Source organism: Pangasianodon hypophthalmus, chromosome 5 (genome assembly GCF_027358585.1).
Source record: "Pangasianodon hypophthalmus isolate fPanHyp1 chromosome 5, fPanHyp1.pri, whole genome shotgun sequence".
NCBI classification, from domain to species: Eukaryota; Metazoa; Chordata; class Actinopteri; order Siluriformes; family Pangasiidae; genus Pangasianodon; species Pangasianodon hypophthalmus.
The window spans coordinates 30,041,485-30,185,663 of record NC_069714.1 but is presented as its reverse complement, the minus strand read 5'-3'; the positions used below and the strand labels follow the sequence as shown (position 1 = coordinate 30,185,663).

General features: G+C 39.2%; 4 protein-coding genes across 5 annotated transcripts in view; all 4 read left to right on the top strand.

Moving 5' to 3' along the window:
• The window catches only part of LOC113525973 (sacsin-like), a 24,469-nt gene extending 7,564 nt beyond the window's left edge, over positions 1-16,905 (top strand). The window contains exons 5-8 of the mRNA XM_026912683.3: positions 3,135-3,281; positions 3,646-5,086; positions 5,165-5,253; positions 5,686-16,905. Coding sequence (XP_026768484.3) covers positions 3,135-3,281; positions 3,646-5,086; positions 5,165-5,253; positions 5,686-16,616 — 12,608 coding nt within the window. The 3' untranslated portion in view covers positions 16,617-16,905. The remainder of the gene's footprint in view (positions 1-3,134; positions 3,282-3,645; positions 5,087-5,164; positions 5,254-5,685) is intronic.
• Positions 16,906-59,775: 42,870 nt separating this feature from the next.
• LOC128318315 (uncharacterized) lies at positions 59,776-65,488 on the top strand. The gene is made up of 5 exons (XM_053233975.1): positions 59,776-59,985; positions 60,712-61,029; positions 61,737-61,784; positions 64,955-65,086; positions 65,195-65,488. Exons 1-5 carry the CDS (start codon positions 59,901-59,903, stop codon positions 65,221-65,223), a joined length of 612 nt encoding a protein of 203 aa, XP_053089950.1. The 5' UTR covers positions 59,776-59,900; the 3' UTR covers positions 65,224-65,488.
• Positions 65,489-74,820: 9,332 nt separating this feature from the next.
• zgc:113337 (uncharacterized protein LOC503741 homolog) lies at positions 74,821-97,758 on the top strand. 2 transcript variants are annotated; one of them, XM_026913189.3, is made up of 8 exons: positions 74,823-75,074; positions 75,827-75,898; positions 76,659-76,734; positions 76,834-77,154; positions 80,885-81,214; positions 83,695-83,979; positions 86,415-86,516; positions 94,632-97,758. In XM_026913189.3, exons 3-8 carry the CDS (start codon positions 76,665-76,667, stop codon positions 94,634-94,636), a joined length of 1,113 nt encoding a protein of 370 aa, XP_026768990.2. In that variant the 5' UTR covers positions 74,823-75,074; positions 75,827-75,898; positions 76,659-76,664; the 3' UTR covers positions 94,637-97,758. The 2 variants fall into 2 exon arrangements, with proteins under 2 accessions (XP_053089949.1, XP_026768990.2); XM_053233974.1 differs by lacking the exon at positions 75,827-75,898 and having other exon boundaries at positions 74,821-75,074.
• Positions 97,759-106,956: 9,198 nt separating this feature from the next.
• Positions 106,957-131,480, top strand: LOC113546747 (cystathionine beta-synthase-like protein). The gene is made up of 15 exons (XM_053233972.1): positions 106,957-107,100; positions 111,296-111,520; positions 117,998-118,104; positions 120,164-120,298; positions 121,392-121,471; positions 121,814-122,018; positions 122,107-122,198; positions 122,535-122,660; positions 122,785-122,869; positions 124,312-124,417; positions 125,109-125,186; positions 126,202-126,336; positions 127,815-127,923; positions 129,054-129,138; positions 130,214-131,480. Exons 2-15 carry the CDS (start codon positions 111,303-111,305, stop codon positions 130,348-130,350), a joined length of 1,698 nt encoding a protein of 565 aa, XP_053089947.1. The 5' UTR covers positions 106,957-107,100; positions 111,296-111,302; the 3' UTR covers positions 130,351-131,480.
• Positions 131,481-144,179: the final 12,699 nt, after the last annotated feature.

The window sequence follows — 144,179 nt, the reverse complement described above, 5'->3', positions numbered from 1 at the left end:
TTTTTGTAAATACAATTGTTTTCCCCCAAACTGCAATAATGTGTCTGTACGTGTTTTTATGATTAATCTGGAATTGTTACCATATTACATGGAGTGCCTGCCGTAGATATCTCTGTGAATGAGGGGTTACTATAGAAACTCTGAACCCTTAAGCCGCAGTTATAGAAAAGCATCTGCCTCTTTTGACCAGACTTCAACATCACTGTGGTTTAAATGTAAATAACAGTTTTCTATTGTGTGGTTGTAGCTGGGAGTGCATTTCCATGTTGGAGAGAGGCCAGGCAAATCAGTCTAGGCCACACAGGCAAATCAGTTCTAAAGCACATCCCATACATTACAAGTCAAAACAACGTAGGAGATCTTAGCTCTGGTTAGCAGGATGTCATGTGCTTTTCAAATTCCAACCAAACAGATTCAAAGTTCTCATATTTCTCCTTCAATGTTAAAACTCTCAGGAAGTTTAAAAATGCAGCCCGTTTTTTTTTTTTTTTTTAAACCTTTCGCCAAATCCATGAGATCTGATTAGTGCTGTGAGACTGCTAGTCTTCAAGAATGTTCCTGTATATACATAAACGTAAACAACACACAGTATATCATGAGTTAATTTTAAATGCTGATGTGAACATTGTGAGCTAGTTTATCTTTATCCAATAACTTATTTAGTAATTTTGAAGCCCACGTTTATAAATTCAATATAACTGTGCAAGGTGGTAATCATTCATTGTAAATAGTTTTATAATCTCTAATAATGCCTCAAAAAACTCTAATATGTGCTATAAGTAATTCCTTTTTAAATTATATTTGTGTTGCACGACCCCTTATAACTAATAATGATATTAATTATAAAGCAACTGGAATATTTTAAAAACATTATAAATATCATTATAAATATATTTGTCATCATTGCATAATGATTCCTATATATAGTATGTATATAGTATGTTTTATTAGTATGTTTTTTATTTTTATTAGTATGTATTATTATATATGTTAGAGCATATTATACTATGTTTTATTAGTGTTACTGAATAATTTATTGAAAAAAGATAAACTAACTTACAAAGTTTACATCAGGATTCAGATGTCTTCATTTGGTTAAAGGTTTACAAAAAGGCTGATAACACTGAATTATAGTTGGGGTTGGCATTGTAGTTGTGAACATCTTGAGAGTTTTAACATTGAAAAGAAATATGAGAACTGTGACTCAGGGTGTGTGGGATTTGAAAAATCTCACAGGTCTTTAATATTGTTTTGACTTCAGATTGGATAACTAAAGATGTTTTCGATGTGCTTTGGAACTGATTTGCCTGGCCTTGCTCCAACATGAAAATGCACTTCCCAATGCAAACACTGGCAATCATCTGTTATTTACATTTATTCCACAGTGCTGTTGAATTCTGGATTGTGATTGGTCAAAAGGTGTTGATTAATTCTCTATAATAGCAGCTCTTACAATAGCACAGCTGCAAATCACAGGTTTATATTAATGCACTTGTTCTAATATGTTATCGTTTCTATTGTAACAGCTCATTCACAGAGACTTGTACAGCAGACACTCCATGTGTAATGGAAACACTTATTTCCAGATTAATTATGAAATCTTGCACAAACACATTATTAAAAGAGGCACAGGTTAAGAAAAAAAACCCTAAAACACCTACAAATGACAAGGAAAAACAGAGTTGCATTTAACTTTCTGTTTCCCAAAAGGTTTCGTAGGTGCTATATACACCTTATATGTGTTTGTGTCCTTGTTATTTTTGTATCTGGAATTAATTGTTTCTATATTATATTAAAAATAACTTATATATATAACTTATATATATATATATATATATATATATATATATATATATATATATATACTAAAATATATTAGAATATTAGCATTAGAATGGCTGTGTACATAAACACATGAATTATTGTGATACAATTATAAATCATCATAAAATAATAATTTAGTATCATGATATAATTAAGTACTATAAAAAGGAGTATGAAAGATTGGGTACAAATTATAAAGTGTTATAAGGGGTTATAAAGGAATAGAAAAGAAATATAAAGGAATTCCAAATATATTACAAAAATACTTATAATTTCATGAATAAAGTGTCTTATAACCTATCTACTGTATAATGAGGACTAAGCTAACATGTAATGTTTTATAGTCTGAAATCACAGTAACAGCATTTAGTCTCACGGTGCTAATCAGATATGTTGTGTTCTGTGAAAGGTTGACAAGAAGACTTAGTACATTGCATTCCATTTAGTGGCATTTTTGTTTGTGAACTTCCCAAGAGTTTCTGAAAGATTTTGTTTAAACTTATTAACAGTGAAAAAAAAATCGGGGTATGCGGAATTCAGAGAAGCACAGGACTACCTGCTAAACGGGTCTTCAATGCTGAGTTCACCTGAGATAGGAAACTAATGGTGTTTTTGATGTGCTTTGGAACTGATTTGCCTGACTGTCCTGAAATGATTTGCTTGGCCTCGCTTCACCTTGGAACTGCAGTCACAGGATAGTGAACTGTTATTTACATATACCCCTTCTTTGCCTTGTGCTAAGCACTCCCACTCACACTGTTTCATATTCCAGTGTCTCGGTCTTCAGGCAGCAATTATGCTAAATGTCTGAGTGTGTAAGCTAATGCCTGGGCCACAGCCACATTAAAGGATAATGGGGCAGATTCTGAGGGAAATTTGCCCATCTCAGTCATTGCAAAAGACTGTAGCTTAGTGGTTATTTGAGTTACTGTAACATTCCTGTCATCTCAAACCAATCTGTCCTCTCTCACCAACAAGGCTCTGGTTTTAATTGCTGGATTCCCCTTAATAAAAATCACATTGACTTTACAGACTTGGTCCTGTCTCTCACCACATGTTACAATGGCTCATTTTGTATAGACACTGACGTGAAACTAATTGTTACTGTTTGACAGAACAGAAATATTGATGACTGAATTTTGAACATCTAGTTACAAGACCATCATTTTAATAGGCACAATTTGACTTAATTTCAAATGAATAAATGTTACTAAGCGCTAATAGCACGTTGCATTTAGTCAGTGAGTGCATCTCAGTTGATCATTGTGACCAGTTCTGATTGATTTTAATACCACTTTACTGTTTTGTAGGACCCGCTCTCTACGCATTCAATGATGCAGACTTCACTGAGGAAGACTGGGAAGGGATTCAGCGAGCAGGGCGGAGCATCAAGCATGACGATCCAACTAAAGTGGGGAGGTTTGGGATCGGCTTCAATTCCATTTACCATGTTACAGGTGAAGAATTTGCTTTTTGTTTTTAAAGTTTTTTGTGTTTTTAAAATGTTCTGTGAGTGCAGACCAAGACCTCAACTAAAAAGTGATTTGTGGATCTGGAAAAAGTTAAGATCTCTAAGAACTTGGGCTGGAATTCTGTTTTTAGATAGCCACTCCATCCAGACTCTTGAGGAAGAATTGTTGAATAGTAAATAGGAAACGGGGTGGTGGTGGCTGCAGAAACTTTGACATGAGAGAGATGGAAATTGATAGGAAGTTAACTAGGGAGATTCAGGTGTGATGATTCTCCCAACAGTTAAAATGGTAAAACTTGTTATGGTCAATAAACCAGCAAATGCTCACTGGTTCCTTTTTTCATTTACAGATTTGCCATGTGTATTCAGCTCCAAACACCTTGCAGTTTTTGACCCTCAAAAGCTGATGTTTGATGATGAACGTGAGGGCTACCGCTGGTCCCTTGATGATGAAGAAGACAGAAAGCACCTTTTGGAATTCACAGATCAATTCAAACCTTTCCAGGATATTGTTAATCTAGTCTGTGATAGTGCTTGTGCTTGGGAGAAGATCATTAAGGAGTGCTATTTTAAAGGAACACTCTTTCGGTTTCCTCTGCGTGATGAATCTTCAGAGATTTCTGACAATTTATACGACTCTAAGAAGGCTACCCAACTTTTTGACAGCTTCATTCCAGATGCAGACATTAGTGTTCTGTTTCTAAGATCAGTCTCGTCCATTTCTTTGTTGCATATTGATTCAAGTGGCAGTGTCACCAGTAGGATGAATGTTTCTGCATCATCTCCATCAAGCAGTCTACAGAAAAGTGAGGATTTTAAAAGAAACTGTGTGCAAGGCGAGACTAGCTTTAAAACGGTGTCCTGCAGTTCACCATGTCAGGAAAACACAACCACCAAGTGGCTCGTGACAGCATGTCGCTTAGTGGAAGGACGTGTACCTGAGATTGACACACTTGCTGGCAAACTGAGTTTTTACCCTCAGGTTGACGTAGCATTTCAGTGCGATGAAGACAGAGCAAGTGGCAGTGGAAGACTGAGCTGCTTTCTTCCCCTTCCAAACAATGAAACAAACAGGACAGGACTCCCCGTTCATATTAATGCATGCTTTGGCCTTACAGACAACCGAAGGTACATCAAGTGGCAGGAAGAGGATCAGAAGAATGACGAATCGGCAGAGTGGAATGAGCTGCTAATGAAGGAGGTTCTTCCTCATGTATATCTCAAGATAATCCAAGATGGTATCCAACTATCAAGAAAGTCAATACTGCCTGTAAGTGCTGTGTACAATCTTTGGCCTAATCTGAGAGAGACGGAACACAGGCCACGATGGCATGAAGTTGCAGTAGACCTTTTCCAACGATTATTCCAAAATCAAGAAATCTTTTCTCTAGCTAAAAACGAGAAAAAATGGGTGGCTGCTTCAGATGCTGTTTTCCCAAGTGATGACACTGACACTGATATGATGTCTGCAGCTTTCCGTTTATTGATTGAGAAAGGAGAAAACCTTGTTTTTGCTCCTGAACATGTTCTGCTCAGTATAAAGAAAACCTTCCCGAACCCTGACACTCTGCAATGGGTGACGCCAGGTTTTGTTAGATCCGTGCTCCACAGAAGTGAGATCGAATCAATTGGTAAGAACGAGAAACTGTCCATCTTGGAGTATGTGCTCAGTGATGGAAGGTATGAAGAACTAAATGGTCTACAGCTCCTGCCACTTAGTGATGGAAGTTTCAGGTCCTTTACAAACAAGGAGGAGGACACTGCTTTGATTGACAATGAGAAGTTTTCACGGTAGGCCCCGTTACATGACTCTTGTATTTTCATGTGTTGTGTATTGTCAGTGTAACATGTATATTCTTCTTTCTCCAGGGTGCTGCTGCCTTTTTGCAAAGACAGATTTTTATTTGATGATCTGAACAGCAACACAGTCCATCATCTGAGATGCATGGCTATCAAAAGTATGGAAATTATTGTGTTTTGTGTATTATTGCACAAAATGGTTTATGGGGATGCTGGCCATTTCACAAAATCTCATTTTAATTGGCTATAATGTAAATTCAGTATCCCCTACGAACAAAATACTGTTTCCTTGCTGATGCTTTTGCTACAGTCTTAATTTCATAGAACAGTTATGAAATTTTTATTGATAATTTAACATCATTCTAATAGTAGTGTTCATTTAACGCGATAACTGCTGGAGTAGCATACTTACCACTAACAAATGGGCATATCATAACTAGACTAATGCAGAAATGATCAAATGCTTATAGCTTTTTTGTAGCTTGTATTGTACAAGACATATTTTGCTTAAAATTAAGTGACAACCTTAAGCTGCAAAAATGCAAATACAATTATAGTGACAATTATATATCTGCTCTGCTTAATTCTAGATTCAAATCTGTATCAACTGATTAATTTGGATGCAAACAATGTTGCTACATTTGCCAAGAAACACTTACCCAGAGACTGGAAAGAGGAAAAAGGTCATGTGAAGTGGAATTCAGTTAAAGATGATCATCCACCAAAGACATGGCTGAAAGAATTCTGGAAGTTTCTGAACACTCACTGGACAGAGCTAAGGGATTTTATTGGCATGCCTTTAATACCTTTGGAACCACTTCAACAAGCAGGCAGTACTATAATGTTAGCAAGATTGGAGGAGAAATCCACTTTGATTTTCCAGAGCAGCAGAGACTCCACCTTGTCAGATCAAATTCAAAAAGTGGTTAAGGCAATCGGAGGTACTGTCATTAAGAAAGATGAGTGTCTGAAGCATCATGACATTGAAAGTTATGTCCTAACACCATCCCCAAGGAACATCCTGCACATCTTTTTAAATGTGGACATAGACAAGGTCATCAGTGGCATTGCCTTTGCTTCAATTCATGAAAAAGAAGAGTTTAAAACCTATATCTCTTCTTTGGATTGTCTCTCTGATGTAGAGCAAGATTTGCTGTCAGCGCTTCCCATTTTCAGATTGATGTCTGAAAAGTATGTTGGCATTGCGTCAAAAAAAGCAGTTATTTTAAAGTCCAACCCAGCCATTCCAAAGGATTTACCCGTCCCTGACACCATAGTCCAGTGTGCAAATGAAGCTGACCGCAGACTTTTGAGTCTCCTACACGTTGAGCTTCTGGATGCTGCCCAGTTAGCCATTTACTTGGTAGACTGTATTGATGACATGCAATTCACCAAAGAGGATGAACAAAAAATAATGACTTGGATACTGAATCATGGACATCTCCTATTCTCCCAAAGTGAAGAATTGCTCAGGAAAAGCAAGAATCTCAGTTTCATTATGACAGAGCAGGGTGAACGCAAAAGGCCATCAAGTGTTTTTGATCCCACAAAGAAAACCTTCCTTGATCTTTTTGAGGAAGACTTCTTCCCACCGCAAGTTTACAGGTCACCAGAGATGCTACAAAGCTTGAAACAACTTGGTCTACAGACAAAAGAAGAAGAATTATCCCCAGCAAATATTCTTCATGTTGCCTCACAAATTCAAAAGCTCCACATCCACTCACGAAACAGGGCTTTTAAAAAGGCTGATGTTCTTGTAAGTGTATTGAATGGAAATGACCTGCTCTCAAAATTCTCTGAGGAGGAGAGACAAGAGCTTCTTCAGTTTCAGTGGGTTCCTTGTGAAAATCCAAATTCAATTAAAAGTAAAAACAGCCAGAAGAGGTGTCTCTACAAACCAACTGAAATAAGGGCATCAAAGTATTCTGCAATTGTGGGACATGTTATGCCACTTGCTTCCGACCTTAATGAGAGTATCTGTCAAAAACTTGACCTTTATAGTTCTCCTCCAGCTGAAAAAGTCTGGGAGAATTTGTGTGTACTGGTATCATTAGCTCCAACAATGGTCAGCCCAGATTCAGATTATGAGTTCAAAAACAAGTTGCACAGCACATACAAATTCATGCAAGAAAACAGTGAACATTTCAGAAAGGAGATGAACAATAAATGCATTCCTTGGCTCTGGAGCCAGACTGAGTTTGTGTCACCTCGGGAAGTAGTGCTCAACTATCCAGCTGGACTGGATCTTAGCCTTTACATCAAGAAAGTGCCAGATGAATTTTTACAATATGATGACCTGTTAAGAGAGTGTGGTGTAAAGGAAACACTTGATGATGAAGAAATAGAAGCCATACTCAGTGACATTAAAGAAATCATTGATGACAGGACACCACCATATGGAGAGTCATCTGAACTTAAAGTGTCTACAGACATCCTTGACTGGATGCGGAAAAATGAAAAGTCTTTAAAGGACAGTACACCTGTACCAGTCATGGCGCAAAATCAAAACTTCACCTTGCAGCCTTTGAAAAATACTGTTTTTTGTGATATCAGTGATGATGGGTTAGAAGACTTAAAACAAGATAAGGAGGAGTTCTATGTCATCCATGAGGAGGTGCTACCTGTCACTGCAAGATGGCTGAAAATTCCCTTTCTAAGTACTCGTATATTGAAACCACAGTTTATAGGAGACGAGGAAGTGTATGAGGGAATTGAACAGTGTGGTCAAACAGAGCCAATCACTCAGAGAATCAAAAATATACTCAAAGACTATGATGACGAAAGTGACATTTTTAAAGAACTCATACAAAATGCTGAAGATGCGGGTGCGAGTACCTGTGGATTTATGCTGGACTTCAGAACACACCCTTCTGAAGGGCTTATCGATGATGGTATGGCTGTATGCAATGGTCCTTGTCTTTGGGCTTTCAACAATGAGCTGTTCTCAGAGGAAGATTGGAAAAACATTGTTAGAGTTGGCTCTGCATCGAAAGAAAACAAATTTGAGAAAATTGGAAAGTTTGGACTAGGTTTCAATGCTGTTTATCACTTGACAGATATTCCGTCTATTTTGAGTGGAAAAAGTCTTCTAATCCTTGATCCAAATGTAACACACTTGGAAAAGCACATACGTAGCAAATCAAATCCTGGAATTAAACTTGACTTGTTCCAAGAGAGACTGTTTAGGAGGTTTCCTGGACAGTTCAAATCTTATCAGGGGATTTTTGACTGTGATCTGTCGAACAGCAACGAAAAATATTACAATGGTACTCTGATTAAATTACCATTTCGCACAGCAGAGGAGGCCCATACGTCAGAAATTAGCTCTAAGGTGTATGACAAAGAGCGCATAAATGCCTTTCAGCAGCGCTTTGCAGATGATTCTCTAACTCCTTTGTTATTTCTTAAGAACATAAAGTCATTGTCTCTTCAAATCTTTAAACAGGAACCAATAGAGACAGCCCTGAAAATCTCCAAAGAGGTAATATGTTCAATTAAAATTTCAAATGAAAGGCATTTACAGGACATCAGAGAAGCTCTGAAAAACCTTGACACAAACTACAATGAGATCGTTGATTGTTTTGCTGCAAACATTGTGGAAGTAGTTTGTGAGAATGCTGAGAGAACTAGCACCCAATACCGGCTGATTTATTCATGTATTGGGACAAAGGATTCACTGAGAATGTTTCAGAGAGAACTGCATCAGTGCAAATTTTCCTTGCCAATTGGAGGAGTTGCTGTGCCTCTACAAAGAGAATCAGACAATATGTGGTCCCCAGATGAAAGATGTGCAGATGGCCAGGCTTTTTGTTTTCTTCCTCTTCCAATTGATACAGGCCTCCCAGTTCATATCAATGGATCTTTTGCAGTCACATCAAACAGGAAGGCTCTGTGGGGAATTGGTACAAAACTGGAGTGGAACAAAGCATTACTCCAAGATGCGGTTGCTACAGCCTACATCACCACACTGCTTGAGTTGAAGAACATATCCCAAAATGGGAATCTTCAAAACTATGACTACTACACATTCTGGCCTGATACTGAAAAAGTAAACAAAGAATTTCAACCTTTGGTGAGTGCTTTTTACTCAGCCATTGTACAGAGCTCCAATGTCAGATCCCTGGAGCTCTTGAGTAATGGAAAATCCTGGTGCTCCTTTGAAAATGCAAGATTTCTTGATCCAAGTATTCAAGAAAATGAGGCAGTGGGGAAACTTGCCATGGAGGTGTTCCTGAAATTTACAGAACCAAACTACTGTGCTGTCCCTTTGCCGGCCTGGGCAAGAAATAATTTAATTCGATGTGGCTTCAGTGAGATGGTAAAGGAGAGAACTTTTAGCTGGTTTGACTTTTATCAAGTAGTTTTCAAGAACTTGAACAAAATGGATGCATACTGCAGGAATGCTCTTATATTGAATGCCATAGACTTGAATGATCATGCAATTGACACATTGCTGAAAAGTCATGCATGCATTCCAACACAGAAAGTAGGAACACTTCAGTTCACCAACAAACTGGTGAACCCTCATGGGAAAGTAGCATGCTTGTACGAGCCAGAGGAGGGCCGCTTTCTTGATGGTACCAAAAATGACTACTTCACTCAAAAAAGGATTCAACGACTATCAGGCTTGGGAATGTTGACTGATGTACTCACTTTAGAGGAAGTTATAGAGAGAGCAAAGAAAATCTCCAGAGTTTGGGCTAAAGACAAAAATAAAGCATACAAACATCTTCAGTGTCTCTTTGACTCAATGAAAAAGTCCTCACATGTTGATTCTTTGCACTGGGAAACCCTTAAACATACATCATTTCTTCCTGCTCTGGGTATCAATCAGCACAATGAAATAGTGACCATACTTAAAAAGCCATTTGAAATCTATGATTACGAGTGCTACCATGTAGTAAACACGATAGAATTCACTGTTGATCGTTTAAAGCTAGAGTTAATGCCAGATGACCCAGTTCTCACAAAATTGGGGGTGAAGAAGAACCCACCAGTTGAAACAGTACTCAGACAGCTCAAAGAAGTACACCATCGTGTCAAGTCATTTGAAAATTCTGTACTCTTTAACATTGCCAGAAGCTGTTATGACTATCTCAACAAATATTTGTTGAATGATGGCGATCCCACTGTTATTATTAAACATGCGCAATCAATCCCATTTGTTCTGATTGAAGATCGCTTTGTAAATGTGCGATCAGTGGCCATGGGTGGTGAATTTGAGGAAAGGCCGTACCTCTATGTTCTTCCCACCATCCTGTCCAAATTTGAGAAGCTCTGGAACTGTGTTGGTATTAAAAGACAGTTTACAGCAGAGCAATTTGTTGCTGTCCTTGAAGAAATTAGTACTTTTTCAAGACCACTCTCAAAAAGAGATCTTCATGTCTGTCTTGACATACTTATAAAAGGGCTGTATGGGGCTGTAGATGGAACTGTTGAAAACTGTCTAATGCCTGATGAAAGAGGTGTGTTGACAAATTCAAGCAAGCTGAAATTTAATGACACTCCTTGGATGCCTGTGCAAGCTGGGGTAACTCTCTGCCATGAACTAATACCGCGAGAAGTTGCATGCTGTTTTGGTGTAGTAACAACAAGACACCATACACTAAAGAGTCATCTAGTTAGTGAGTTTTCACCCTTTGCTAAGGAGTTCGGACAACATGAGAAACTAACCGTTCGGATAAAAAACATAATTGAAGCCTATCCAGCCAAGAAAGATATCCTGAAAGAACTCATTCAGAATGCTGATGATGCAGAGGCAACAGAAATCCATTTTGTATGGGACAAACGAAAGCATGGAATTACGAAAACATTTGGGGAAAAATGGGAGTTGCTTCAAGGGCCAGCTCTTTGTGTGTACAACAACAAGAAATTTTCAGATGAAGACCTGATAGGTATTCAGCAACTAGGAGAAGGAGGAAAACGTGGCACTTTGGGTAGAACTGGGAAATATGGTCTTGGTTTTAATTCTGTTTACCATCTGACTGATTGCCCATCTATATTAACTGGTGACAAAAATCTTTGCATATTTGATCCAAACCTGAAATATGTGGAAGCGGGAACAAAGGAGTCTCCAGGCTGCATGTATTTATTGGATGAAAATTTCAAAAAGTCTTTCCAGGATGTTTACCATACCTTTCTTCCTGAAAAATTTCCTCTTAATTCTGGAACCATGTTCAGACTTCCACTGAGGACAGAAGAAATGGCAGCCAAATCAGAAATATCTATACATGCAGTTAGAGATTATGAAATGATGGAACTTTTCCAGGCTCTAAAAGCAGATTCGGAGGAACTGATTCTCTTTTTGAAGTACATCACAAAAATACACTTCCATGAAGTCAACAAGGATGGAAGTGATGTCAGTCATTTCCTAATTGAGAAAAAAGTCACTGATAGTACAGTGGAGCAAAGGGAAGGTTTTCATAAACATGTTCGCAATTCCCTCAAATCTGGGATGGTAATTCCATGCCAAGCTATCTATAAAGTTCAGATCACATCAGGAAAAAAACAAAGCCTTTGGATTATTGCAGAGCAATATGGATCCTTTTTGAAAAACCAAGAAGAAGGTAAATCCCATGACAAAGTACCTCAAGCAGGCCTGGCAGCTTGTTTAGGCACAAAACCTAAAGAAAATGAATTTCATGGAAGGGCTTTTTGTTCTCTGCCATTGCCAGGAGAAACTGGTCTTCCTGTCCATGTGAATGGAAACTTTGAAGTGGATCATTCTAGAAGAGATCTGTGGAAAGAAGATGGTGAGAGTTTAAAGACCAAATGGAATCAGTCACTGCAACTGAAGACCATTGCACCACTGTATGCTGACCTCCTAACACATATCTGTGCAAGCCTTAAAAAGGGTGAACCCAAAATATTAGTTCATCTCAAATCACATCTGAGCTTTTGCTTGAGGTTCTTTCCTTTTGCGTCAAAAAATGTTGCCCAAGTCTGGCATGATATGATCAGTGAAGTCTATAGGTCAATCAATCAACGAAACCTTCCTGTGGTACCAACTCTTAGAATTGTTACTGATAACTCTTCGCAACTCATTGACCCAAAGTACACATTTGACTGGTCAAGTGTTTCAAAGCCAGATTCAACAGATTCACCTCATTTCACAAGAGACAGCCCCGATAACATCCTCCAAATTTTAGAGCGCACTGGAATGAACTTGGTACCATCTTCAGTGGAAATTGAAAAAGTCAGGGAGAGTTTTAAGAGAGCAGGTGTGGAAGTGGCTGAAGTCAGTCCTTTATCAGTAATCAGTTATTTGAAGAAGAAAAGAATGAATGATCTCTCACAAACTACTGATGATTTACCATTACCCATCAACCAGACTTTGATCAAAGATTCAAAAAGTTGTTCAAAACTCCTGAATTTCTGCCTGAGTAATTGGTCTAGCTCTGTGGCCCCAAATGTTCATAAAAAGTCTAGCTCAATTGACCTTAATGGGCTACCTCTCCTCCTCACCCAAGATCAGATGTTGAGGAAGTTCAGCTCTGATTCTCCAAAACTAATCTCAAGATTTGCTGACATTTTTCAGGAACACAAGTCAGAATTTGCAGATTATCAGGTTAATTCTAAGCATGAATCAATTCTGCATGAGGGAAAATACACTGAGAAATTAACCATCCCAGTGGCAGCGAAGTTCATAAAGCCAGTTCTTCAACAACAGCTTCAACACTCACTGCTTAATGAAACAAATGGGCTTTATATAGCAGGAAAAGAAACAAAAGAATGGCTGAAGGAACTGTGGAATTTTTTTGATGATGAAGTGAAGGTTTTCCAAGGGGAAGAGGAAAATCAAGTCTTTAGTGAAATAAAGAAACACTTCTCTGGCAGTCCCATCTTGCCTGTCAATTATCCTGGTCAAGAAGAAACAATTTTCCTACAGAAAATTAGCAAACTACATAGTATTGTTCATGATCCCAACGAGGCCATTTCTGCTATTCTCATTAAACTTGGATCCGTGATGTTACACCGTAGGTTTTTCCTAGGGCTTGGTCAATTTTTGTACAGATATTTACAACCAGAACTGTTAAATATCAAGGACAGCAGTGCCGTTCTGAAGCAGTTGGACACAATTCCGCATTCACAGTATGACATGCTTTCTGGTGATGAAAGTGATGAACTTCAACACTTCCTCCAATCTGGCATCAGCTACTCTAAAAACACAGTTGAGTATCAGAGAATGTTTAAGTCTTTACCTTTGTTCCAGACAATATGTGGAAAGCGGCAAAGGATTGATTTTTACAGGAATATATTCATTCTGAATTCTGCATTTCAGGAAAGATTTCCAGGCTTGTACATGTTTGATGACAGCAACTGCATTTTTCTCAAATACAACCATTTAAATGAAAGACTATCAAGATGTCTGGACATTAAGATTTTGGGGGATTTGGAGTACTGTTTAATATTTATGATTCCTTCTGTACACAAGCTTAAACAGACCCAGCTTCTTGATTTATTAAGGCTACTAGTGGAACTTAGCCAATTTTTTGACTATGGAAAGTATAAAGACAGCATTGCCTCAGCCTTGAGAGATGTCAGATTTATTAAGGACATCAATGGCTGTCTTCAGGTGACCTCATACTTCTTTGATGACACTGTACAGCTGTACAAAGTTATGCTTCCAAAGGAGAGGTTCGTTCCAAAGACTTTTTTGGAACAATTTCAAAACACTAAACAAGCAAAAGCTCTTCTACATGACCTAGGACTAAAACATAAAGTATCTGAAGAAGAGGTAATGAAATTTGCTCATCAGATCGAATCAGATGCTAGAGGTAACATTGAACTGCAGGTTCTTAAGCATAGATCTGCAACATTGCTTAAGACAGCGCTTCATTTTGGTGTCGAGAACAATTCTAAATTAATGCAAAGAATTACAACCATAAAATTTATATTGGCTGTGCAGATTGAGCCAAAACTTTGTAATTATCACAAAGCATTTGCCCAAGAAAGGGATGTGGTTGCCATCAGTGGATCACTGCTTGAAAGGGACCCTGATCATCAATATCTCATATGGACTGCCATGCCAATACTGCCCTCAAGGGACTTCACTCCAAAACAGTTAAATACCCTAAGGAAGGCTGGAGCCTTGGATGAACCACCCTCAGAGCAGGTCATGCAGAACCTAAAAAATATCTGTAGATCTCAGTGCAGAACAGAACAATTGGTAGAGACAAGAGCTACAGTGTTCAAGAACTCATATGCCTACCTACAATCTATGCATTTTAATGAGGCTTTGTTGGCTGACCTCCCTCTTGTTCTTGTTGAAAATGACACAAATCTTGTGAAAGCAAGTCAAGCAGTCCTGACACTACCTAATGCTAACGAGTTTAGGCCATACCTCTACCCCATACAACCAAAACATGCAAGGTTTGCAGAATTCTTCAAGAAGATTGGTGTTGAAGAAAAACCTACTGTCACACAATTCTCTACTGTGCTTGAGGAAATCTATACAGAGTGTTGTGACAAGACAACACTTCAACCAAACCAGCTGATAACTGTTCAACGTGTTGTGCAGCAGCTTTTCTGTCTGATAAAAGAGGAGGGAAAAGAAACTCACTTTCAGAAGAAAACCCTATACCTCCCATCAACAGATGGAAAACTCTATGAGTCCAGCATATTGTTTTTCAATGACACCTTCTTTCAGGCCAACAGACTGGAAGATTCACTGAAAAATAAACTGAAGCTACTTGTGAAACTAAACCAGTGTCACCTTAAAGAAGATCCCTACGAACATCAAAAGCTGTTGCAATTGCTTCCTAAAGAAATTCGTCCCAGACTGCTCTCTCAAGTCATTTCTGTGAACCTGGTTGGTGCAGATGTGGAACACTGTGATTACGGAAAATCATGTGAATTCAGTGGCTGGTTTCAAAAACGTCTGTCCTCTCATGAGTTCCATCACGGTCTTATTTGTCTGATCAGAGAACAAAGCAAGGGCACCATTTCACAGACTAAAGCTGCACACATGTGCGAAAGCACATTTGGTAAAATTCAAATTGTCTGTTGCAAGGCTTTACACACTGAGCTTTTGTTAAATCACCAGCCACTAGAAGGTACTGAGACTGAAACTCAGGTTTATGTGAAAAAGAAGCAAGATGAATGTGTCTTCTATTTGAAGCACAATGATAACATGGCTCACAAAGTGGTGAATGAGGTCAATATGTATCTTACCAAAGAAATCAATGCTCTTCTGGAAAACACCTTGAATTCATTAAGCCTACCAGTACTTGGACATCTTTTATTATGTGAAAACATGGAGGATGTTGAAAGGGCCTTGGAACAACACGGTGTCCGTAACACTTTGAGTAATGAAGAGGGACTTGGATTTCGTCCAAGCCCTGGAACTCCTATACCAGAAGAATGGCATGATTCCCTTGATATGGACCCCCTCAACAGTTTTGAGAAAGGGGAGTATGTTGGTTTTAGTAAGGATGAATTGGGAAATGAATATGTTTTTGCCATTGTTGTGGAGTGTCTGGATGAGCATCCAGGACAGACCAAGCGAAATCCTTCAAGATATAGAATACAGATAGGAAATGAAAAAATCATTGAAGTTAGCTCTCTTGATCTTTATCAGTTTAAGAGAGAAAAAAGATCAGCTCCAGTTGGAAATGTTACCTGCACAGATACAGACATTTTGCATGTACTATCACAGTCTGAACCTTCACGGTCTGTACCATCACATTCTGGACCTCCACGGTCTGTACCATCCCCAAAGAGGCCCTTACCACAGACTTTGGAGGAGGTTAAAACAGAGATTGACCAGAGCTTGGAACAGATCTGGAAGATGTCAGATGAGGACAAATCAAAGGCCATTAGACGCCTGTACTTAAGGTGGCATCCAGACAAGAACCCAGACCACATAGAGCTTGCCAATGAAGCATTTAAATATTTGAAGAACAGAATTGAAGAGCTACAGCAAGGAAAGACCAAACACAACACATCAACACAACCAAACACAACACATTGGGCCAACTTCAGAGATTTCTATGATAGATGGAACTACGAGGCTGGGAATCACAAAAGGGGGCGGGAGCGATTCTATCAGAACAATTTCAGACGGCAATATAATTTTTGGTCACACTTCAAAGAAACTCCAAGACCAAACAGAGAGGAAGCTAAGCGCTGGTACAGACAAGCACAGTGTGACCTTCTTGCTGCTCAGAGCGACATTGGATACAATGCGAGCCGAGAGTGGTGTCTATTTAAGGTGCATCAGGCAGTGGAAAAAGCTCTAATAGCCACAGAGTTCAGAAGGAACGGACAGCATCCTGGGACTGCATCCACCATCATAAGCCTTGCCCAGAAGATATCACAGTATGCTACCTACCTTAATGATTTGCCCCATATTGTGAATCAGCTGAGGGCATTGGGTGTCGATGCTAAGAGAACTCAATACCCAAACTACCACCCATCTCCCCACATTCCAAACGGTCAATTCAAAGCCGAAGATGCACAAGAGGCAGTGAAAATAGCAACAAAGCTGCTAAGGAAACTGGACAATTATATTACTGAGTGATTTGCAAAAGTAAATATATGTATGTTTATGGTAACTTGAGAAATTTTGTTGTACTTTTTTCTACTTTTTTATTCAACTAATGTAGACATGTAAAAAAAAAATACAGATTAAGACTACCACTATACACAGAACTATTTACTATTTCAATAAGATTCTTTTGTACTGTATCTTTTGTTAACTTACTCTACTGTATCTTTTGTCAATTTACTTTATGTTTTTTTTTGTTACTGCTGTACTGCATACAATCATCAAAGCCATCTTTCAAGAGAATATCTTGTTTTCTGTTTGTGTGTGTGTGTGAGAGAGAGAGAGTCTGGTGTTGTGTTTAGGCTAGACTAAAAATGAATTGCTTTAGTAACTGTGAAACTACATTGCTTTCAATAATAATAATAATAATAATAATAATCACCATTAAAATAGTGGCCAATTAGCCTACACAAGATCATGAGGAGCCTGGAGCCTATCCCAGGGAACTCAGGGCACAAGCGAAACCCCAGACGGGGTGCCAACCCATCACAGGGCACAACTGCACACACACACAAACACACATACACACTCATTCACTTATTACGGACAATTTAGAGATGCCAATCAGCCTACAACATGTCTTTGATCTTGGGGAGGAAACCTCTGAAGCACAGGGAGAACATGCAAACACAGGGCTTGGGTGGGATCAAGTGATTTTTTTTTTTTAAATAAATTGTAAGGTAAATTGTATTGTAGTACAGCTATAATTTGGCTGACACAACACACTAGTCATTAGTATCCTTATTATTTATAATAAATAATGTACCCCAAGTATTTATTAAGCAAGGAATAAAACACTCTGTCATGCTGTTATAGAAATATAAATCAACAACGCCATGGTCTGCTGAGTTACTGTTACAACTGCAAAGGTGATTATTTTCAACAGCACATCCTACAGTGTTTTATTCCTTTTATACCACAGTCATTTGCCAACACTAATAATTCTTTGTTTATTTAAGTATGACATACTATAGGCCTACTTTCTTTCATTTGTAGTTACATTTACTGTTCAATTTAGTTCCTGTTCTCACTTACATTATAGCAGCTATAAACAGCTGTTCCCTCACCAGTCACTCTTTTCCTGTCTCTTGAATTTAATAAGACCAAAAATGCAGGCTGTGATATTATGAGACCACCATGAGGACTTTCTCATGGTGGAAAACATACAGATTTACCTGACTGTTACAAAGTGGTGATACTCGAGACTCCTTCCAGCAGCAGAACTGAACTAAAATTGGTGAAAGGGGCCGGAGTGACACAAAAATAGTGAACGCAAAATAATACAAAGAACAACACAATGCAACACAAATGCACAGAATGCAATCTATATTAACAGAAAGCACTAAATTAACACATTACATCAAATGGGATAATGAACATAAACAATAAAAAAAACATAAGCTGAGGGTCTTGATTATGCAAATTAGCACTTGCTGATGGAAGCATGAGAACACTACAAAATATATTGATAATAACACTACCTTACTCCTAAAGTGAGCTATGCTTAATATATTTTTAATAAACTAAGTAATTTTATTGTTTTATTTGCTATATGTCTATTTAATTAAAAATCAGAAAAAATCCAGTTCAGGAATTTTTTTTAAATATAATGTTGAACCAAGCCAACCAGCATAGTAACTGATCGGATCTTCTAATATTTGTTTCAAAGCAAAAGAATATTTAGAAATGAAAACTGGGAAGAAAATTGCACATATTAAGCACTGAAATTTATCTCAATATATAATTTTTGGTTTACATGTTTTTCCTCATAAGGTCTTTCCTAATTTTATCGTTGTTGATAGTGCAGTACTTCACCAGGACTTAAGCATATAAGCAAAGTTTTAAATAGAAGTTTATTAAAGAGAGACTGAGTTCCTCAGGAGTGCAGCAGTCTTGTAGCTCTTGGAAGGTGTATACAGTATTGCTAATAATCAAATGCATGAGTCACATTTTTACCTTCAGAACCTTGCAGAAAATATAGGGAAGTTCAAACTAGGTTGTTGTTAAACATGACTAAAAGAGGAGTTAGTCTAGTTGATATTCTAGATTCAAGAATTTATTGTCATATGTAAAGTAAAAAAGGCAGTTACACAGTACACAGAAATTCTTCTTCTATATTTTTCCGGTCACCAGCAAAAGTATGATATATATTGCAGATACAGATGTGAGGTAGATGGGCTGCAGTGCAATAAAACAGTGCTCAGTTAAAAGACATTTGCGCATTGTACTGAATAAATATAGTGCAAGTAGTTATAGATCATTGACAGCAGACATTGTGTTGCAATCTAAACAGACAGTAGTATAATAATAGAAGTAGAATATTCCCATTACCAGTATTAACAAAACAATAGTAGTACAATAGAAAAGTTGCTAGCATCACTACTTAAGAGGAAAATCACAGAGAGATGTAAAGATTTCAGGACAGAACTTGCTTTAGGTTTGGCTTTGGCTGAAATTCTGAAAAACAATGATGCAAGACATTCTCTTAACTGCGATGTCAATGTAATGGCTGTATGTATTACAGAAGTAATAAGGATTAAAGAATTTGCAATTTTTACATAGGAAAAACAGAGCATAGTGACACAAACAGTGAAATGTAACTTAATTTCTTGCCACTGTAACTTAAATTTATCTGTTTCCTCAAGATCAAAGCAAAGTGATATCAAAAAGTAGCTTTGCACGTCAGATTTCCCATTCAAATCTGTTAAATGCAAACTAACAAAGTGAGTCACTCTAGAACGATGTAACCTCAGCTTTCAAGTTGTCTTGGATTTTTCTATATTCTTTACACAGTACAACAGCTAACAAGCCTTAATAGGTTACTTTTTTATGATTCACTTGTTAAATACTACCTATTTTCTCATTATTTTCCTATAAATAACTGAAAACCAACCACCAAACATTTATTCATAAGTACACAATGTTTTAACATGAACTGATTCATGAACTATTGCTAGATTTGCAATTTTTATGTAGGAAAAACAGAGCACAGTGACACAAACAGTGAAATGTACCAGTGCTGTTTTACTAAATATCAGCACTTGGAACATCGCATGTCCAATGAAATTAGGAGTTTTATTGTAACCTTAATTGTTATTGCTATATTGTTTGATTTTCAGACACATTATATTTTCAAAACATATATCAACTGATTTTATTAAAAATGAATTACTATATTTACTTTTCTTGCCTTTTTAACTCAAAGTACAATTTAGCTGAGACAATCTACTAGTCACTGTTGCTCATAATAAATAGTGTTAAGTAAGAAAACATTATTTATAATATAATATAATAAAAAATGTTTGTTAAGTAAGGAAAAAACACTTTGGGATGTGCTTTTATAGGAAAAGAATGAACAATGCAGTGGTGTGATGGACCCCAAAGTTGATTAATTACACATTGCAGCATGTTATTTTCCTCTTATACCACAGAAATTTGCCAATTTTATTTATTAAAGAAAGACACATTATACATTTAATCCATTTATAGTCACATTTAAGGTTGTGGAACATCTTTGAAACAAGTTTGTTCCTGTTCTTCCTTACATTATAGCGGCTATATATATATATATATATATATATATAGTTCCCTCACAAGCCTCTCTCTTTTCACTCTCTTGAAGTTAATAAGACACAAAAATGCAGCTTGTCAGGTTACCAGAAAGCTAAAAAAAATTTCCATTCTGATGAATTATGCAAAAATGCTTTCGTCCGACTGCCTTACGCCACCCCCTGAAGTTACGTGACCAGCAGTTGCGGTCTGCTGACTTCACGTGCCTCAGAAGAAGCATGTGACAGCCTTTGCCCTCCTTGGCTCCTAGCTGTCTTGTGATAGTGTAGAGATGCCTGATGAGTGGGAATTGGCTATGACTAAATTAGGGAGAAAATTGGAGAAAAACAAATTACAGCTTTTCCTGACTTTACAAAGCACTGACACTGGAGACTCCTTCCAGCAGTGGAACTGAACTAAAAGGGCAAATGAAAATGTGACACTAAAAGAGTGAACACAAAATAATACAAAGATCATGCCCCAATGTGACACAGATTACAAGTTAACACAGTCTATACTAACAGAAGCACTAAATTAAGATAATACAACAGTAGTACAATAAAAAAACAAATAACAATTAAAAAAAAAAAAAAAACTATTCTTATATGGAGATATTCACCATATCAAGGCAGGCTTGAACGTTTAAATGTTTCTTAAAATTGCTGCATGGTTAGGAGTGAGAATTTTGGGTACAGGTCAGAGTTCATCTTGTCCAAGCTATTGTGCTCTTTTGCATGTGCTTTGAATTAATTTAGTCAAGCAGGAGACTGAAAGTTCTGAGCTGAACTGACGGAGAGTCACGTAAAGGTTTATAGAGCGTAGACGCATAACAGCAGAGATGAAATCTCTCTTTTTTATTTGTCTCCTGTTGGTACTTTATGGGATGGCTGTAAGTCTGATAAGAGAATACATTTATGTTTCACAGCAGATGAACTGGACTACAGCTCAGAACTATTGCAGGCAGCACTATGGGGATTTGGCTAGCATCACTATTGAAGAAGAACACCAGAAAGCTGTGAGGGTTAGAGGAGACAACAATATTCACACTTGGATTGGGCTGAAAAGAACTGAACCACATGCAAACATCTGGCAGTGGTCTGGTGGAGAAGAACCGAGTTTCATAAAGTGGAGCTCTGGCGAGCCTGATGATCGGAGTCCAGGAGAAAATTGTGCTGTCATGAATCTGTATGGCTGGTTTGATACTAGCTGTGGAAGAAATTTTTCTGTCATTTGTAATAGAAGGTTCATGTTGGTGAAGGAGAAAAAAACATGGGAGGAGGCTCTTAAGCATTGCAGGACTCACTACATTGACTTAGCCTTCGTGGATTCTGGTACACTGCTAGACCTGCTTAAAATAGAGACTAAACAAGCCCAAACAGCCAGTGTGTGGACAGGCCTGCGTTTCCTCGATGGAAAATGGCTCTGGGTGAACGGGATGCTGCTGGGGAGCCTGGTATCACTGCCTTCATGCCCAGTCCAGTCCTGTCGCTGTGGTGTGTACAACTTCAACACGTACGTCTGGGAGAACAGAGACTGCAATGAGGAGCTTAATTTCCTCTGCTATTACTGAAGGTGAGTAATAAACATCCAGAACATTAACCAGGATTGTGTAAATTTGAATATTAATGTCCTAATGGATGATAATTGCTAAAAGTTTCAGACCAGCACTAAAGACTTAACAAGTTTACATCACATTCACTTTCTCCTTCACTCACTCCTTCAACCTGAATATGTCAAAAACTGCATATTTTATCTATATTTTCTCTATGTTCTCTTTCTAAACAGATGACTTTCTACAACTAGAACAAGAAGGATTCTTCAAGAATTCATTCAAACCTGATATAATGTAGTACGTTTAATGCAGTATCATCACTTTTAAACTGTAATATAACAATAAAATAGTTTTGGCTCTTTGAAAATTAGGGCAGGTGTTGTTTTCTTATATTCTTTTTTCTTAAGTTCATGTTAAAGGATTGTGCACTTATTATTATGTTTGGTGGTTGGTTTTTAGCTATTTATAGAAAAAAATAGAAAGCTAGTGTTAAAAAATTAAATGGAAAAAAAACTATTAAAGCTTATTTAGTTGTGTAGTACAACATATAAAGAATATAGACAACTTAAAAGCTGAGTACACATTGTAGAGAACACACTGTTAGTTTGCATTTGACAGATTTGAATGGGAAATCTGATGTGGAAAGCTAATTTTTTAATATTTCTTTACTTTAATCTTGAGAGAACATACAGCCTAAACTTGTCACAGTGCTTTGTATCATTGATATTGCTGTACTACATACAATCATTAAAATATTGCTGTCAAGAGAATACCTTGCATGATTTTTTTTCCCCCCAGAAGTGGTTATAAACTTCAGAGTAGACTGAAAATGCACTTCTTTGGTCATTGTTCCTGGAGCACCCTGCTGTTAATTTTTTTTTTTTTAAAGTTACTTGAGTTTCTTTCACTTAAGTTGCTAATAATAATAATAATAATAATAATAATAATAATAATAATAAATATAGCCACAATTGGTGATCTGCAGGGTCCAAGCACTTCCCACAAATGGTGCCTCCGGCGGCCAGTTTTAGCTAAGATACATAGAACAATAAAGAGAACTTAGATGAACATACTTATCAAGTTTTCTGACGATAGTTCAATGCTGGTTGTGGGAAATATCTACTGAAAGCTGATTGGCTGCAGTTTGGTTCAAATCCATATAAACAATCATGAATTACAGCTATTTGAGTAAACCAGCTCCCCCTCCTTAGAATTGATTGATGTGTGGTTGTGGTTGTTGATAATTATTGGGTTTCACTCTCCTATGTAGTTTGTCATCAATACTGTCTGCCAAAAATCCTATGACTAGTTTGCAAAAGTAAGTTGAGCATATTATATGCATAACATATGCAAATTATCATAAATTTGTGTGAGTGTGGCTAAATGTTCCAAAAAGCAATTTTCAGCAATCCTATTTTCCAAGAGATATGCTTATTTTTGTGCGTAAAAACATTATTAACAAAAAAATTAGTTACTGATGGGTCAGTCCCTGAACCTATGATATATTGATGAACCATGATGATATTTAGTAACCCTGTGTTACGCCCCAGTCTTGGGTTGGGGCTGATAACAGAAAGGTGAAATGAGAAACGTGGGTGAAAATGAGGACAACGGCAAAAATCATCTTTTTTGCTTCAGGGCAGCCTAGGCCTAAACAACCCAAAACTAACTGCAAAAGGAAGCTATCTTGCTTATACAAAGATGATAAACAAATGACATTGCTTCCCTTTTGTCCCTGACTAACCAAAACCACAAACAAAATGCCCACACCCCCAAAAAATGGCAGCTAAAGCCTACACCCAGTGACTTGGGTAACATATACACAAATATTTACAAACACTACAATATTTACACAACAGGAAATATACTGTATACAATCTGTAATCAAAACCAAAGGGCACAGGCAAATCTCAAAATGCACAAACAAGCTTAGGGTCATATACCAGAATCAATCAATCACAAATAATGAGTAGCACAAAAACAGCAAATCAAGTAAGCATATGGTTGATGAGTCCAAACTACCCACTCCTTAAGTACCAATGGAGAGACGATGGAGAGTAATGAGCCACAGGGAAAGCTGTAAGTGGTGGTGTGGATCGAAAAAGGAATGGACTGTGCCTGGAAAACCTGAAATGGACTCAAAAGTACACACAGAGAGAACACACAAAACACAAGGAACACAGATGGGGCCATAGCACCTATCAAATGCTTGTCAAATGTCTAAGTAATTAGGACATCATCAAATGTCTCTTCTTCAGGAGGTGAAATGCTGATCAGTTGGGTTAAGGTCTGGTGATTGACTTGGCCGGTCTAATATTTAGTTTTAAAGATTCCATTTACATGAACAAACTGGTAAAAGTCTGTTAATTAAGATCTAAACCAGGCAAGGACTCATCTGTCTAAACCTGCCGTGTTTCAAACCTATTTATTAAAACGTAATGGTCAATAGCATCAAATGCTGCACTCAAGTGGTTGGTCAAGAGAACAGCATCAAAGTATAGAGCCCATTCTACTCAGAAGAACTACAATAAACTCATCAGGTCTTGGATCTTCTGTTTTTTTATAGACTGAAGACATTTGAGTTTGAGATCAAAAGAGGAATATGAGATGATAAATCAGAATTTCATTTCATGATATTTAAGTCTAGATGTGTTAAACAACTTAGAACATGGCATCTTTTGTTTGAACCCACCCATATTTCAAGTGATCAAAACAACTGGAAGATGTGACTGTTGCCCAGGTTAGCCCTATTAGATTGATTAAACAAACAATTAATATCTCTGAATGTCTACTTGTAACATTGGTCCACTGAGATGAGCATAGTGAAGAACCCAAGTGCAGCTTTTATTTAACAAAGTGAAAACCAACAATACAACATCAATACACGACCAGAGACAATGGCTACATGTGGGCTATATATACCAAACAATCAAGGACACATGACTTAACCAACCAATCAGAACAAGACACATGAAACCAAGGAACCAATCAGAACATGACACAAAGACAAGGGTAACACATGACAAGATCACAGGAGGGGCAAGGAACACATGACTAGACAGGAACCATGACTAAACTCCAAAATAAAAGACATGAGAACAATGAACAAGAAACACAACAAAACCCAAACCTCACGTTACATATCCCCCCCACTATGTGCGTCTGGAGCCGCCCTAACAAAACTCAAACCTAACAAGTCCAGGAGGGTGGTAGAGCAAAGGTGGAACAGGGGGAGGGATGGAGGGCCACGCCCATGAAGGGGAACAGGATCTGGATAATGACATGGACCGTGGAACAATGGGCAAGACCATGGGTCATGAAACAGTGGTAGACCGTGGAACAGTGGAGGGCCAGGGCCATGGAGCAGTGACAGACCGTGAAACGGTGGAGGGCTAGGGGACCACCAGGTCAGATCCAGAGGAACATGGAGCCATGGCGGAGCAGAAGGGCACCAGGGCAGAGCAGGCGGAGCTGAAGGGCACCAGGGCGGAGCAGATGGGTCCAAAGATCCCCATGGTGGAGCAGACGACCACCACAGCAGAGCCGAGGAGAGCAAAGATCCCCACGATGGAGCAGATAACCACCACAGAAGGGCAGATGTCCACCAATGTAGAGCTAACAAGGCAGGTGCCCACCAAGGCGGATCAGGCGGGAGTTCATGAACGGCCTCCTTGGCTGTGACGGGACAGGCAGAGAGTTCAGAAATGGATGTTGCCGTCTCGGGAGGTTCTGCAGCGGACGCCACCGCCTCAGGAGGTTCTGCAGCGGACGCCGCCACTTCTGGGGCAGACTCGTGGACAGGGGAGGCCTCTGGGATGCCAGCCGCTCGCACTGACATCAGAGGTGGATCCATCACACTGGCAATCAGTCTCATCAGTCCTGGCCCAAGCTCCACATCCGCAGGAGCTTGGGTACTACAACCCCTGGCAAAAATTATGGAATCACCACACTTAGAGGATGTTCACCCAGCTTTTTTACTTTATAGCAAACAAACAAATCACAGATATGACACAAAAAAGGTTTTGTTCAATAGCTTAACATTCTGGTTTGTGAAATATACATAAAAAACATTCAAGGACATTTTTTTTATTAATGGCATGTCTTTTTCCAAATCAAATAGAGGAAAAAATTATGGAATCACTCAATGTTGAGGAAAAAATTATAGAATCAATTTTTAATTTCCATTTCTAAAACAAATACTGGGACAAGTCTAAAAATGCTAATAAGTCAGCAGTTAAAAGGGAGTGCTTACACACTTTAATGGGCTGTTGGACTTGGCTAATTGAAAGGAAACATGGCTCCAGTGAGAGAGTTGTCAGTTGAAACAATGGAAAGGATTATAAAACTCCTTCAACAAGGAATTTCAACATCGAGTGTGGCCAAAGAGGTTGGTTGCTCCCAGTCAGCTGTGTCTAAAATTTGTTGCAAGTATAAACTTAATAGGAAGGTTATGAAAGGTAGATATACAGGCAGACTAAGGAAGATGTCAAAGCATCAGGATAGAAAACTCAAAGCACTATGCCTTGAAAATAGAAAATGCACAACAAAACAAATGAAAAACAAATGGGCGGAAACAAGAGTCAATGTTTGTGACAGAACTGTAAGAAACCGGCTGAATGAAATGAGATTTACATATAGAAAAGCCAAAAGAAAACCAGCACTAACACCAAAACAGAAGAAAACAAGGTTACAGTGGGCTAAGGAGAAGCAATCATGGAGTGTGGATGATTGGATGAAAGTGAAATTCAGCGATGAATCATGAATCTGCATTGGACAAGGAGATGATGCTGGAACTTTTGTCTGGTGCCGTTCTAACAAAACATATAAAGATGACTGCCTGAACCAATCAAATTTCCCAACTCTTTTATGATATTGGGTTGCATGTCAGGTAAAGGACCAGGGGAGATGGCAGTCATTACCTCAGCAGTCAATGCACAGTTGTACAGTGAAATTTTGGACATTTTCTCGTTCCATCCATAGAAAATAGGTTTGGTGATGATGAAATAATTTTTCAGGATAACAATGCATCTTGCCACAGAGCAAACAGTTTTAAAGCTTTTTTTTCAGGAAAGGCATATCAACTCAATGACATGGCCAGCAAACAGTCCGGATCTCAATCCAATCGAAAATTTATGGTGGAAAGTAAAAAAAACTGGTCCATGTTAAGGCTCCACCCTGCAAAGCTGATCTGTCAACTGCTATTCAAGAAAGTTGGAACCAGATTGATGGGGAATGTTGTTTTTCATTAGTGAAGTCTATGCCTCAAAGAATAAAAGCCAGAGGAGGAGCAACAAAGTATTAATTGTGTTTTTTTGTTGATGATTCCATAATTTTTTCCTCAACATTGAGTGATTCCATAATTTTTTCCTCTACTTGATTTGGAAAAAGACATGCCATTAATAAAAAAAATGTCCTTGAATTTTTTATGTATATTTCACAAACCAGAATGGTAAGCTATTGAACAAAACCTTTTTTGTGTCATATCTGTGATTTGTTTGTTTGCTATAAAGTAAAAAATCTGGGTGAACATCCTCTAAGTGTGGTGATTCCATAATTTTCACCAGGGGTTGTATATCGCCCCCCCAAAAAATTCTTAGGGGAAACTTGCATGGCATCCATGGCATGACGAGGTTCTGGCAAGGTGGCCATGGCATGACAAGGCTCTGGCGTGGCGGTCATCTTGGCTGGGGACTCAGGCGTGGCGGCCAAAACGGAAAATGTCTTTGAGGGCCACGTCATTAAAGTCCACTAAATGGCACAATCCACAAAAGTCCTCAACATAATCCTCTATGGCCCTGTCGGCTTGACGAAGGCAGAGGAGGCGAGAAGCTGCTGGGTTCATGGTAGTGGTCATGTATTCTGTCCATTCATTAGTCCACTGAGGCGAGCGTAGTGAAGAACCCAAGTGCAGCTTTTATTTAACAAAGTGAAAACCAACAATACAAATAAAGACTTGCCTTGACTTGAACAGACAGCAGGTTACAACATCAATACACGACCAGAGACGATGGCTACATGTGGGCTATATATACCAAACAATCAAGGACACATGACTTAACCAACCAATCAGAACAAGACACATGAAACCAAGGAACCAATCAGAACATGACACAAAGACAAGGGTAACACATGACAAGATCACAGGAGGGGCAAGGAACACATGACTAGACAGGAACCATGACTAAACTCCAAAATAAAAGACATGAGAACAATGAACAAGAAACACAAAAAACCCAAACCCCACGTTACACTACTCTTGGTTTGAGCCCTGGGTTTTGCCTGGGAAGAACGCATTTGTTGTTAAAAAGTATAAACCTACATGAAGACCAAAGTGGAAGCCATTTGTAAGCTGAGAAAAGAGGGAAATTTGATCAGCGCTAACAACCAGACATCGAACAGTCGGAAAGCCATGGACCCGGACCACGGGTTGCAATAGGAGCTTGGCCGTCTCCTTGGCTGAAGGGACTCTGGGTAAGGGAATGAATTTACAGGCCTTTGAGAACCGATCCACAATGACCAGTATAACTGCCATCCCCTGGGACAATGGCAGACCTGTAATGAAGTCCAGTGAAAGGTGGGACCATGGGCGAGAGGGTATGGGGAGGGGATGAAGCAAACCAGATGGGCAAGTATGTGGCTCCTTGTTCTGCGCACAGACCTGACAGGCAGCCACATAGGCCCGGACGTCCTTTTCCATATTGGGCCACCAGAAGCGTCGGCGCAAAAACTCCTGGGTTCTGGTGACCCCAGGGTGCCCTGCAAATGGAGATGTATGACCCCAAGACAGGGCCTGAGGCCGTATGCTCAAGGGTACATACAGTTTTCCTGGGGGACCTCCACTCGGGTCCGGCTCCTGACAGAGCGCCGTGCGGATGGATTCCTCCAGGCCCCAGCACAAGGGAGCCACTATTTGGGGAGGGGAAATTATAGGCTCATGGCTGGGTTCCCGTGAGGGTATATCCCATTGCCTAGAGAGTGCACCAGTTTAAGATTTTTGGATCCTGGCCTATAAGACAAGACAAAGTTAAAACGTGTAAAGAACAAGGACCACCTGGCTTGCCGAGGGTTCAGACGCTTGGCCCCCTGAATGTAGGCCAGATTTTTGTGGTCCGTCCAAATAAGGAACTGGTGCTTGGCACCCTCCAGCCAGTGCCTCCACTCCTGCAATGCCAGTTTTACAGCCAGGAGTTCACAGTTCCCACGTCATAATTCCTCTCTGACGGGGTTAGACGGTGGGAGAAGTATGCGCACGGATATAATTTCTGGTCTGGCCCTGAACGCTGGGAGAGAATGGCACCCACTCCTATATCTGAGGCATCGACTTCCACTATGAACTGAGCCTCAGGATCAGGCATGTGCAGCACAGGGGCTGTCGTCAATTTCCTTTTCAGGGTTTCAAAGGCTTGCTGTGCCTCTCTAGTCCACTTGAACCCAGCCTGGGTCTTCTTGGTCAGTGCGCTAAGGGGGGAAGCCAGGGAGCTAAAGTCCCGAATAAAGCGTCGAAAAAAGTTTGCGAACCCCAGGAAGCGTTGTACCAGCCGGACTGAGGTGGGTTGTGGCCACTGTGTGACTGCCTTTACCTTGTCTGGGTCCATTCTAAGTCTCCCTTGGGACACCACAAAGCCCAAGAAGGAGATAGTGGTTACATGAAACTGGGACTTCTCTAGCTTGACATATAGACGGTTCTGGAGAAGGAGCTGAAGGATCCGGCGTACATGAACCACGTGTTCCTCCAGCGAGCTACTAAAAATCAAAATGTCGTCTAGATAGACGAAGGCGTAATGGTTCAGGGCCTCCTGGAGGGCCTCATTAATGAACCACTGGAAGACCGCGGGGGCGTTCATCAGGCCAAAGGGCATTACCAAATACTGATAGTGCCCAGACGGCGTGATGAATGCGGTCTTCCACTCATCCCCTGCCCTGATGCGGATCAGATTGTAGGCGCTTCGTAGATCCAGTTTTGAGAAAATTTTCGCCTTCTGCAGGCGCTCAAATGCAGAATTCATCAAAGGCAGTGGGTACCTATCCTTCTGTGTCACGGCATTAAGGCCGCGGAAATCAATACAAGGCCGCAGATCCCCTTATTTTTCTTGACAAAAAAGAACCCCGTCCCCGCAGGGGAGGTGGATGGGCGGATAAACCCCAAGGACAGGGCTTCTTTAATATAGTCCTCCATGGCTTGGTATTCTGGGGGTGACAAGGAGAATAACCTGCCCCTAGGTGGAGCAGCTCCTGGGAGTAGGTTGATCGCACAATCAAAGGACCTATGGGGCGGCAGTGTCTGGGCCTTTTGTTTGGAGAAGACCTCCTGGAGGTCCCAATAATCTTGGGGCACGTGGGATAAATTGACTGGTTCCACAGTAGTTGAAGGTAGAGTGTGTGCTCCTTTGAGGCAGCTCTGGGAACACCTAGAGCCCCAAACAGAAATGGACCTGGTAGACCAGTCAATGCGGGGTTATGTGCTTGAAGCCAAGGGAACCCGAGCACTAGGAGCAACTCAGGTACCCGAGTCACATAGAAGGTCAGTCGTTCTGTGTGGTGGCCTAACTGTAGAGTGACCGGTGACGTTTGGGTGGTTATGGGTCCCGAGTCTAATGGCCGCCCGTCAAGTGCGAAGACGGGTATGGGATGGGGAAGTGGGTCTACTGGGAGCCCTAGTCTCTTGACTAGAGTCTCGTCCATGAAATTGCCAGCCGCCCCTGAGTCAACGAAGGCCTGCAGACTGGTTTCTTTGCCTTCTCCCCAATCAATGACGACGGGAATGAAGAGGCCAGATGGGTGAGGACCAGTGTCTGGGGCCATCACAGGTCCCTCTTCCTGGGATGGCCCTGGCCTTTTGGCATCAGGCAGGGACAACGTGAACGCCAGTGACCCATCTGCCCACAATACAAACACCTATTTTCACTTCTACGAGCCTCCCTCTCGTGAGGAGGCAAGCCAGTGGCGCCCAATTGCATAGGCTCTACCAAAGAGCCGTCAGAGTCGGGCGAGGCCTATGGAAGCCTGTCTGTACTTGTTAGCCAGCATGTTCCCTGTGGCTGAACGGCGTTCCCTGCGTCGTTCACGCAGGCGGTTATCGATTCTGATTGACAATTCATATAATGCTTCTAGATCATTAGGAGGGTCACGAGTAGCCAGTTCATCCTTTAACTCCTCAGAGAGGCCTTGCACATATACAGCTAGGAGAGTTTGGGTATTCCAACCTGAGCTCGCCACGAGAGTCCTGAACTCCACGGCATAATCAGCCACTGAGCGGCTACCTTGACGGAGCCGCAGAAGGGATGATGTCATGCCTCCCCCCGTGAGTGGATGGTCAAAGGTGCTCCTTAGTGCTGACACAAATGAATCCAGAGTGGGGTGGTCAGCTAATCTATTCTGCCACACTGCTGTGGCCCATGCTAGCGCTCTTCCAGTTAAGAGAGAAATCATAAAGGTGATCTTCGCCCTTTCAGATGGGAACTGGGAGGGCTGCATTTCGAACACCAGTGAGCACTGCATTATAAAAGAATTACATTTCCCTGCATCTCCTGCATAGGGCTGGGGAGCGGGCAACCTTGTCTCAGCAGGGGTAAAGGGAGACTGAGTCATGGGCTGGGGTTGGGCGGTCAACCCACGGGTTGATCCTTGATCTGTATCCACTGGGGAAGTGGGTTGGGGCTGCAACATGGACTGAATCTGTGCAACCCGCTCAGACACACCCCGAATTTCTGAAAACATTGCCGCCAGAGCTTGCTCATGCTTCCCCAGAACTGTGGCCTGACCGGCCACAATCTCCGCTATCCGTCCTAAATCCACTGGTTCCGGTGTTGGTGCGGACATACTGTTATGGGGCTAGGCGATAAGATGTTCAATAAATGTCTCGCAGGCCCTGCTTGCCCGAGAGGACAATATATATGGTTTGAGAGGAGCCAAGTGCGGAGACGGATCAAAAGACTCCGCCTAAAATGCAGCTGCTTAAGGCAGGATACGAACCGGAGAGGTTGTGAACCGCAAGCCGTAACATTACCCACTGAACTAATTTTATTGAATGGGATTTGTGAGTGTTGCAGTGCTTGTGAAACTGGATCGGGAAGCTCAAATCTAACGGCTGAACTCAAAGCGCCGCAGCGCGGCGGAAAAACACAACTTAAAACTGGCTCTCCTTCTGGCTGAACTTAAAGGCACCAAATGAGACAAAATCTCTAACTTAAGATGGCAGAATCTCTATCTGGGAGTGAGGACTCAGTCTGTCCTCCTCTTTAGTTTTGTGCCAGTTCCTCTTTAATCCTGAGCTCCCTTTTCTTTCTTTCCCTCAATAATTTCTCTCCCTTTCCTTTTCTTTCTAAACATAAATATTTTAATTTTATTTCTTTTCTTCACTTCCTTTTTTTACATGTCAAAATCACCAATCAGAGTAGCGTGGCGCTGCTCTGTTACCTGGCACAGATCTATGTCCGCAGGCAGAGTGAGACAATCAGAGGGCTTATATAGAGGCGCGGCCAGGTGCTGCACGTTTACGCTGATTACCTTGTTGAGATCGCCGCGCTATAAAAGCCCGTGAAGGTGGCCGCGGATCTGGCTGAGAAGGCACCTGCCGCGTTACAGAACCGCTACCAAAGTGATGGAAAGGCCAAAGCTTTGAGAAAGAAAGGATCTCATGATACAAAACATACAAGCTCATGGATCAAGCATGGCGGAGGTAGTGTCATGGCTTGGGCTTGCATGACTGCTTCTGGAACAGGCTCACTAATCTTTATTGATGATGGAACTCATGATAGTAGCAGCAGAATGAATTCAGAAGTCTACAGCAACATTCTGTCTGCCAATTTACAGAGAAATGCATCCAGTCTAATTATGAGGAACTTCATCATGCAGCAAGACAATGGCCCAAAACACACTGCCAACACAACAAAAGATTTCATCAGAGGAAAAAGTGGAAGGTTTTAGACTGGTCAAGTGCATCACCAGATCTTAACCCAGTTGAGCAATATTTCACCTACTGAAGAGGAGACTGAAGGGAGAATCCCCCCAAAACAAACAACAACTGAAAGAAGCTGTGATACAAGCCTGGAAAAGCATCACACAAGAAGAATGCAACAGTCATTAGGTCGCCGGCTTGATGCAGTTATTGCAAGCAAGGGATATTCCACCAAATATTAAGTGCTGTACAAAGTTCTCGAGGTTACACAACTACGGCAGCAAGTGATAGTATTGGACTGGGTATAACTAATTAGGTCTATGTGCACCTGACTGTTAATTTCATCTTGACCGTACTTGCTTGGTATCGTGTGGATATCACTCTTTCTGATCACTACTTTCTTGTGCAGTATTGTGTGTTGTTGACAAAGTAAGTGATTTATAATGATTAATGTTTGAATCATTATATTTCTTCTGTAATTATTCAGCACAAAGTGTATCATTTACCTTTGTATGTTCATATTGCTTGTTGTATAAATCAGCAGTTGTACTTGCTTGGTATCATGTGGATATCACTCTTTCTGATCACTACTTTCTTGTGCAGTATTGTGTGTTGTTGACAAAGTAAGTGATTTATAATGATTAATGTTTGAATCATTATATTTCTTCTGTAATTTCTGTGTATCATTTACCTTTGTATGTTCATATTGCTTGTTGTATGAATCAGCAGTTTCATATCAGTAATTATTCAGTTGTAATACCATTTGGACTTACTGGAACACTGATTGATGTCATTCTGCACTAAAACAGTTTGTATCTATACTTATTTTTGGAGGGTTAAGTATCAGTACACCAGTGTGTTATCTAATACACTAAGGATGATGGTGTTTACATAAGACATGGTTTATCAGTGCATTTGTGATTTCTAATAAGTAGTAATAGAGTCTTATATGTTTATAACTTACTGAATGTTTATACAAATAATGTGTTTTATTTGTGCCTTAAAATAGCTTAAGCATTTGTAGTATATCTTTTAATTTACCTACCTGTCATGTGTTTTACACTTATATAAGGAATGTTACCTATATTCGTGTATTTAGAATTCAGCAATTATATTTAAACATATTGTATTTTTATATTTCTTTGTAGAAAATTATAACACTCCTCAAATATTCCTGAATGATCACAAGCTTATACTTCTCGTTGGCTGGATTAAATATTTTATTGTTTGGCTATATGGGGCCTTGCAGCTCTTTTTAACTAAACAGATTGGCTAGAAGGCAGAAACCAGTTTAACACAAACATCATTCACAAATGATCCCTCCAGATCCCTCCCTTTGTCAACTGCACCATGGCAACTTCCAGAGTCTATTATGATGGTCAGCAACCACTCAGTCCGCAATCGACCCCGCACCCGGAGGACACCAGCCTATCTGGAGGACTCTGTGTACAGTTATCCACCATATCAGAACATCCTTCCTGTGTTGATGGAATCTAATCAAGCGAGACCAGAGTCTTTTCCATAACATCAGGTAATGCATACAACCTCGACCCTAGCAACAACTGCTAGCAGAGAAAATTAATCAGGATGGCAGCATTTAGAGACACAGTGGAGATTGGTTGGTCAAATGAAAGACTTGGTAGATAGAAATGGACAGTGGGAGACATATTTCATATGAAGAGGGTCCTCCTTTGCATAATGAAAGTCCTTCTCCATTACCTTTCAACCCTGATGGTCCCCTTAAAAGTGAACTTACATATTCACCAATTTCAGTTGCACACTGCCTAAATCCTGATGTGGCAACACATCATTATGAGCCATCTGAACTGATTCAGCCTGCTCAACAGTTAGCTCATCCTGTAGTGTTTTAACAAAATCCAGGGACTTCCACTGTCTTACCGTCAATACAGCCAGGGCCACAACCAGCTGTACAGCCAAGGCAAATTCCTAGGTCGCGTTCAGTGCTACAGATGCCTTCACAGTTCAGGCTTCAACCACAGTTACCTGCAAGGCTGTCCTTATACACTCCTCCAGTGCAGCAAGTACGGCACCCATTAGTGGTGCAATCCTCTCAAAATCATCTAACAACCCAAACTACATACTATTCGCCACCGCCTCAGTAATTTTTCTCACAAGTTCAACAGCCATATTCATTTTACTTCATGCCACGATATATTTCAGCCCAAGCCCAATAAAGATTCCTTTATTGAACATTGTCTTGCACAAGGAATTCTCATGAATGGCACTACTCACACCTATACTCTACCCAATTTGGCTCAATGGCTCAAGAAAAAAATCTCAAGCTATACAGATCTCTTGAAGTTTCAGAGGCAGTTCATGTAGAACCCACAAGCAGAATGTCAAGACAGCCAAAGCCTCAAAATTGCAAGACTACTACCAATCTACTTTGTTATAAACATGAGACCAAGGCTGACCCAAAACCTAGTATCACTTCTCCTTGTACTTCAATGCCAGTTACCTCCAAAAAAGAGAGCAATTTAAGCTATTCTGCCCTCCCTGTAATAATCAAGACCATTACCACAATGCTTCTGATGAATTTGCCAAACTGAGACAGTCTGAAATGACTAACTGGATAAAGGAGAAGGAAAGTTGTTGGTGGTGTCTTCTTGAGCACAAGCCTGATAAGTGCACTCTAAGGAAACCTTACTCCAGCTGTGGTGGACAATATCTCGATGTTCTACATGAGATTACAACTACTGAAACTCTCAGCGTTCTCACTCTGAGCATATCCTCCCTTATTATCTACATGGATAAACTCAGCCATTCAGGGAGGGTCATGTTAAAGGTAGTCCCTATCCAGCTTTGCAACGGGAGGATAATGCTTAATACATTTGCTGTATTGGATGATGGCTCAAAAAGGACAGTCATACTGGAAGCAGCAGTGAAGCATCTCGGCCTGAAAGGTACAGATGAAGTCTTGACACTGAGAACATTCAGACAGGATATCGTTCAGCTACAGGGGGCTGCTGTATCTTTTGAGGTGTCTGCTATCTCAAACCCAAGGGTTAAGTTCCAGATCCTACAGGTCTTTACGGCTAGTGAGTTGAATCTGGCTCATCAGTTATGCCCAGCAGACACCTTACAACAAAGATATGGGCATTGGAAAGGAATCCCATTAAAGGCTTTCAAGAAGGAGAAGCCTATGGTGCTCATCGGATCTGATCATCCACATTTGATAACCCTTATGAGTCCTGTTCGGTTGGGCCCATCAGGAACTCCTGTTGCTGCCCATACTCTGCTGGGATGGACAGTTCAAAGTTCTACAACCTTCCTACACCACCCACTAGGTGAAAGCTCCTGTTTGCACACAATGTTTCTTTCCCCTGTACAAGCCACACATCGAGAAACTCTGGCTTGACACATTGCCACTCCAGAATGCCAGGGATGTAACCCTTTCCAAGCAGGATCAAACTGCTGTGGAAATGCTTGAAAAGAAAACAGTTTGTGTCCTGGTGGATGGAGTAAGCCATTATGCTGTTCAACTGCTCATACCACTATCAGCAAGCCTATCTAAATGACAATCTGCTCCCAGGGCCTACCCTTGGTCCATCACTACTTGGTGTAATCCTACGGTTTAGAGAGCATGCTGTGGCTATCAGTGGGGATATCAAGGCCATGTTCCATCAGGTCTCCCTGAGGACCAGCTTCTGCTTCATTTCTTGCCAGGCAATATGGAGAGACAGGGTGAAGTCCAGACATTTATGAATGGCGGGTGCCATAGACAACTGTCTCCATTCGTTCCATGTCCCAAAACAGGCCAAAAAATTCATCAGTAAACACCATTTTTTTGGCTCCTGGGGGTTTAGAGATACTGCAATGGGCAAGCAACATTACAGATTTTATAACTCACCTTCCAACTGAAGCAAGATCACACTATTGAGAATTTTGGCTGATTTAAGACAAAGTTGACCCTCAAGAGTCTACTCTCGGGCTAAATTGGCTCTGCCTCTCTGACGCCATTGGTTACAAGCACTGAGCCATTTCTGAAGTGATACCCACCATGAAAAATGTGTACAGATCACTAGCGAGTCAGTAGAACCTTCTGGGGTTTATTATCCCATTTAGCACCTGGGCCTTTTTTAAGCTTTCTGGAAGAAGGAGAAAGGATGGGATAATCTTGTAGAAGACAGGCTCCTCTCTGTATGGCAAACATGGCAAGATGAACTGCCCAACCTGCAGAAAATATTTCTGCTGAAATGGTAACTTTCCCATATGTGCCATTGCCTTTCCTTCTACTACATCCTATCTCCACATATTTTGTGATGTATAGGAGAAAGCCTTCGGGTCTGTGGCCTACTTTCGAGTGGAGGATGAGCAGGGCCACATCCATATATCCTTTGTCATGGCCAGATCCTAGGTTGCACCTAAGAAGCAGCTGTCAATGCACCTAAGAAGCAGCTATCAATGCCTCGCCTAGAACTTTGTGCTGCATTGACTAGATCCCAGCTGGCTCAAGTACTACACACAGAACTACAATGTGGTCACACTCCACAACAATACTGGGCTGGATAAAATCAGAGCCCTGCCTATATAAAGTGTTCATGGGGACCCGAATCTCAGATATTCAGGATCTTTTAGGAGCTGAAAATTGGAGATAAGTTGATTCAACAGCAATCCTGCATTTTATGCAGCAATCATGATATAATAAGGGGAAGAACATTGTTAGAATTGTCTGTGCCCTGCCACTGGAGGGATGGCCCCCCTTTTCTGTTTCAACCTCCAAAGCAGTGACCTGCATGTCCCCCATAATTGAGTACCAAATCAATTATTGATAATACAATTCTTGATCCAGCAGATTATGAGTCATGGGAAGAACTAGTAGATGCTGCGTACAAGCACACTCATGAACTCGAAGCCCAGCAAATTCATAAACCAGTGCCCACCAGCAGCTGCCTGAGTCCCCTTTCTCCAGTTTATGATCAGTCCCTTATGTGGCGTAAGAGTGCAGTACAGGTTTTAACACAAGCCCAAGTTCATCTACTTATAGAAGATTTGACTATGCCACCTGGGGGATTTTCACCCAGGAAATAGAGATAAACCCTAAAGATTATTATTAGGTCACACAGGTTCGCTTCTCTTATAAAAAAAAAAAAAAGGTAGGCAGGAAACGTAGGGATCGTATAAAAATACAAAATTTATTCACAATGAATTCAACAAGATAGAAAAATTGCTTAAAATAATCACAATGATAAAGTGCCACTCCTAGCAGCTCACTCTCAAATAACAGTCCAATAAACAAAGACAGACCAACCTACAGGGCTGAGGTTACCCACAGGAGTGATCACCAGTCCTATTTATCCAAAAACACACTTCCACACACCCCACCGTGCACTCAGATCACACCCCAAACACTTCAAAAGTGTCACACGGCAAACGTTGACGCAGCCACCACCACCCGTGGAACCCCAGCTCCTGAAAGAAAACAAAATAGATAAATCTTATAACAGAAATGAAATTACAATATACCAATATTCAAAAAAAAAAAGAAAGAAAAACAAACTCAATTCAAACTACGAGGAAAACAGGACTCGTAAGGAGCGGCCGCGTAATCTGTATGCCAGCTCCAATAATCAAATAGACGATCCTCCGCCCCGAGATAAAACAAAGAAATTAAATAAACCAAAAATAAAAAAGAAGAAACCAGACAGCAGCAGCATTCCACTTTTATTAGTTGCGAGTTAACAGCGTTCTTGCAGCGTGGCAGCAAAAACGACAGCGCGAAAGGGAGAATCCTGCGGCAAATACGAATAACAAAACAGTGTTACTAATTACATGATCACCTACTAAAATACCCCACTCGTAACCACATGTAAGACACTTACCAATGAGGAGAAATGTACTTTATGTTCCGTTCACAGGCCAGGATACACAGCCTTCATATAACTCGCTGCTAAACTAAAGTACAGGGAACTGCACATTACTCAAACCGACCGCCAAACTGTCAAGCCCCAAGCGAAGCTAGATCTGTTTGCTACAAAACAGCTTTAACTCACATACTGGAAAGGAGGGCAGTCATCAAATCCAGTACTTGAAACAACCGAAGGAGACATGCACAGATGAAAAGACAAGCTAGGATGCAACAACGAATCGTTAGTGCCACACAAATAGTAATTAAAAAGATTAGCGAGCTACTACGTGCTAACAGCACGTACCTGAAGCCACCGTCAATAAACAGAAAGGGGCGGATCCGGACGTGACGCATAACAGGCTGCAACCAACCCGCTCTAAAATAGAAAGCACTCGTCACTAATTGGTGGTCACAAGTGTCAATCACCACCACTTACCTCATTCATACTGTCACACTTAGTCTGATTTGCGTTGGTGGCCGACTCTGAAAAGCTGAAGTACTAGAGGAGGATGAAATCCACCCTATAGTGCTTGAACCCAGTTACGAAGTTACTAATAAAGGACTTTGACAATCAGCTTCTCTGTACTGGCCCTGATAGGGTGTTTTCTGAAATAAGAAGGACTTATTGGGTCCTAAGGGGTAGACAGGCTGTCAAAAAACATGAATGTAATTGTGTGGTGTGTGTCAAATGTCATCACAAGCCTATTGTACCTAAAATGGCTGACCTGCCGATTACAGCACTATTACATCTGTTTAAAATCCCCTTTTGGTCTACTTGTTGACTGTTTCGGTTCATACAACATAAGAAGAAAGACAACATGAGAAATAGTGGGGTATTATCTTCAAATGCCTAACTACAAGTTGCATGCACTTGGACCTTCTCTGTAGTATGGACACAGATTCCTTTTTGCTGGTGCTCAGAAGATTTGTAGTAAGATGAGGAAAACCTTATGAACTCCTCTCTGATCGAGGCACCAAAAACTGTGGAGGAGAAAGGGAATTGCAGGAAACCTTTGCTGCCCTTAAGCCTGCTCTGCAAGACAACTAGCAAGGCAAAATATTGACTTATGTATACAACACACAACATGCTCCTTACTTCGGTGGAGCATGGGAAAGAGAAATAAAATCCATCATGGCCTTCCTCCAAGTAGTCCTGAAAGACCTGATACTTCCTGAAGAGGTAATAAAGATTTTATTAATCAAGGTTGAGGGCATTATGAACTCAAAACCATTGAGATGTGTGTCCTCGGATATCGCAGATCCTGATCCAATCATGCCTAACTTGCTGCTCATGGGGCAGTGCCTCCCTTCCACAGGTGATATATGGACCAAGTGATCTATTGGGACGTCTGCGCTAATGACAAAGCCAGGTGATAGCTGATCGCTTCTGTTTATTTGGAAATACTTAGCCAGTCTGCAGATGCATTAAAAATGGCAAAACTCTCCTCCCAACTGTAAAGGGACAAGTAGTTATGGCTGTTGATCTTCAACTACCCAGAGCCTTGTGGCTTGTAGGATGTGTTACAAGAATCATTGCCAGTGATGATGGTAACAGTGATGATCAACGTACTGAGGTGAACATCAAAGGTCATACCTGTACCCACCCTGTAGCCAAATTGGTGGTGCTACCTGAACTGATTAATGATGATAACCTTTCTTAGAAGCTTGATAGAGCCCTTTGTTTAATTACAAATATAACAAAGCACATTTGTGGGGGTGGCTGTACAAAGTTCTTGAGGTTACACAACTTTGCCATTAGGTGGCAGTATTTGCCTGGATATAACTAAGTAGGTTGTGGTATACGGGGACCTGACAGTGATCTACAAGACACAGGTTACCATTAACAGATGAATCTATATTTTAGATGCACAAACAAAATGGCGCAGCCTAACTCGCCTCACACACAATCACAATGAATGCAGGGTCTGGGAAACCCCAGACATGTGTAGTGGATAGATGTTGAGGTGCCTGTGTCTTTAAGCTACAGCAACGGTGTTGTGTCGCACCTGTATGACATCACTAGATGCGACTGATTTGTGACAATTGTTAGCCTCGGAGCTCCTTTAAAAGCACGGCGTGTGGTCTTTTTGGACCCTCCTTCCAGATCGCCTCCCTGTGGTAAGCCCCTGTCCTATTTTATGTGTGTGTTCTGTCCTGTAGGCCTACAGAATAACTGAACCCTGGTTATATTTGCAGTGTTTGCTATTCTTTTTTTATGAGTTGTAACAAAATCATTGAAAGGAATTCAATAAAGAAATTGTTTAGTGTGAATCCTGTCTCTGTTTACTTGTGTACGAACCAGTGTTCCTTATGTGGGCTTAATGTGGGTGGTTTTTTTTGTATAGTTAGTTTTCCTAAGGGGGGCATAACTCCCCTGGGTGGCGTGGTCGGTAATCTAAATTCTTATTGGTACCTTGGTCACGCTACATATTTGGCGTAGTCGGCAGGATCACATATAAGAACAGAGACGGGTATTCCACTTTGTTTTGTGTGTGTTTTTGTATTTCATTTGATTGATTCGCCTTTTTATTGCTTGTGTGTATGAATGTATGCATGTGATGTGTGAGTGAAAGTGTCTTGCAGAAACAAAACAGCAGCCCGTGTCAGGAACGGCCCACAGTGTACAGCTTTCTTCTGGAGCCTATAGTTTGCTTCTCTTTGTGAGTTCCTTAACTATTGGTTTTGGTTGTTTGATAATTGGCTAGAATGGCAGAGGAAATGCAGGAGCTTTGGGATTTGATAGCCCAGCTTAGATCGGAAAATGAACGTCTTAAAAGTGTTAGTCCGGCAGGCCCCTCTAATGAAGCTTCCTCTAGCTTTGCCACGCCAGTTGCACAAGCTACTGAGCGATTGGTATTTATTCCAAGGGAGAGGAAGTGTCCCATATTCCGAGGTAGCATCGGTATAAGTATCGAAGATTGGGTAGAGGAAGCTACAGCTTGTATGCGGGCTCGCCATTTGTGCTCCACCGATAAGGCATATTTCCTGTTTGATCACTTGGAGGGAGAAGCGAGGGAGGAGATTCGTTATCGGTTGAGGGCAGAGAGGGAGGATCCGGACAAAATTTTTAAGATATTGCAAGAGTTGTATGGTTGCCCTCAATCTTATGTAGCCCTGCAGGAGGCCTTTTTCTCACGAAAACAACAGGAGGGAGAGTCTTTGCTAGAATTTTCTATAGCGTTAATGACTCTAATGGACAAAGTGAAGGGGCGTGCACCGGAAGGCATTATTAACGCTGATGTTCTGCTTCGGGATCAGTTTGTAGAGCATGTGCGGGAGGGTGCTCTCCGTCGAGCATTAAAACAGTTGATCCGCAACAAGCCCACTGCCACTCTGATTGAAGTTCGCAAAGAGGCCATTAGATGGGAGCGGGAGGGTTCGGCTGAGCCACCACGACCCCGTAGCTTCTCCCTCCCCAGTGTGGAAAGATCATTTGGACTTGCAGGTACATCTTGTGCAGTGACTAGTAACACCTATGGCGATCAGGCGCCAAAGTCGGAGTTGGCAGAGTTAAAAGAAATGCTAAGACAACAGCAGCTTCAGATAGATCAGCTTACTCGTAGTATGGCTGCTATGCGGGATCCTCCCAGACGTAATCGTTTTCCCCGTGATGGACCCCTCATTTGTATGCGGTGCCAGCAACCGGGTCATTATGCCAGAGACTGTGAGGGTAAAAGAGTTGTGGGTTCCTCCCTGAGTGGTTCATGGAACACTGCACAGCTTCCGGACAGTAGGTCCTCACGACCCACCCAGCAGTCGGGAAACTGATACCCGCCGGGCTGAGGAGCCACAGTCCGGCTGGGGTTGTCCCAGGCTCTAGTACAACATTAGGTTCTGCTGGCAGGGTGGAGGGTTTGATGTCTAGTTGTCCGCATTTGCTTGTTCTTATGGGTGGAATTCAGGTTCCATGTCTTGTTGATACTGGGTCCATGGTGACCACTATCACCGAGAGCCTCTTTTCTAGAAACTTTGAACCATGGGGCCAAGAGCGGTTGCAGTCTTGCCAGTGGTTGCAGCTTCGTGCAGCAAATGGCTTGGAGATCCCATACTTGGGTTATTTAGAGCTTGATGTGGAGCTGTGTGGTAAGGTGATGGGTAACTGTGGTGTTCTGGTTGTTAGGGATCCTCCCGGGGATGGGCATTCCCCAGCCCCTGGTGTACTTGGCATGAATGTTATCCGTAAATGCTATCAGGAGTTGTTTGGTCAGCATGGTTGTGATTTGTTTGATCTGCCATCTGTTTCCACTGCTCCTAATCCTGTTTTTCAAGCACTTCAACATTGCCACCAGGTGGTCATTCAGTCCTCTCCTGACAGTGGTGGTACTGTGCATGTCCGTGGACGGAGACCTTGGCGGGTTCTAGGGGGCACTGTTAAGATGGTGGCGGCCACCTGTTCAGAACAATATGCTGGTCATGGTACCCTATTTGAGCCAATTGACTCGGGGCTACCAGATGGGCTGTTGGTGTCTCCAGCTCTCGTGCAGGTGGCCCAGGGCACTGTGTATATTCCGGTGGTTAACGTAGGCACCACAGATGCAGTGCTGTACCCACGTACACGATTGGGCCGAGTAAGCACTGCCTCCGTTGTTAGTCTGCCTAAAGATATTGTGGAGGTCCGTTCCATCACTGTCTCCTCTGCTGGTACACTGCCTGCAGTTGTGACTATTGAGGATCAGATACGAGGTCTTGATCTGTCCCCACTTAATGGCACAGAGCAGGAGCAGGTTCAATCACTGTTGCTCAAATACTCCTCTGTCTTTTCGGCACATGAGGGCGATTTAGGTTGCACTACTTTGATTTCCCATGACATCCCTCTTTTGGATCAAGTTCCGGTTAAGCAGCGCTATAGGCGCATTCCACCTTCTGACTATGAGGCTGTTAAGGCTCATATTAACCAGCTCCTTCAGACACAAGTCATAAGGGAGAGCAGTAGTCCATTTGCTTCACCTATTGTCCTTGTAAAGAAGAAGGACGGCAGTTTGCGAATGTGTGTTGACTATCGGCAGCTCAACGCTAAAACGCGAAAAGATGCATTTCCTTTACCGCGCATTGAAGAATCCTTGGACATGTTGTCCGGTGCCCGCTGGTTTTCCACTATGGATTTGGCCAGCGGGTACAATCAGGTGCCAGTCTCTGAGGCCGACCGGGCCAAAACGGCATTCTGTACTCCATTCGGATTATTTGAATGGAATAGAATGCCCTTTGGCCTGTGTAATGCCCCCAGTACATTTCAGAGGCTTATGCAACGCATGTTCGGGGACCAACAATGCCAATCTGTTTTGCTGTATTTGGACGATATTGTTATCTTTGCACCCACAGTAATACAGCATTTGCAAAGGCTGGAGATGGTCTTAACTCGGTTGCAGATGGAGGGCCTTAAGGCCAAATTCGAGAAATGTGCTTTCTTTAAGCCGGAGGTACGTTATTTGGGTCACATCATTTCGCAGCATGGGGTGGCGACTGATCCCAGTAAAATTGAAGCTGTGGCCAATTGGCAACGCCCTACTAATATTTTAGAGCTTCGTTCCTTCCTTGGTTTTGCTAGTTACTACCGGCGTTTTGTAGAAGGGTTTGCCAAGTTGGCATCCCCCCTGCATCGGCTGGTAGCAGAACTTGGCGGCAGCAGGTCCAGGAAGGCCTCTGGGCGGAGTCTGGCAGAGGCATGGTCTGAGGAATGTAAGATCAGTTTTGAAGGTTTGAAGAGTAAATTGGTTTCAGCACAGGTCCTTGCCTATGCTGATTTCAGACTTCCCTTTATACTTGAGGTGGATGCGAGCCACAGTGGTCTGGGGGCGGTCCTGTCCCAGGAGCAGGATGGAAAGGTGCGGCCGGTGGCATATGCAAGTAGAGCCCTTAAGCCCACTGAGAGGAACATGAGTAATTACAGCTCCATGAAGCTGGAGTTCATGGCTCTCAAGTGGGCGATAACAGAGAAGTTTAGGGAATACTTGCTAGGGACTAAATGTGTTGTGTACACAGACAACAACCCCCTTAGCCATCTCTCCACTGCTAAGTTGGGTGCGGTGGAACATCGGTGGGCCGCACAGTTAGCATCCTTTGACTTTGAGCTAAGATATCGCTCTGGAAGATCTAATCGTAATGCCGATGCTTTGTCAAGGCAGTATCAACTAGTGGAAGGGGATGTGGAAGCGTTGGCCCCAGGAACTGCTATCCCTAAACTGTTGCAGCGGATGGCCTCCCCGGGAGGGAGCATCCAGGCAACGCAGTTGGTCATCTCTGTCCTGCCTTCCCATGGGCCGTCTGATTTGACTTCATTACAGGCAGCCGATCCTACTATTCAGGGAGCTATGGTGTTTTGGAGACATCAGCGGCGTCCCACTCGAGAGGAGCGGGAAGAACTCTCCCCTCAGGTCCTAACACTCTTGCGGCAGTGGGACCGTTTAATAGAGTGTGAAGGGGTTCTTTACCGCAGGGTGTTTTATCCTAATGGGGGTGAGGAGTATAGGCAGTTGGTTTTGCCTGCTTCACTACGCTCTGAGGTTCTGACCCAGCTCCACCAACAGCATGGACACCAGGGTGTTGGTCGAACATTAGAGCTGGTGAGGCAGAGATGCTACTGGCCCGGAATGTCTGCTGAGGTGCAGAATTGGTGTGAGGAATGCCCTAGGTGTCAGGTGGCGAAGGCTTCACGCCCCCCTGCATCCTCTTTCATGGGCCATCTCTTGGCATCATGGCCCAATGAGATTATTGCAGTGGATTTTACAACGTTAGAGCCAACCACAAGGGGGCTTGAGAACATTTTGGTAATTACCGACATGTTCAGTAAATACTCTGTTGCTGTTTCGACACTTGACCAGCGAGCACCTACAGTGGCCCAGGTTTTGGTAACCGAGTGGTTTTATAGGTTTGGAATACCTAATCGCATCCATTCTGACCAAGGGCGGTGTTTTGAGGGCCTACTGATTCAGCAGCTCTGTAACATGTATGGCATTCAAAAGTCTCATACTACACCCTACCATCCTGCTGGCAATGGTCAATGTGAACGGTTTAACCGTACCTTGCACAATCTCCTATGGACATTGCCAGTATCCCGTAAAAGAGACTGGGCTGCCTGTTTACCTCAGGTGGTGTTTTGCTACAATACTACCCCCCATCAGACTACTGGGGAATCACCTCATCTGCTGATGTTTGGGCAGGATCCACAACTACCAGTGGACTTCCTTTTGGGTAGAGTCCGTGAACCCGTAGGGGGAAGAGTGTGTGACTGGATACAAGAACATCAAGCCCGGCTGCAGACGGCATTTGATGGGGCACGGGAGCGTCTGGCAGCCGCGGCAGCCTATCGTAAGGACAGGCATGATCAACGGGTTAGAGACGCACCTCTAAAGGAAGGACAGTTGGTGTACATGCGTGATTTGGGGGTACGTGGTCGCCATAAAATCCATGACCAATGGAGCCCTGTGATATACACTGTTCTACGGGCCCCAGTTAATAGAGGCCCTGTGTATACCATTGCCCCTGTGGACAATGTGGCCAAGCGGAGACATGTCCATCGTAGCATGTTGAAGGGGGTGGTGGGACCACGGAACTTAGACAATCCTTCTACCAACCCCCCTCAGGGCGAGTTGGCCTCACTGGCCCAAAAGGAGTCGTCTAGTGAGGAGGATCTCTTTTTGGGTGAGCAAGTGCCAGTATCCACCCTTAGTAGGCATACCCCTACTATATTTGAGGCACCTGCGGTAGAAAATCCACCCGTTGCAGGGGGGCTGCAGGTGGCTACCATTCATCCAACAGAGGGACTGGACCCAGTAGCCAATAGTTCTTCCTCTAAATCACTAGGGGCCTGGCACACATTGCCCTCACATAGCTCTAGTGATCATGCACAGCGTCGTACGACGCGAGCTAAGGCGGGCCAACACTCCAATCCCCACCGATTACCGCGAAGTGTAAGTGACCAGTAATAGGGGATGCAACTGGTTTACAAACACACTCAGGGTATCCCAGTGTTTGTCTTGTTGTTTTGTTTTTTTTCGTCGGGTCGACGATAAAAGAAGCGGGGGGCAGATTGTAGTGGATAGATGTTGAGGTGCCTGTGTCTTTAAGCTACAGCAACGGTGTTGTGTCGCACCTGTATGACATCACTAGATGCGACTGATTTGTGACAATTGTTAGCCTCGGAGCTCCTTTAAAAGCACGGCGTTGGCGATGCTAAGGTAAGTGGCAGTTTTTGTTGGTTTGCTCGTCTACCCTGGGTTTTCTCCTGTTAGTCGGAGCCCGTAGAGGTCTGTGCCTTGATTGTAAAGGGTGCAGTTGTTGGAGTCCTGCTCCAGGAGTTTGTTGCTGCTTGTTTGCGCTTATAGTGCGTATATCTCATCTGTGAGTGTTGTAAGCCTGAGGTTGTGTTGCATCGGTTCCTGCTTTCCGGCTGTGTGGTCGGTTGACTGGGAGGTTTCCCCTTTTTTTTAAAGGAGCTCCTCTGCATCGCTGCTTGTGCAGGTGACTTCTGCTGCTGATTTGCTGCTGTGACTTCAAACCATTGGGGGCGTCTGCTGACGGCGAGCTGCTGTTTTGTTTCTAGCGAATTTCTTTATTGTTTTGTTTGTGATACTGTGTATTCAGTTTTTTTGTAATTGTTGCACAGTGTGTATAATTAGATCATCAGCGCGCTAAAATCGTTAGAGTGGTGATGTTTGTACGAGTGTGTGTTTTTCTGTTTTTTTGCGGGTAGTTGGTAGTGTGTTTGTGTGTGCGTGTTTGTGTGTGGTGCTAGCGTGTGTGCATGTGAGCATGTTGGTGTAATTTTGTTGGTATATGTTTTTTTTTCTTTCTTTCTTTTTTTTTTTTTTTTTTTTTTCTTTGTTCCTGTATTTTTGTTCATTTCTTTTTGTGTGTTCTGTTTCAGGAGTTGGGGGACGCCGGCAGGGAGGCTTGGCACCGGGTGGCTGGGTACCTGTGTTTGTGTGTGTTTCACCTTTCTGGCAGTGTAGTGTCACCTGGGTGTGCTGTGCAGTGTATGTGTGCGCTTCACGTGTGGTCTTTTTGGACCCTCCTTCCAGATCGCCTCCCTGTGGTAAGCCCCTGTCCTATTTTATGTGTGTGTTCTGTCCTGTAGGCCTACAGAATAACTGAACCCTGGTTATATTTGCAGTGTTTGCTATTCTTTTTTTATGAGTTGTAACAAAATCATTGAAAGGAATTCAATAAAGAAATTGTTTAGTGTGAATCCTGTCTCTGTTTACTTGTGTACGAACCAGTGTTCCTTATGTGGGCTTAATGTGGGTGGTTTTTTTTGTATAGTTAGTTTTCCTAAGGGGGGCATAACTCCCCTGGGTGGCGTGGTCGGTAATCTAAATTCTTATTGGTACCTTGGTCTCGCTACACATGGGTCTTAAAGCAACATACACCCAAACCATTACAGTACTTGCTTGGTATCATGTGGATATCACTCTTTGTGATCAGTACTTTCTTGTACAGTGTTGTGTGTTGTTGACAAAGTAAGTGTTTATAATGATTAATGTTTGAATCATTATATTTCATCTATAATTATTCAGCACAAAGTCTATCAGTTACCTTTGTATGTTCATATTGCTTGATGTATGGCTCAGCAGTTTTATATCAATAATTATTCAGTTGTAATACCATTTGAACTTATTGGAACACTGATTGATGTCATTCTGCACTAAAATGGTTTGTATGTATACTTATTTTTGGATAGTTAAGTATCGGTATAGCGGTGTGTTATCTAATACGCTAAGGATGATGATGTATACATAAGATCTGCTTAATGAGCACCATTTTTTGATTTCTAATCAGTAGTAATTGAGTAATAGAGAGTAAGGAAAATGACCTATATTTGCAGACATGTGAGTTCAGCAAAGTTATATTCAAACATGTTGTATTTTTATATTTTGTAGAAATCCATAACACTTCTCAAGTATTCTTGAATGAATACAAGCTTGTACCTCTCATCAACTAGGTTAAATAGTCTGTTCTGAAGTGATTGGCCAGAAGGCGGAAACCAGTTTAACACACGCAACATCGATCACAAGTGTTATTTACTTTAATTTATTTTAAGACTATCTGTTCCTTTTTCGCTTACTTACAAATTGGGTAGTCTGCCACCAATGGTGCCATGTTCTAAGTTGTTTAACACATCTAGATGTAAATATCTGTAAATGAAAGCTGAAATTGTGATCTATTATCTCATATTTATCTTTTGATGTCAAACCCAATTGTCTTCAGTGCACAGCAAAAACAAAAGAATTGTTCTTGCTATTCTAGTACTTTTGAAGGAGATTGTATTTTGTTAATAACACTAACTAACTCAGAAATAAGCTTTGCTTAATACAATTTTTAAAAAATATAATAATTTTATTTGTTACAGGTCTATCTAATAGAATTAGACCTGAAAAGCCACCACCCGCTGTTTCAGCTACCATGGCTCTGGACATATCTCTTCCATTTGTTTTTCTGTGTAATTAAAAAAAAATTGAATGAAGAGTTTTAAATCCAACTAGTACTGTGATGGATTGTGGAATTTCAGGCAATTATTTTCCAAGTTTGCCCACTCTTTGGGTTTTGGTAAACTGACAATGAAGCTATTATGCTATTTTGCATGTGCTTTAAATGTTCTCTCAGTTGAGCTGGAGACTGAAAGTTGTGTGCTGAGCTGGCAGAGTCGTTAGTATAGCTTTACAGAGCTTAGACACATCACAGCAGAGATGAAATCTCTCTTTTTTATTTGTCTAATTTATTTGTTGGTACTTTATGGGATGGCTGTAAGTCTGATAAGAGAATACATTTATGTTTCTCAGTTGATGTACTGGCCAGATGCTCAGAACTATTGCAGGCAGCACTATAAGGACTTGGCTAGCATCACTACTGAAAAGGAAAACCAGAGAGCTATGAATGTTTCAGGACAAAACCTTTCTTTTGCTTGGATTGGGCTGAACAGAACTGAACCACATGTAAACATCTGGCAGTGGTCTGATGGAGAACAGCCTAATTTCACTAAGTGGAAAGCCGGCGAGCCCAATGATTGGCAAAACCGAGAGTGCTGTACTTCAATAACTCCAAATGGCTGGTATGATAGTGACTGTCAGACAAATTTTTCTTTCATTTGTAATAGGAGGTTCATGTTGGTGAAGGAGAAAAAACCATGGGAGGAGGCTCTTAAGCATTGCAGGACTCACTACACTGACTTGGCCTTTGTGGATTCTGAAACACTGCTAGACCTGCTTAAAATAGAGACTAAACAAGCCCAAACAGCCAGTGTGTGGACAGGCCTGCGTTTCCTCGATGGAAAATGGTTCTGGGTGAACGGGATGCTGCTGGGGAGCCTGGTATCACTGCCTTCATGCCCAGTCCAGCCCTATCGCTGTGGTGCGTACAACTTCAACACGTACGTCTGGGAGAACAGAGACTGCATTGAGGAGCTTAATTTCCTCTGCTATTACTGAAGGTGAGTAATAAACATCCAGAACTTTAACCAGGATTGTTTAAGCTTGAATATTAATGTCATAATGCCATGATAATTGCTAGAACTTTAAGACCTGCACTAAAAACTTAACAAAAAAAAGTATACATCACATTCATGTTCTCCTTCAACCTGAATATGTCAAAAACTGGACATATTTTCTTTCCCTAAACAGATGACATTCTACAAGTGGAATAAGAAGAATATCTCTATCAAGAAGCATTCTTCAAGCATTCACTCAGATCTAGATATTATGTAGTATGTTTGACTCTTATATAACAATGAAACTCTAATATAACAATGAAATAGACATTTTGGCTCATTGAAAATTGATGTGGGTGTTGTTTAATTCCAGTTTTTTCTTGATTATGTTTATGTTAAACCATTTCATCCTTATGAGTTAATGTTTGGTGGTTGGTTTCACTCACTCATTTATGAAAAAAAAGAAGTCAGAATTAAAAAACAAAATAAAAAAAAATATTTTAAGATCTCTATACAAAAATTAGAGTTATCCATGATTTTTCTTGAATATGTTTATCTTAAACCATTTCATACTTATCAGTAAATATTTGGTGGTTGGTTTTCACTTATTTATGGAAAAAAATAGAAAGCCAGAATAAAAGAAAAAAGGAAATTATTTTAAGATCTCTACATAAAAAACTGAGTTATCCATGACGCATTAAAAGCCGAGATTACATCATTCTAGAGTGACTCACACTTTGGTAGTTTGCAGCTGATATTTGAATGGAAAATCACATGTACAAAGGTACTTTTTTAATTTGATGTGGTACTTGAATGACTTTGTGTGCCTTGTGTCACTTGTAGCCTGGCAAATAAAAGAGCTGTTAATGAACTGTAAATGTATTGAACATTATTTATCAAAGATCAACTGAGCACCAACTGAAATAAGTGCTACCCTAAGGTGTTGGAAAGAAGAAATCCTGAAAAAGGACTCAAAAAGGAATCCAACATCCTGTGGTCAACACGGAATATCAAAATTTTTCACTGAAGGACATTGAGTTGTAGACACTGTAGAGCTTTTAGCCTTGAAAATAAAGGCAATAGGACTAATCTGAAAGTTATAAACCAGTGTTTATCCAAGGTCACTAAGAAGAAGAGCTAAGTGCTAGACTAAGCAAATCAATAGCAAGATAGGGGCAGAGAAAGGACTAGAACACAAAAAAAAGCACATGATGCTGGTCACCATTGGGACCGTGACATGAAGTAGGAATCTATGACCTTTTCAGCAATTGTAGATCTGGATGCATGTCTTGCAATATTTTTTTTCTGTATATCTCTGAAAATTCTTAAATTTCAGAGGTTGAACCAAACAAACAGCAACGTAAGAGATCGTGACTGTCTTTTTTTTTTTTTTAAACAACAAAATATTTGGTGAGAATAAAAACTACTGTGTTCCTAATGTTTTTGACAAGGGGAGGAACGAGTAATTCTATAAAGCATAGATCTTCAACCTTGGGGTTGCAGGAGATTTTTATCCAGATTACCATTATTTATAATATGGTTTTAAGTATATGAGCTTGATTTATACAAAAGTTTATAATAATTAACTATCAGGTTGTTATTATTAAATTTTTATTAGCCTTCATGCAATTTGGAGCTCCTCTTAAGCCCGGTTTACACCAGACCACAGATGCTGCAGCGTCACATCCAACATGTCCTGTGGCCTTTACACCAGACACTGGCAGTTTGCAGAACGCCTATTTAAAATAAAAATAAGCATATTTCTGTGTTGCATGTTCATAGTTTTTAGCTACACTACAAAAAAAATCCATATTCATGCTATATTGTGCAGTGTATGCCCATAAAGTAGGTTTTGGTGGATTGATAATGATGCTGTGCTAATTCTGATTTACACATACTTTAAAATTATTCTCAGTGTTATGATATGGATTGTATTCCTGGCTATTCTGTGTGCTATTTGTGTGTCTTTTGTCTGCTCATCTTTCAGGCCCAGCTGACTGCAACGTGTGAAGCTCCTTCATCTGGTTTGACATTGGAAGACTGCGACTCTCACACTCCTTGCTCCTGACTCCTGCTTTAGGATTGGTTGGATTAAAACTTGTCGGTTTACATACCTGCACAGCTCATTACCTTTGCTTTGTTCAGTATGAATTTCGCTGTGTCCTGATTTCTTCTGACCCTCTGCCTGTTGTTGAACTCGATTGTGCTTTGCTCCTTTGCATTCATTTGTTTCGTTTGTATATATCTTGTAAATAACACACACCAATGTCTAGTCTGTAAACAGGACATTGTAAATATTGGTTAGTAGGAAGTAGGCATCATTTATGTTTAATCTGTTTTCTTTTGGTATTTGTTTAACTAGGGAGTGATAGAAGAAATTGTGTGGGTTTTTTTTGTTTGTTTCTTTTTTTTTTGGTTAGGTTAGTTCACTTTGTGTATTGTTAGAGGTAATTTTGCTTATTATTTTGGCCTCGTCGGCTACTGAAGCTTATATTTTCAGCTTATTGAAAATATTCCCTTTTGTATAAATATTCGCTTTTGAGGCGAGTAAAGGTTTATAGAAGAATTATTACTAATGAATTACCATGTGTAATACTGTTCCACATCTTCATTACCTACTGAAGAACAACACAGTAACACTTCAGTTACATTAGTAAGGAGTTTCACTTTATTATTTAAATCCATATAGTACAAATACATGCAAACAACATTCTTAAGTGATTCATACACATGGTAATTCATTAGAAATTATTATTATTTAAAAGATTATTAGATTATAAGAAGGTTATATAAGAAGTTAATAGTGAATTCCTACTAACATACTTACTGAGTAATTAACCATTAGTTCTTAGTAGATAATAGGAATAAGTTTTCATGAAGAAATACTCATTTGTTTATGCTTAGTTCCTGCATAGTTACCTATGAATTGTTGAACTGTATTGCAAACTGTTACTATGAATTATAATACTATTAAACATTATTTATCAAAACTCAACTGAGCCCAAGATGATGGAAAGAAGAAACCCTGAAAGAGCACTCAAAAAGGGAACCCATTATTCCATGGTCAACACTGGGTTGTAGACATCATGCACCTGTGATGATGGTGTCTGGATATATAGATTCAAATTAAATTACACCAAAATAAATTGTAAATATGTGAATTTATCCCAAATGAGCAAGCTGGATATGACAGTGGTGAGGAAAAACTTCCTGAGACGATATGAGGAAGGAACCTTGAGAGGAACCAGACTCAAAAGGGAACCCATCCTCATCTGGGTGATAGTGCGGTTATAAATCATTTCCTTCTATAACTGTCTACTACATGTATAAATAGTGCAATTGTGCAACCAGTAAATTCATCACAGTTTTCACAAGAAGTCTGCTTTGTTAAACCTATCCACTGTCCACTGATGGAGTCCTGAGTACAAAACTGCTCGCGGCAACCGCAGCCCCAAAGCCACCACAGCAACTGCAGTCCCAAGCCATCACTGTACAACTCCTCATATGAGATCCCCAGGCAGAGGAGGAAGTGACAGTTGCAGGTTCATATTCTTTATTAAACCAAAGGCAAACAAATCTAAAATGTTAAGTAGAATCAAGGTCAAGGAACAGGCAGAAGTCAGGCAACGTGCAAGCAGTGAGACTTGGGCAAGAGACAAAGACATTAACCACAAACCAGAAACTTAGTTGTAACCATAAACTCTGTAGCATATAATCATAAGGCTTGGTAGCAACAGGTATGGGACATTAAGCATACACTTTGCAATGTGAGTGTAATTGAGTCCAGGTGTGTTCAATCAGAATGACAGTGAAAATGAACGAATTTGTGATGGCTGCTGGGTGTTGTAGTCCTCGGCGGCCATGTTTATAGTCCATTCTGTGTTACCTGATGTGGAAAGCAGCGCCGTTTCCAGTGTTGACATGACATCATCAAGTGATTAGGTGATTGGTGAAGACTTTACTCTTCATGTCTTGCTTCAAGCCCTGCTTTTTTCTCTTCTAATTAGGGACAGGACTTACTTTTTGCATTTTATTTATCTGTCTGACCACTAAAATTTTGAACAAGACAACCAATTACAGTTTACATGTCTTTTGAAATGATTTTTTTTAAATGCACATAAACCCGACTCTCTGAATGTTTACATGTTACTGTAGCTGAGTTAATCTTGAAAACAACATGAAAAAATCTGAACTCATAATGAATAAAGCTGGAGAAATTTGCACAAAAATCAGCTCATGTCACAACCAACTGAGTTTTTCAGTGTAACCTTTATACCTCAGTGTTAAACACAAGCACTTGCCTTTAAAAATCAGAGAAAAAAACTTCAAGCCATGGGATACTAATTTGAGGTCATGAAATCATGATGTGCAGGATGTAGGCGATTTTATTGTGCTTTTAATTCACTATTTTAAGTTGTAAATTAATGAAATAATGCATTTTTTTGTAAACAGTGTGCTCCCCTGTAAAGAAAACGTGAAGTGAAGTGATGTATAGGAAGGATGGTGCATTACAGTTTTGAATGCAAAAGATCCACCACTTCAGTTGAGGAACAATCCAGTTCTAGCCTCCTGTATGAAGCTGATTCTGTAAAAACATGCACCAAAAGGTAAGGCGACAGACGTAGCTCTCAAGATGCTGTTAATAAAGACAAACTAATAACTTGTAAAATAAGTATAAAACAGTATATTACAAGTACAAATGTTTTTAAGAGTCTGCTTAAAATAATACAGCTGATATAATTAAACCTTTTCTCTAATGTAGACACAAATTCATAAATTTACTTAAAACATTGTCACCTTGTGACCTTTGACATAATCCTTACATAAATCCATCCATCCAGCATTTTATTTAAGATTCATGCTTATGAATATATTATGAACGTCCAATGTACAGTAGGTAGAAAGTGTTACCAATTAATCTTAAGTTAAGGCAACCGTGGTGTATTCTCGCAGCATTATTAGGGTCTAACTTTGAGGTGAATTTCACTATTTAGTGCCTTGTAATTTCTATGTGAACTGTGAATAATTAAGTGCCTGTTTTTATTTCGATTGTTTCTGCATTTTGGCACAGTTTGTGTTGGATAAATAATGATAGTAAAATGAAAGTAAAAAACTAAAAGTCATGCATTTTTTATTATATTATTGTAGCTGGAAAGAACCAGATGCTTGTGTCTTATTTATTCCCTGAATTGACAGAAGGTGTATTTCTTTTTCACGATTGAATGTGTTTGTGTGCAGTGTCTCTAATTATCCAGTTGGAGGCAGAACATGTCTGCGCTTCATCTCCTTCAGCAACCTCTTATTGTCACACCCACAGCCTGAAGATTTCACACATAAATACTTATGACAAACCACACAACCGCAACACAGCCTCATGAGCAGGATTTCCTCTGTCTTCTGTAGTGTAAGAAGTTAACAAATGAAGAAAATGAGCCATGGAGGAATAGAGGAGAAATAGAGGAGGCGAAGGGGAGAATCACAGTGTTGCTGAATGTTTAAATGGTGGATCTACTCTGAGATGAAGATTCATAAATACACAGTCATCATCTTCTTTAGCCTTTTCCTCCAGATCGAAGGTGAGCCTGGTGACGTTTCATGTATTTAGAGAATATGACTAAAAGCAGAATGTTCCTTTTAAACTTGATTGTGATGATTATAGTTGTTTCGCAGTAGTACATGTGTTGTAGCCTGCATTCAGGTGTGAATCATCACTCATGAGAGATCAAAGCAGATTTCTCAGACTACAATGGATACGTTTCACGAATGCATGTTTTAGTACTGAAAGAAATGAAAATGTTGATCCTTGTAGTCCTGTGCTCATGGGCTGATGAAAACTATTCACATGCAGTGACAACACGATTAATCATCTGGATTGCAACATAGAGTTTTGCTTTTTAATTGTATGACTAGAAGCAGGTTTAAATTTCATTTTATTTAAAATTGCTTATTTAAGGAAAAATACTGGACAGCAAAGGAAACCAAAGAGGAAAAATAAAGAAAGGAAAGAGGTGGATAATTGAAAAGATGACTGAATAATGAAAGTGGCATCATCAATAAAGCAGAGAATGAGGGTACACACAGCCTGGGCAGTCCAGACAGAGCTTAAAATAACTTTTAAAGAATTACAAAAGAAAAGTGTCGTCTTACACGATTGGACAGCACAAAAAAGAAACTTAAACTAATTAGTTACATTAATAGTCTAATTGATATTGTTCATCCCTTGGACCCCAGCCTAAATCATGAAATCATGTTTCTACAGAGCTAAGCGCTCAATAATAGCTGTGCCCCTTTTCTTCTAAAAGGTGAGAACATCACCGAGTGGTCTGTGCAGGAGGGCAAGAACTTCACCTTCCATCTGCCGAATGTGGAGTCCGACAGAGTACACATCAGTTCAGTCGAATGGAAACAGAGGGACAGAAACAAAATGCTGGCCATCTTTCGCCTGGACAATGCTAACGAAACAGTAATATTTCTGCAGGGAAGCAGACTTCAATTCATGCAGAATCAGTCAATCATCATCAGAGGCGTAAAACAGGAAGACACTGGCAACTACACTTGCAAAGTCATATTCAAAGATGGAAAAATTCAAACACACAACATCTCACTGACTGTGTACTCAGGCAAGATTTACCATCTTACCTCTTACTTTTATTTATTCAAAATTCATAAATGACCATTAAATGTTGAAAGAAAGTGTTACATGCTAAAACATGGGCTCTTTACCTTTGACTCAGATGCCGTGTGATGCATCTGAGTGGTCACGTGACCAAGTGAACTGCAGTTACAATTGTGTGATCTTCAACAGCATCCAGGATTTATTTTGTAACAAAATTCTGAGTTGATTTTCTAAATTTAAATTTCTCTAATCGACATATTGGTTTTTATTTTCACTTTGGTTAACGGCACTATCTGCTGATAGTGATGCAGTGGGATTTAGCCCTTGTTTCGTCTCTACTTAAAGAGAGAGATGCAGCAGCGCTTTAGTCCTTTAGTCTGTCAAGCTCTCTCACCTCCTCTGCTCAAACAGATGCTTCCTGATCCCTCTGCTTCCAAAGCTTTCATGTTAATACGACCATCATCTCATAGATTGCTAACTAGCCAAGCCGAGCATTTGCCATGACTCGTTGTACAGCTGCATTGCATTCTGGGACTTTAATGCTCATGTTAAATGTTATATGTTAAAGCTCATGTTACTGTATATGCTATATGATTATAGCTCTAGGAACGTCAACAAATTTTTATTGTTTCTGGCACTGGAAACTACAGTGAATCACATCGTGTAGGTCAAGCACCGATTTGCTTATTATTTACTTCTCTTACATTACAGGAAATACAGAACAGACCCCTACTTATAACACCACATCCACTACATCAGGTAACAGCTTTGATTCAATACCTGTGATAATGTATGCATGTGTTATAGACTGCTTCAAATGAATATTCATAAGTGCAAGAAGTGATGTCGCTGTTCCTAGAGTATAAGTGGTGCGAAGAACCGTAATCCATGGGACTGTTTTTTTTTCTTATGTGACTGGTATAATGATTAACATTTATCGATTTCCGTAAGACAAAATTATTGGATTCCAGCAGTGAAGAGACACGGAGAGAGAGATGGATACACACCAACTCCAAGATCTGGAGCTCACATTTAACTCAACTTATCTGAATTAAATACTTAAAAGCAAGCATAACATGAGTTAACAACAAACTATATAACAGACATTTAAAACCTGAGGTCAAGATGAGCTGCACGTCATCAGATTAGATTAGATTAGATTCTAATCTTGTGCAGAGTGCAAATGACAAGGAGTCCAAATATAAAAAGTGCATTGTACAGCGATATGAGGTGTGTGTGTGTGTGTATATATATATATATATATATATATATATATATATATATATATATATATATATATATATATATATATATATATATATATATATATAGTAATGTGCAAGGAGGCAAGTTCTGAATGAGGTGTAAGGGCAAGTTACAATGGAAATGGAAATGACAAGATATAGATGGTATTTAACAGTGCAAACAGCATTAATATTGTACAGTACAGTTTTTTTTTTTTAACATGAGTAAGAATAGGGGTGTACACTTCAGCACCTGAGCTCAGAATTCAGAAGGCTGACAGCTGATGGGAAGAAACTGTTCCTGAGTCTGCTAGTGCGACAGCGAAGACTCCTGTAGTGTTTCCCAGATGGTAGAAGAGTAAACAGACCATGGTTGGGGTGAGAGGTGTCTTTGATTATACTTCTCACCCTCCGTAAGCAGAGTTTGTGATGATTGTCTTTGATGGAAGGTACTGTAGCTGGACACCAATGATGTATCGGGCAGTTTTCATCACCCGCTGGAGGGCCTTCTAAGACAGTGAGACAGTGCAGTTGCCGTACCACGCTGTGATGCAGTTTGTTAAGACGCTTTCAATAGTACAGTGGTAAAAGTTCAGTAGTGTCTTGGGGGATAAGTGAGCTTTTCTTAGTTTCCTAAGGAAGTAAAGGCGCTGTTGCGCCATTTTGATCAGTGTGAATGTGTTGAGTGTCCAGGAAAGATCCTCAGAGATATGGACACCCAGGAACTTGAAGCTGGTCACACGCTCCACCTCGACTCCATTGATGTGGATGGGTGTGTGTGTATGGCCCCTCCAGGTGTGTATCTGCACTCATAATGAATAAAGCTGGAGAAATTTGCACAAAATCAGCTCATGTCACAACCAACTGAGTTTTTCAGTGTAACCTTTATACCTCAGAGTGTTAAACACAAGCACTTGCCTTTAAAAATCAGAGAAAAAAACTTCAAGCCATGAGATACTAATTTGAGGTCATGAAATCATGATGTGTGTGCAGGATGTAGGCGATTTTATTGTGCTTTTAATTCACTATTTTAAGTTGTAAATTAATGAAATAATGCATTTTTTGTAAACAGTGTGCTCCCCTGTAAAGAAAACGTGAAGTGAAGTGATGTATAGGAAGGATGGTACATTACAGTTTTGAATGCAAAAGATCCACCACTTCAGTTGAGGAACAATCCAGTTCTAGCCTCCTGTATGAAGCTGATTCTGTAAAAACATGCACCAAAAGGTAAGGCGACAGACGTAGCTCTCAAGATGCTGTTAATAAAGACAAACTAATAACTTGTAAAATAAGTATAAAACAGTATATTACAAGTACAAATGTTTTTAAGAGTCTGCTTAAAATAATACAGCTGATATAATTAAACCTTTTCTCTAATGTAGACACAAATTCATAAATTTACTTAAAACATTGTCACCTTGTGACCTTTGACATAAACCTTACATAAATCCATCCATCCAGCATTTTATTTAAGATTCATGCTTATGAATATATTATGAACGTCCAATGTACAGTAGGTAGAAAGTGTTACCAATTAATCTTAAGTTAAGGCAACCGTGGTGTATTCTCGCAGCATTATTAGGGTCTAACTTTGAGGTGAATTTCACTATTTAGTGCCTTGTAATTTCTATGTGAACTGTGAATAATTAAGTGCCTGTTTTTATTTCGATTGTTTCTGCATTTTGGCACAGTTTGTGTTGGATAAATAATGATAGTAAAATGAAAGTAAAAAACTAAAAGTCATGCATTTTTTATTATATTATTGTAGCTGGAAAGAACCAGATGCTTGTGTCTTATTTATTCCCTGAATTGACAGAAGGTGTATTTCTTTTTCACGATTGAATGTGTTTGTGTGCAGTGTCTCTAATTATCCAGTTGGAGGCAGAACATGTCTGCGCTTCATCTCCTTCAGCATCCTCTTATTGTCACACCCACAGCCTGAAGATTTCACACATAAATACTTATGACAAACCACACAACCGCAACACAGCCTCATGAGCAGTATTTCCTCTGTCTTCTGTAGTGTAAGAAGTTAACAAATGAAGAAAATGAGCCATGGAGGAATAGAGGAGAAATAGAGGAGGCGAAGGGGAGAATCACAGTGTTGCTGAATGTTTAAATGGTGGATCTACTCTGAGATGAAGATTCATAAATACACAGTCATCATCTTCTTTAGCCTTTTCCTCCAGATCGAAGGTGAGCCTGGTGACGTTTCATGTATTTAGAGAATATGGCTAAAAGCAGAATGTTCCTTTTAAACTTGATTGTGATGATTATAGTTGTTTCGCAGTAGTACATGTGTTGTAGCCTGCATTCAGGTGTGAATCATCACTCATGAGAGATCAAAGCAGATTTCTCAGACTACAATGGATACGTTTCACGAATGCATGTTTTAGTACTGAAAGAAATGAAAATGTTGATCCTTGTAGTCCTGTGCTCATGGGCTGATGAAAACTATTCACATGCAGTGACAACACGATTAATCATCTGGATTGCAACATAGAGTTTTGCTTTTTAATTGTATGACTAGAAGCAGGTTTAAATTTCATTTTATTTAAAATTGCTTATTTAAGGAAAAATACTGGACAGCAAAGGAAACCAAAGAGGAAAAATAAAGAAAGGAAAGAGGTGGATAATTGAAAAGATGACTGAATAATGAAAGTGGCATCATCAATAAAGCAGAGAATGAGGGTACACACAGCCTGGGCAGTCCAGACAGAGCTTAAAATAACTTTTAAAGAATTACAAAAGAAAAGTGTCGTCTTACACGATTGGACAGCACAAAAAAGAAACTTAAACTAATTAGTTACATTAATAGTCTAATTGATATTGTTCATCCCTTGGACCCCAGCCTAAATCATGAAATCATGTTTCTACAGAGCTAAGCGCTCAATAATAGCTGTGCCCCTTTTCTTCTAAAAGGTGAGAACATCACCGAGTGGTCTGTGCAGGAGGGCAAGAACTTCACCTTCCATCTGCCGAATGTGGAGTCCGACAGAGTACACATCAGTTCAGTTGAATGGAAACAGAGGGACAGAAACAAAATGCTGGCCATCTTTCGCCTGGACAGTGCTAACGAAACAGTAATATTTCAGCAGGGAAGCAGACTTCAATTCATGCAGAATCAGTCAATCGTCATCAGAGGCGTAAAACAGGAAGACACTGGCAACTACACTTGCAAAGTCATATTCAAAGATGGAAAAATTCAAACACACAACATCTCACTGACTGTGTACTCAGGCAAGATTTACCATCTTACCTCTTACTTTTATTTATTCAAAATTCATAAATGACCATTAAATGTTGAAAGAAAGTGTTACATGCTAAAACATGGGCTCTTTACCTTTGACTCAGATGCCGTGTGATGCATCTGAGTGGTCACGTGACCAAGTGAACTGCAGTTACAATTGTGTGATCTTCAACAGCATCCAGGATTTATTTTGTAACAAAATTCTGAGTTGATTTTCTAAATTTAAATTTCTCTAATCGACATATTGGTTTTTATTTTCACTTTGGTTAACGGCACTATCTGCTGATAGTGATGCAGTGGGATTTAGCCCTTGTTTCGTCTCTACTTAAAGAGAGAGATGCAGCAGCGCTTTAGTCCTTTAGTCTGTCAAGCTCTCTCACCTCCTCTGCTCAAACAGATGCTTCCTGATCCCTCTGCTTCCAAAGCTTTCATGTTAATACGACCATCATCTCATAGATTGCTAACTAGCCAAGCCGAGCATTTGCCATGACTCGTTGTACAGCTGCATTGCATTCTGGGACTTTAAAGCTCATGTTAAATGTTATATGTTAAAGCTCATGTTACTGTATATGCTATATGATTATAGCTCTAGGAACGTCAACAAATTTTTATTGTTTCTGGCACTGGAAACTACAGTGAATCACATCGTGTAGGTCAAGCACCGATTTGCTTATTATTTACTTCTCTTACATTACAGGAAATACAGAACAGACCCCTACTTATAACACCACATCCACTACATCAGGTAACAGCTTTGATTCAATACCTGTGATAATGTATGCATGTGTTATAGACTGCTTCAAATGAATATTCATAAGTGCAAGAAGTGATGTCGCTGTTCCTAGAGTATAAGTGGTGCGAAGAACCGTAATCCATGGGACTGTTTTTTTTTCTTATGTGACTGGTATAATGATTAACATTTATCGATTTCCGTAAGACAAAATTATTGGATTCCAGCAGTGAAGAGACACGGAGAGAGAGATGGATACACACCAACTCCAAGATCTGGAGCTCACATTTAACTCAACTTATCTGAATTAAATACTTAAAAGCAAGCATAACGTGAGTTAACAACAAACTATATAACAGACATTTAAAACCTGAGGTCAAGCTGAGCTGCACGTCATCAGATTAGATTAGATTCTAATCTTGTGCAGAGTGCAAATGACAAGGAGTCCAAATATAAAAAGTGCATTGTACAGCGATATGAGGTGTGTGTGTGTATATATATATATATATATATATATATATATATTATATATATATATATATATATATAGTAATGTGCAAGGAGGCAAGTTCTGAATGAGGTGTAAGGGCAAGTTACAATGGAAATGGAAATGACAAGATATAGATGGTATTTAACAGTGCAAACAGCATTAATATTGTACAGTACAGTTTTTTTTTTTTAACATGAGTAAGAATAGGGGTGTACACTTCAGCACCTGAGCTCAGAATTCAGAAGGCTGACAGCTGATGGGAAGAAACTGTTCCTGAGTCTGCTAGTGCGACAGCGAAGACTCCTGTAGTGTTTCCCAGATGGTAGAAGAGTAAACAGACCATGGTTAGGGTGAGAGGTGTCTTTGATTATACTTCTCACCCTCCGTAAGCAGAGTTTGTGATGATTGTCTTTGATGGAAGGTACTGTAGCTGGACACCAATGATGTATCGGGCAGTTTTCATCACCCGCTGGAGGGCCTTCTAAGACAGTGAGACAGTGCAGTTGCCGTACCACGCTGTGATGCAGTTTGTTAAGACGCTTTCAATAGTACAGTGGTAAAAGTTCAGTAGTGTCTTGGGGGATAAGTGAGCTTTTCTTAGTTTCCTAAGGAAGTAAAGGCGCTGTTGCGCCATTTTGATCAGTGTGAATGTGTTGAGTGTCCAGGAAAGATCCTCAGAGATATGGACACCCAGGAACTTGAAGCTGGTCACACGCTCCACCTCGACTCCATTGATGTGGATGGGTGTGTGTGTATGGCCCCTTCTTGTCCTCGGGTGGTCCGCAATAAGCTCTTTGGTCTTCTAAGTGTTGAGTGCAAGATTGTTGTTGGTACACCATGCTGCCAGGTGCTGAACCTCTTCCCTGTAGGCTGTCTCATCGTCGCCACTGATCAGGCCTACCACCATGGTGTCATATCCCAAAGGGTGGAATACTCAGTTCTGTAATGTATTTATTAACCAAACCAGAAAGCTAATCACCTAGCTAGCTAACTCACCCAGCCATACATGTACAGCATCAGCTTGCAACTTCCATTCCGTCTTAGCAACAAACTATGCTGTGTAAATTTAAGGCAACGTTTGACTTGCTCCAACTTCACCATACACTTTACAGACACCATCCACATTGTAATAGCAAATATTTTCCACCTTTCTGCTAAGAAAGTAATTTCGCACATCCAAACTATGATAAGCTCCAGCAAGGTAATGATACACACCAGGATAAAATTTTTAGGTCTGTGAAAAAAACTATTCTCTCAAACCTTTTGTTTAAAGGTTCAGGTAAAAAAAAAAAAAGATGGGGTAATGTCAATTGGTTGTTTATTGTCATTTTTGTATACCATGAATAGAAGATGAATATACAGCTTTTGGCTATTTTCACATTTAATTATAATATAAACTGGTATTAAAATAGAAGAAATTATTTTCTAGCTAACCTACACAGTTACACAGAGTTTTCAAGTAGAGATCCACATAAAAGCAGTGGCATGAGCTCCAAAGACCTCCTAAAACAACTCTGCGACAAAGGTATGGAAAGGTACACGTTAGGTGAGGGATGTATCCACTAAGAAGTGGAACGTGCATGGCAACACCCACAGTCTGGCAAAATCTGGGCGTCCATCAAAACTAGATGATCAGGAAAGAAACACTTGGTCAAAGAGGCCACCAGAAACCAAACAGCCACTTTGAAATACCTACAGGATTTTATGGGCAACAGAGGAAAGCATGCATCATGCAACAATATCATAGACATTACACACATCTGGCCTGTACCAGAGGTGGCAAGAAGAAAGCCAGTTCTCAAAAAGGTCCACCTGGAGTGCTGTATGAAGGTGGCAGAAGGTTTTGTGGGCAGATGGAGGCTAACATGGCCCATCACCATACTACCATCATCCTAACTGTCGAGCATGGTGGTAGCAGCGTAATGCCGTGGGGATGTTACTTATCTGCAGGGAACTTGTCAGGATTGAGGGGAGGATGGATGGATCAGAGTACAGGGAGATTCTGTGGAAGAGCCTGATGAAATTTGCAGAACGTCTGAAACTGGGTTGGAAAATCATACTCCAACAGGACAACGACCCCAAGCATAAAGACAAAGCCACATGGAATGGCTAATAAGAAACAAGGTGGATGTTCTGCAGTGGGCTAGTCAAATCCCTGAACTAAATCCAGTCAGAAATCCAAGGAATGACTTGGTGGATGCTGTTAATCAGTGAAAACATCTAATGTCTCCCACCTTGAACAGTTCTGCAAAGAGGAGTGGAGGAAAAGCTCCAGGTGTGGTAACCTTGTGGAGAGCCACCCAAAAAGACTGGGAGCTATAGTTGCTGCCAAACATCACTCTACCGAGCATAGACTCTGGGGGTGTATACTTAAGAAATTATGAAATTTCAGTTTTGTCAAACACCGTCTTGTTTTCAAATTAAAATGAATTCACTGCATTCATGTGGTATGCTGCACTGTTTGGATCAGAGAAAAAAATAAAAGTCCATGAAGTTTACAGAACAAAATGTAAACATTTTAAAAGGGGGTGTATTTATTTTCTATCCACTGTATATCTTATTTGTTCCCTATTTAGGAGCGAATCATTTAGTTTTCACATTAAAAAATGGAACCACCAGACATGTTTTAGGAACCTACATGAGCATTATCTTTGTTATTTGCCACAGTAAAATTCCTCATTTTCTTAAATTTCAGTTCCTCAGGCTCTTAATACACTGCAGATTGTGATTTCAGCACTTGGAGGTTTACTTCTGCTTGGCAGTGTGATAATCATAATTTTAAAATGCAGAAGGAAATGCGCTAAGGGTGCACTAAATTGCACCAAGGGTGAGGATAATAATTTATTTACAGTTACACCTTCAGCTATTATTCATTTTAACACTTATGTATTATTTAGCCTTTTTAATTAATTTATTTATTTTATTTTTTTTGCAGATGAACCCATTTACATGAACACATACTAAAAGCCTAAAGAAAACCTGAGGACACATAAAAAAAGGTCACATTTGACAATTCACACAATTAAATCATCTTCCTTTAGACCTTTTTCTGACTTGTGTTGGCATCATCTCCTAAGCCTTGCACTGCAAGACCCGACCTGAAACAGAAGTGTGTGTGTTTGTGTGTGTGTGTGTGTGTGGTTTTGCAGGCGGTTATTTTAAGGGTCTGTTCTGTGTTGTGCAGTTGCCAGGAAACTGTTTTTCTTGCACGTGTGCTGGGCACAGCAAACACAGCTCTTTTCTTGTATTATTTATGTTGTATCTATAAAATTAAACTTGATACTTTGAAGACTTGCCTGAAGACTTTTTTCATTTCCCAAACTTGGGGAAAATTGTCTGGAAAATATTGTGTAAGAAATGTGAACTATATATGTCTAAACTCAGCCTAATTAAAAAAATTTAGAGCCCTTAAGGGTTCTTCAGGTGTCCCTCTGCAGGAACGCTTAAATGTTTTATGTAGAACCATACAGCAAAGTGTTTTCCTAACACCTCTAAGCACCTTTACATGAGCAAAGAACTTTTTAAAGAATGTAGTATGTTTCCTAACAGAAAGTAGAACCCTTAATTATCCAATGAACCATTAAATGACCCTTGAAGAACCCTTTGTTTCTAAGAGTGTATATACACTATATGGCCAAAGGATTGTGGACACCTGACCATCAACCCATATGTGGTTCTTCAATTGTATAGAATGTCTCTGTATGCTGCAGCACTACAATTTCCCTTCACTGGCACTAAGAGACTCAAACTCTGCTCCAGCATGACAACGCCCCTGTGCACAAAGCGAGCTCCATGAAGACATGGTGTGTGAAGGTCGGAGTGGAAGAACTCGAGTGTCCTGCACAGAGCCCTGACCTCAACCCCACTGAACACCTTTGGGATGAACTGGAACACCGACTGAACTCCAGACCTCCTCACCAACATCAGCGCCTGACCTCACTAATGTTCTTGTAGCTGAATGAACACAAATCCCCACAGCCACGCTCCAACATCTAGTGGAAAGCTTCCCAGAAGAGTGGAGCTTATTATAACAGCAAAGAGGAATAAATCTGGAATGAGATGTTCAACAAGCACATATGGGTGTGATGGTCTGGGGTCCACAAACTTTTGGCCATGTAGTGTATCTATTTTGGAGTGCAAAGCAAACTCTGAATTATTGCTCATTATATTTTTCTTAATACATAGAACCATTTCTGGAAGCTAATAACCCTTGATTATACACTTAACTCAAAGAACACTTAAAGAACCCTTTTGGCAACAGGAAATGTGTACTTTATGTGCCTACGTTCAACCTAATTTAGGAAATTCAGAACACTTAAGGGTGCCTCAGTTGTCCCTTTGAAGGAATCCTTAAAGGATCTTCATCTTCACCTTAAAAGAAAGTGATTCTCTATCAGGAAGGGTTTAATTTTAGGAAGCTTATATCTTTTACCTGTACAAAAAATCTCACCAAACCACTCTTGTCTTAAAAATGTAGTATGTTTACTATCAGAAAGGGTTCCAAGTAGAACCCTTTTTGGAAGCACCCTTAATTACCCAATGAATCCTCAAAGAACTCTTGAAGAACCCTCTTTTTTAAGAGTGTACATATGTATTAACTGTGTGTGGAGCAAATTATTGCTCATTATTTTTTCTTAATAGCTAGGAACCCTTAATTATACAGTGTATCCTTAAAGAACCCTTGAAGAACCTTGAAGAAAGATCACTGATACGTGATAACACAGGGTTCAGGAAACAAAGGGTTCTTTAAGGGTTTATTAGCTAATTAAGGGCTCTGGGTTCTTCTTTTTTCTTATATATTACACTCAAACATTAATGTACTTTACAAACATTAGAGTTTGTAAAGTGAATTCTTTGTATAGTTAAAAGTTCTTAGCTTCCTAAAAGGGTTTTAGAAACCATTTAAATTAAATAAAAAAAAAAAACCAACAGAACGTCTCCTGTAGAACTCACACTATCAAAGACCACGATTTGAAATGTGTCCACAACAAATATAACTGTGTCTGTAAGACAAAAAAAATGACACCAGATTCATGACTGAAGACTAAAATCGAAGTCAATGTAAACTTACAACAATTAATTATTTATTGAAGGGTTATGTCATTTTAATTATGTCATTTCTGACAAATTAAAACTTTTCTGTAGCAGACTGCATGTTTTAGAAAGTGGACGTGTTTTAAAAACATAAAAGCACATCTTGTATTACTTAGAAAAACATTCTCACTGTGTGTGTGTGTGTGTGTGTGTGTGTGTGCGTGTGTCCTGAAATGGGTTGGAAACAAGCTATAGGTGTTCATACTCAAGTGAGACAGAGCACTAATGGCATGTGCAAATGTTTGAACACCCTTTCGCTTGTAAGGTCTCTAACTTTAAGTCGTTAGGCCTTAATTATCTCATTAGGATTGGTTGGCCAGTTCAAGACTCATCATTAGGAATGACAATTCCAGAGTGTAATAAATTCTCTGACTCTTCAAACCTAGTGCTAAATCTCAACAAACATGGGCTCTAAGCAGCAGACTAAGAATCTGAAAAAGAATTGAGTGTAATTGATGCCTACAAAGCAGAGGAAGGCTATAAAAAGCTTCCAGCTTACAATTTCTACTAAAGAAATGGCAGTTAAGAAGAACTTTTGAAGTCAAAGCAAGATCTCGAAGACCAAGAAGAATCTCAGATAGAACTGCACATATGCTGGCCAGAAAGGCAAAGCAAATCCTCCACCGATAGTAAAGACTTGTAGGAAGGGTTTAGCTGACACAGGCATGGTAGTGCACCGTTCTATTCTGCAGAGTTGGTTGCAAAACATGATCTGCATGGAAGATACATCAGAATGATACATTGCCTCTGACCTCATCACAAATATCAATTTCTGAGGTATGCAAAAAAATACGTAGATAAGCCAGAAGCCTTTTGGAAAAAAGTGCTATGGAGTGAGAAATGAAAATGGAACTCTGTGGCTGCAATGACTAAAGGTTTCCACGCTAAAGGGGTGGATCTATTATGGTTAACGGTTGTGTGGCAGCCAGTGACACAGGAAACATTGCACGGGTAGAAGGAAGAATGAATTCCAGTAAATATCAGCAAATTCAGGACGTATATGTGACTCAGTCATTAAAGAAATTAAAGCTAAAAAGAGACTGGCTTCTACGGCATGACGATGATCTAAAACATACCTCAAAATCCACCATGAACTACTTAAAGAAACACAAGCTGAAGCTTTTGGAATGGCTCACCTTCTTGTATGTCATTTCAGACACATGAAGCCCTTTTTAAAAACAGGTTTTAGCAGTGTAGGTGTTACAAAAACATAAAAGCATGTCTGCTTTACTTAGGAAAAAACAAACTTTCATATCTTTTGCACCCACCCACACACACACACACACACACACACACACACACCCAGGTGGGCTTCCTCTGAACTGATAACCTGTTCTCCCCACTTTCAACTGTCTGACCAAAAAACACCAAGTGCACAATGTTCAACACGAGACCAGTGTTTGTACTGGATTATACCTTCATTAGGTTTTGTTATTAATATGCCACTGAATATAAGTAAAATGTTTTACACTGAGTTATTGTTTAAAATATAAAATAATATACAGCATCTGTTTTGACCTTGTTGAAGGTCAGTATGTTAAATTGACAAAATCATCACAATGAAGATTATAATTCCAAGATCTCACATATGTTTGACTGTAAGAATGTTTCTAAAATGTTTACATATCTAAAATTCACTGAAAGAATCATTAAACTAACCATTTCTGTGAGGGTTTTTATTCATCCAGGTCAGGTTGGTGTTAGAAAATTTGTAGTAGTAAGTCAGAGAATGGCCATGTATTGTGTAATGTATTCTGTTGTACTGACTCAAGATTTCAAGATTATATTTGTATTGCAAGATGTTTAGTCACATGTCTGAAGGCAGTGCGGTCGGGACGCTGCACCCACACAGCGTGGTGAAGGCGGAGGTGTTATAAAGAAAAAGATTACCAGATTTCCCCTAGAACACAACAACAAAAAAGAGAAACGTTTTTTGTTTTTTTTAAATAAAAAGCACAAGAATTTCCCTCAGCATTAATAAATTTCTATCTTATCTTATTGATTCACATGCACCTGTAGCCTGTTAGTAACTCCTACCACCACCAGGGGGCAATGTCGCTCAACTGTACCGACCTGAATATTTGCGTAACTGTATTTATTTTTTACTGTGTTTAAGTATTGTTTTTGGAAGATTTGTATTTTACTCAAGTACTACCGAAATTAAATATTTGTACTCTTAGTCAAGGAAATTTCCAAGAGAAAAAAAGCACTTCTTTCTCTTTCACTTTGACCTGCAATGTTTTCATTACAGCTCTCAAACATCACAAGATTTTTTTTTCTATTTTTTTACTTTTTAACGTTATTTTCTTTGCAAAATAATGTCATTTGCTGGCTCATACTCCCATGTAAATAATGAAATATCATTTTTTTAAATTTGTCATCAAATCTAAAGATGCATGCGAGTTAACTGTTTTGTAAAAAAAAAAAAAAAAAACCTAGTCAAATTAGCTAGCTAGTTACGTTTAGTAATTTAGCCTGTTAAATTAGTTAGCTAGCTTCAAATTGTAAATTAACTTAATTACCTAGCTAGTTAAGATTTATAAAGTAGCTTGATACTATACAGATAGTTCGAATGCATCTCAATCAGCTCTCTAGCTCCCTCGGTGGTGAATCAGTAGATCGTATACGCCAGTTCGGGCGCTGGTAAGGACCCTGGCTCACTACACATTAGGACACTGGTGACTCAATTTCCGGAAATTTGATTACGTACTCGCATTGTAAAATCATCAGTGGCATTTATCAACCACAGGAAGGACTGATATCTTTGAAATTATATGTTTTATAAATTTGTTGACTTAATCACATGTGTTTCTGTCATGGTACTTCAAGTAGGATCGCAGGCTAGCTAGTGGATATTTTTATAAATCATTAAAAGTCATTAGACTCAAACAAACAGAACATCAAATAAAATTAAAACACCATTTTTTCAAGCTGAGAGGCTTCAGGAAGGGAACATAGTGAGCATCGATGCTCCCTGGTTTTTGCGGTGCATTGTGGGATTTTTTAGGGAACGAACGTTCCAGCGCACTGGAAGCATTTTATGATTGAGACAGCCCTTGAAATAGCCGACTCCCTGATCAGTGCCCTGACTACTGAACTAGGGAGCTGATTGAGACGCACCCATAGTTACGTGTTTTTGCTAGTGTGCCTTAGCATTCATTTCAAAACCGTTATTAAACATTAGCTAACCAGAATGGCAAATTCTAGGTGTGTCAGAGTTAGCAGAATATTTTCCTTATGACTGTGCCACTTAGCCAGCTAGCTAGTCATGCAGAATTGGGTGTGATGAACATGTGGTCAGCTCTTTTCATCAGTTAAACATATTTCAGTTTTACGCTTGAATACTCAAGTAGATTTATTTGTAGGTACTTTTTGACTTTCACTCAAGCAGACTTTTAACTTTTAATTGAGTGAAAAATTTTCACCCCTGACAGAGCAGTAGGGGAAAAAAAGTTGCTCCTTAAAAATGCACCACTTTTGACCGATAGTACAAATGCCACTGCTACCACAAAGCCATATGTGCCTAAACTCTTAAGAGTTCTTCAGCTGTCCCTCTGGAGGAACCCTTAAAAAGTCCTGTGTGTCATGTTAATGCCGAATTTGACGTCTGACCTCATTTCCCAGAGTGCACCTCTGACGACTACAAACATGGCTACCAGGGACTCCAACTCCCAGTTCACATGCTGAAGTTCACCCAATTCAATCACCACCACACTACATAAGCACATAAGCATAAACACACACACTTTGCGAAGTTTTCATTCAGCTCTGTTCTCGCATCTGTTCACGTATACCAAGCCTTTGATAATCCTGGTCTTGACCCTCATTTGTTTTCTCATTATCTTGTCTTAGTCTCATCCTCTGACTACCTGTCTGTACATCATCTGACCCTTTGCATGTCCCTGGATTTTGCCAGCTGTTGTCGCCTCTGCCTCCTGACACTATGTAGAACCTACAACGGTGTTTCTCGATCAGAAATGGGTTCTAGTTGTGACAGAAAAAGACTGTTGTAGAGTTCTACATAGACCATGTCAGGATTCCCTGAGAGACAACCAAAGGACCTTCTGTATAGTTAAGGGTTTGTGCTCTGTGGATATCATTTATATTCAGTAAATATACAAACAGTTAAATGGTGAAAGTAGTCAAAGTCGAACGAGTTACTTTCCCCAGGGAAGACTCTGGGAATGGGTTCTAGTTGATTCTCTAGAAATGAAAATAGAAAAGAAAATACTTTCAAAGTAGTTCATATAATCCTGAGAAATCTTTTTAGTGTGATTAGAAATGTTAAAGGTACCATAAAGCTGTGCTGATGCTCGTCATGCTTTCTGTGGTCTCAGTAAGGTGGATTGTTCCCGGCGTACCAGCAGCGGTGGGGTTTCAGACTCGCTTGAGAGCAGCAGAGTGAACGACACTTCTGTGTCCCACGACGTTCCCCTGCTTCTCATGGTACACATGTGTTGTGGAAACTAATGATGTCATCATCAGCTAAAACACATGCACAGGTTACTTTACTTCCTGAACAAGTGCAGACCCGAGTACGAGTTGCATTCACATTCACAGGAATTGTGGCACAGTTCCTGTGTAACCCATCTCAGACCACCTCCTGCAGGTAGTCTCGGGTCCGGTACCGCGGTGTGCTTCCCGGTCCGCATGACAGCTTTCACATTAACAATTTTTCATGCAAACCATGTTCTGTTTCGGATTAAACTGCCAGTGCGAAAGCCCCCTAAGAGACTTGACTACAGCCATCTCGGGTTCTCCTGCTTCTGAACAACACAAATGCACAACATTGAGAACATCAGAACATCTCAAACACTGCTGGGTGAAACAATGAGAAATGTGATGTTCTGTATTTGCTGTTGATAACAATATCATGAATATGATGAAGATGATGATGACTATGATTATGATAATGATTATGATAATGATGATGCTGATGATGCTACTGCTGCTGCTGCTGATGATGATGATGATGATACTGATGCTGCTGCTGCTGATGATGATAATGATGATGATGATGATGCTACTGCATCATAATTCTAATGATGATGCTGATAATTATAATGATGATGATTATGATGATGATGATAATTAATACAGCTAATCAAGTCAATGAACAGCCAGCTGGAGATGATCACATTTTTAAACCTTCACGATTCACTAAAATGAAGTAGTTGTTTATATTTATAAATATTAATACATATTTATACAATCTAATATTCCTTTTAGACATTAAACAAAAACATGAAAAACATCAGTGTTGAGTAATAAATTGTTTAATATGTTTTAATACACAAATTGATAATATAAATCCTGATATTCAACGTCATGATTCAACATTTCTACATCGTTACTCAGGCTCTATGAATATTTATGAACATGCTAATTAGCAACGGCTTCCAGCCATTTGAAATGTTAGCTAATTTATCAAACTGCTAATAAACTCGCTGGAGTAGGTTTTCAGTTTAATTTCCGATGATCCATCGTCGTTTTCCTATTAATTTATCTATTTAACAGCAGCCAAACCTCAATAAAATGAACAATTACCATGACAACCACTACTTTTCACCAACATTAGCCTTCTGCTGTTAAAAGCTGCCCGCCATCACAACGTCATCCTCTGATCTCACACGTGATTGGCTCAAAGTCGTGGAATTTATTAAGTGACGTCACAGACTGAGTGCATATGTAAACATAATGGAAAAAAGCCAGTTTTAAATGATCACAATTAATTAATTAATTAATTAAAACACTTTGAAATAACAGAATTTACTTTAGAATAGAATTGAATAGATTTACTTTGATTATTTTATTATTATATTTACAATAATGTTACACTCTTGGGGAAAAAAAAGTTCTCTGAAGGAACTCTTAAAGTTTCTATGTGGCCCACAATAGCAGAATATTTCCTTATAAAAGACGACTTAATTAATTAATTAATTATTCAATATTAGAAAATATTAGAAATATTTTAGTTAATTAATTACTCAATCAATCAATTAATTAATTTTTAAATGTATTATTAGTGCCTTTGTTTTAAACATGCAAATCCATATATTCAGAAACAGCATACAGAAGGACTTATAATTCATTTAAATAACTCAAACCACAATCAACAGGTTTTTTTTTAAATAAATATGGGATTTTAAACATTTTAACTAGAAAATAGCAATAAAAAAAATAAAAATAAACTACTGAAAAATATCAATCCATGTTCCTAATCCTAATATCACTGGTGCTGTTATCGTTTTACTTGTAACCACTGAGCCATGTCCCTGTTTATAAATATATATAAATTATTATACTAAATATACTCATTATTAACCATTAAATCACAAACTCCTGATTAATTCAATTATATAATAAATGATAGTATAACACACATCCCTCCTTCTCCTCTGTGTGTAACAGACTTCTTTACTGTAGAGGTCCTTTCACATCTTATGCTACTCTTTTATCAGTATAATCGTTTATGAATAAAATCATACATCATTCATTAGCAACTCCTCTCAAGTTTTTATTTTATCGTGATATAATTAATTATTTAAAAAAACTAAATATTCCTCAGACATGAAAGTAACTCCTGACACCACTAGAGAGCACTGTAATGGAACAGTATTTTTATTCCGATAATATACAAACAATTATAAAATAAAAAAGCTATAAATTAATGTATGTCCATTAAAAAAAACACTAAATGAATACTGATTACTCTAAATATATATTTTAAAAAAATATTATCATATAATGATTAGCACATAAATATTATTTCTTATTCAGCAACACCAAAAATGTGTATTATTATTATTAATATTATTATTATTATTATTATTATTATTATTATTATTATCTGCATTTTACAGCGTTATATAAAAAAGCCTATACATAAAAAAGAAAGAAGAAAGAGTTTCTCAGTAGGATGAACTGATATATATATATATATATATATAGTATTAGTAAATAAGGCAAAAAAAATGAATATATAAAGATATTAATTATTTAATATGTTTTTTTTTTTACAAAATGTATTAAATATTTTTCTATGGACAAACATCATAGCTATTTTATTTTTATTTTGTTATTATTTTTTATAATAATTTTCTTATTGTATTTATTTTGTTATTATTTTTAGCTGAGTTGAGCTGGTTGAGGAGTTTAACATTTCCATTTAACTTATTTTTATTTTTTTTCCATTTTTCCCCACATCCAAGGTAACATATAAAACTATTATATAAACTATGTACAAACATATACAGCTATATCATTATTATTATTATTATTATTATTATTATTATTATTAGACTGGGGAACACTATTTATTTCTATTTTATCCTTTACAACTCCATGCAATTTCAGTGATCTCTCTAATCCTGCCTCTTATCATAACTTCGCCCCTTTTCATAACCCCGCCCCTTGCTCTAATTGTACCCACCTATATCCTGTTACAAGCTGACTTGTAGACTATATGAATTCTTACAAGTTTTCCTGAGGAATATTTCTCTCCCAGTGTGTTTCCCTCCAGGCCATGAATAAATAAAGCCTTGTTCTGGGCAGAGGACAAACAGGACAAACAGGGCCGCGTCCCAAACCTCACGATACAGTTCAACAAGTGGAAGTGGAGTGACTTACTGCTCTCTGTGTGTGGTTTGGGACAGAGGCGAACTGCAGGGAGTTTCTTCGGAGTGAAAGTGTCCCACACTGAGCAGATCTTCAGCCTGGAGGTAAAGAATTTCAGGGATTTATCCCACACGAGCTTCAGAGCTGTGTTTATGTTTATGTTTATGTTTATGTCTTTAGATTTATAGATTTATCACCTTCAGGACATTTTATCATAATGTTTACTTAAAGTGTGTTAAATCTATATAAGTTCACAGATGAATTCAGTCACTCCTGTGAAACCATGTCACCTAGTTATTTACAGTGAAGAGTTTAAGAATGTTAAAGTTCATTAATTCATGAATGTTTTATTTATTTATTATTCAATTCTCTGGAGATTATACTGTAATATTTCATTACATTTTTCTTCTCCTAACAAAAAAATGGCTCTTATATAAATCAAATGAGCAAAATATTCTCCTATTAATCCATAACATGGTACAATATTTTTTAAATATATATTTTATAATAAAAAATATTAAATGAATGTCCTAAGAACATCTCTACACCTCCTTAACAATCTGCACGTATGTGTTGTGAACTGTTTAATGTATTTTAATACTCAAAAAGATAAACATTAGATATTTTTTTAACTATTAGGGTTTTATTAGTTCTTTAAGTCGTTCCTTCAGAATAAGTCAATAATGCATTTACTTCTTATAAACAAACAAAGAAAATAAATAAAACACTTTGAAATAATAGAATTTCAAAGTACTTGTACTGAAATACACTCCTTAATTATTTTCAGTATTTTTATTTGGAACCAAAACTTAATTTCTAAATTCCCTTTCAACCAAAATCGTTCATTTCCTTTCAGGTTCTTTGGCTCTGCAGTGATGAGAATCTCTTAAAATGAAGCCCAACTGATTTCAGGACCTCCGGCTGGAATGTGAGTGTGTGTCCTATCAAATTAAAACCGTGACAATAAAAGCACAAAATGGGTTTATAACTCTCAACTAAAATCATCAAATAGACCATATAATATAAAATAAATATATAACATTTAATGACGTTTCTTAGTACATGTGGACCACAAGAGACAGACTTGTGAGGTTAAAAAAATCACAAACTAAAAAAAAAAAAAAAAAAAAAAGAAATTATACTTTTATAATTTTGCATGTTTATGAACGGTATCTGTGTAATGGACATGTTCTTCATTAAAGTACAAAATATGACATAATCAGCTTTTTTTTTTAAAAAAATAGTTTCTGAATTAAGTTCAATGTATTATTTTAAATTCAAAGCATTTTATTCATATTTATTCATTAGTTTTTTTAGTAATATGGATTTTTTTTTTTGTTCTTTATTAAAACACAAAATTTGTCAAAAGCAGCATTTAAAGAGTTACGAGTGAAGATTTATTATGAGCAGTATTAGTGTTAGGTTTAGGATTAGTATTAGGATTAAGATTACCCTGCCTTAGAAATAATCTTCTTTCTTGAATTTTTTGAATTTTTTAAGGGTAGTTAGGAACAAGACCTCATTTTTAACAAGGAATGTTATTCTCATTTCAAGCAAAAATTGTAGAATCTGTTGTCTTTCTTTCTGCATTTAAAAATGTGTCTTAGGGGAACAAATTATGTTATAAAATACACTAAAAAATTAAATATCTGAAAAAATAACATTTTGTCCCTACATTATCATCTCAGGTTAAGATGTTTGAGGCAACGTTGCCAAAATGCTTGCAGCTCTGCATCTCCCTGGCCATAGTGTCCAGCATTAATGGTACGTGACTGAGAAAATAGTGAAGAAATGTGTATTTGATATGTGTAGTTAAGCTCTTGGATCATTGTGTGTGTGTATGATCACTGCTGTGTCTCTCAGGAAGGGTGGTGGCTCCTCCGCGGGTCGAGGCAGTAGTGGATCAGCCCTTCACCCTGAGCTGCACGCTATCCAAGACCAGAGGAGAGCAGGTGAAACAGGTACGCTGGCTGGATATGAAGAACCAGACGCTCATCTCGTATGTGCCGGATCAGCCGGACAGTGTGAGCGGGCAGCACCACGTGGAGCTGGGCGAAGGCCCGAAGGACTCCAGCAAGGTGCTCGTCAAACGCGTCAGCTACCGGGACGAAGGCTGCTACACCTGCATCTTCGATGTTTATCCCACAGGGTCCAAGGAAGGACGGACATGTCTTATAGTCACTGGTGAGTCCTGAGTACCGCAAACTGTACCACACTGGACATGCACTGTGAACTAATGCACTCATTTAAATCAGAGTTTTATATTCATGTGTTACCGTTTCTATAGTAACAGCTCATTCACATCGTACGGCACATAAACAGAAGAAGGAGACATTTATTTAACATTTATGGAAGGAGTCTCCAGTGTCAGGGCTTTGTTACAGTCAGAAGTAAAGCTGAAACTTCTTCAGGACAGAGGAGTTTACGCTTCTTTGCGGTTTCTCGGTAACATGACAAGCTGGATTTTTTATTTGTCTGGTTAACTTCAAGAGAGAGAAAAAAGAAAAGCTGCTGTAACAGAAGCGACAACAGGAACTGATTTCTTTCAGAAACGTTCCACAACATTAAATCTAAATATAAACAGATAAAAAGAATTCAATAATTAATAACAAAATTGAATCAGTGGCAAATTGCTGTGGTGAAAGAGGAATAAAACTCTTGATGATGTGCTGTTATAGGAAAATAATCTACTTTGGGATGGTAACATTAATTCTGCTTCATTACACCAACCCGTCATTAACATTGTTCCTATAACAGGACGATGTATCGTGGTTTCACATTGTGCATTCCTGCCTTAAATGAGAAAATCACCTCTTTTCCACATTATTCCCATGATATTCCTGGCTACGAACCTTGCACTGGTCCGGAGATGAGATGTTGTTCTGTGCACATGGATAGATTTCAGAGAAAGTGGAAAGATTTCAGCTTGTCTTCTGAACAAAACTTGGATAGACCTGTATCTTGTCTTTTTTTTGTGAAAAATGCTTTCACAGAGGCGAATGAATATCTCTGTGGCGCTTCATAAGCACTTCATCAGCACTTCACATGTGTTTCAGATTTTCTGAGGCTGTGGAATGTTGGCCATACTTTATATCAGATATAATTTATATGAACCAAACCTGAGAGCATTTTTCACCCCAGTAATGAAATCTATCTATATCCAGCCTGCATACAGTCCAGACTTTTGATAATATTTATGAATTTAGTTGTTGAAGGTAGACGAGTGTAGGAGACTTTCCTGGACATAAGGTTTGAATTAATATTTTAGTTATTTTCAGACTTTGGTTTGAAAGGTAACTGAGGTTTATTTTTGGTTTTTTTTTTTTGTCTCATGTGTTGTATAATCACAACATTTACAAATCATCGTGAATTCAACACAGATGTCTGAACTTGTAACATCTAACTGAGCACACTGTAGTTTCCATCCAAGAGCTTTTGCCTGAAAAATGTTTTAGATTCATGCCACTAGATCAGCCGAACTGTCAGCGGTCCTCATCCTCATTCACCTTCAACACGGTCACTCACACGACTCACGAGCCTTGGAGTTAGCGCCACAGCATGGCGGCAGTTTGCTTCTTACCTGCACATTCATATGAGGTGGCATGGAGGGGATTCACAGCTGCTCCTTGCAGACTCTCCACTGGTGTCCCACAAGGCTCAGTGCTCGTTCCTCTTCTGTTCTCCCTCCATACCCGCTCTCTCAGTGAGGTATACACCCATCACATCCTGCTATGATGATGACACTCAGCTCATCCTCTCCTTTCCTCTCACAGATACCCCTCCTATTATCCTCAAAATTACTAACATCTCTTATCCTTGGGGTCAATTTGACCCCAGCAATTTAAACCTCCAGAATATGATTTTTACCCAAGTTTGTGTGTCAAGTATTTTATGTTTATTTGTTGACTACCTAAATAGACCTTTAAATAAAATATAGACACTCACCCAACCCCCTCCCCCTCCCCTTTATACATCCAGAATACCGAATGCGCGACTATGGAAAAATATGCAAATCACCATAAAATCTCACTAATTGACCTACAGTTGGAAAGAAAGATCTTTTTGTTTTTTTAAAGGCTTTATATTATTTCTAAGTACAGATTTTTGTTATTTATAACATTTGGAAAGAAGAACAATTTCTGTTATCAAGGATAGTAACATGTATTATGTTCGGGGTCAATTTGACCCCAGGAAAAACAAACACAATTTCAAACATTTAGAATGATTGTATTTGTAAAACAGAAGGGGTAGTCATTGTAGTCCAAGACCATTTATGATTTCCTGTCTTCTCTGGTGCTCAGGACAGCATTTTGTTTATGGTGCTCATCAGCAGGACATTTTTCCCTTTCTTGGGGCAATAGGAGATGACAGTGGTTCTGAAGGCAAAACACTGAAGATGTTACCTGCAAGAAGCTCAGAGGGAAGCTCCAGCTTGTTTTTTCTCATTGTCCCCTACATGGTAACCTTCCTTTTCAGCAGTTCCTCACCCAGGGTGTACGATGTGAAAAAATTATCACATGTGATGTTATGACCCTTCAGTCCTTCAGCCATGTCTAATACCACTCTCAGTGTATCTGGTGGGACCTGGGACCATTTTGATGACATTAGCAGCACTAAGTCTACCCTGCTGTTCAAGTGGGGAGAGGGACCACAATAACTTTGCATTCTTGGAAGGTAATGTGTCTGCTGGTGGTTGAGAGACAACAGGAGGGTCAACACTAAGAGTATCATTCTCATCAGAGGAGGATGCCTCATAATCAGGGTCCTCCTCAACATTATCCTCTGTCTCAGACACATTCTCCTTTATGTCACTTACACTGTCAAAGACCTGTGACAAAACTTCATTGGCAGAAAACCTTTGCTAAAAGGTCATTTTCAATTCATTTTCAATCTTTTTTTTCATAAAAAGAGAGCCCACAGAGCACCAAGAGAAATTTTAGAGAAGACTTCTGTGTAAGCTTTTATATGTTTGCTCCTCCCCTATGTTGGGTGAACTGTCAGTGTCCACATGAGAACTGTGTTTACCCCTTCCCACTGTCACGTGGACTGTGAGTGGTTATCGCAATACTACAGGTATGGTTATGTTAGATTAGGGCCCTAAAGCAGAAGGAAGTTTTTTGAAGATTATAAAATTGTATGTTATAGTGACCCTCAATATCATCTAAAACAAATGTGTGTAAAATTTTGATATTTCTTATATGTTTTATACAGCATTTGATTATAAATTGGAACGTTTTATGCAATTTTCTATGTGAAGGTAAGTTGGGGTGTGATGTTTGTAAATTAAATGTACATGAGTGTAATACTGGGTTGTATTTTGTGTAATTTAGGTGTATATTTTGTTTGTGTAAATTAGATGTAAAGGGTAAATTGGTGAATGAGTTATGTAAATTAGATGCATATGAAGGCAAATTGGTGTGTGTTTATATAAATTAGATGATTAATTCATGTAAATTGAGGTGTGTTCTAGGTAAAACGTATGTATGTGAGGGTATATTCACATACACACACACACACACACATATATATATATATATATATACACAAAAATTGGAGCATTTAGATTGTGAATTATGTGTATATTGCAACATTGGGGTGTGTTTATGTGAATTAGGTATATCTGTGGGGAAATTAGGGCATGTCTATGCAAATTATGGTGTGTGTTATGTAAATTAGATGTTTCTGAGGGGAAATTAGGGCATGTTTCATGTAAATTAGATGTATGAGATGTATGAGATGGTAAATTGGGACCATGTTTAGTTGTTATCAGGTTCTTAGAGTGGAATGTTTTGAAATTTTGCCAGTGTATTAAAAAAACTCAAGGTATGAAGGTTCCACCAGAGTCTTTTTAAACATCTGTGTGTGTGCGCGTGTATGTGTGTGTGTGTGTGTGTGTGTGTCTGTCTGTCTCCAGCCTCAGTGAGCCATGGTGGGAATAAGACAGTGGTGAGAGGTAAACAGGTGTCTCTGTCCTGTCTCTACGGCCTGCCTGAGAAGGTGCAGCAGGTTCTGTGGAAGAAAGTGGCAGAACGTGGCGTGTTTCAGGAAGTGGCGTCATTCGCCAAACGCAGCGATCCCGTGATAGAGGAGAAATACGCAGACCGGACAAGTCTCACTCGCTCTCTGTCAGACTCCCAGCTCACCTTTCATCCTGTGAAGACGGAGGATGAGGGCTGCTACACCTGCCAGTTCCACACCTATCCAGAGGGCACCAAGAGCGCCACCTCCTGCCTCACCGTGTTCGGTACGTCACTCATTCACTATGTACAGCAGAAGCTGATGGAGATTATGAGCCTCTGTGTACTGGGTTGGGAACAGAGACAGGAAGTGAAGCTGAGTATCAGAAGCTGTTTCTTGATTGGTCATGAGTCAGCTGGAGTCACAGTGGCGTCCATTTGAACGTTCCTGTAAAATAATTTAGATCTAATGTGGCATAATAAATCTTGGCTAAGATGCCCTAGCAATGTCCTCATGTTTTCCTGACATCTGTACTAGCATAATATCGCTAAGATTAGCTAACATTAGGAATATTCAACTCCTGTACTTGGGACCACTAACTTTTATATAACACCTTTCATACACTGTAACACATCTCAAAGTTCTTTATAAAAAAAAAAAATCAGATAAAAAAGTAGAAAAATAGGAATGTAATAGAAGTTTGAGAAAATTAAAAAAAATCAAGGGAAGGAGCAGAAAATAGATAAAATAAAGGTTTTATATTTCTACAAAATCAAAAAAATATAAGAAAGTAAGGGAAGAGAGAGAAAATAAAGAAAATAGAAATGTAACAGAAATTAACTAAATAAAATTTGTAAAAATAATAATAAAGTAACCATAATATAAATAAGTAGTAGTATATATAATATTAAAATATTTAACATTATTACATTTTAATAAATATACATTTAAAATTTAAAGTATAAAATTGCTAAAAAATTTCAAATGATACAAGCTAAAGTAAAAAGAAATGTTTTAAGGTATTTTTTTTTTTTTTAATTGGCAGTATACTACACAAATGTGGGTTTTAGTCTATTTGTCCCTAGAGTTAATGCTTTAAACTCCAGCAGATGCACTGAAGATTTCAGATTTCAGACTTTCCTCGCTCTCATAACAAAGCAATTTCAGTGAATAATTTATTATTGAATAATGTGCTTTAATATGAATAAGTGTACAGTTAGAGGTTAATGTGAATCAGTGACCTTTCAGATTTAAAGATTTATTGAGATGTGAGATGAGAAGAAACATAAATCCAGTCCAGTGTTCAGCTGCACAGAACCAGAGTGTGACGGGGAACGTGGACAATACTGAGAGAGAGAGAGAGAGAGAGAGAGAGAGAGAGAGAATGAGAGAGAGAGAGAGAGTGAGAGAGAGAATGAGAGCGTTGTGAGGGATTGTAGGAGGCTGAGAGAGAAATGCATGATTGTGTTACACACTGCCTCCCTCTGTGCTCTCCCACCTCCTCCCTCACACTCCCTCTCTTTCTCTTTCTCTTTCTTTCTATTCGTTCTGTTGTTTTATTCCAACACTCATGCTTTTGTGCGCTAAGAAATCTCAATCTCAATCTCAAATCTCTCGCTCATATTCTGTCCCACTCTGTCCCAGTCTCTCTTCCATCACCATTGCAGAAATAAAAGTTCTGCAAACTGCAAAATTGAGAAAACACTGTTTTACGTAAGAAAATCCCACAAATAAAACACTGTGTGTGATGCTGTTATAGGAAAATAATCAATGTTCACACAACTATTACTGAAGTTATTTTCCTATAGCAGCACGTCCTGAAGTGTTTTATTCCTCTTATACTACAGCCAACAATTAAAGAATCACTTTTCAGCCGTTTATAGTTACATCGTACTTTTTATCCATTTAGAATTACATTTAATATTGTCCTGTTTTCACTTACATTATAGCAGCTATAAACAGTCGTTCCTTCACCAGCCTCTTTTTTCTCTCTCTCATGAAATTTCATTCACTTTTTTAGCTGAAAAATAAAACTTCCTTTAAAGATTTCTTAATACATTTTTTTTCTTGCATAGTATTAATACTGTGGGTCCTACCATTTATTTATTTATTTATTTATTTATTTATTTATTTATTTATTTATTTATTTTTATTTGCTTTATTCACTTAGCTCAGTTTTTTTGAACTCATGTCCTATTGAAAGGACTAAATTTTTTTTTAATAATAAAGAGTTTGCTAAATAACTTGTAATGGTTTATTAACGCACTGATTAATTATTGATTTTCTAACATATGAAGCTAAATACATTCTTACAATTTATGCAACCTCTTCTTTATGCGGAATTACAGTAGGGTGCTTGGCCCCCTAATGATATAACACCTCTGTTTTTTATTTGTCTCTTTTTTGTTTCAGTTTGTTTTTTCCCAGGCAAAAGCAAGTAATTTTTACAAAATTTCCTGTGACCTGCTACTCTAGGATTCGAAACCTGCTCACGCCAAAACAATGTTCAGCATTTATGTAGAAAAGTGTTTCTCTGCAACAGATCAGGTCTTACAATCATCTGTGTGGATTATTCTGTATAGTGCCAGATTAAACACAAAAACTTTCCATGCTAATGGATTCCAGACATTCCTCACCAGCGCACACACACACACACACACACACACACACACTCAGTGTCAGACTGTCTAATAGACTGTTTTCTCCAAAAATATAATCACATGCTGTCCTCATGCACTGGGTATGTTATTGCTTTCTCCTCTGCAGTCCTTCCTAAACCTCAGGTGAGCTACAAAACCACATCTCCAGGTGTGATAGAGGCGAACTGCACCGCTGTGGCTCGCCCCAAAGCCGAGATCGTGTGGAACGTGGAGGGGGATAACAGGACGCTAGGACCACCGGTGTCCACGGTCATGCAGCAGGACGACGGGACGACGCTGGTCATCAGCACGCTGACGGTGCAGGCCGGCCTGCTGAAGGACGTCTCCGTCAAATGTCTCGTCCACCACAAAGGCCTGGAGTCGGCCATTGCCGTGTCCATGAACACCAAGAGTGAGTGTAACTCTTTAAACTGTAGTGGGCAGAAATCAGAGAATCTCAGGGTAGCTGCGTAAACAAGAACAATTTCTTATCCAGCAAAAATATATTTCTTGTTACTGATTTAAAAAAGTGCAATGTATTAATGAACAAAACAAAATAAAAAAAAAGTCTAATGTTTGATGAAACATACTCTGATGTAACCGTGTGTCAGCCAATAGCAGAAAGTCAGGGGGCGGGGCTTGCCTTATCCAGCATTAGTTCATGGAGGCGTTCAAACATATACCTGAATGTCTTAAAAATGTTTTGAAAGATGTGCTTAATTCTTAATTTACAACTGAGCTTAGTAACAGCTCCATAATTTTGCAATAACTTTGTGTGTATTGTGTTTCCGTTTATCCATCAGTACCAGTTTAAGGTGTTTAAGGCTGCTTTTACACGTTTTTTTCTTCAACCACCAGAGCACATTTTACATGTAAACCTGTCATTTTTAAAAAGTGCTGAGTGACATCAGGAGCTTCTTTTATCTCCTGACCAATCAGGTCGCAGCTCAGAGGGCAAGCGAGCAAAACAAGCACAGAGAAAGAGTGGGTTAAAACATGAGTCTTGTTAGTGAGAGAATATGAGGAGATTTATGACACGTTGAATGGAAATTATTTCGCTCAATTTCTCTTGATTTAGAGTTTTATTCCTGACAATAATAAATCTAATCTAGCGAGCACACTAGGGTAGCTAGTTAGCTGTCTGAAGCGTTGTCATGGTTACAGTGTGAGCATCTGGTGAGACACTTTTCTCACACTTTTCATCCTGGCCAGCTTTTTTCCAGGGAAAAAATGTACGTGAGGTATTTTGGCAGGTATGATTATTATATAATGATCTACTTGCTAGCAACTGCCAAGTTCAACATAAACTGGCTAAAATTTCAAAAGGTCCGGTGCCTCAGTAGCTCATCTCATCGTTTTCTCCTCCTGCTTTTCCTGGCTCACACTCTTCCACTGCAGCTGCTTCTGGACCGAAAGAAAATAAAAACAAAGCAGGGATGAATATCATCTGGTGCTTTAATGCCAAGAAAACATCTAAAAACGTCTTTCTCACAGAGGAACATGTTGGAGAGAGACACACGTTACACACACACACACACACACACAGAGGTCTCTGCTAGTAGAGGGAATTCTCATACATAAAGATAGATATGACAGGAGACAAATATAACCATAACAACTCCCAGAGTCTGTAAAGTCACTGCATAGTAATAAATCTAGAAAAGAAAGAGCTCTGTCTTTGACGCTGTTTTACACATCAGTTTTATCTTAGATTATTATTATTATTATTATTATTATTATTATTATTATTATTATTATTCATGCTCATGTAAAAAAAATGCATCTGTAAAAAAAAAAGTTTCATCTGCTGTAAGATGTTCGCGTGTAAAGCAGGGGCGTGGCCAGGTAATGCTGCATTCGGCTAATGGTCTTAAAAAAAAAGAAAAGAAAGAAAACGCCCCTCAACTCGAAATTCCTACTCAGGAACTTGGTCTCCTCATCCCCGAGTTCAGCAAGTGATGTCAAATCAAAATGGCCGCTCACAGCATCAACAGTAAACCAACGTAGCACCTCTTACCTTTAAATGAGTTACACTGTATACAGAAGTAGTAGCTTTAGATTCATTTTAGATTAATTAGCACACAGATATATTCCCTTGTTAAATCTATAACACTGATTATACAGTTCACTGCTCTGAGGAAAACAGACATCACTCATCACAGTTAGCTAGCTAGCTTGTCGCTAACAAAAGTCAAACATGGAGGCACCCATGTGTTTTCCCACTTTGTAATCCACATCCATAGAATATGACATAATCTCAGTGTGGAAGGAAAGAAGAAACAATGCGCTTATAGGAAACTTTCAAGTGTGAAATGGCCAGCAATGGCTCTTGGAAAATGATACTGCGGGATCTTCTTCCCTTCTCTGATTCCAGCCACGCCCCCTGAGTACAGCCGAGGGCTGTGATTGGACAGCGTATGTACAGTGAGGTGGCACTTCTATCTCTCACACAGCAGAGAGAAATGCAGAGGACATGGAGATTAAATTCACTTTTGACCGAAATCAGCGTTTAATTCTTAAAAAAGAAATCCCATGCAGTGCAACGAAGGTTTTGCTTTTCAGTGTAGAACTTTTCCACTGATGAAATGCTTTTCAGTGTGGCACGTTGGCCTTGTGTCAGAAGTGAAAAGCAATACCGCCTGTGTATTTTATTTCACTTTTCCCCCCAAGCGCGGTTGCTTTTCTATCTGGCATGGAGTCTTCCCATGGCTACCGCTTAGCTCCGCCCACAGTGTGTTTGAGGATGTACATGAGGATGTGTTGTGTTTTAGTTTGGTTTAGTAAAAATGAGATGAATAACTGAACTGTCTCTCTCTCTCTCTCTCTCTCTCTCTCTCTCTCTCTCAGTTGGAACAGCTCTGACCATCCTGATCTCGGTGACTGCAGTGGCCTTCCTGCTGATCATCTGCATGTGTGTCTGCCTGTGGAAGTGTGTTCTGCGCAGTAATGGTAAGTCTGTGCATGTCCGTGTGTGTGTGTTTGTGTGTGTGTGTGTGTGAGTTTCCCTTTTGTAGCAGGGTTATATTTGTGCCCTATTAATCTCTCAACACAGTGAGATTAACAATGACTCGAGGAAGGCCACTCTCCACAGGGTGGACATCCTGTCTTTTGTTTCTGTACCGCTGATTTCTGGATCATTTCCTAAACCAGTAGTTCTCAGTCTCAGTCCAGGGACTGGCTCATGTATAGTGTGTTCGAATGGACCCCTGGTGTGTTCTAACCCTCGGTGTGGTTCTTTAGTCAGGTGAGAACACAGCGGTCACACTCGGGTCCGAGAGCGTCTGAGCGAGGTGATCTCAGCCTGCTTCCACATGAACTCTACTGAGAAAGTAATTCCAGTAGATAGATACATAGATAGATAGATTTAAATCTTTATAGTCATTGCACAGTACAGGTACTCAATGCAGTTTAGCATCTACCAGAAGTGCAAACAGCAGCATTGTGCAAATTAACAAAGTGCAGGCTGAATATACAGTACTGTACAAAAGACTTGGCACCCCTTTTTTTTTTTTTTTTAGTACAAACTTTGTTATAGATGTTTATTTTCTGGCTTTTACATTATTGATTCAGTACAAAAACATTTTAGATTCCAAACATTAGTTTTCCAGCACAAAATGAAATGTTACAGAAAAATGTTTGTATGTCAGTAAAGAAAGCAGTAGATTCCATAAGAGACACTTTTCAGATAAAAACATAATGAAGGCTGCTGGGTTTCGCTGCAGAAATAAGAAGCGAGTCGACAGTCAAAGTCTCCAGAAGAACTGTGGCTGCTTCTGCAAGATGCTCAGTAACACTTCCAGCTCATTTCCTTATAAAACTGCACACACTGCACCTCAGATACTGCTTTATTTATTTTAAAGTGAAGGATCGTCACACCAAATATTGACTTTGTTTCATTTATTAATGTTTACTGCTCTTTATAGTATTTTTTTTCACGTAATTTAATTTAATTATTTTTGAAGGCATCTTTGCTCTCTCTCTCTCTCTATATATATATATATATATATATATATATAAATATATATACATATGTGTGTGTGTGTGTGTGTGTGTGCGCGTGTGTGCAGTAGCTATTGAGTAAATAACAATATGAATGGTAATTACACTATAAGTAAGATATCTGTACATTGTGTTCTACAACAGCAACCAGATTAACAAGGGATAATATACAATGTATATACAGATAATATATGGATATATAAAGATAACCTAGGATATATACTATGAATCCTTTCGTTATATAGCGATAATACAGAATATAGAGTATAGTGAATCTGAATCGACTCACTGCAGGAAGTGAATGTAACATGCAGTGTGTTTTACATCGCCATATTTCTGAGCAGTGAATGAAAGAGTGTTACGAGGATGTTTTCAGCTCTACACACCCCTCTGCCAATGTGGTGTTGGTGTTGTTGTTTTGTTTAATTATGTGCAGCGTTAAACCTAACCAAACCAAATAGCAAAAGAAGCAAAATTTTCAATTTCACTCTGATTCAAAAGTGACAAACGGACTAATAGGTGTGAAAGCTTTTTGTTTTCTGTATTCACTGTGGCACAAAACGTGTTAATCATTACTGTTTCATATATGAAAGCAGTAGGTCATCAACTGAAATGCTCTTTGTGAGTAAATTATGGTTTAAATGTCTCAGTGAAGTGAAGTGGAAATAGTCAAGTGAAGTTTTTATTAAATAAAGATGGAAGAGATGGTGTGAAGCTCTTAGGTACAAATCTACAGAATCCAGGTGAGATCCACTGAAGCCTGAATGTAGACGCGTACAAAAAGCCTTAAATAAATATGGCTTTCTCATCATTTACACAGTTTTTCCTTGTAAATCACCAGCAACATGTCAGATAACACACACAGATTAGTTTCTCTATTTTGGATCTCGGTGAACAGAGTCTCGTGGTTCATTTTTTTTTCAGACTTGAGTTCGTTCTGTGTCTTAAAAAGTGGTTCTGAGAGGATGGTTTGGGAAAACGGGTCATAGAGCGCATTTTTCCTGCATCGCTCTGTGAGAACTGACCTTTAGTGCTCTGGTGTGATTTCAGTGATTCTCCACAGCTGGACTTGTGTCCTCGTGTCCTCATGTCCTAGTGCCAGTCACTCAGAGATCTTTTGTATGTGTGAAAATAGTTTGATTTCTGCGTTAAAAGGAAATGTCACTCTGGGGTACAGAAGAAGGATTAATGTGGGTCTCTGGGTTCAGCTGCTGTTACTGTGATTCCTTAAATAACTCTGTGTGTGTGTGTGTGTGTGTGTGTGTGTTAGCAGGAAAAGTAGAAATATATATCCGACAGAATGCTGACACAGGAAGTCAAGTTCATGACCTCAGTTATGAGATATGTCCCTTTCCCCATTAGATTTCTGGTGAAGCTGTAACTTAAACTTTTCCGACTTCTTCAGGACAGATGAGTTACAGTTTTTCAGTAACATGACAAGCTGCGTCTTTTTGTCTTATTAACTTCAAGAGAGAGAAAAAAGAGATGCTGGTGAGGGAACTACTGCTGTATACAGCGTAAGTGAGAACAAGAAATTGTTTTGCAGACTTTCCAGGAATCAAACACTTGGGAGCAGAATCAGCTTCAGGGTGGTGACAGCAGCTCCGCTTCAGCACACCACCCTGCTGATGATTATTTTACTACAGCAGCATGAGTGATCCTTAAAGTTTTCCTTAAATATCATTATCTTAGCCAGCATATTGTCCTGTGCTTGGAGCTTGAGCTTGGAACCCAAACTCCACCCAAGACCTCTTCAGGGACCTGATTGATTCCACTTCCTGTAACCATTATTTCATTTTTCCTTTTAACTTAATGACCTCTAAAAACACCATTGTGTTTAAGTGTGTGTGTGTGTGTGTGTGTGTGTGTGTGTGCGAAAGGTGTCACTGAAATAATCAGGTTGAGTTCTAGTCTCTTTCGAAGCCTTATTGAAGCATTATTTAAACCGAGGAGATTTTATTTTAAGTTACATATTAACTTTATATACTGTAAAAAAACAGTACATGAATAATGCACTAATACCTGAATTAATACTTACTTAAATATGAACTTACTTAAATATGATGAGTTAAGAAATGTAATAATCACAAACTAATGAAGAGCGAACCTTAACTACAATGTGAGTCTTATGAATTCATGCGTGAATAACGAACACCTTGAGTAAATGTTAGTACGTGTTTGTTAGTTAATGTATGTAGGTGTAAAACTAAATCAAGCATGCTGTATAAGAAAGAATATGAATTAAACGTGCATAATGATAATTGTTTATATAATCTGCAGCTGTGTACACAAATTCCACTGGATAATTTACACTGATCCTCCTTTTCGAATGTATAAAGACACACTAAAAATAAACACCAGTAATTTCATCTCAACCCATTTTGCGTCATTCTGCATCCAAAACGGGTTGAGATGAAATGATTATGTCACAAAAATGAAGGCACAGACAGATGCAAATGCAGATTAAGCTGGGATTTAATGAGAAAAAAACACAGGCAAGGAGTTCCAAATCTTAAGGCAAAGTCAGAGTCAAAAACAGGCAAAAATCAGACGATCAGCAAACAGGATAAACCAGGCAGGACAAAGGCAAAGACGTGAAAACAGATCTGGTCAGTAACAACGAGCAATATGGGATCAGAAGGCTTGGTATAATCAGTAGTACAAAGACAGAGTTGAGCGTATAGCTCACAAAATATGAATGAATGAGAGTCTCCTTTTAAAGGGTGCGTGTGTGTGTGTGGCTGATTGAACTCAGGGGTGTCCTTTCAGAAGCTCTGTGACTGAGAGTGGGTGTGTGTGTGTGTGTGTGTGTGTGTGTGTGTGTGTGTGTATTTAGGGTTGTGTAGTTCGAGGCGGTCCTGTTTGTAGGCCGCGGTGGTTGTTAGGAGATGGAGTTCGCAGAGTGCTGTGATGTGACAGAGCATCTTTCTACATTCGATAAGGAAGATCAGTGTAAATTCTCAAAATAATCCAGCGCCATCGCATGATGTTTGTGTACACAGCTGCAAATTATATAAACCATTTGAAATTATGTACGTTTTATACATCACATGCTGTGTATGGAGTGCTGGTTCAGACACATCACATTCATAAACACCAGTTTTCTCCTTAATGACGTCATCCCAAGACAAGACAAGAAATATTTACAGATCTATACTGTTTTGTGTGTTTTTCATCTTATATATATTTAAATTCACAGGTTTGTCTGTTTTAATGTCACATCCAGAATGCTGATAAATCGATTCAGTTCAATTCAATTTTATTTGTATAGCGCTTTTAACAATGGACATTGTCACAAAGCAGCTTTACAGAAATAAATACATTTAAGTTCATTTAAAACAAAATAAATTGTAAAAGTATGAATTTATCCCTAATGAGCGAGCCTGAGGTGATGGTGGTGAGGAAAAACCCCCTGAGATGACATGAGGACGAAACCTTGAGAGGAACCAGACTCAAAAAGGAACCCATCCTCATCTGGGTGACAGCAGTGCAGTTAAAATCACTGCGTATTTGAAACATCTAAATCAATACATGTGATTTTAAGATTTGTCTTGAAAAGTGCATGTGCAAATCGACTCATCAATCGTAAGCTTGTCTCTGCTGTGAGACATTTTGTAGTCCAATGTGAGTGCAGATGTAACATCTATAACGCTGGAATTGTCTGACAGCCTTCAGTGTGTGTTTTTATTTTTTTTGTTTGTTTTGTCTGAAAAGTGGTCTATTACATAATACGTAACTTTCGTTTTTTTTCTTGGAAAAGTAATGTTTGGGAATCTAAAATATTCTGTTTACTCAGTAAAGCAGAAGTCGTAAAATAAGCATCTAAGACACCATCACGTGAGGGAGGCGGATGCAAGTGCAGACAATTTATTATGTAAAGTGAAAACGAACAACCAAAAATGTGAAAACAAGAACCACGAACAACTATACAGACTAGAAGCGATACTGTGGCACACACGATAACAAACGACAATTACAACAAAGCTTGACAATGAGACATTGAAGAACTAGAACTTAAATAGTGGTGCTAATCAAGGTTAAACAGGAAACAGGTGTGAGTCATAGTGACATGTGACATGCTGGGGATGATGGGTAGTGTAGTTCTTTGCCCCTTTGGCACTACTATGACACACACAATTTGCATAAAACAGAGATTAGGGTGACTTTTATAGAGTACTGAATGTAAAAACAGTAATTAAATATTAGATTCACACACACTCGGACTTTGGTCCGTCATGTTTCATAGATTAGGGGGATTTCTATTTTGAGTAGTATACATCCTTCATATTCGACATAAGTAAGTCAACTCCTTGTCTCAGGAGAGCGTGATGAAGGCTGTCGAGATAGGAAGCTGCCTTATACATCATCCAGCTCAGTTTTCAGTTCCTGTTCAACACTGCATCATTATTCTCCTTTTCCTCTAAAACGTTCTCGTGCTAAACATGAAAGAAGGAACAGTAAATCCTCAATCTCCTGATAAAGGCGTAACTGATTATTCTCAGTAGTGCTTCCTGAGTGGTTTTCCTGTGTGTACGCCCAGTCTCCGCACTCACACACACCCACTGAGAAGCAGCACGTCGAAATCCGGGCCCATTTCCCTCTTCATGTTAAATCCTGTTCAAATCAAGCTCTTAGTGTGATGCGATATGAGTCCTGCTGCCCCGGGTGCTGAGGTGAGTGACCATGATGATGATGATGATGATGATGACAGAAAACTGAGCCAGTGTGAAAGACTCTGCGGTATGTACACAGGAAAAGCTCAGATATTGAGTGGTTTAACTGAACAGCAGTGTGTGTGTGAGTGTGTGTGGTATGAAGGTGTTATATGGTGAAAACCAACACTGCTGCTTTTTTAACTATCTTCCAACCACTTCAACAATGCTTGAGCTGTGTTTTGGATGATATTGTAACACCTTTGTATTCATGAAGCTACATAACACCTGCATAAGCCCTGATACAGTATAAACCTATATTTATAAACATTTATAAAGACTTATCCAAAGTCCGATAGCATCATCTGTCATTAAGACTGCTTTAGTCAATTATTGACATAATACCCAAATGACACAAGTGACACATTTTTGTTGACTTAAAGCTGTTATGAGACTTTTCAGGCTGACTTAAGGAAAGACAGACCATTATGACAGCTGACTTTGAGGCTTCATTGCACTTCTGGTGTAATCAGATTGACATAATGGTGATCATGTAAAACAGATCCTCACAAGCAAACTCCCATAAAATATACATAACTCTGTTATTATCATGTTGTGACATTACAGAAGTATTCATTTACTGTAAATCTTCTAAGCAGTGCAGTTAAGCTCAGGTTATCTAAAGGGTCACAGAAAATATATATCTTATATCATCAAGTTTGTAATTACAGTACAGGTCATGGCATTGTCAAGTATTCATAAAATCATATAAGCAGAAATATAAAGCTCATCTTACTTAAGGGTGAGAGAAATATACACAACTGTCATTATGGAGTCATGACATAATGACAACTTTGTCATTAGAGTGGGTGTCATGACATTGTTATAGATAGTCTTAAAAATCCTATAAGCAGAAATATAAAACACACTTTAATTGATGCTCAGATAAAATATACATAATTTTATCTCATTATGGTGTCATTACATAATGACATAACTTCATAAAAACTTCTACAAAGGTTTAAAGAAATTATACATAACTCTGTCATTATGGTGTCATGGCACTGTTGTAAGTATTCTTAAAAATCTTATAAGCAGAGCTATAAAATTCAACTTAATGTTCAGAGAAAATATACATAACTTTGTCATTGTAGTTGGTGTCATAGCGTTGTTATAAGTATTCATTATAATCCCTTAAGCAGAAATACACAACTCACTTTACTTAGAACACTTTACTTAGAAGTTATATAACTGTATATAACTGTATATAACCTATTACAAAAATGACTTACATTAGTATTCATAAAAATCTTGTAAATATGTAAAATGAAATGTTTCTCAAGCACTAAGAAAAATATGCATAATGTGTTATTAGACTGTAATGGGTTTAAGTGTCATAACCTTCATTATGTCTTCAGTATTTATTCCTAGCAGTCAGCCCTCACTTGAGAACTATGTCACATGATCACCACTATGTCAGTCTGACATAGAAGAAGGTATGTGAAAGGACAGGAAGTGGAAAGATGCACTTGGTGGAAACAGTGACATGAAAACCAACTTTACTGTTTTGTATATTTTATGTAGTCCTTGAGATAAGAGAGTTTTATATATAAAGCTTATGAAGAGCTATGTCATTGCTATTACAAATGTTAGGTTTTGATGTTTTTGATGTTTGACATGTCATGTGATTCTGACATAGCAGAAGTCCTTCCAATGACCTACAAAGTCAGTTGTCATGACTCTCTAACATAATTCAGCCTGGGACACGTCATAACAACCTTATGTCAACCGAATGTCACATGACTCAGGTGTTATATCAGCTTGATCTCAAATGCGACAGTCTGATAGCTGGCATGTGTTAGAATAGGTCTTTATGAAGGTTTATATAAGTCATCATAAGGTTCACATAAACAGTCATAAAGGCCAATTATAACAGGTGTCACCTGTCAGACTGCTTCATGTTGACATAATACCTGAGTCATGTGATATTCAGTTGACATAAAGCTGAGCTATGACACTTTCCAGTCTGAGTTATGAAGCCATGACACTTTAACATAAGTCAGCCTGGAAAGTGTCATAACAACTTTAAGTCAACTGAATGTCACATGACTCAGGTGTTGTGTCAACTTGATGTTGATTTGGATGAAAGCAGGAGTCTGCAGGCTGACATATATTTATGAAGGTTTATGTCACTTTATATCACTTGTTATAATGTTGATAAAAGCTTTCATAAAGACTGCGGCTCTCGATGCCACGTTGACCTGACACCCGAGTCGAGTGCCAAAGGGTTGACATAAGGTTGTGTTATGACACTTTCCAGGCTTCAGAGCTGAATCATAAAGCCTTAATTAAATAAGCCTTAAGTGTTACAGAGCAGATTTTCAAGCTTGACACTTGTTCTTTGTTTTTACAGAATAAAGCACCTCAGACTGCTGAAGGAGGAAGACGATGTGTTTCAGATCTAAAGCAGAATATGGATAATTAATCCTGATGGGAGAACGTGGACTGAATGGATAGAGACCTACGCTCACCTGTAATAACCTGCTTCAGAGACGTGGGCTCACCTGCAGGGGCGTGGCCACACCGGTGGGGCTGGGTGGGCACTCGCCATCCCTAAATCACACATCTGACAGGTTAATTACTCATATGAATTAATTATTGACCTCATTGAAGTGTTAATATAAAATTCCCATAACAATGATGCGAAATTTAGAAAAATCATCAGATATAATTTTACAATATTCATAATTAAGGGGTTTTTACATCTTGTACTGGTTTTCCACCAGACAGTGAGGTACATCGCGTTACACTAACAAATCCGTCTTTCCATATTTCATTATTTTCATTTCATATTGTAACTTTAGAAGTAACTGTAATCACCACCATTTGTTTAGAAGAAAAGTTTACGTCAACCTCTAAGACGGAGTTTTGTGTTGGAACGGAGATTTCACACGAAACCTGGAAGAGTCGTAATGGACTACATGAGCGAATAAAATAATAGTAATAAAACATAGGAATTTTTGTAAATAATTCCGTTTATAATAAATTACAACCTGCTATTAAACAGTAAGCTAACCGCAACATAAACAGCACCATATGCTAATGCTAGCTAATATTAGATAAAACGACAACTACACTCATTTTATCTAATTAAAAAAAAGTACAACGCACAAAACATTTTCAAGACACATTTCTCCCACATGACATGTGTTAGATTTCCCACATGTGTGTTAGATTTCTCTGTAGGGTTGAAGAAAGAACCGAAACAAGACATGTGGGCGGAGCTAAAACAGTGCAGCTCATTGATTGGTCAAGCACAATGATGAATAATAATGTCTCTGTAGTGTAGTGACCATCTGCTCAATCTTTTTCTAAATATTTCTGAAGGCTTTAGGAGGTAAACTGACAATTGTGCCAGTCTTAAAATGTAATTTTTCAGATTCGGTTTTATTTATTTACACCCGTCTTCTTGCCTTTTCACTTAGATGGATTAAAATCCACATAAAATCCACCTTTTTAAATTTAATTTAATATCAAAATAGATTCCTGTATCCACTATACATGCTCACTACATAGCATATAACAAAAAATGGCCTTGTAGAAGGTATGTACTGCACCTTTTATGATTCTGTTTTACTATTTATTTTCGTTTTTACTAATATTCCACCCAGCTTAGTGCAAAGTGCTATTTGCATCAATGTTTTCTTTCAAATCTAAACTCCAGGGTACGTCACTGAGCACTGGTCATGTTTATTAGCACTGACTGCTGCATGAAAATTCCTGAGAAAAAGCCTGGGAAAAAAAATGCAGAAAATGCAGACTGAAGAAGGAAGTAGTGTTTTTCCTCTGCTGTCAAATGAACTACGATGTAACGTAAAAGCAAAAGACAATTGTCGAGCAAATGAGAGTCTACAGTAGTATATCACCAATGTATTGCTGCATGAATAGTGCTAGTTGTAATTATCACATTAATCAACGGTTTAATTTAACAAAATGGCTTCCACATTCATTATTCAGCAGCACATATGGTAGAATAGCACTTGATCCAGCACATCTTGTTATTTTAGATATTTTATTTTTTTGTAGTTACTCATTAATGATAATGATAATGAGATTCTAAATCGAAGTCATGAACCCGTAATGTGTGCAGAATGCATGCAATTTTATCACATTTTTAATTATAGTTTTTGAATTAATAAAGCAATGCCAGTGTTTGTGTTAATTCACTGCGCTTTCTTGCAAAGCAAACATGCCCAAAGATTGAAGGAATATCTGACCGAGCGCTCGTCTGCTACACTTACAGAGAAACTTTAAGTTCATTCATCATTTTATCCATGAATAATATTCACTCTTCCAAATAAGCCATGTCTCTGATTAAGATGCGTCTCCTCCGATGTCGTCTTCATAAAATTCATATTTATGTGTTTAATATCAGCCTCGAAAGACATTCCATAGTGCTTCTGAGTGGATTTACAGCCAAATCATAAATTTCAGCATGACATATTGTAGTTACATCAAACTGTCAGACGGTGGCGCTGGACTTAACGCTGCTCCTCACTCGAGCAGATATCACACAAGAGACATGAGCTTAAATTCAAGCTTAGAATTGGCCACAACTGAGACACAGATTTAGACAAACTCCGCCCACATCTGTGTAACTCTCACGTAACTTCTGAATAGCGCTTAAGTTTATAGTTACATCTATAAACTAATTTCAGTATTGAATTCTCACTGCACACACGTAAGTCAACTCTCTGGGGAAAAAAGACAGTGGCACAGTGCAGTCCTGAAGCAGGTGATAAACAAGTTCGTTCCTGTTCTCACTTACGTTATAGCAGCTAGAAACAGTCGCTCCCTCACCAGCCTCTCTTTCCTCTCTCTCTTAAAATGAAATATACAAAAAAAACGCAGCTTGTTACGTTACCGAAAAACCACAAAGCGTAAACTCTTCTGTCCTGAAGATGTCAGAAAAGTTACAGCTTTACCTCTGAGTGTTACAAAGCGCTGACACTGGAGACTCCTTCCATCAACCCACTGTTTCGCATAATGACAAAAATTATATATAAAATATTTAATACCACATTTTACATAAACCTTACATAAATCCTCCAGGATTGCCTTGATAAAAATTTTATATAAAGTGTATGAATCTGTAGGTACTTTTTAAATAAAGTGTTACTGAATATTCTTAACACACATGCATGTTTTTATGTTTTAAGTCAATTTCACCATCTGATAAGTTTAACTGGAGCTCTAGATGAAGATGTTTATCGGGAAACCGTTTCAGTTTTTTTTATTCCAACTCCTGCGACAGACATTTTCAAATCAAGCTGTATTTAATTCATATCTGGACGTCATGTTTTATATGTACAGCGTTCTTCACTGACATACTCCGGTAAACAATAAGACTAAATGTTTGAAGGAAATTTGAGTGGAAATGTTTAATAAGAGCATTATTTATTGTGTGATATATGAATGAATGATGTATGATGGCTACAGTACTTTTTACTACACCAAATATTAAAGTTACATACCAGCCAGTGTGTTGTTTTTCTGATTAAATTTATATTTTTTGTAATTTAACCGTGGAACATAATCCTGGAAATAACATCAGTGATGCAAATTATGGGATGTGGGTTTGAAAAGTAAATTAGCGCCTACAGGTTCTAAAAAGTTTAAGCTGTAAACTCATAAAAATAATTTTCCTGACATTACAACTTCAGATTACAATCCCTACAATGGACTGTTCCATAAAATAATATCCCTAACCATAAGAGGTTGATCATTTTCCTATAACAGCACATCCCCAAGTGTGTTATTCCTCTTAGACCACAGCAATTTGGCAAAACTAGAATGAGGCATTGTACTATTTATCCGTTTACAGTTACATTTATTGTTATGGAAACAAGTTTATTCCTGTTCTCACTTGCGTTACAGCAGCTAGAAACAGTCATTCCCTCACCAGCCTCTCTTTTCTCTCTCTCTAAGTTAAGAAACAAAATTGCAGTTTGTCATGTTCAAAAAAAAAACAGTAAATAAATAAATAACTAAAAACCACAAAGCGTAAACTCCTCTGTCCTGAAGATGTTGATAATCCTGAAGTTACAGCTTTAACTGCTGAGTATTACAAAGTATTACAAAGCGCTGACACTGGAGACTCCTTCCATAAATATTAAATAAACATCTCCTTACAGAAAACAACAACGATTACACACACACACACACACACACACACAAGGAGAAACCTAATATATGGTTGATTCATTTTTATCTACAAAATTAACATCGTATTGCCGTTTAATTTTGTAACAGTGTGTGTGTGTGTGTGTGTGTGTGTGTGTGTGTGTGTGTGTGTGTGTGTAATGAACAGGGCTCAGAGTGAGGACCCATGCAAGAAGGGTTTATTGGACACAACGTAGACAACGAACAGTCCATGGTCAATGCCAAAATAGTCAACAAATCGAAACAGACAAATCCAAAAAAACACAATCTCGAGAATAATCAAAAAATCAGAGCAGAGTTTAAAAGAAAAGAAAACAGGAGTATCCACCAAAAAACTGATTAGAAGGGAAAACAAGAGAAAAACACAAAGGTAAAACAGATCATACATGATATAGCAATCCAAAATAACAAGACTCAGAACTTACTAATCAACTGCAACCTGTATAACTTCACTTAACCTAAAAGTCCATGTGCTTTACATGGTGGTGAGGCAGGAAGTGAGAATGGCCAGAGAGGAAGTAGTTCAACTCTCAGGTGAGGGTGCCCTCTGGTGATCTGGAGTGGGACTGTCTGTGTTAGATATTACAGCGTGTAATAATGATTATAATTAAACTAAAGTCCATATAAACACTGTTTATTTCTCTGAAATGGTGCAGAACTGATCGTCCTTCTGATGAACTGTTGCTGTTGGACGGTTGAGTTTTCTGCATTCCTCCTACACCTGGTGCGGTTTTTCATTCCTCAAGGCTGTTATTGTCTTCAGGCATGTAGGCGTCGTGCCCACAGCTTCATGCCCGGTTTGATCTGCACTGAAGAACACACCCTGTCCAAATCCACTGCAGTGTGAAAGCCAACGAGGCTGCTGCAGCTGGATTTAGACTTCAGTTTAAAATAAATGCGTCATGATATATTGCATTTGGGTAAATATGATGTCTTCAATTAGAAATGTCGATTGTTAAGACTGTAATCATATAAAAATGTTTCTTTTTCATGCCATGTCCATATGGGTCTTTTGCAGGTATGATCTGTGATTAAATGGAGGAACTTTGTACCGTATATATATATTTTTTTCTTTCCTGTCCTTGCCAAAATGTGCACTTCTAAAGGCTTAAATAAGCACAATCACATTAATATAAAAGTGTCTAAAATGGCTACCAAGTGGCACAACGGAAAAGCGATCAAGGAGGTCATGGGTTCTCCGGGTGGGAGGGGCATGTCAATCACACAGTCCCCTGTCAATCACACTGACAATAGCCAATCATTAGCATCTGTGAGCTCATGTATGCGGAAGAGGGCGGATAGCGATTTCCTCCCTGTGACGCAGCATGAGCAGCACTTTGAAAAGGTGTGTTTCACATGGTTGGTTTCACATGTTTCACAGGAACATGTGTGTTAGTCTTCAGCCTTTCCTCGGCTGGTAGCTGCCGTGTGATGGCGAAGAGCTGGCCAGTGGGTGGGAATTGGCAGTTGAGCAAATAGGGGAGAAAAATTGGTTAATTTTTTTAAAGCGTCTAACAAAAGTCAGTTAGAAGCCATTTATCATATAGTATCATAAGAGGAAGAAAAATTGTGATACACTTCCAAATATGGACAGTTCAGCAATTTATTATTTACATCAACACTGGCAAGGCAAGTTTATTCATATCACATTTCCTGCACAAAGGCCATTTTATGGTTTACATAGCGAAAAATAAAATGTGGGTAGAAAGTGTTAAGTGTCAAAAGCACAGAGAGGAGTATTTTTAGTTTGTGTGAAATCTTGTTCACAGCTTTGAGCAGAGCAAAAGCCAAGTGTGACCACACCATGAGATCAGCATGAGCAGCCTGTAGTGATCTGAGAGGCCTCAGAGGTTTCTATTTTTCTGAAATGTATTTTGGTCCTAAGCAATTGAGCGATTTATAAACAAGCAGCAATACTTCTGTACCTACTTGGCAGCCAGTTAGTGACTGTAATATTCTCAGTTTTCTTCGTCTTGGTGATCATTCCAGCTGCTGTGTGTTGTATAAGCTGTAACTGAGTAATGGTCTTTTTGGCGAAAGCGCTAAACAGAACAGCCAGTGACAAACACTGCAGGAGTCCAACCTGCTAAAGCTAACTTCTCTGGGTCCTGTTTAGACATAGAACATTTTTGAGATGACGAAAAGCTGATTTTGTCACTGCTCTAATGAGACTGCTGAAATTAAGATCTTAATCCATGATTAAACCCAAGTTTTTAACCTTTAGATCTCTGGACTCGAGCTACAAACATTTCAGACTTTTCTTTATTTATGGTATATAGTTGGAGGAATTTTTATTACCCATATTTTCTCAGGTTCTCAGCTGAATGTGACTGTGGTTAGCCTTTCTGGTAGAAGTCTGCCCTCTTGTGACATGTCAGAGGGAAAACAGAAAGAAGTCCATATTTATGGGTTAAGTTAAGCCTACAATTAGTATGTACACCTACACTGTAACTACACTCACCATACAGGTCTCTTTGTATCTGTACAGTTATGTACCATACCCCATCTCTTGCAGTGTGCAAAGTATTGGCACATTTTTACCAATGCAAGAAGAACTGATGTTCAGACGCTGTTTCCTCACCTCCTCACTGCCATTCCAGTGACTTTCCACTGAGTAGCAATTTACTAGGAGAGATGTTGGAACTCAGAGGTAAAGCTGTAAGTTTAAAGGTTTCCGACATCTTCAGGACAGAGGATTTACGCTTTGTGGGTTCTCAGTAACATGATCTGTATTCAGGGGTCAGCTTGTGATGAATTTTTAAATGACATAGTAAGCAACTTGCCTTGAACTTATGTGAACGTCATCTTGGTTTGATAATGTGTGTCACTACTGGTTTGAACCAGGTCTACTCTTCCTCATTATCCTCCTCCTCCTCCTCACATGTGAGCTGCAAGTGCTAATCCCATGAATATTCAATGTGGTGTTATAGATTCAAGCAATCATTAAAGAATTAAAAAAATCTATGCTAATATATCTTAGCAAATGATTTTGCTCTTAATACTATATAAGCACAAAGAGACAGGACTTCTCTGTATTGACTTTTCTGTATAACACTCTCCACGCTTCCCTTCTGTCTTGAAATAACTTTGATTTTGATTTTTAGACTCTGTTTTTTTCATTTTGCCATCAATGACAAGCTTTGTTCTTTGTATTATGAACATGAAGAGAGAGAAAACAAGACACACTGGTGAGGGAGCAACTGTGTATAGCTGCTATAACATAAGTGACAGCAGGAACTAACTTGTTTTGCAGACGATTAAATGTAACTCTAAACAGATGAAAACTATGATGCGTCGTTCTTTAACAGATAAAAAATTGTAATCGTTGGCAAATTGCTGTGGTATAAGAGGAATAAAACACTGTCACAGGAAAATAATCAACTTCAGGAAGGTAATATATTAACCCATAAGGTTTTGGGGATATATTTATATATTTTATTTTGTACCTGTCAGCAATATTTTGGTGTAAAACATTTATTACATTAAATCATTTTGAACAAAAACCATCTGATAGCAGCTAATAATGCCTCAAAATGTCAAAATATAATGTCAAGCATAGCACATTCTTCTTCTCCTCCTCCTCCTCCTCCTTCTTCTTCTTCTTATTATTATTATTAATAATAATTTTTTTGGCAAAATATCAGTTAATAAAATATAAACAGAAAAAAAGGATTTTTACTTTTAAAATTCATTTACTGGCTGAACAACAGATTTTTCTATCATTTTTAACTCCTGCCATCAAAAGAAACTGTAAAACTATCCACTGACCAGTAGATGGTGAGATTGGGCCACAGCTGCTGATAAACCACGTAACAAATTTTCCGACTTAGTGGGAAAAAAACAAGGACAATGCAAAGGACAATGAAAACATGCTTCATGAAACAAAAAATACATTTTGAACAATTTTAAATATAAAATCTCAACTTCACCCCCTAATAACACCATTTAAAGGGTTAAAACACTTTGTTTAGTTCCTGTCCAGAAAACCAACCTGTAATAAAAGTGTAGGTGGTAACGTGGTGTGAAACTGCACAACTGTAAAAATAATAAATAAATAAATAAATAAATAAATAGGTGTGGTTATGTGTGCTGCTGTCCAATCAGATTAGCTCTTTCCACTCCCTTTTTAAAACCTGAGTCTTCATTCAGATCAGCTTTATTCTAAAAGCGAATGTGTGATTATATTTCACTTATAGATTTTTGTTGACATGTTAGTGATAGAAATAAGCAGCTGAATATACAACGACAGCATAATATTTCTATCAGCTAGTTTCTCTTCTGTATGAAGGTATTAAATGTGATGAATCTGTTTTTTATTTCTTTTTGTTTGACTTTTATTGGTAGGGAATAAACCACTGTGTTGTGCTGTTATAGGAAATTAATCATCGATGAGGCAGTGTGAGGAAGCAGAGTTACTCTTAACATCCTGAAGATGATTATCTTCCAACAACAGCACATTTATTCCTCTCATACTACAGCAATTTTCCAATGATTAAAGAACACATCATACTTTTTTATCCATTTAGAGTTACATTTAACTGTCCGCAAACCAAGTTAGTTCCTGTTCTCAATAATTTTACAGCAGCTATAAACAGTCGTTCCTTCACCAGCTTTTCTTTTTACTTTACCTCTGACTGTTACAAAGCGCTGACACTGGAGACTCCTGCCATAAATGTTAAATAAACCTCTCCTCAAAAATATCAACGATTACTCACGTTTTTAATTCATTTTATGTGGAACGTCCCCGATGTGAATGAGCTGTTGCTATGGAAACAATAACGTATTAGAACGATAGCATTAATATAAGCCTGTACTACTGTCAGAGCTGCTGTTAGAAAATTAATCAACACCTTCCGACTAAACAGAATCCAGACTTCAGCATTGCACCGACTTCAGGATAAAAGTCTTGTGTAATTCTTTAGATGCTCACGTTTAAATAAGACACAAACAGGTGACTTCACCTAAACTCAGTACAGCTGAGTGAATTATTTGATATATTGTTATATTAAATAAGAAGAAACAGTTCAGCCGTGAAGTTTAAAATACAGTTTGGGTGTTGCGTCTGCACTACGAGGCGTCTCAACTGAAATGAAAGAACCTGTGAATCAAAGTGTGTTAAAAATCGCAGCTAGATTTCAAATGTCACTGCTTCAGGTTTTGTTTTAATTAAAACTTTACCTTAATGTTGACTTTTTAAATGCAAATAAACGCCTTCGGATATTGAATTTGCTTTACAACTTGTAAGGAAAATGTTTGCATTAAAATAACATTTCCCTACAGTATGACTTTTTTTAATTATTATTATTTTTATTCTTTGGCATCACAGCAGAATGACTAGTGAAGCTAATTAACAAGCAGGTCTAGCTGGAGGAGAGCTGATGAGACCTGGACTGTAATGTTTGCTAAGCAGGCAGTTGTAAATGTAATGACCCCCCTGTGTGCAGAGCTGCGAATAAAAACCCTACACTTCTCTTTCTATTCACTCTACTGAATATACTCTTTAATAAACTGTTGCACTGAATAACAGTACTTAATGCTGCTTTCATTCACTCAGGTACTTTCGTTCAAGTGCAGGAACACTGGGCATGAGGTGGGAATACAACCTCGACAGGACTCCAGTCCACCACAGGGCATAAAATAAAGTTCGTTAGTTTGTTTATTCATCATCAGTAAGGGCTTTATCCTGGTCATGATGGCAGTGAAGCTCTAATCAATCCTGGAAACACTAGGCACAAAACAGGAATACACCCTGGACCTGAGACATCAGTCCATAAAATAAAGGTATTCATTCATTCATTCATTCTGTAGGACTAAATTATCAAATTATCTCAGTCTGCTGCTCTCCTGTGACCAAGGACAGAAATAGGAGCAGCTGAAGTTTAAATGCATGTTTTAACTTTATGACTTAAATATCTGGCTCCAATACATTTAATTAATTATCTGACTCTGTGTTATAATAACTGTTAACGTAATGTAACTGATTCCAAAGAATAATCTTTTAGTTAGTGAAAGTAATAAAAGGGTTTATTGTACGAAAGTCATATACATCATATACAGAAAATAAAAACAAAGAGAACTTCCGGAGTCAGTGGACAGAGTCATGGGCCTAGGATGCTTAATAACACATACCATCTTCAGGGGCAGTCGCGGCCTACTGCTCCAGGTGTGTGTTCACGGTGTGTGTGTGTTCACTACTGTGTGTGTGCACTTGGATGGGTTAAATGCAGAGCACAAATTCCGAGTATGGGTCACCATACTTGGCCACAAGTCACTTCACTTCACTTCACTAATGGTTACAGTCTCTGACTTGTTACCCGAAGGTGAACCTGAAGGTCGTGGGTTTGAGTCTCAGGTCCGGCAGGGATTGTAGGTGGAGGGAGTGAAGGACCAGCGCTCTCTTCCACCCTCAATACCACGACTGAGGTGAGACCCTTGAGCAAGGCACCGAACCCCCAACTGCTCCCCGGGCGCCGCAGCAAAAAAGGCTGCCCACTGCTCCGGGTGTGTGTTCATGGTGTGTGTGTGTTCACTACCGTGTGTGTGCACTTGGATGGGTTAAATGCAGAGCACAAATGTATGGATCACCTTACTTGGCTACACTTCACTTTTTTTATACCCCTGAGCCTCTTTGAAAGCAGAGGACCAAATGGGAGAGACACAATGTGTTTTACGGCATGATGGACCTCCAGCCGGGATGCTCACTCCAGGGTGCTGTATGTTAATTAGGTTCCTGAGAATGAGTCTGTGGAAACAAAGGCAAAAGATCTCCTGTGTAGACCAGGTGGCTTCAGTATGTATATGTGTGGGTGTAGGTGTGTGTGTGTGTGTGTGAGTGGGTGTGGGTGTGTGTGTGTGTGTGGGTGGGTGTGGGAAGAACAAACACACATTGCAAAATATAAAACCATATACTGTAAATGTTATTTCTTAAACTTGTATGATATTTACGATGTCACCACATGGTTCATCGTGAAACAGGGATTAGATTGATACCAAACATGAGGAATCGTGTAGTTAAGCCCAGTTTAGACGATCAGCTTTAGATCACATGGTCTCTCTGAGCCTCATTCCTGAACCTTAAACACATTACTGCTACAGTTTCTAATTTTACGGCAATTCATTCATTCATCTTCAGTCAGCACTTTATCGTCTCTGCCAGGAACACTGAGCGTGAGGTGGGAATACACTCGGGATGGGACTCGGGTCCATCACATGGATTTATTTTTATTTTACTTAGTTATTTGTTTTTAATTCATCTTCAGTAAGCGTTTTATCCTGATCAGGGTGACGGTGGATGGAAATAAAATATCCTGGATGGGATATTTCATTTGATTTTATTTGATTTTAGTTAATTTTAGTATCCCGTTTATTGGGGCACGGTGGCTTAGTGGTTAGCACTGTTTTACATCCCTTTTGCACATTCCTGTACATAAATCTCATACTTCTTATCTTATTTCTTATTACTTCTTATTCATTTCTGATTTTTTTTTAATTTTTAACTTTAATTTAGTATTTAATGCACAGTCTAAAGAGAAGTAGGCCAGGTTTCCATTTCACTGAAAGTTATATACTGTGTATAATTGTGTATGTGACAAATAAAAATCTCAAATCTTAAATCTTAAATCTCGAATCTTGAATCTTGCCTCACAGCTCCAGGGTTGGGGGTTCGATTCCCGTCTCCGCTCTGTGTGCGTGGAGTTCGCATGTTCTCCTTGTGCTTCAGGGGTTTCCTCAGGGTACTCCGGTTTCCTCCCTCGGTCTAAAGACATGCGATGTGGGCTGACTGGCATCTCTGAATTGTCTGTAGTGTGTGAGTGTGTGTGAGATTGTGCCCTGAGATGGGTTGGCACTGGGATAGGGATATCCCCTAGGAGAGGCTCCAGGCTCCATGTGACCAGGGGTACAGAAGATAGATGGATGGATCCTCCTTATCCTGGTCAGAGTTGTAGTGGGTATGGAGCCTATTTTGTATAATTTATTTTATTTATTTATTTTTTTTAACACAGAGAATAAGGTGTAGCCATCCTCTCCATGTAAACAAACTATTAAACAACTACAAACTGCTCATGTTATTGCTTCATAATCCACCACTGCACCTTTAAAAGACTGATTTCACACAAAAAAGAAACACCACGAGGCACCATTTATTTATCTATCTATCTGTCTGTCTATCTATCTATCTATCTATTCATTCATTCATTCATTCATTCATTCATTCATTTAAAGGTACATTGTAAGCTAAAAGCACAGCAGACTGCAGAGGAAGCGACTCAGGATACGACACCAAACCCGGAAGCTCGTCACACGGCATGAGTGTGTGTGTGTGTGTGTGTGTGTGTGTGTGTGTGTGTGTGTGTGTGTGTGTGTTGGGGGGGGGGGGGGGGGGGGGGGGGGCGGGGCGGGTAGAGTGAACCCTAGAGCATTTTGATTGGCTGAGAGGACAGAGCAGACGCCCCCGCGGCAGCCAATCAGCGCGCTGGAAAAAGGCCACACAGCGTCATGATTGGTCAGTAGATTTAGCTCTTTAAACATGTGAGCTGCTGCTCCGGGAATGTCGTGTGTGTGTGTGTGTGTGTGTGTGTATAAAATACATGAGTGTGTGTGTGTGAAAGCACTGAAATCGCACTGCTCGTCTGCTTCAGCGCCGTTTACTCAACACACAGGTAGGTGTAAAAGCGGATATAGATTTATTAACTACAGACAAACTCAGATTTTATTTATTTTTATTTATTTATTTTAATTCAAGGGTTTTTTTTTTTAGAAAGGAAACCATAGCAACAGCATTCAGCATCACTGTGTCTGACTCTAATGCTGTATAATCCTGTAAATGTGCTGTGGAGCTGATCAGGGAAGTGTAGCTTAGAATTTACTTTATTATTATTATTATTATTATTATTATTCATTTTATGCTTTTTATTTTAAAAAGCAAACGCAATCCTTTCACATCCAGGGCGATTGCATCATCCTACCTGAGGTTCATTCAGCGTTAATCCTAATCAGTACAGCTGCTCTTATTATTTATAAAGAAATCTAAAGATTATCTGAAATGAAATGAACTTCTCTTAATATCTGTAGCTGCTGCACTGAAGATATTTGATGTATTTATTCTTAACACGGTGTTTAATACAATATACAGTAAATACACAGGAGTTATTATTGTTTACATCCTTGTTTATGTCATTGTATGAGTGGAAATCATAAAATATTAAATACTAAATAATATAATTATGTAGGAATTTGTATATCATTGGATTTAGAGGTATATAATTTATAATTATTGATACATTGCATCCTCAAAAATGAATAAGATTTACATGTAATTCAATTCAAATACTAAATTTAAATAAATTTGTACATTTTTAATAAAATTAGTGGTTGGCACTTTTGCCTCACAGCTCCGGGGTTGGGGTTCGAATCCCGTTTGCATGTTCTCCTCGTGCTTCGGGGGTTTCCTCCAGGTACTCTCGTTTCCTCCCCCAGTCCAAAGACATGCGCTGTAGGCTGATTGGCATCTCTAAATCGTCTGTAGTGTGTGTGTGTGTGTGTGTGTGTGTATTGTGCCCCGAGCCCCCTGGGATAGGCTCCAGGCTCCCCGCAAGCCTGTATAATATAAGCAGTACAGAGAATGGATGGAGAAATGGATGGAATATTACTCATATTAAATAGCTTGAGTGTCTAATAATAATCTAATCTAATAATAATTAGACATATGGTGCAATAATGTACCATATGTTGAACCCAAACCTCCCTTTACTTAAAAATAAAGTGCACTATGTAGGGTGTAGAAGCTGTACTGTGTGTGGTAGAGGCGTTTGGGAGTCGGCCTGGTTTCACCAGACAGTTTTTAGAGCATTAAGGTGACCTTCAGGATGAAGGAACGCTCCAGAATGTACAGTTTTGTGTAGAATACATCATGTTTTATTGTTTCAAAGCGCAAAGAAATATAAAAAAAAACACGCTTTACAGAAAAGAGAAGGAGGATCTTTCATCATTTTTCTCGCCAGTTGATTTTACACTGACACAAATGATCTCAAATGATGAACTAGCAAAGCAGGTTAGTAGCTGCCTGAAGTAAGTTCATTTACATTTTCAGACATAATGGATTGATCCAATAGCCTTAAACTGAATATTACTGTCCAACTTGTGAACGTTAACATTACAAAACTAACAAAGTATTAGTTTATTATTTTTAAAAACCTTTTCGCAGAGGTGCCAACTTTTACGAGTTAGCCGTAGCTTTTACGAATTTTGACCCGTTTCCATGGTGATACAGGAGAACGGCGCTTTTCAGTCCTCAGAACAAACCTGAATTCACTGAAGGGGAAAGGACACAGGACGTGAAAGGCTTCACAAGTTTCACATCTTTATCTAGATGAACTCTGACCTGGGAATTCATGAGCCTCGGCCTTGTGAGCCAATAGAAATCCAACATCATGTGACATTATGACTGCCTGTGATCACCCTAATCGCTGGCAAGGAAAAAAGCGCGATGAAAATTTGAGTGGAGGAAATTAAAATCCGTTACACCACAGCACTGCTGAATTCTGGACTCTGATTGGTCAGAAGCTGTTGATTAGTTTTCTGTAACAGCAGCTCTGACAGTAGCGCAGGTTTATATTCATGTGCTCGCTCTGATACATTATCGTTACTGTATTGTTGATGTGGTGAAGTTTTCTGTATGTAACATTTATGGAAGGAGTCTCCAGTGTCAGTGCTTTGTAACAGTCAGAGGTAAAGCTGTAACTTTAAGTTTTCTCACATCTCCACTGTTGTAAATATTTTAAATCCATGGAAAACATCACATTACATTAATTAGATTTTTACATTAGTAGGCTGGGTTGTTGTTGTTGTTGTTGTTGTTTTGTATGTACTGAGTTTAAGACAGAATTAATTTTAAACTGTTTCAGGTATTTTTTAGCATAGATGAACATAAATGTAGTACAAAAAGTGTTTAATTTAAATGTTAATTACACTGTTAGTTTATTTAGTAAATCAATTTCATTTTAATTAATTAATCAATTAATTGCCAGGATCAAATTAATTTTAAACCTTTTCTTGTATTTTCCATAAGAAATGAATGAAAATGTAAATAAATATAATTTAGAAATAAACAAAAATAATGTGATTATTTGAATTAAAATTCCAATCAAAATTTAGTTAGAAATTAATTAAATTTTAAAAAATAAAATAAAATTTAAAACACATTCATTATTTTAATTATAACTGTAAGCTTTTTTTAAAAAATTATTTTAAGGTATTTAATGTCATAAAATAAACTATATAGTATAATAGAAAACACTGCTAGCTAAACTAATTAGCATTATTTCCTTATTCCTTGAACATGCCACAGTTACAGTTCCTGCAGTTTGCTCCCTGACTTTGACCTCGGTGTTATTAATAGCTGCGTACTCACACTGCTTATGAAGGTGATTCATTTCCAATCATGACTAAAGAAAAGGCCAGAAGCGTCAGTTTCAGCGTAACTTCCTCAATGCCTGTCTTGCATCAGCCACACAGGCGCGACCTGCTGCGACAGCATGATTCAGCGCAGTTAGGGCCGATTACTTTCTGCAGCGTCTCCAGTAAAACCCCAGCGTATGTCAGGATCAACCTGGTATTTAACTCCTGCAGCTGAGTGTATAATCTTCATTTATACAATTATTACAATATTAAAACAAGTACATGTTCTTATTATAATCAACTGTTTACAGCTGTAGTGAAACAGATTTATTAACTGACTTCTTTTGTAGATATGAGCACTCGACATACTTATTACTGACCTGAAACAAAAGCAAAATTAATCAATCCTCTTGTCTGCTCAAACAGGAACACAAAATTTTTATCATTTTTGTGTTTTAAAAATGATGAAAGCACCTTCCACCTTTCTGTATAACATTCTGTAAGGAATAAACCACCCTGTGTTGTGCTGTTAAAGGAAAATAATAAACGACAGAGTGGTGTGATGAAGCGGAGTCACTGTTTCCACCTCCGAGTTGATTATTTTCCTGTAACAGCATGTCCGTTGAGTGTTTTATTCCTCTCACAACACAGCAATTTGCCAACGATTACAACTTTTACTTGTAAAGGGTAAACTTACAATTTAGAAAACTTAAAGTTACAGCTTTATCTCTGACTGTTACAAAGCACTGACACTGGAGACTCATTCCATAAATATTAAATAAACATCTCCTTCACCATATTAATGATTAAACACATTTTTTTAATCTGTTTATGCGGAGCGTCTGCTATAAACGTCCCTGTGAATGCGCCGTTACTATAGAAACGATAACGTATTAGAGCGAGCGCATTAATATAAACCTGCGCTACTGTCAGAGCTGCTGTTGTACAAAACTAATCAACACCTTCTGACCAATCAGAATCCAGAATTCAACAGCTTTGTGATATAAAAGGCTGTTAAAGTTTATTTAAATATTAAAAAACATGTTTTTGAATCAAGTCCTGGAAAATATCAGTCAGTGGAACGGGCTGTGTGTGTGTGTGTGTGTGTGTGTTGTTTTTGGACTGTTCAAAATTTCATCTCATGAATTATGCACCATTTTGCCCTTCATACACAATGCAAAAGGTACATTCCCCTGACCAGTATGACGTGATATGAATCTGATTTTCTGCGACACAGATCAGATTTTCTCAGAGCTGTGTGGACGTGTAAATAAATCAGAATTGTCTAAAGAAGCTTGTAATGTGAGCGCAGCCAAAGATCACACATATGCGTAACTACGGTGCAAATTAACTTAATTTCTTTAGGGTTTTTCTTCTACAGCTGTACCATGCATGTAACCTGTGATACACCTCCATCACCTGCCTCAGGTGTTTTTTTTTTTGTTCTCCACCCACTAGCCAAGCCATGCCTTCAGGTCTGTCTGCCCCCGAGTCGCTCTGTCCTCATGCCGTCAGCAAGACGTATGGAGACGGCAAGCTGGAAGACAAGGACCAAGTGCAGAACGGCGTGGAGGAGGAGAAGAGCGTCATGGAGAGGAACTGGATCCGTCCAGATCTGCCCAGCAGGTGCACGTGGAAGCTCGGGGATCCGAACACGGACTCTCCTCACTTGCACTCGGAGCGGTGAGGAACGGTTTATCAGCTAAATGCCTTTTTCTTCGCTTTAGATGGTGTGTGATGTTATAATAGGGTTTTGTGTCATGGTGAGTGTTGAATGACGAGCAATAAGACAAAGGTTCTCTTTAACAAAATGTCTCTACTTATAGAGATGCAGGAGCTGAAAAGGCACATGTGTAGACTCTCGGGCTTACGCAGAATGCAAGCTAAAGGAACTTAATCTGCTAGACTCTGAGAATTACACTATTATGTTCTACATCCTCCTTCTTTAACTGTGACAGTTATCCTTTAATGAAAAGATTATTGCATTGTAATTTAACTAAGAAAGTCTTTACCTTAGGCTACGTTTACACAACAATGATGTAGTCAAAAACAGAAAAGTTTTTCTTTTGCGTTTTCAAAAAGTTTCACGTATACACGACAAAGTTTTCAAAACGATTCGCATTTACACATATATACGCGATAACGGCCAAAAACGCTGTATTACGTATGCCAGGCCAGTAGTTGGCGCTGTCACCTTGTTAGTAAACAGTACCTGTAGGGAAGTGACGATTAGCTCTTTGTGGGCGGGAGTTCCGTCACTAAAATCACCACACCGACTGTTGCTCTACTCCGCTGTTGGTTGTAATATTGGTGAAGTAAATCCACACTTTGCTGAAGAAGCGTTAGCAAACTCTTGAGCAGTAACAACACTACCATGTTCTCCGCCATTGCTGTGTATGTTTGTTCGCGCTTAATGCCTTTACAATAGACACGTGCTGCGCATGTATACGTACCTAACACGTACTACGCACGCGCATGATGTCACCGTTTTCAAAGATTCCCGTATTGGGTGTTTACATGGAGACGATAACGGCGGCGTTTTCAAAACCTTGCACTTTGAAACCCGTTTTCAAAAATATGCGTTTTCAGTCCCCAAAACGCTGTTGTCGTGTAAACAAACAGGCAAAACTCATGAAAAGTTTCCCATTTTTGGCTGAAAACTTTGTCGTGTAAACGGCCCCTTAAACTGAGTGTAGAAAAGTCTCTTAACACAACATTCGGTAACTTACATTTCAAACATTAGTTATAACATCGACATTTATAAGTTCTACATTTTGTTACTGAATTACTGTACAGTTTTTTTCTCACTCTCTTTTTATTTTTCTATTCTCAATCAACAAAATTCAACAAACTACATCCTCCTTCTTTAACTGTCACAGTTCAAGAAGGAGGATGTAGAACATAATAGTGTTCTGTTGCTTTAAATTCTCAGAGTCTAGCAGATTAAGTTCCTTTAGCTTGCCTTCAGGCGCGAGAGTCTTCACGAGTGCCTTTTCAGCTCCTGCATCTTTATAAGTAAAGAGACATTTTGTTAAAGAGAACCTTTGTCTTATCGCTCGTCATTCAACACTCGCCATGACGTTTCGCAAAGGTGACCTGGACTCTGATTTTGGGAGGAGTTTTTGTTGAATGTTCGGACAGTGGTTTCTTTTCTGTCCCTTGTGGGGTGCAGTGCTCTTTGGCTTCACTTGAAGGGGGCTGTTAGTGTTTGGATTCAGTAGACGCATCCTGAGCAAAGGAGGAACACATACTGTTGTGCTCGAACTGTTGTGTTGGCAGCTCTGAGACAGGAAGGATATGTTTTCAGTTTCGTCTTTACTTTTTTCCTTCTGACAGTAAGAGGTGTGATCTTGGCTTGTTTGACAAGTCCCATCTTGTCATGGCCTTTGGAAGTTGCACGTCTCACGACTTCACCTTGTAAGAGCGGCCCGAGTGCTTTAATGGGCTTGTCATAGGATATCTTTTGACAATGCAGCTTCTTTGAGAGTTGATCCCTGACGTTATTCTTTGAGGCTGGCACAAGAATGGACTTGCTGATTGGTAGAGCACTGCGCACTTCCCTTTCAGCTAGCCCATTGGCTTGTGGATATTCAGGGCTGCTAGTGGTGTATGTGAAATCCCAGGCAGCAGCAAATTCTTTAAACTGTTGGCTTGAAAATTGGGTACCATTGTCTCAAAAGACCACGTGAAGACTCCCATGAACAGAAAAGTGCCTTTTGAGTTTTGTGAACATCGTGCTGGAGGACAAGTGGATCAATTTCGAACCATCATGAATATGAGTCAACTAGCAAGAGGTAATGTTGACCATTCCACTCGAAAATATCTGTAGCCACAGTTGTCCATGGGAGATCTGCACTTTTGAGGATTCAGTCTTAAGTTTTCTTCATGAGCACAATCCAACACTTTTCTCAGATTTTGATGTTCAAGATCTGTTCCATAGCATGCTGAAAAATCTCGCTGGCTGAATTAATGCCAAAAGGCATTCAAAGAAATCTGATTCATCCAAATGGCGTACTGAACGTAGTCAGTAGAGAAGACTTGTGGTCCAGTGAAATCTGCCAAAAGGAGCTCTTGGCATCTAGCACTGAGAATACTGTGAAGTTTGTGCTGCCACTTCTTCTACTGTGGGGTGATGTGGACGTTTCAGGAACTTATTCAGGTCCCTAGGATCAATACACAGTCTTATTTCATCTGTGTTTTTTTTTTGTGAGTGGCCACCATTGATGACACCCAATCAGTTGGCTCTGATACAAGAGTGAGAACGCCTATAGCGACCATTCTTTCCAACTCTGCTTTTACTCTATGTTGCATTGCTGCAGGAATTCTGCGTGGTGGACGAACAACAGGCTGAGCTTCTTTGTCATGTTTCATGGAGTATGTAATGGGAAGTTTCCCCTATTTCATCTTGGAAAAGATCTGCATATTCTGCATTGAGCTGCTGGGCAAAACTTGAGTTTTCTTTTGGACTGACCTGGTGCACTGCGTTATTGAGAGTAATGAGGCCCAATCGAAGACTGTCAGAAAGCCCAAGCAATGGCTGTACTCCTCTTTGCACCACGTAAAACTATAAAGTGTAGATCTGATCATTCAAACGACAAGGTTGCACAGTTGAACCAGCAGTCTGAATCTCCTCTTCACCATAAGCAACAAGCTTGACACCTGAAGATTCTCATCTTGTTTTACCTGAGCAAATGTCTGCAAGGACATGATGTTGCATGAGGCTCCTGTGTCAATTTTCGGTCCGGTTGGCTTTCCATTGATTCGAATTCTGCAAGATGTTATGGTTTTCTTTGACAGTTTTGAGTCAATTCCGACCATGTTTTGATGATTCAGAGCAACTCCATCAAAACAGAATGAGTCTTTGCTGCTATCTGAAGCTTTGGCAACATCAGCTTGGGTTACAGTCTTTTTTATATCTCATGTGCAATGAACTTTCACTGATTTGCAACATTTTTGGAGGTGATTCCATTTGTTGCATGTGTGACATTGCTGGCCATGTGACATTGCTGGCCATATGCAAGACATTTCTCCTTTTTTGCCTCATGATTGCTTCCACAATTTGTGCAGTTATGAATTTGGTTGTGCGGCAAGTTTGTCTACATGTTGTTTGTATTTGAGAGTATGAAACAGTTTTCTTTTTACTGTTTGTTGAACGCTATCCACATTTGCTGAGTTGTGCTTTGGTCCAGCTAGTGTTTTTGTGTGCTGATCTATCGGTTCCTGTATTTGGCATATTTCAATGGCTTTGATCAATGTCAGCTCATTGTCACACAACAAAGTATGCTATACAGTGTCCCTTCTCAGTTAAGTTGATCCCTTATCAGTTTCTCTTGTAAAATTCCAAATGTGCAACTCTGTGCCTGGTTACGTAGGTCACTCACATATACCTCTATTGTCTCATCTGGCTTCTGGGTTCTTGAATTAAATTTGTGTCTCTCCATCATTATGCTTGTGGATTGCAAAGTTCACGGAACATGGGTTTTAGACATTCCAGGTCTTCATGTGATTCAGCCAGGGTGGTTATTCATCGGTTTTCTACCTCACCCATATATGCAGCGGGTGCATAGGCGAATGTTCTTTCACACTCAATGGTTTCTGAGCCAGCAGATTAAGCAGTATGAATGCATTTGTGTGTGGCTCTTTCTCTAAATATGCAGCAGCAATGAATACAACTGGATCAGTTGTGGAAGCCTTCAGCCATATTTCATTGTACAATGAACAATGTGCTCTAAATCTGGCTGTACTCGATGGGAAATGGAAGGGTTTTGTATATCTTTTTCGCCACCTTCAATATTCCGTAGGTAGCATTTCTGACACGATGTCGTGTGACGAGCAAAGGTTCTCTTTGACAAAATGTCTTAGTCTGCTAGACTCTGAGAATTTAAAGCAACAGAGCACTCTTCAAAACACCGTTTAGAGGCTCTTCTAAACACTGTCATCATACCACAAAGTCAGATTTGACAGTAATTTAATATCAATTCAATTCAGTTTTATTTGTATAGTGCTTTTAACAACGGACATTGTCACAAAGCAGCTTTATAGAAATAAATGCACATTCAGGATATAAATTGTAAATGTATGAATTTATCCCTAATGAGCAAGCCAGAGGTGACGGTGTTGAGGAAAAACTCCCTGAGGTGACATGAGTATGAAACATTGAGAGGAACCAGGCTCAAAAGGGAACCCATCCTCATCTGGGTGACACCGGATAGTGTGATTATAAATAAATCTCTTCTATAACTGTGTACTACATGGACGAATAGTGCAATTGTGTAGCCAGTAAATTCATTACAGTTTTCCCATTAAGTCTGTTTTGTTGAACCTATCCACTGTATACTGATGGACACCTGAGTGCAAAACTGCTCGTGGCAACCGCAGCCCCAAAGCCACCACAGCAATCTCAGTCCCAAGCCATCACAGTACAACTGCCCATATGAACCGCAGTCCAAAGCCATCTCCATGGTCCCCAAGCAGCACCATCCCCAGCAATCCCAATGATCTTCAGGCCGTCCATGTGGGGCCACCGCCAGCAGCAGCGAGCGATCTCCAACCAATGAGAACTCCAACCAGAAGTAGGGCATCAAGATGGATCAGGCAGGTCCGGAGAGCAGAAGGGCTCAGTATCTCAGGAGTACTATGTGTAGCTCGATGGAGAGAGAGAGAGAGAGAGAGAGAGGGAGAGATTGTTAGTTATGCTTTTTGTCTCATAATAGTTAAGGACAATGTACTTTGTGTGCAGAGTGCAAGCAGGGACTCCGGCAAGACTAGCTATGACAGCATAACTAAAAGGGAGAGCCAGAAGCTAACACAGACATGAGGGCACCCTGGGACATAAGGCAGCCAGCCACTCCACCATCAACAAACCTGAGTGAACGCAGAGAGTGGGGGCATGACAGCATCCAAACATCCCAGATATATATCCCAAATATGTTTTCAGCCTAGACTTAAACACTGTGACTGTGTCTGAGTCCTGAACACTAATTAGAAGTCTGTTCCATAACTGTAGGGCTTCGTAAAAGAAAGCTCCAGAAGGCTATAGCCTTCACTATTTGAGGTACCAACAAATAGCCTGCACCTTTTGATCAAAATAGGCGTGGCGGATCATAAAAGACTAAAAGTTCGCTCAGGAACTATACTATAACCATTATAGGCACTATAAACAGAGTGCTTTCAGGTTTCTCAGCAGGTGCTTCACTGAGGAGAGCAAACCTGTTAGACACGTGAAGCGGAGAGGAGTGGTGCTCCCGTGGGCGAGCCTTAGTGTTAGCTTTGGCTTTGCGATTATGCCGCTGAGTCATCACCCATTTGCCCCGTTGTTAGGGCTCTAATGCCGGAGTTGGTATCTATCTCCGCCTAAGGCATCCAGACTTTCTCCTAAAGAATCTACACTGCTCTCACTCTCCTAATCCTCTCTGGAGTCTGGACGCGCAACTCTAATGCTGCAATCTTCTAAATCAGAGAGCTAGCTAATAAAAACCTATCACGAATAAAGCTAACGATGGAGGAAGAATGACTAAACAGTGAGACAGGAACAGACTCCGTGTTCAACACTGGAATTTCTTATCACTTCTTCTGAATTCTCCATTCTGATTGTTCAGAAGAAGTTGATTCATTTTCTTTCATACCACGGTTCCGGCTGTTTATATTAATGCGCTCGTTCTAATATGTTATTGTTTCTATAGTAACAGCTCTTTCACAGGGACTTGTACAGTAAACGCTCTGCATAAATGCTTTAAAAATCACGTATAATCGTTGATCTGGACTTTTTGCAATAGAGGGCTGATGTTTGCTATGGCAGAATGAATTTTAAGTTGTCCTCAACTCACGTGTGTCACGGTACCACAGCGATCAGCTACACTACTGTTAGAGCTGCTGTTATAGGAAATTAATCAACATCTCCTGACCAATCAGAAAGGAGAAGTCAGCAGGTATTATAAGCATATATAAGCACCATTCAGCAGGAAGTGTGAAAAGGATTGTAGTGTGTTAACTAAAATACAGGGTTTAGTACTGTATAAACCAGGATGTATTCCCTACTCACACTCGGCGTTCCTGGGATAGGCTCCGGATCCTCCGCGAGACTGACTGGGATAAAGCGCTTACTGAAAGTGAGTGAGTGATTGCTGTATAGATGATATAACATGCTCTCTTTCCCTGCAGGACGAAGGCTCCCGGCATTCTGCCCAACATCCTGAGACACATCGGAGACACGCCGCTGGTCCGCATCAACAAGATTCCCAAAATGTTCGGGGTGAAGTGTGAGATCTGTGAGTATGAGCGCTATAGCAGTGAGTTTGCAGTTTTACAGGAATGTTTACTAACCACTGAACTCTACATAGTGCTTTCCCTCCTGTAACACACTCAGTACAGTTCACAAACAGATGACTTGTTAGTCATCATGCTGAACTTTGTGGTTTAGAGAGCTATTGTTATGATTATGGGTCTCCACAATGTACACATGTTCATCACGCCAAACTTTCCATGCGTACTGCATACACCTCATAACGCCTAACCCATGTGCAATCAGTAGTAGGTCACATGACCGTTTCTACTGGAAGTGCCCCTGTATAGGACACATACCTAAACTCACAGAGTGTCCTACAGTGGACACTGAGGAAACTGAAAAGGTTACAGCAGTGAAAATGTTCCTGAGTCCCTAAAAATGTTCCTAAAGAAGCATTCCTGAAAAGGTCCCTTCAATGCAAACTCCCCCAAGTTCTCTGCAGTAGAAGAAGTTCCTAAGTTTCCGGAATGTTTCCCGAGGTGAAAATGTTTGAGTTCCTTAAACTTTTCTTAAAGGAATATTTTCCCATGTTCGTTAAAAGTTGCCTGACATCAAAACTTTTCCAAATTACAAGACCTAAGACCTAAGGTTCCTAAGGTTCTTGCAGTGAAAACTTTCCCAAGTCTTCCAAAAAGGTTCCTTTGGTGAAAACGTTCCTGAGTTTCCGAAAAGTTTCCTGAGGTGAAAATTTTTCCAATTTACTGAAAAATATTCCTGCAATGAAAACATTCCCAAATTACCAAAAAGGTTCCTTCATTGAATATTCTTTTCAAATATAATTCAAATTTAAATTCTTTTATATGAACATAGGAACATGTGGAAATGGTTCAGATATCTTGGACAAATCAGTATAAGCAGATTACATGTCCAGGCTTCTCATTCTGACCTCTTATTGACCTTTCACACTGACTTTCACAAAACAGCAGTTTTTATTTGCTTCACGGTGGTGTAACTCTAGCGCACGTTTCCGAATCCTGCGCTTTAGCCTTCACACAAGTGTTCTTTCACTGTGACTGAGGACCTCTTTGTGTATTAATCTGACCCTCTATCTCCTGCGTTCGTGACTTCTCTGACTTCTGGACTCACTTCGGAAATTCGAATCGCATTTGGCCCAGCCTGTGTTCACAGGAATCTAAAGCTGGCCTTATCCCTGAGGAGTGAGTCGGATTTAGGGGGTTGGAAAATTTAATTCTCAAGTTCATTAGTGTGTTTAAAGTAGCTGTGACCCTTTATGTGGTGCATTCGCTGTTTTTTTGTTATTGAATTGTATTGTCCTATAAGGGTTTGGTCAGGACAGTTAAACAGGTCAGACAGGCTGCACAAGCAGATTAACAAACATTCAGTATCACATAAACTAGACTGAACCGGAAGGTGTGTTTAATATCTTTTCAATCCTTATCTGATGACTTAAAATACTCTGAATGTGTCATTTTTATTAATCAGAGCACTGTTGGATTCCAGCTACTGGTTGGTCAGAAGGTTTTGATTGATTTTCTATAACAGCAGCTCTTACAGGAGTTTATACTAATGCCCTTGTTCTAACACCTTATCGTTTCTATAGTAACAGCTCATTCACTGGGACTTGTACTGCAGACACTTTACGTAAACGATTTTAAACACGTGTATAATCACTGATATGGTGAAGTTTTCTGTAAGGACACATTTAGCTAAGATTTATGGAAGGAGTCTCCAGTGTCAGCGCTTTGTAAAGCTGTAAATTGAAGTTTTCTGACATCTTCAGCACAGAGGAGTTTACGCTTTTTTCCGGTTTCTCGGTAACATGAGAAGCTGCGTATTTTTTCTTTATAGCTGCTATAACGTAAGTGACAACAGGAACTAACTTGCGTCTCTGATGTTCCGCAACATTAAATGTAACTAAAAACGGAGAAAAGTATGACGTGTCGTTATTCAATTAATAAAGATTACTCTCCTCTCATGTTTTTTTCTTAATTGAAAGCGTTGAAATTGATCTGTTAGTCACGATTATGGCTTAATTGGTGTGTGTGTGTGTGTGTGTGTGTGGTGTGTGTGTGTGTTTGCAGTGGGTAAGTGTGAGTTCTTTAACGCTGGAGGCAGTGTGAAGGATCGCATCGCCATTCGTATGGTGGAGGACGCGGAGAGAGACGGCATCCTCAAACCCGGAGACACCATCATCGAGCCCACCTCTGGAAACACAGGTGTGTGTGTGTGTGTGTGAGGTACAGGAATGTCACGGGGCAAAAAAAACACTCTGGAACTTTTACTTTATCTTTTACTCCTGAATTTAGCGTTTGTTCGTCCCTGATTTGATTAAATTAATGTATATTTTTGGTTTGGTTTTTGTTTCATGCCTACAGACACTAGACACGTGCACACAGCTGTCTCACTTGTAGGCTATAACATACTGGTCTTTTGTAGCTACACCTTGACCAAACAGGTCACTTTGTAGGTGTATAATTATTTACCGTCGTCCATCTTTTGCTCTGCACAAAGTATTGGCACCCATGTACGCCACACATCAATGTAAAGGGACCACCACTGATCAGATTATTATTTAGCACAGATGTTGGGTGGAGGTCCTTGGTTGGTGGACTGACTCTGAGACTAACACTACAGATAGAAAAATTGATGAGCTTTTGTGGTGTTTTCACACCGAATACTAAGATGAATTCTGGGCTTATTTGGGGACGGGGCTCAGAATTATAGGTTTATTTTATTTCACATGGAAGAATTCCTTCTGAACCGTGGCTTGGTTGCGCAATTCCATGCATCACTTTTGTACACAGGTTCACAAAATGGTAGGAGCAAGGATCATCAGTTTGCTGTTTTCTATCAGTTCCAGTGCTTTTAGGATGCAAGGCATAACGTTATGCAGAAATACCTGCAAATGTGCCATGCGTTTTTCACAATGATGATCTCAGCAGTCCCGTGAAGTCTGGTTTTATAGCTCACTCTTATATATCACTGAACGACCCTTTCCCTGCCATCACCACAACTGAAGCAGGAAGTGAAATCAATCACATTACTCAGAGCAAATACAACGGATTCGGACCACACCGTGGTTCTGTCGAAGTGAGCCCCAGACCAACATTTTTAAGAGAAACATTTGGCTCGAAAACAGCATTCTCACGTCACCAAACGTACCGGAGAAAAGCAAGTGTGAAAACCACCTTAGTCTTTAACTGAACTAAAGTGACCTTCAAGTGTAGATTCCGATCGTATCAGGTAAAATAAAGCAATAAATAAATGTGTTCTTACTCTTTCTGTGTGTGTGTGTGTGTGTGTTCTCAGGTATCGGCCTGGCCCTGGTTGCAGCAGTAAAAGGTTATCGCTGCATCATTGTCATGCCTGAGAAAATGAGCATGGAGAAGGTGATTATGTTTCACGCACTTAAAAATAAAATGTGTTTTGGAGCTTTGAAGAAACAGAGAGCTCCAACTCTCACTGAAAAATCTGATCTAGTGTTGAACAAGTGTTATTGCATCAGAGTATAAACCAGCCTATCAGGTTTCGGTATGCAAATGAAGAACATTGGTTTATCAGGGTAGGGGCGGGGCGTGTGAAGTTTTCTAATTTGCATATTCATCATTATCTGGATTTCTTAATGATGGTTAAAATGTTGTGGTTCTTGGAAATGTAATGAATTTGAAGTGATGTAAAGGTTACAGACAGCTGTGCACGTGTATACAGTGTGTTGTTAATGTATGACTCAGGTGGACGTGCTGCGCGCTCTTGGCGCCGAGATCGTCCGGACCCCGACCGCCGCCCGTTTTGACTCTCCGGAGTCTCATGTGGGCGTGGCCTGGCGCCTGAAGAACGAGATCCCCAACTCCCACATTCTGGATCAGTACCGCAACGCTAGCAACCCGCTAGCTCACTACGACAACACAGCCGAGGAGATCCTGGAGCAGTGCGATGGTAACTCGTACATACAGAATCACGTCTGGTTGTGAAGGTGTGTGTGTGGCGTTTCGGGTGTCATGACGTCCTGGCTGTGTGTCTGCAGGTAAAATAGACATGCTGGTGGCGGGAGCTGGAACAGGCGGGACCATCACCGGCATCGCACGCAAGCTGAAGGAGAAATGCCCGAACATCAAGGTAGAGCTCAGATCTGTCCATCACAGCTCACCTGTATTACACTCTCTAATTAATCCTTTTCTTAGATTCCATCATTCGTTCATTCCATACTTCATTTTTCTTCTTCTTTTTGTTCTTTGATTCATTCCTGCATTCATCTCACTTATCATTTCTTTTCTGACTATATCCTTCTTTCTTCAGTGACTTTATTCTTTCCTATGATTTTTGTTCTTTCTTTTATTCTTTATTTGATTCTTTCATTTTTTTAATTCATTCTATTTTATTGTTTATTCTTTAATTCTTGCTATGTTCTTTGGTTCATTTCTTTCTTTCTTCCTGTTTGTGTGTGTGTGTTAGATTATTGCTGTGGACCCTGAAGGCTCGACCCTAGCAGAGCCAGAGGAGCTCAATAAGACAGATAAGACGCAGTATGAGGTGGAGGGAATAGGATATGACTTCATCCCCACCGTACTGGACAGATCTGTGAGTGGCGACTGTGATTTGCGTCATTGCTGTGTCATTATGTCTATTATGTCTATTAGTAGTGTAGTGCGATAACTGTTAATGACAGCGTTAACTGCGTAATCATGTGATGACTGATTGTCAGGTGGTTGACGGTTGGTGCAAGACCAACGACGAGGAGTCCCTCAACATGTCACGTATGCTCATCCGACAGGAAGGATTACTGTGTGGTACGTTCCCTAAACGCTCTCAGGAAATCGGTGATGATACCAGGACCTCGAAATATTTACTAATTCTTTGGCATAGAGAGTTAACAGGAAAAAATCACAGTTACACATCCACTCATAGCTTTGTAGTTTAGCAGTAACCCAGTATGTTGTTTTTTTTGTTGTTGTTGTTGTTAATTTGTTTGGATTATACACAACTCCACAAAGCTTTAGTTTTTTTATTTATTTGCCGTACAGTTTTCATCGTGGCAGTTGCAGTTAGTTATCATAAAAATCACAGACTCACAGCTTTCAAACAAAACCTTTTGACCAGTCGTATGTTTTGTTATTCAGTTCCTACACCAATCATAATTCTGGTCAACTGTTTTCTAAGAAAATTATATAAAACACCACTTATTTATTTGAAATGTGGGCATTTTTATTGACTCATACCAAGGTATCCAAAATGGATAAAAATAGACAGATATCTGACCATCTGAAGGTTTCCTGTTTCTCAGCAGTATAAAAATGGAGACTAGATGCTAGAATAGATGGTATTGTTGATGGTCAGGGCTTGTGTTGCAGCATCATGAATTCCAGTACCAGGATATTTAGTCTAAAACCTGGTTGCTTCTACCATGAGGTTAAAGTTTGGCTTGAATATGGATCTTACAAGATAAAGACAGAAAAACAAACCTCCAAAATCATCACAGAAATCTTTGCAGTTTTGTAACAATCATCTCATTCTCTGGAATTGAGTTAAACCTGTAAATCTTTCAATTAAAAATAGCTTCCAAAATTGTAAGAAAAGCTTATAACCGTGCTTTCGTCTTATCCTGTCATATACGGCCTCTCAGTACATGTGCATAGAGATGTTACAAGGTAAATTAAAGCTTGGAAGGAAGTAGCGGAGATCAGCTGTGCGTCTAGTGACGGTATGTAGCTAGTACAGTTATCTCGCTTTGCTAATCTAATCTGCAAACGAAGCTCGTATGAAGCCGAAAACATACCGCGTAAATCAAACAACCAATTTTCACACTGCGTTATTTAATGTGTGTTTAACTAGTTAGTTAAGTAGTTTAACTAGTTAGTCAGTTTCTCATCAGAACTGAAAAAAAATAATAATTGGATAGGCCACGCCCACAACAGTAAGCAACACGACTGAATTGTTGCCTGCTAGTCAGCGTAGGGAGAGTCGCTCTAGAGGGAGGTGACACTAGGTAATAAGTGGGAGGGGTGCCAATACTTTGACACAAAACAAATTACTACCTAAAAATTTTTTATCCTTTAAAAATAGTGTTAAAATAAAACCGTTTCATCTTGAAATATCATACATTTAATATGTTAGTTTTTAATACATGAAGGATGCCAATAATTTTGGAGTTGGATGTATACAGTAGGATATAGATGGATATAGATTAATGTATGTTATGTATGAATGTGTGTGTGTGTGTGTGTGTGTGTAGGTGGTAGCTCGGGAGCAGCCATGACTGCAGCAATGAAGATGGCGAAGGAGTTGAAGGAAGATCAGCGCTGTGTGGTCGTCCTGCCCGACTCGCTGCGTAACTACATGTGAGCGTCTGCTGACATGAATTCTGCATTCTGATTGGTCAGGAGATGTTGATTAGTTTTCTAGAACAGCAGCTCTGACAGTAGCGCAGGTTTATATTAATGCGCTCGTTCTAATACGTTAACGTTTCTATAGCAACAGCTCATTAACAGTGACTTGTACAGCTTATAATAAACAGATTAAGGAACATGTGATTGTTGATATGGTGAAGTTTTCTGTACAGAGGAGTTTATGTAACATTTATGGAAGGAGTCTCCAGTGTCAGGGGTAAAGCTGGATCTTTAAGCTCCAGCGTTTTCAGCACAGAGGAGTTTACGCTTTTTTCCGGTTTTCTCAGTAATGTGACAAACTGCGCTTTTTTTTTTTTTTGAGAAGCTGATGTAACATAATCAGTTCAGGAAATAACTTATTTTGTGGACAATTCACAACATTAAAAGTAACTGTAAATGGATAAAAATTACATCATTCGTTAATTAATAAAAAAAAATGTAACCGTTGGCAAATTGCTGTGGAATAAGAGGCAGAAATCACTTCAGGACATGCTGTTATAGGAAACTAATCAGCTTCAGGGTGGTAACAGTGACTCCGCTTCAGCACTGCACTCCATCGTTGATTATTTTACTGTAACAGCACAACACACAGTGTTTTATTCTTTATAGCATTAACAACAGTGCTTTATAATTCCCTTCACAGGTCCAAATTCCTCAGTGACAAGTGGATGTGTGAAAAAGGCTTTCTGAGAGAGGAGGACCTGATGATCAACAAACCATGGTGAGCCTCACACACACACACACACACACACACACACACACAGGTTCAGAATGAAAATTTAACATATAGGGATAGACAAATGTATCAAGAATAAAATATTGCAACAATTTCCAACCTTCTCATTATGTATTTATTGTGATACACTGTTTTTTGTGTTGTTTTTTTTTATTATTGAAATGTGACCTTAAAATTTACATCCCACTGCTTACTGTTCGTTTACACAGAAACATCTGTCCCTAATTTGATCACCGGACACGCTACAATAAACACCAGATTTATTAAGCAAACACTTGTTTCATGCAGCGTTCAGCTGCTTCAGCGCTGACGTCTCTGGTGATCGCGCTGATGATCGCCGCGTGGCTCTGCACGTTAATGTATCATGGTAGCACAGTGAAACAGAGAAACACTACTCATGCGCGAACCTGCTGATGAACTGTGGCTGATTTTAAAACACTCGCCTTGATTTACACTAAAGTAAAGGCTCATGGGTTGCCAGGTTTTAAAAACAGCACAAAACATCTTGAAACTATGTCAAAATTTTTATAAGCGTAGTTAAAGATAAGCACATTTTTCTCATTGTTCTATCAGTGGTGCACACGCATTCCTTATTTGCAGTGTCTGCGTTATACGGGTATACAACCCTGATTGTTTTGCCTTTCTTTGGCTACACTAGCCCGACCTTCACACTGCCTTACTGCCTTCACACTGCCTTCACACTGCTCCAAAATAAAACCATATTGATACCATATTTCTGTACAAACAAAACAAATATGATAATCACCTGACTTTTTTTTTAATCCCAGACCCGATGTACGTCTCTAGTCTCACAAACATTTCTGGCAACGCTTCTAAAAAAAAATAAATACTCCTATATATATCTCCTATTCGTATCTATATTTGTATCTGTTTAGAAAACACTATCTGTAAGAATGTATTCATTTCCAGTTGGGAATGTAAGGAATGTCGTCTCATCTAGTTGGCGTATCTGATGTCTCTTTTCCTCTCTTCGGTGCAGGTGGTGGCATTTGACTCTACAGGAGCTAGAACTCTCTGCCCCTCTAACAGTTCTGCCATCTGTTAGCATTAAAAACACCATCAAGATCCTGAAGGACAAGGCGTTCGACCAGGCTCCGGTAGTCAACGAGGCCGGGTACGTCCAAATGAGCAACGTGTACACTAAAGCATGTTTACAATGTGCACTGACATATTCACTTACAGCTGCGAAGAGTACAACCTGAAACTGAAATGGTCTTAATCAGGATTATATATCTTGAATGGTAGCACCATGTTGAGCGTTACACTTGTCCACTTGGTTGTTTCTCTAATCCCCTTTTTTACCCGTTCACTGATATTGGCTGGACGGTCTCCTCTAGTCGTGGTTGTTCTGTATTTTTTTCCATTTCTTAATAATGAATTTAGTGTTGTTCCATGAGATATTCAAAGTTTAGGATATTTTTTATAACCAAATCCTGATTCGCACATTTCCAGAACTGTTCCTGGATTGTTTTGATAGCTTCTTATGGTCTTCATGATGCAAACAAACTCTGGATTCCTACAGGAACGGGGTTATCGTTCCTGGGATCATGTGATTCTGCACACAGCTCGACTCAACTATTCAACTATTTATGTGACTTCTGATGGCACCAGAATTAATTCAGCGGTTCACAAACTATATTGGCTTTCAACATGATCCTACCACCACCATGTTTCACAGTGGAGACTGTTTTCTGGATGATGAGCAGTGCTAGGCACTTTTACACTATTTATTTGCACTTCATTTTAAGAACTATATTGTCTTTCAACATGATGCTACCAACGCCATGCTTCACAGTGGGGATGTTTTCAAAGTAATGAACAGCCTGGGACACTTTTACTTTTTTTAATCATTGTTAATAAATTTGCAAACTATAATGACTTTCAGCATGATGCTACCACCACCATGCTTCACTGTGTGGCTGGTGTTATCAGAATAATGAGCAGTGCCGGGAACTTTTATTCTTTTCATTTGTATATTGATGTTCTACATGATGGTACCACCACCACCATGCTTCACATTGGAGACTGTCTTCTCAGGGTAATGAGTGGTTTTGGACACTTTCTTATTTGTAAATAAGTTTGAGAACCATATTGGCTTTCAACGTGATGCTGCCGCCACCATGCTTCACAGGGTGGATGACATTCTCAGGGTTATGAGCAGTGTTGGATACTTTAATGTTTTTTTTATTATTATTTGCAAATAATTTTGCTACTTATATTGATTTTTCCTGCCACTTTTTTTTATCATTGGCTATTTTTTGTATATTCATGACATATTATCCCAATTAGGTCTATTTCAGTTTCAGATTGAAACACAAAAAGTTCAAGGGGTGAATACTAAATATATGACTGAGGGTACTTGAGGTGAACTCGAGCCCATAAGGTAAACAGAACCTGACCTGCCAGTATCGAGTTCCCCACAAACACTCGCCAGTGAACACACACTGCTGCACTGTCACACACGCTGTCTGCTGTGGAGCTAACTAGGAAACGTGAATTTCAGAAAAGGATTGTAGAGATGTTTACTTTACATAAATAAATAAATCCCTTGTGTATGTTTATGTGTGTGTGTGTGTGTGTGTGTGTGTGTAGAGTGATCGTGGGCACCGTCACACTGGGTAACATGCTGTCCTCTGTACTCGCCGGGAAGGTCAGTGCATCTGACCCCGTCGTCAAAGTCCTGTATAAGCAGTTTAAAGAGGTAAGAACAATACACCCACCCACACACACACACACACACACACACATACGCTTCATGAAAACAGTCAACCTGCTCGATTGCCGCTCGAGATAAGTTCCTCATAAATACGTGGGCAGGATTTGACACACCCACTGTTAGATAATTGTGCAGGCTGACGTGTCCATGCTCACCTCTGTGTACACACACACACACACACACACACACAGGCTGTAATTGCATACCATACTCAAACCCACACGCCACAGTGGTTGTAAACATATATCACGCACACACACACAGCTATAAACAGTAGCTATACACATACATACTCACATACTGTACACACACACACACACACACACACACACACACACACACACACACACACACACACACATGCACCACATTAGGACGTCAATTTTGGGGTGAAAATCAATTTTTACTCTGATGAGGGGGAGAAAAAAACATGTTATTTGATTTACAACTACCAGAGCAGCTTTTGATTTTGTAACTGAGCTGCCTTTAGCTTGGTCAGTTCTAACATTTTGTGCACTATATGACGGGAAAAAAGTAAAAATCCAAGTTTTCAATAATTTAACATTTGTTCCTCGAGACATGCGAACAATGTTAGAACAATAGCGTTATTAAGCATCAGTTTAGAAACTACCGGATTAGTGAGATTAAACCACGAGTTTCATCAAGTCCTGCTTGACATCATTAAATTAAAGAATAAAAATTATCTAATGTAATAAAATGTTCTTCAAAATTCACTTAAAAGGCAAACGTTAGAGCATAAGTTTTAATTTCATTAAAGATATTCCTTTGAAAACAAATAAAAAATGTGAAAATATTTATTATTTTCAAGTAATCATTTACCGAGCAAGACGTAATGGAATTTTAAAACTTAAAGTGATTTTGAGTTTCTTGTGTCAAAATACTTGTTTTTATCATGTTGTATATAACGCTCTCTTTTACAAAATTAACATACACACAGACACACACCACCAGATATAATCTCCCCCCCACACACACACACACACACACACACATTCAACTTCAGGTCAGATGGATATCAGCCAGAACACGACAAGTACAAACTTCACAAAGACTTGTGTGTGTGTGTGTGTGTGTGTGTGTGTGTGTGTGTGTAGGTTCGTCTCACTGATAACCTGGGTAAGCTCTCCAGGATCCTGGAGATGGACCACTTCGCCCTGGTGGTGCACGAACAGATCCAGTGTAAGTGAACTTTATTTAATTTTCTCCGTATTCCAGGTTCAGCCACTGAAACCTCACAGCGACTTCTGTTTTAACGTCGTCTGACAAAGTTTGCTAACGTTCTCTCTATTTTCGCCATGATTAAAGTATTGGCACCCTTGGCTTTATCTGGGTTGCTTTATTTCTCTTTTTTTTCCCATCTATAAACCTAAGCAACTTCATTTCAAAGCATCCATTATTCCTTGATGGCTGGAAGACTGGAAGCTACTGTGTGGTTTAAGCGCTGGTTAAAGCGAAAGTGCATCTTTTGTTTGTGAGATGTGACTGACTGATAAACGAGTAAAAACTATGGTTTTGCTTTCTCTCTGTCAATCTTGCTCTTTCTATCTCTCTCACCCACATTTTCTGTTTTGCTCTTTCTGTTTTGCAATCTCTATCCTTGTTTCTTTATATAACTCTCTCTCTCACTCTTTCTGTCTGTTTTTCGCTCTCTGTCTCTCTCACTATGTGTCTGTCTCATCCCCTCTCTGTATCTGTCTCTCTCTCTGTCTCTCTTTCCTCTCTGTCTGTCTCTCATTCTGTCTGTTTTGCTTTCTCTGCCTCTCTGTTTCACTGTCTGTCTGTCTCTGTCTGTCTCTCTGTGCATCTCTCTCTCTCTCTCTCTCTCTTTCCTCTCTGTCTGTCTTTCTCTCTCTCTCTCTCTTTCCTCTCTGTCTGTCTCTCTTTCTGTCTGTTTTGCTTTCCCTGCCTCTCTGTTTCACTCTCTCTCTCTCTCTCTCTGTCTCTCTGTGCATCTCTCTCTCTCTCTCTCTCTCTCTCTCTCTCTCTCTCTCTCTCTCTCTCTCTCTCGCTCTCTGTAGACCTGACAAAAGTCAAAACATTGCTTTATTTGCATGACAAATATTCCCATTTGTATTCCTGAAGCTTGGATACGGACTTTGGGTACAAGTTAGAAAATAACTACAGAAATAATTAAATAAACAAACAAACGTACATAATTCAACAATACAGTCAAAAAGTCTCTCTCCCTCCCTCTCTCTCTCTCTTTCTCTCTCTCTCTCTTTCTCTCTCTCTCTCTCTCTCTCTCTCTCTGTAGACCTGACAGACGGTTCGTCTGCTCTGAAGAAGATGGTGTTTGGGATCGTCACAGCCATCGACTTGCTGAATTTTGTGACCACTCGTGAGAGGAGAGAGCGCACACTGTCCGAGTGCTCGCTCCCTGATGACCTGTAGCTGACACACACACACACACACACACACACACACACACACACACACTCTGAAACACTGACGCAATTTGACATGCATATGCAGCAGTGAGTGTTACAGCTTTATATATTTTTAATGGGTTTCTTTTTGTTTCTAATGCAAGTGCACATATTTCCGAGCTTAAAGCTGCAGTCTGTAATGGTTAAACATGTTTCTACACCTGATCGTAATAATCATACACTTTTAAAGATACCTTACACACTGGGAGTCGCACTGTTGCTATGCAGTGGCGCTCTCTGATCTCGTCACATCAGGCTTCTGTTCACATTATTCTGGCCCAGAAATAAGGTCCACCCCCAGCCAGACTGGTGCAGCTCAGCTCCGCCTCTTTTTCCCTTAAAAGGTAACGAGGTGTGGTGTTGATTTGTCAGTGTTACACACTGCTCCTTTAATGATTGCACAGTTATTAGAAATCCACTCCAGAGTGTATTACTGTTTCCTGTCAAACGCCGAGTGCATCATGACGACTCGCTGATGTCATCGGTGCACTTTAAACTCGCGATGTAATAAAGATTGAACTGCTGTATATCATTACTTTACTCATTATCATTTTTCTTTTTGAGATATGTATATAGTTGAATTGATACAGAGGCATGCCTTAGTATAACTTTTAAATGAATGCTGCTGCTTTCTGGCTCATTTGGCATTCTGTATAAGGCTCGACTGCCACCTTGTGGCCACATGGGATCACTGCAGAAAAGCCAAAGAATAAAAATGGTACAAAAATCTGATGTATTCCTGGAGGACTGTGAATGATTATTGATGCTTTGGCCTTGTCTACAGAATATTTGATAGTTTTACTGGTTTTTCTTCTTCTTCTTCTTCATCTTTCACTTGTTGGTTTATTGTAAATTAAAACTGTGTGGAAGATTTGGATGTAAATAAGAGAGGGTGTGAAGCACGAGGTCATCAGATTCATGCTGTAAATCTTGTTGTCCAAAACCTCATAAAGCTGAATGTTATAACCTCCACGTCTTTTCTTTTAGACTTTTTTTTTTTTTACTTTATTTGATTTGTTTCTTTTCATGGAGGAATTTATAAATGCTGAATTGAATTTGTTCTTATTTTAAATAAAGTTGTTTTTTTCTTTAGGACAGATGTGTATTGTGTTTCCTGCTTTTTGCCACGCAGGGACGTAATACTAAAAAACATGAAAGTGTTAATGCAGTTAACAAGTAAGGACAGTAATAATAAACAGAAACACTGGGTTTTAATAGCTCTTTGGAATTATTGTTTGGAAGACTAAATAATTTCAGCTGATCCAGTGATGAGCTGAGAAAAAAAAACATTCAAAATCTGTGTGACTTTGTCTCTTTGTGCATGTTTATAGATAGCAGTGTGTCAGACAGAGTCAGAAACCACAGCAGTGAGTCTGTCCGAGGCTGAACAGCTCCACAAAGCTGACCGAGAATGATATACATTTGTATTAGATACAAAACTGTTGACTATAAGCTTTCAGAAACTGAACATCTTACATTTCCACCAGGTAGGAAAGGGACAGAACATATTTTTCTTTATTTTGGGCAGCAGTAGTAGTTCAAAATTAGGGATAATAAGATAATAAGATAATAATTTGGAGATAAGTCAGAATTTTGAGATAAGTCAGAAATTATGGATAATAAGTCAGAATTTAGGGATAATGAGTCAGAAATTACGGATAATAAGAAAGAATTTTGAGATAAGTCAGAAATTACGGATAATAAGACAGAATTTTGAGATAAGTCAGAAATTAGGGATAATAAGACAGAATTTAGGGGTAATAAGTGAGAAATTAGGGATAAGTCAGAATTTTTTTGGATAAAGTGTCAGACATTAGGGATAGTAAGTGAGAATGTTGGGATAATAAGTCAGAATTTTGAAATAAGTCAAAAATTAGAGAAAATAAGTCAGACATTAGGGATAAGTCAGAAATTAGGGCTAATGTGTCAGACTTTTGGGATAATAAGTCAGAAATTAGGGCTAATAAATCAGAGCTTTTAAGGCCAAAAAAAAAAAGAAAAAAACATATGGTATGCATTTTTCCCTACCTGCTATAAGTGGGCTTCATTGTGGGGCTGATTGACTACAGCTAATGTAAAGGAATAAATCATGTAAATGTTTTTATGCTTATCATATACATGTCATTTGCTTTGAAAGCTTTCTATGAAGCCTCTTAAATCATCTACACAAATAAAATATTTAACAATCACAGGGCAGAACAGGAGCTTGACCTCTGAGGAACATGTAGGTCATGAAGAACGTCTACCAGAGAAAACTTCTGATTGTTTTCCAGTGGAATTAGACATCAGCTCTAACACAGACAAACAGAATTCATTCAGATATTGGACTTCTGGAAATTAAAGGTTTTCCTGTAAATATTTAATAGAAAATCGATGCATATACGTTTTATAGGGTGTAATTTGTAATGGTTTGTGGAAAGTCTTTCTAGTAAAAGTCTTTCCTGTAATAATGTAAAATATTTACACTATTGTAAGTCGCTCTGGATAAGGGCGTCTGCCAAATGCCATAAATGTAAATGTAAATGTAATAATCCTCCTGTTCTTCCTCGAGCTCGTGGTGAGGTCATGTCCTCACATGGGTTTTCATACCACTGCTATGTGGATGACATTCATCCTCATCCTCTCCTTCCCTCCCTCACACACTCATGTTTCTGCTCACGTCTCACAGACATCTCATCATGGATAGCAGCTCATCAGCTGAAACGTAATCCCAGCAAAACTGAACTGCAGTTCATCCCAGGTGATTCATCCCCATGTCAGGATCTCGTGATCTCCCTGGACAACTCTCAGATCTCACCTTCGGTCACTGCACGTAACCTTGGAGTAACCATGGAAAATCAGCTGTCCTTCTCCTCTCACACTGCTAATCTGACACTCTCATGACGATTTCTCTTTTATAACATCAGAAGGAGTCGTCCATTTCTTTCCACACAGGCCCCTCAGGTGCTCGTTCAGTCCCTTGTCATTACGAGACTGGACTACTGCGACTGCCTCTGAGCGCCATTCGTCCTCTGCAACTGATCCAGAATTCAACCTTCCTAAGTTCTCCAACACCACCCCATTGCTACGCTCCCTCCACTGGCTTCCTGTAGCTGCTGCATCAGATTTAAAACACTGATGCTTGCCTATAAAGCCAAAAACGGACCAGCACCCATTTACCTCAAAGCACTTATCACACCTCGCACTTCACCACTCTCTTTCCCATCCTCTAGCACTGCTCGACTGCTCCCTCCATCTCTCAGGGTACAACGAAGACCTGCATCGAGACTCTTCCCTGTTCTGGTGCCTAGGTGGTGGAAGGAACTTTTCCTAGACAGCAGAACAGCTGAGTCACTGGCCGTCTTTACACGACGACTAAAGACTTACTTCTTCCTAAAGTACTTAGATTAGCACTTTACTTACTCTGTCTGCTTTTCTTACTATATCACCTTCCCAACAGAGCTTTTAGACTGAAAGTACTCTCAGTTCATGACCTAGTGAACCAGTATCAGGATGTGTTTACTGCTGATAGAGACTTCAAAGCACTTCTGTAAGTGTTATCCACTTCTGGATAAGGGCTTCTGACAAACGTCATAAATGTAAATGATTTGATGATACCTGGGCACGTGACTCAGGTGAGCCTAGGTGCTGACATCACTGTTTGTCTAACTGCTTAACTGACACTATCCAACAGTTACATTATTGCATTTCATCTCTCCAAATCCATCCTTCTGCTTTTTAGAAGTGGACCATGAAAGCCAAATAAATCTACATTTCTATTAAACCTAATGCATTACAACTTTACGTTCAACCTTCAGACTCTCTCCTCATTGGTTATTAGCTGTGGAGTTTGAAAGGTAATCCATAGTTCTTCCTGATTTTTTTAGATCCAGCAGGATGTGTCTAATTTGATCACATAATATAGAAGTCGCTAATTAGCAGTCCAATCACACCACTTTGTTTAACTGACGTTAATCGACTCTGACAGTGCAGCAGCCATGGATGGATTTTTCTTAGCATGGATTTCAGTTCTGAACATAAAACTGGAGATCAGAAGTGAAGAGAGAAGAAAGAGAAAGAGGGAGAGAGAGAGAGAGAGAGAGAGAGAAGCTAACACTGATTAGATACACCTGGTCCTCGACAGTAAACTCTGATAAGTCTGATAAGGAAAATTCTCATAAGTCACTTAGCAAAGGTTAAGGGTTTGGTAATTTAAACGCACCTGCTAATGTGTTAGCTAACAGCTGATTTTATGATATATTCATCTTTTATATTGTAGAGGATTTAAAGGCCAACGTTTGCTGAAAGGAAAGAAAACGGACGTCATGTGACCGGCTTTGCTGCTATTTACTCATATCCACTGTGCCAGTGTTTCCATACAGAGCTGTGATTTTAAAACCATTGCTATTACTATTATTATTATTTGTGTGAGTGTGTGTGTGTGTGTGTGTGTGTGAGACTTTGTCGCTTGTTTCATGCTTTGCGATGATAGTGTTGGATGTTAAGCATTAGGTGTAGAGAGCACTACAGACCAGAACACAACTACCAGGTTACTGAGTGTGTATGAAATATTAACCATTTCATGCATAAATTATTTTAAAAGAAACATTTTCAGATTATTGTTTTTTTATAACTTAAAAGTCCTTTTCTATATATTATTTTAAATATCATTTCTGAACAAAATATATCAAAATACATTCTAGACATTGGACCGTTGCCTGATGCAGCTGATTTTCGAGATTTAAAAAAAACTATTTTCTGTTATTTATTAAATTCTGGCACAATTTTTTTCACTTATTATTAGCAGTTTGTGTAGAATGTTTGTAGAGATATAGCAGAGGCATGCTGCATCGAGAGCACGAGAAATCAGGATAATGATTTACGTTAAATTGCAGTAATGGTTTCAAGGGATTTTCAAGCTTATATTTTCCTAAAAACAGCCTTAGATTTACTCTTAATCAACATGCATGAAAGGGTTAAAGACGTTGGAGTGTTTACTTGTAAGTACTTCATTTGGAAATGCAGTGTGAGTAGAAATGCTTGGACTACAGACTTCCACCACTATAGTAATGATGTAGTGCTGAGTGCCAGAGCTCCGAGCAGGAGGTAGAGCACTTTCAGGTGAAGCTCTGTACTGATGCTCGGGTTATTTTCCCGTAATCGCATCATCAAGCCTCATTTAATGATTGCTGAGATCAAGCGTTCTCAGAACTTTTGCACTCAGAGACGTCTTCCAGAGGAAGAGCATTTCTACATGCAAACAGAACGTGTTCAGTTCGGGCGAGTTGTTTCGAATTGTCTCTACTCTGACCATGTACAAGCATATTCAAAGCCAAAGCCCTGACACACGCTCACTGTCCAGGTGAAACACACTACTCTTCTGTAGATTTTAATCTCACAAATATACAGTACTGTACAAAAGTCTTGGCACCCTATTTCTTTTTTTAGTACGAACTTTGTTATACATTTTTATTTTCTGACTTCTACATTATTGATTCAGTACCAAAACATTTTAGATTCCAAACATTAGTTTTCCAGCACAAAATGAAATGTTACAGAAAAATGTTTGTATGTCAGTAAAGAAAGCAGCAGATTCCATAAGAGACACTTTTCAGATAAAAACATAATGAAGGCTGCTGGGTTTCGCTGCAGAAATAAGAAGCAAGTCGACAGTCAAAGTCTCCAGAAGAACTGTGGCTGCTTCTGCAAGATGCTCAGTAACACTTCCAGCTCATTTCCTTAGAAAACTGCACACACTGCACCTCAGATACTGTTTTTATTTTTAAAGCGAAGGATCGTCACACCAAATATTGACTTTGTTTCATTTATTACTGTTTACTGCTCTTTATAGTGATTATTTTAAATGTAGAAACATTTAGTTTCATTATTTTTGAAGGCATCTTTACTCTACAGCATTTCTTTGCATGTGCCTAAGACTTTTGCACAGAACTGTATATTATTCAAACTTCAGATCTTGGTGATGATAAAAATGTAATACACTTCCTTTATTTAACATGGCTTACACCAGCCTTTTTTTTCTTATTGACCTTTATTAGTACAAATTTTACACACACACACACACACACACACACACACACAGAGACACACACACAGTGCTGTCATCTAAAATATTTCTCTTCATATTTACATATATTTTTGACCACTAGAGGTCTGTAGTGCGCACTTGAACCCTCAACACTGGCAAGTTTCCATCACTACTCACTAGTTTCTTCATTTCAGGCCTCAGGTTACTTTTTTCTGACCCTGAATTTAGCTCCGCCCCCAGACATTACAAATGCTGCAGTCGACTTAATTCGGAAGTGAGAAGTCCGAAATGGGAATTGTGTAATTTTCATACAAAGTACAAAGTTGGAAAAAACACAGACACCTCAGTGAAGGCGTGTGTTTTGTTAGCAAGAAGTTGGCTAGCTAAAATTACTGATCATGAGTTTATGATGTATTGATTTATAGATTTAACCAACTAACGTTTATTGACCTAAAGTAAATACTACTATAAACTCCTTTAACGTAGTGAAGTGATATCTTATGTACTGGTGATGGTGTGAGCGGAAATGTGGACATGACATCAGATGCTGAACGCGAGCTTGACGTGATCTTCCTGGAATTCCAAGTTTAGTGGCCAAGTTTTCTTTGTTAGTTTTTTCCTGTCTGGATGTCAGTAATGCCGAGTTCCAAGCTTTAGTGGAAAGCAGGAGAAAGTGCTCAGCTCAGCCATGTTTTCCCCAAGGCTGGGATTATCCTTGCTTTTCACTACACATACACAAGATGGCTGCTGTTCACTGATTGCTGCTGTTGATTGTGCACATCAGAAACAATGAATGTGATGCGCACATGTGGTTTAGTACCAACGTAAACAGTGAGCTGGTAATAATCTTCTAGAGCTTATAGATTAGTAAAGCATAAGGTCAATCTGAGACGCAGTTCATGACAACAATCACAACAATGGCAGCGAAAAGTTTTAAAGAGAAACAACAGAGCTCTCCATGACACAATAGCAGCATGAAATCTCTAAACATTTTACAGGTTGACATGGAAACCTGAGAGACAGGAATGTTTCAGCTCTGACGAGACATTTGTTTTTAATTCTCTATATGTACAAATGTCACGCAGGCAAGCATGTGAACAATGCTATTTGTGTAGCTACTGTTTCTCCACACACACAATCACGTGTAAAGTAAAAACCAGACCTAATGCTGCAATCTGCTGTACTTGAAACTTGGAAAAACCTGACCTGTGCCATGGAAAAGGAACGGAACGATCATTCAGCTCTGAATTCCCAGTCCGAGAACTCAGGCAAGGTGGATGTTCATGTAGTTCTTTTTATATTTACTAAATTCAGAGCCATAAAAAGCCACATAGTTTCTACAGATGCTCCGTTAGAACAACTGCAGTTCTCACTGCAAACAGCAGAGGGTGCATTAAAGCACCTTAAAGCTACATTTAAGCAAAAAGAAAAGTAGAAAATGCAGAACTGTATGGACGGATGGTTTGGAAATAGAATTTCTTTATTATAAAATTTTTCTTCTTTTAATCTAAGTGCAGCCTGTTTACAGCGGACAGATGAGAGGAATCACCAGTTCAGGAATGTTATAGTCTTGGTGTTGTATTTATCTCCTACTGCTTTACACACGTCAGAGTTGTGACCCTGCAACTGTTTACAGGGATTTGGGTTTGAGCTTAATGCTAATCAGGCCACTGTGGTCATGTTTAGGGAGTAGGCTGCTGTGTGTGTGTGTGTGTGTGTGTGTGTGTGTAAAACATTTGGGCAATGGAGGGAGGAGTAAAAATTCTTTAGAAAGTCCTTGTCAGATTTCTTCTTCAAAACAGTTGTAATGAGGCATAGTTTAGAAGAAAGATTAAGGTAAGAAAGAAAGAAAGAAAGAAAGAAAAGGAAAAATCATTTAATATAAAAATAGAAATCTGTGGTTATGTTGTTATCACAATGTGCCTTGCAGTGTATGAAATTCAACTGGTGACACTGTAATATGCCACAAGGCAAAATTAATTAACCAATATTATTTCATTTTTTTACACTAACTCTGCACATCATACTTTTGCTAGTATTTATCATGACACTGGCCTTTACAGTCCTGATACCTCAGACAGCTGTAATACGCAAATATTTTCTTTAAGCAGCAGTATTGCCAACTTAATAATTTTATCACTAGAGTTGGCTCTCCAGCTCACACCACAGCTACTAGCTATACGAGTGAGAGAGCAGGTTTACTCGAAAAGCCAACCACCAATCACTGATCACCATTGTTCCCAACAACCAATCCCTGATCACCATTGTTCCCAACAACTAATCACTGATCACCATCATTCCCAACAACCAATCACTGATCACCATCATCCACAACAACCAATTGCTGATCACCATTGTTCCCAACAACCAATCACTGATCACCATTATTCCCAACAACCAATCACTGATCACCATCATCCACAACAACCAATTGCTGATCACCATTGTTCCCAACCACCAATCGCTGATCACCATTATTCCCAACAACCAATCTCTGATCACCATCATTCCCAACAACCAATCCCTGATCAGCATTGTTCCCAACAACCAATCACTGATCACCATCATTCCCAACAACCAATCCCTGATCACCATTGTTCCCAACAACTAATCCCTGATCACCATCATTCCCAACAACCAATCACAGATCACCATCATTCACAACAACCAATTGCTGATCACCATTGTTCACAACCACCAATCACAGATCACCATCATTCCCAACAACCAATCCCTGATCACCATTGTTCCCAACAACTAATCCCTGATCACCATCATTCCCAACCACCAATCACTGATCACCATCATTCCCAACAACGAATCGCTGATCACCATCATTCCACCCACACACATCTTTGTTCTTCATTTTAAACTCTCTTCTCCATAATATTTACATTAATAAAAGTGAGTTATTCTGTAACCATTTCCTTCGTGTATTTTTCCCGACTCCTCACTACCACTGCTTTGTTTTATCTGTGTTCTTGATAGAATTATTTTCTATCTTGTTAAAACTTTATTCTTTTGTATTCTATGTTCCTTCAGAAAATCTTCCTTCTCCATGTAACATGTTTTGATATGCAAATGGTAATAAGGATTCAATGAATATGCAAATTCCCTGATGACATCTAGTGACTTTTTCAGCATGAGTTAGCTGCCTTTCCCTGAACGGAGTTTCCAGCGCTGTGATCGTCCTGTCTACAGTCAGATGCTTCAGTATCACATCACTCACAAGTTAAGACACGACCTCATTGCACGCAATAAAAACTCTTCTTCTTCTTCTTTTTTGCTTATTAATTATAAAATTATTCTTCATAAATGATCTGAAACACACTCACTAACTGCACTCGCTTTTTATCTGGGATTTTCTAGGAATCTAGGAATTAAATGTGTATGGAGCTGTTATTGTTATTGATTTGTCTCCTGTCTGGCCTGATTTTTGACTGGCCTGAACCTCTAACACACACACACACACACACACACACACACACACACACACACACACACACACAGCTGCACTGACCGTAAGCAGGTCAGGAGGATGGAATGATGTAACCGTGCTACAGCAGAGACGGAAACAAAATCCAAACACACTGGGGACACAGTACAGTGTGTGTGTGTGTGTGTGTGTGTGTGTGTGCTTATGCATCAATACACACATTCATGTTTAGGAAACATTTCATCATGGATGGCATGCGTCCCCCCCACCGCCATCATCTGTTCTTCCTCTTTTCAGCTTCCTGTCTCAGTGTCTTATGGGAAATCCTTTATTTATCGTCAGCCGGGAACATTAACCGCAAGAACAAGCTTCTGAGTGGAATACTATGGACATGTTTATTCATTTATTCATCATATTTGTCTTTCTGTAATAATATTCCACAGTACCTTGAATTATTTCAGCTGCTGTAGTGTCGATAATATCGAGGAATGATCCTATAATCAGTTTTATTTCATATTAATGTGAATTCACCCTCTGTCTGTGTATCAAGATCAACAATTAATCCATTAGTATGCATAATGTACATCAGTGCAAAGGTGTATAAAGCATAATTAGCTCCTTTAATAAGCTAATTTATAAAGCTTAACTAGCTAGCTCATTTAATGAGCTAAATATCAAGCTGAACTAGCTAATCTACCAAGCTTAAAGTTATCTCAACTCAACATACTTCTTTAGATTTAATGGCAAACTGTAAAGACATTTCATTTTTACAAGGGAGGCAAATGAGATGAAAATGACTTTGAGATTTATAACACATACTTCGAAGGTCAAAACTGTAAGTAGTTAACAAGACTTTTTTTTTTTCTTGGGGATTTACATGAGTTAGAATACAAGTGTTTGATTTCATTACTTGTGTAAAGTAATATCTTCCAAAGTAGTACTTAATACAGTAAAAAAAAAGTACAGTGACTCAAGTATTTGCTGCTCCTGCTTACAGTGGAAGTCTAAGGGCAGCTTAGAACAATAAAGGTGTCGTGATGAGTCAGATATGAGAGAAGCTGTTCTTATTGTGTTTTGTCCAACTTCCCAACACAATGCAGCAATGCAGCTGAAGTACCTACTAAAGTTCCTGTTATTTTACACATTCCTGAAGGTTTTGTGGTATCCATACACCATACAGATTCTTCTCTCTGAAAAAGTAGTTCCATTCGCTAACACTTTGAACGGAAGAATTTTAACCTCTGTTTGGAGTAAAGAAGTTTTCTATTCTTTTCTTAGTGCAAGAATAAAGATTAGGTTGAATATTAGAGATTAGGTTGAAAAATAACTGAGAGATATAATTATAATTCGAGTATATGGGACTTTTCGTGTATGTGGTTGTTAAACTGTTATGGTGAGAGCCCTTAACCTGGGTACATTATAAATTATATATAAGAATCCAGGAAGTAACTGCAGTGTACTTCAGTACAGATAGTGGATGTAATAAAAGTATTACACAAAGTTTCTAGAAAAACAGAACGTTTCAGACAAAGTCCTTCATCAGCTGTGCAAGGAAAGAAATGCAAAACATGTATTATTTAAAATAAAGTACAGATGTGAGTAGAACACTTACATGTTATTTGTTTATTACACTCTGTTAGAAAGCACAGGCCTGACAGGACGGCATATAACATGGTGTAACATAAGAGGGTGGAACATAATGGAGTGATACATAACAGAGGAATGTAAACAGATGGACTATAACAGGGTGGATTCTAACAGGAAGGAACATTACAATGTGGAACATAACAAGAAGGATCGTAACAGGGAGGAACATAACAGGAAGGAATATAACAGGGAGGAAAGTAACAGGGAGGAAAGCAACAAGGAGGACCGTAATAGGGAGGAAAGCAACAAGGAGGAAAGTAACAGGGAGAATCCTAACAGGGAGTATCGTAACAGGGAGGAACGTAACAGGGAGTATCGTAACAGGGAGGAAAGTAACAGGGAGGAAAGTAACAGGAGGATAGTAACAGGGAGGAACGTAACAGGGTGGAATGTAACAGGGTGGAATGTAACAGGGACAATTGTAACAGAGAGGATTGTAACATGGAGGATCGTAACAGTGAGGATCATAACAGGGAGGAAAGTAACAGGAGGATCGTAACAGGGAGGAACGTAACAGGGACAATCGTAACAGGGAGGATTGTAACAGGGTGGAATGTAACAGGGACAATCGTAACAGGGAGGATTGTAACAGGGTGGATCGTAACAAGGAGGAGAGTAACAGGGAGGATCGTAACAGGGAGGAAAGTAACAGGGAGGAAAGTAACAGGAGGATCGTAACAGGGAGGAACGTAACAGGGTGGAATGTAACAGGGAGGATTGTAACAGGGAGGATTGTAACAGGGAGGAACGTAACAGGGACAATCGTAACAGGGAGGATCGTAACAGGGAGGATTGTAACAGGGTGGAATGTAACAGGGACGATTGTAACAGGGAGGATTGTAACAGGGTGGAATGTAACAGGGACGATCGTAACAGGGAGGACTGTAACAGGGTGGATCGTAACAGGGAGGATTATAACAGGATGGAACATATAAGAGTGAAAGCTTTTTTATTTTTAAATATTTATATTTCATATTAAAATTACTTTTTAGTTCAGTGGATTTTCTGTGTATGTTTGCGTTACAGGGTGGAATGTGTATGAGTAGAACATTCAGACCATCATGATGAAATCTCAGAAATATTAAAAATGAAGAGGAGTGTTAGGATTTGACCAACTTGTTAGGATAATTTTACAGTAATTAACATGAATTAAGTTTACATTAATATCTTTGGGGTTTTTTTATGTAAGCATTCACCTAAACACAGAAAGAAAATATCTAAAATCAGTCTAAAACTATTTTACAGTCAAAATGAGATGCTTTTCACCCACATGGAATAAAGTTCTAGGTTCAGAAATGCTACTGATGGTGATATGATAGTTTACTGCAGGGTGTTTGACTCAGCACAGGCTCTTCAGATGGTTTATATCATTATCCAGGTCTGCACTATGGTGTGCCGCAGCGCATCATTAGCCACAGTAACACCTTACAGCATCACGCTAAATCATTAGCCAGGTTAGTGCTGTGCTACGCAGCTAGCATACTGACAGAGCTGAAATGCTGATGAGGAGACACACAGAGGGAGCTGAGCCTTGAATTAACGCTGACTTTCACAGTCACCACGGTCATCAGTTTTCCTTCCAGACTCATGCTGCTACACACACACACACACACACATTCAGGGCTGGTGAACGTCCAGCTTTTCTCGCGTGCATGTGTCACATTGTGCGTCATTCACTCTCACCATGTTGCCAGAAATTAATTCATTACATCATTATCTCACAAAATCTAGGAAATAGTCCTCACACAAACCACCAGTGTGACTCTGCTAACGTCAAAATGGCCGTTATCTCACCGAAACCTTCCTGCGTAAAAACACAGATTGTCACAGCATGAATTTATTTTAAATTGTGAATTAGCCAAAAAGATAACAGTAGCTTACATGTCTAAATCACACACACCTAAAAAGACATTACATGTCTCATGAACACTATTTACACACAATCAGTTTAATAAAAAACATATTTTCACCTCAATTCTGAGATACAAAGCAAAATAATCCACTAAATCATGTAGCTTAGCTTCAAGACTGTTTTTAGGCATGTGTTGTTTTCCACCTTCGTTCATATTTATATGTAGATAAGCTTGTCATGTAGAGTATACAGTTTCAAAAAATACTTCTATTACAAAAAACAAGTCTATTTGAGTCCCTAAACACCTCCACAAAACAGTTTGAGCAGACATGATGCTAAACTACCGGCTAGATGTTAGCTATATTAGCCTTGTAATACTACACTACACTACACTAAATTGCGTAGCTTGGCTTCAAGACTGCTTTTAGGTCTGTTTTTGTTCCTTTTTATACATAAAAGTGTGTCAGAAAGGACATCACCAGGTCCATAAACAGCTCTATAAAACAGTCTGAGCAGACATGACTGTTTAATGATGCTAACCTAGCGGCTAGTTATTAGCTATATTATTCTCGCAGCTCCAACGCAACACTACAGAAGCAAATCTCAGGCAGTAAACATGTCTTGACTGATTATATTTGTAGAAAATATAAAATTAAAAATTGTGCAAATTTAATTTCTGGACGAAATGTGCTTTGTTTTGATAAGTTAGAACATGGCAACACATCAGCTAGCACACCTAACACACACTGTGTGTGTGTGTGTGTGTGTGTGTATGTGTGTGGCTTTTACAGGTTTTATTTTTTTGCAATTCAAAACCCTTTTTCACAGTTTTGC

Excerpts from the sequence above, each read along its gene's own strand:
- LOC128318315 (XM_053233975.1), top strand. The coding sequence starts at position 59,901 with ATGTTTAAATGGTGGATCTACTCTGAGATGAAGATTCATAAATACACA. Across the intron at positions 59,986-60,711 it reads CCTTTTCCTCCAGATCGAAG|GTGAGAACATCACCGAGTGG; the intron begins GTGAGCCTGGTG and ends TTCTTCTAAAAG. Across the intron at positions 61,030-61,736 it reads CTCACTGACTGTGTACTCAG|GAAATACAGAACAGACCCCT; the intron begins GCAAGATTTACC and ends CTTACATTACAG.
- zgc:113337 (XM_053233974.1), top strand. The coding sequence starts at position 76,665 with ATGTTTGAGGCAACGTTGCCAAAATGCTTGCAGCTCTGCATCTCCCTG. Across the intron at positions 77,155-80,884 it reads GACATGTCTTATAGTCACTG|CCTCAGTGAGCCATGGTGGG; the intron begins GTGAGTCCTGAG and ends GTCTGTCTCCAG. Across the intron at positions 81,215-83,694 it reads CTCCTGCCTCACCGTGTTCG|TCCTTCCTAAACCTCAGGTG; the intron begins GTACGTCACTCA and ends TCTCCTCTGCAG.
- LOC113546747 (XM_053233972.1), top strand. The coding sequence starts at position 111,303 with ATGCCTTCAGGTCTGTCTGCCCCCGAGTCGCTCTGTCCTCATGCCGTC. Across the intron at positions 118,105-120,163 it reads CGGGGTGAAGTGTGAGATCT|TGGGTAAGTGTGAGTTCTTT; the intron begins GTGAGTATGAGC and ends GTGTGTTTGCAG. Across the intron at positions 120,299-121,391 it reads GCCCACCTCTGGAAACACAG|GTATCGGCCTGGCCCTGGTT; the intron begins GTGTGTGTGTGT and ends GTGTGTTCTCAG.